This window comes from Mobula hypostoma, chromosome 10 (assembly GCF_963921235.1).
Source record: "Mobula hypostoma chromosome 10, sMobHyp1.1, whole genome shotgun sequence".
NCBI lineage: Eukaryota > Metazoa > Chordata > Chondrichthyes > Myliobatiformes > Myliobatidae > Mobula > Mobula hypostoma.
Genome location: NC_086106.1, coordinates 19,749,104 through 19,865,288, shown reverse-complemented (window position 1 = coordinate 19,865,288; position 116,185 = coordinate 19,749,104). Strand labels below are relative to the sequence as shown.

Sequence of the window (116,185 nt, the reverse complement as noted above, 5' to 3'; positions counted from 1 at the left end):
ACCAGGACGTGGCGTGCACCAGCTGCTCATACGGGTACCACCATCCACCGCCTGCTCCCACGGCCTCACGCGACCCTGACCGGGAGTGGCTGAGCAGCTGCTACACCTTGCCCAAGGGTGACCTGCAGGCTAGAGAAGAGGAGCGCTTTACACCTCCTTTGGTTCAGAAACATCGCTACCTCTCCACCTATACTAAATGGTACAAAATCAATAAATAGTGCCGAAGACTGATAACAAGGTAGTGTTCATAAGTTCAAGAACCATTTGGAAGTCTATTGATAGGGAAAGAGCTGTTCCTAAATTGTTGAGTGAGGGTCTTCAAACTCCTGTACCTTCTCTCCGATGGTAGTAACGAGAAAAGGGCATGTCCCAGATGAGGGTCCTTAATGATGGGTGCCATCTTCATGAAGCACCATCTCTTGATGGTGGGGAGGGTTGTGCCTGGGATGGGGCTGACTGTCTACAGTCCTCTGCAGCCTCTTGACCACATGCATTGGAGTCTCCATTCCAGCCTGCGATGTAACCAGTCAGAATGCTCTCCACGGTACATCTGCAGACATTTGCTAGAATCCTTGGAGTCTCTAAATTGGAGAAAGGCCAATTTTGATGGTATCAGAAGGGATCTGGCAAGTGTGAAATGGGACAGGATGTTTTCCTGCAAAGGCATGCTCAGTAAGTGAGAGGCGTCCAAAAGTGAAACTTTGAGAGTTCAGAGTTTGTATGTTTCTGGCAACAAATTCCACAGAATTGCCACTAAAGAAATTTCCTCACCTCTGTTCTAAAAGGATATCCCTCTATTCTGAGGCTGTGTCCTCCGATCTTAGACTCTCCCACCATAGGAAACATCCTCTCCACGTCCACTCTATCGAGGCATTTCAAGATTCAATAGGTTTCAATGAGGTTACCCCTCATTCTTTTGAATTCCATTGAATATAGGCCCAGAGCCATCAAACACCCTTCATATGACAAGCCGGTCAATCCTGGAATCATTTTTGTGAACTTCCTTTGGACCCTCCCCAGAGTCAGCACGTCCTTTTTTTTTGTAATTTATTTTTTATTGAATTTCATCATATCCTTGGGCATGGCAAACAGAGTCCGTCAAATATTGGGCATCATTATGCCAAAAGATTTGGCAAAATTATCGGAATGCAATTATCAGCCTATATATTAAAAAAATTAAGGAAGATATAACAAGATGGAACCTAGTTCCTTTTCTTGGTCTTAGTTCAAGGATTGAATCTATTAAAATGAATATGCTGCCCAGACTACTATATCTCTTTCAGACCCTACCAAAAGAGCACATCCTTTCTAAGATAAGGGGCCCAAAACTGCTCACAACACTCCAAGTGAGGTCTCAGTAGTGCTTTATAAAGCCTCAACATTGGATCCTTGTTGTACTGTTGTATAAGACAGGCTTTAAGAATAAGCCAAAAGATTATAGGCCGGTGACCCTGACACCAGTAGTGGATATTCTAAGGGACCGGATATACAAGTATTTGGAGAGACAGGAACTTATTAGAGCAACACACGATGAAGGGTCTCGGCCTGAAACGTCGACTGCACCTCTTCCTAGAGATGCTGCCTGGCCTGCTGCGTTCACCAGCAACTTTGATGTGTGTTGCTTGAATTTCCAGCATCTGCAGAATTCCTGTTGTTTGCGTTTTTAAAAGGAACTTATTAGAGATGGTCAATATAGCTTCGTTCACATCTAACCAATAGTATCAGTTTTTCAAGGAGATTACAGGGAAAGTTAATGAGGGAAATGCAGTGGCTGTGGTCTACATGATTTTTAACAAGGCCTTTGACAAGGTCCCGCATAGGAGGGTGGTCAAGAAGGTTCAGTTACTTGGCATTCAGGACGAGGTCATATATGGTATTCACATTCGGCTTTGTGGGAGAAGCCAGAGAGTGGCAGCAGATGGTTCTGGAGGCCTGTCTAGAATATGTTACAGGGACTGGTGCTGGGTCTGTTATTGTTTGTCATCCATATCAACGATCTGGATTATAATGTGGTAAACCTAATCAGCAAATTTGCTGATGACACAAAGATTGGGGAGGTAGTGGACAGCAAGGAAGGCAATCAAATCTTGAACTGGGATCTGGACCAGCTGGAAAAATGGGCTGAAAGAATGGAAGATGGAGTTTAGTGCAGACAAGTGTGAGGTGTTGCACTGTGGGAGGACAGACCAGGGTCGGACCGACACAGTGACGGGAAGGATACTGAGGAGCGCAGTGGAACGGGGGATCTGGGAATACGGATCCATTATTCCTTGAAAGTGGTGTCACAGGTAGATAGGATAAAGAGAGCTTTTGGCACATTGGCCTTCACAAATTAAAGTATTGAGTACAGGAGTTGGGATGTTAAGAATCATAGAATCATAGAAATCTACAGCACATTAGAGCCCACAATATTGTGCTGACCATGTAACCTATTCTGGGAAATGCCTAGTTATCCTACCACATAGGCCTCTATTTTTCTCAGCCTAATGTACCTATCTAAGAGTCTCTTAAACCCCATTGTATCCACCTCCGGTAGTGTATTCCACCCGCCACTCTCTGTGAGAAAAACTTACCCCTGACATCCCCTCTGTACCTACTTCCAAGCACCTTAAAACTATACCCCCTCGTGCTAGTCATTTTAGCCCTGGGAAAAAGCCTCTGACTATCCACACGATCAATGCCCCTCATCATCTCATACACCTCTATCAGGTCACCTTTCATCCTCCGTCGCTCCAAGAAGAAAAGGCCATCCTATTCTTATAAGGCATGCTCTCCAATCCAGACAACACCCTTGTAAATCTCCTCTGCATTCTCTCTATAGCATCTACATCCTTCCTGTAGTAAAGTGACCAGAACTGAACACAGTACTCCAAGTGGGGTCTAACTAAGGTCTTATATAGCTTTAACAACACCTCATGGCTCTTGAACTCAATATCATGGTTGATGAATGCCATTACACCATACATCTTCTTAACAACACTGTCAACCTGCGCAGCAACTTTGAGTGTCCTATGGACATGGACCCCAAGATCTTGTTGATCCTCCGCACTGCCAAGACTCTTACCATTAATATTATATTCTGCCTTCAAATTTGACCTTCCGAAATGAACCACTACACACTCATCTGTTTTGAGCTCCATCTGCCACTTCTCAGCCCAGTTCTACATCCTATCGATGTCCCACTCTACCCTCTGACAACTCTCCAGACTATCCGCAACACTCCCAACTCTAGTAGCATCAGCAAACTTACTAACCCACCCTTTCTCTTCCCCATCCAGGTCATTTATAAAAATTTATTCAAAAAAAACATGTTATGTTGAAGTTGATTAAAACATTGGTGAGGCCTAATTTGGAGTGTTGTGTGCAGTTCTGGTCACATACCTTCAGGAAAGTTATCAATAAGATTCCCCATCCCCATTTCCCTCTCTCACCTTATCTCCTTACCAGCCTAACACCTCCCTCTGGAGCTCCTCCCCCTTTTCTTTTTTTCCATGGACTTCTGTCCCCTCCTATCAGATTCGCCCTTCTCCAGCCCTATATCTCTTTCACCTATCAACTTCCCAGCTCTTTATTTCACCAATCTGCACCCCCCACCTCCCGGTTTCACCTATTACCTTGTGGTACATCCTCCCCTCCCCCCACTTTCTTACTCTGATTCCTCATCTTTCTTCCAGTCCTGCTGAAGGGTCTTAGACCGAAACGTCGACTGTACCCCTTTCCATAGATACTGCCTGGCCTGCTGAGTTCCTCCAGCATTTTGTGTGTGTTGCTTTGGACTTCCAGCATCTGCTTGCTCCCTGCAACAGTTTTCCTGACTGAGTGAGGGTACATTCCAGAACTATGTTATTTTCCTTCTACAATCTCTCTGCTGTCTCCTACCCTGACCTGCAGTTCCCCACATGATTCTTCGTGTATTTTCTAGAAGGGGAAACATTTTAGACACCTCTGAGGTATTCCAACAGTTAAAAACTGCCTCCAGCATTTCCTTCTCCCATGCTCTAACCATTTTCCTCAGAACCCATGCCTCTGTATGTATAGAGTCACTGGGATCAAGCATTTCCAACATCTTTCTAAATTCATCGGTGCGATGAGAATCTAAAGTTCTCACCACCTATTTGTGTGTTCTGGTTCTAAATATTTCAATGTAATGTTAATCCATACACCCCTTGGAACATCATCCATAGACGGGACACAAATGCAGTTGGGTGTACTCCTTTCCTTCAGTCACATTTGCGTGACTCGTCTGTTGAGTACCCGCTTTTATTACCAATAACGGTCAATATTGCATTCTTTAACTTCTCATTTGTTCCCCCAGTGTATTGCTGTAGTTTTGGCAATGCAGAGTGTATGTTCGGGTGCATGCACATTATAATCAGTCTTCTTTCCTCAGCATCATCAAGACTGTGTATTGCTCTCTGCTAACTAATTGGCTGGAACATGGAATCATCCAGGTTGAGTGAACTCGGCCTTTTCTCCTTGGAGTGATGGAGGATGAGAGATGATCTGATAGAGGTGTTCAAGATGATGAGAGGCATTGATCGTGTGGATAGTCAGGGTCTTTTTCCCAGGGCTGAAATGGCTAGCACGAGAGGGCATAGTTTTAAAGTGCTTGAAAGCAGGTACAGAGGAGATGTCAGGGGTAAGTTTTTTACGCAGAGAGTGGTGAGTGTATGGAATGGGCTGCCGGCGATGGTGGTGGAGGCGGAAACGATAGGGTCTTTTATCAGACTTCTGGATCAGTACATGGAGCTTAGGAAAATGGAGGGCTATGGGTAAGCCTAGGTAATTTCTAAGGTAAGAACATGTTTGGCACAGCTTTGTGGGCCGAAGGGCCTGTACCATGCTGTAGGTTTTCTAAGTTTCTATGTTTCTATCCCAGGGTGTATATGCCCCAATATCCCCAGCAATGTTCCTCGGCTGCTGTACTCCCAATGCAGAAATGAGGACCCTGAACCATATCTGGGCCACAACAGAGAAGATTGCCAAGGACAGACACTGCTGCCTTAAACGCCAGCAGTGTAACAGACCGTAAGTAAGTAAGCTGTACTCCGAACGGGATAGTGTATGTCATGTTCTGGTTTTGATTTCCTGTCCTGGCTCCACCCCCCCCCGCCCCCAATAGTAACTGGAGGGTGCCAATCATGCCAGCAGTAGCACCAGCTCCTTTTGGTTGCCTGTTGGCAGGGGATCCTCAGGCAGAGGCTTCTTGTCATAACCATATCTGGTCAGCTTATCTGCTACATCATTCCAATCCATATATCCATCTTCATTCTCCTCCCCTCTTTCAGATCCAAGAGCACATATTCCTTTCTGTGCAACAAGTTGGTCCAGCAGCTTTAGTGTCAGCTTTCAACTCTCTGTATGATCTCCAGTGTTGTGGTTCTTTTCACGTACTGATTTCGATATCAGATTCATAGCCATCTTTGCATCACTGCACAGCTTCCTCAGCCCTCCATTTTGGCCTTAGCCACCTGGTCTTCTTCTTCTTCACTCTTTTCTTTAACCAGTTTTTCACATAGTAATGGAAACTGGGACATGCGTAAATATCAGATCCACAATCCTCTGCCCCTATAAATCAATAAGTTTCTCTTTAAGGTTTTCCACCTCATCATGGAGACTTTTATTTTCCTCTTCTAATCTGCCCCACTCTTCTTCAGCTTTCTACTGACATTCTAGAAGTTTCTTTGCTCATCCGTCCTGTTCTGCTTTAACTTTCTGCCGATATTCGATGTTTTCCTCTTCTGGTCTTTCTCGCTGTAATTTAACTCTCTATCAACATTCTGTCTGATGCTCAATTAAACAGTGAACATCTGCTGGCTTCTGTAAGCATTTGAATTCCTGGTTTCACAATCTTCAGCAATTTTCCAAAGAACTTCCCCAGCGGTTTTCCCTTCACCTCCAGTACAACCAGCATACTCCCCATATTGAGGACATTTCCCTCCAATCAAAACAATCCCAGTCCTCTGGACTTGCAGGCTTCCCCAACTTCTTCATCCAGAGAGAGTAACAGCTAACCCAGCCCCAGACCACCCTGTACCTTGGCAATGTGGTCTGACTCAACAGGGAGATTTATCCTCGAGCGCCCACCCAGGGATGCAAATTCTGTGATAAGGATAACCCCTTTGTAATAATCATCAGTTAGGCACAGCGATATTTTGCATTTAATGACAAGTACCCTTCTTGGCTCAATTCACAATTTGTGGATCTACACACCCTGAGTACACACCTACGAACTTTCTCTAACCCTCCAAGAGAAAAGTTATTGCTGAGGTAAAAATGCCTATTCTGGCCAGGTGCTCCTCGTGGTCCCCATCTCGACTCCACATGCCTATTGTGGGGTCCTCCACATCTGTGGTAGCTGATCTCAGGAGAGTTGTCACTGCCTGTGCTCCCCAAATCCTCTTTCTTTATACTTTTTCATATAAGATCAGTCTATGACGTTGGCTCGAGGGCATCTGAATGACCTGATTCTAATTGGATGCAGACCAGCATTACAAGCAGTATTGTGTTAGACCTTTACCTTCAACCGTACCTTAGGTGACTTGTTATATTCAACTCTGAATGGGTCAAACCAGTCAAACTGGGGCACCCAGATGCTGGGCCCAAATGGCAAGATCTACCGTTTTGCACAATAAACAGCTTCTTATCTAGTCGCAGGATTAGCAGATTACTTGCAGAAACTCCTTATGTCCATGATCAAATACACTGATTAAGTTATCTCAGAATCAATTCATCAAGCAGTTCACAAAATGGCGTCTGCCAGGAGTCGCACAAAATGGCCACCTCCATTCCTGTTCACTGATGGTAGTTCTTAAAGCCAACAAAATCAAACTTGCATTTCTGCTGGCAGATCATTTCACAGTCTCACCATCCTCTGAAAGAACAAGTTTTCTCCTCATGTTCCCCTTAACATTTCACCTTTCACCCTTAACCCATGATCTCTACTTCGAGTCTCATCCAACCTCTGTGGAAAAAAAGCTGCTTGCATTTACCGTATCTATACCCCTCATAATCTCGATCAAATCATCCCTCACTCTACTAAACTCTAAGGAATAAATTCCTAACCTCTTTCAAAATTTCCCTATAACTTAGGTCCTCAAATCCGGGCAACATTGAATTAGGATGGAGAATGATGAAGGTGGGGGAGGGGGCACATTACCGGAAATCAAGAAATCAGTGTTCACCATCAGGTTGGAGGCTACTCAAATGGAATATGAGGTGTTGCTCCTCCAGCCTGAGTGTGGCCTCATCGTGACAGTAGGGGAGGCCTTGGACTGCACATGTTGGAATGGGAAATAGAATTATAATGCGTGGCCACCGGGAGATTCCGCTTTTTCTGGTGGATGGACCGTAGTGTTTCTCTGTACCTCTTTCACCAGTCAACATCCCAGCTCTTTACTTCACCACTCCCCACCCCCCCGGTTGCACCTATCACCTTGTGGTTGTTCCTCCTTCTCCCCCTCCCCACTGTCTTACTGTGACTCCTCAACTTTTTTTCCAGTCCTGACGAAGGGTCTCAGCCCGCAACCCCACTAAGGATAAGGTTCCTCTTGTCCTCACCCACCACCCCACCAGCTTCTGCGTCCAGCGCATAATTTTCAGTAACTTCCACCATCTCCAATGGGACCTCACCATCAACCACGTCTATCCCTTCCCCCCGCCCACTACTCTCCACAGGGATCGCTCCCTACATGTCTACCTTGTCCATTCGTCCCTTCCGACTGACCTCTTTCCTGGCACTTATCCTTGCAAGTAGAACTACCCCTACACCTCCTCCCTCACTACCATTTAGGGGCTCCAAATATTTCCAGATGGGGCGACACTTCTCTGACTGAAAATTGCAATTGTTTTGTACTTGAGGATCATGTTGCGCTTCTGGTGATGTAGTTTTGGTTCGGGTAATTTTCTCAATCCCCAGCACCATCAGCACATTTGCAAATTATTGCTGTGTGGCACTTGGAATTTTTGGGCAATAGCAATTTTTGTTTATAACGTTATCTCAGCTCTAACACCCAACAAGAATACAGCACACTCATTTTCATTCAGTGGACGAACATATTGGACTTTTTTTTTGTTCTATCAGGGTGATAAAGTATTGTATGGAAGGAGTTAGTCATTGCTTGACTTTGGGGTTATGTTCACTTTTGTTAATCAACAAAATTTTTATTGATTTAGTTGTTGAAACTAAGCTTTCGGGTCAGCGTCCTTTGAAACTGGTGGAGCTGGTGGATGAACCTGTTTCCATTGACCTTTCTTTCTGGTCCTGTCTATAATTTTTAGTTTAATGCCCCATTCTACCACTGTAACGCTCCATTTGGGTCTTGGTCTCACACTTCCATTAGCCAACAGGTAGTCCCACTCGACCTTCCAGGTTTCAATCTGTGTTAGTCGCAGTTCCCATTAACTGGTTGCATGAAGTTTTGGTTTCATTCCAGTTTGAGTTTTCTCAGCATGACCATTCTGGCAACATCTGGCTTCCTGCCATCCATAAAGGTTCTGTGGACCATAGTCAAACCCCTCCATGTCACCTTCATTGGCGCTCCTGGGAGAAAGCATTGTATGCTTCGAAGTGTTCTTCATATTCAGAAATGTCCTCAGAATTCGCCTTCTTGCAACTGACTACATCTCCAAGTCCACTGGTGTTGCGGTTTGTTCAAGCAACCACATCTTAGTAGCATTCCAACCACTTTGTACGTTTTGTTTATTTCCCACATCGGCACCGCTTTCAGGCATCAATTGACTGGCTTGCTGAAGAGGTAGCATGATAGCCAGAGCTTCGATTCTTAATGTGCAAAAGTTCAGTTTAGGACTTTCAGCCTCCCAAAGTGGGACTTCTTGGGGCCATTTATCAATTTTCTCAGGTTTGGTAGATATGTGAGAAAATACTTGTCTTCTTTCTAAGAGAGTTGTAAAAGAGTGCCTGAAGGCTTTATGTGTCAATGCAAGGAGCATTCGTAATAAGGTGGATGAATTGAAAGTGCAGATTGTTATTAATGATTATGATATAGTTGGGATCACAGAGACATGGCTCCAGGGTGACCAGGGATGGGAGCTCAACGTTCAGGGATATTCAATATTCAGGAGGGATAGACACGAAGGAAGGGGAGGTGGGGTGGCGTTGCTGGTTAAAAAAGAGATTAACGCAATAGAAAGGAAGGACATAAGCCGGGAAGATGTGGAATCGATATGGGTAGAGCTGCGTAACACTAAGGGGCAGAAGACGCTGGTGGGAGTTGTGTACAGGCCACCTAACAGTAGTAGTGAGGTCGGAGATGGTATTAAACAGGAAATTAGAAATGTGTGCAATAAAGGAACAGCAGTTATAATGGGTGACTTCAATCTACATGTAGACTGGGTGAACCAAATTGGTAAAGGTGCTGAGGAAGAGGATTTCTTGGAATGTATGCGGGATGGTTTTTTGAACCAACATGTCGAGGAACCGACTAGAGAGCAGGCTATTCTGGACTGGGTTTTGAGCAATGAGGAAGGGTTAATTAGCGATCTTGTCGTGAGAGGCCCCTTGGGTAAGAGTGACCATAATATGGTGGAATTCTTCATTAACATGGAGAGTGACGTAGTTAATTCAGAAACAAAGGTTCTGAACTTAAAGAGGGGTAACTTTGAAGGTATGAGACATGAATTAGCTAAGATAGACTGGCAAATGACACTTCAAGGATTGACGGTGGATATGCAATGGCAGGCATTTAAAGGTTGCATGGATGAACTACAACAATTGTTCATCCCAGTTTGGCAAAAGAATAAATCAAGGAAGGTAGTGCACCCGTGGCTGACAAGAGAAATTAGGGATAGTATCAATTCCAAAGAAGTAGCATACAAATTAGCCAGAGAAAGTGGCTCACCTGAGGACTGGGAGAAATTCAGAGTTCAGCAGAGGAGGACAAAGGGCTTAATTAGGAAGGGGAAAAAAGATTATGAGAGAAAACTGGCAGAGAACATAAAAACGGACTGTAAAAGCTTTTATAGATATGTAAAAAGGAAAAGACTGATAAAGACAAATGTAGGTCCCCTGCAAACAGAAACAGGTGAATTGATTATGGGGAGCAAGGACATGGCAGACCAATTGAATAATTACTTTGGTTCTGTCTTCACTAAGGAGGACATAAATAATCTTCCAGAAATAGTAAGGGACAGAGGGTCCAGTGAGATGGAGGAACTGAGCGAAATACATGTTAGTAGGGAAGTGGTGTTAGGTAAATTGAAGGGATTGAAGGCAGATAAATCCCCAGGGCCAGATGGTCTGCATCCCAGAGTGCTTAAGGAAGTGGCCCAAGAAATAGTGGATGCATTAGTGATAATTTTTCAAAACTCGTTAGATTCTGGACTAGTTCCTGAGGATTGGAGGGTGGCTAATGTAACCCCACTTTTTAAAAAAGGAGGGAGAGAGAAACCGGGGAATTATAGGCCGGTTAGCCTAACGTCGGTGGTGGGGAAACTGCTGGAGTCAGTTATCAAGGATGTGATAACAGCACATTTGGAAAGCGGTGAAATGATCGGACAAAGTCAGCATGGATTTGTGAAAGGAAAATCATGTCTGACGAATCTCATAGAATTTTTTGAGGATGTAACTAGTAGAGTGGATAGGGGAGAACCAGTGGATGTGGTATATTTGGATTTTCAAAAGGCTTTTGACAAGGTCCCACATAGGAGATTAGTGTGCAAACTTAAAGCACACGGTATTGGGGGTAAGGTATTGGTGTGGGTGGAGAATTGGTTAGCAGACAGGAAGCAAAGAGTGGGAATAAACGGGACCTTTTCAGAATGGCAGGCGGTGACTAGTGGGGTACCGCAAGGCTCAGTGCTGGGACCCCAGTTGTTTACAATATATATTAATGACTTGGATGAGGGAATTAAATGCAGCATCTCCAAGTTTGCGGATGACACGAAGCTGGGTGGCAGTGTTAGCAGTGAGGAGGATGCTAAGAGGATGCAGGGTGACTTGGATAGGTTGGGTGAGTGGGCAAACTCATGGCAGATGCAATTTAATGTGGATAAATGTGAAGTTATCCACTTTGGTGGCAAAAATAGGAAAACAGATTATTATCTGAATGGTGGCCGATTAGGAAAAGGGGAGGTGCAACGAGACCTGGGTGTCATTATACACCAGTCATTGAAAGTGGGCATGCAGGTACAGCAGGCGGTGAAAAAGGCGAACGGTATGCTGGCATTTATAGCGAGAGGATTCGAGTACAGGAGCAGGGAGGTACTACTGCAGTTGTACAAGGCCTTGGTGAGACCACACCTGGAGTATTGTGTGCAGTTTTGGTCCCCTAATCTGAGGAAAGACATCTTTGCCATAGAGGGAGTACAAAGAAGGTTCACCAGATTGATTCCTGGGATGGCAGGTCTTTCATATGAAGAAAGACTGGATGAACTGGGCTTGTACTCGTTGGAATTTAGAAGATTGAGGGGGGATCTGATTGAAACGTATAAGATCCTAAAGGGATTGGACAGGCTAGATGCAGGAAGATTGTTCCCGATGTTGGGGAGGTCTAGAACGAGGGGTCACAGTTTGAGGATAGAGGGGAAGCCTTTTAGGACCGAGGTTAGGAAAAACTTCTTCACACAGAGAGTGGTGAATCTGTGGAATTCTCTGCCACAGCAAACTGTTGAGGCCAGTTCATTAGCTATGTTTAAAAGGAAGTTAGATATGGCCCTTGTGGCTACAGGGGTCAGGGGGTATGGAGGGAAGGCTGGGTTCTGAGTTGGATGATCAGCCATGATCATAATAAATGGCGGTGCAGGCTCGAAGGGCCGAATGGCCTACTCCTGCACCTATTTTCTATGTTTCTATGTTTCTATGTTTCTTTCATTGGACCCATCTTCATTCCAGCACAAGTTAACTTGCTTGGTCTTTAATGGAACAAGTTAGGGCATGGCTGTCAATCCTGTTTTACTCATCAGACCACCCCTGTCTGCCAATGGAGTAGCAGTATTTTTCTGCTGCTCTTAGTTTTCTTTCTTTCCCCCTAGTTTAAGCTTTGAATTTAAAATTTTTACTTGCTGATTCTTGAGGGTGATCAATATGTCTATGTCTACAAGAAGTGGGAAGAATTTACCTGAACCTAGTGATAAAGGTAATGGGAAAGGAAAGGTGCAAAAGGAAAGATCTGATGAAATGCCCTCGTGGGCTGAAGATATTGTTCGGACTCTGAATTCAATTAAGGATCAGAATGGATCAATTAAAGACAAACTGGAAAAGAATAGTAATGAAATGAAGTCATTTCTGGGAAAACTTAAAGACCTGGAAACTCAAGTTATTTTACATGAAGAGGAATTGAAGATAACTAAGAAAAAGCTGTCTGAAGCTACAACTCGTTTGGAAAGATATCAAAATAAGATTATAGACCTGGAAACTAGGTCTCGACGAAGGAATATAAGAATTGTTGGGCTGCAGGAAGGAGCTGAAGATGGAGATCTAACGGCTTACTTTGGTAAGCTTTTCCACACTTTATTTCCTACCATTCTATCAAAGCCGCCTGCTATAGAAAGGGCACACAGGGCGTTTATCTCAAAATCGAAGGATTCTAGTAAACCAAGATCTGTTCTGGTTTGCTTTCATCACTTTAAAATTCAAGGTCAAATAATACGACAGGCAAGAAAACAGAGAGTTTTTAGATTTATGGAATCTGAGCTCCGCTTCTACAAAGATTATCCAAGAGAGATAATGGAACAAAGATCAGAATTTGCCCTGATAATGAAACAAGCATATGATAAGAATCTTTTCCCGTTTTTGAGGTATCCAACAAGATTTAAAATTTTCCCTCCTAATTCTCCTCGTACTTTTTTTGATCCAAGTGCTGCACTGGATTTTGTTCAGGCTTTGCCTGCCGCTGTCACTGACGCTGCTGTTGAATGATCCATCTGAAAGGCTGTTTGGCTATTTGTATATTATTCGCATTTTGGAAAGAAGATTTATGAAGGTCACTTGTATATTTCATCGAGAGACAAATTAAAGAACATGGGGAGTTGTTCTTTATTGCATATTATTGGTTTTCCTTTGGAAAGATTTATGGTTTAAGTATCTCTGCTCAAATGATCTCTGGACATTTTATGACTGAGGGAAGAAGATAAGGCGATTTGTTCCTCTAATTTAATACTTCGTAGCTAATTGGTAGTTTTTCCTACTAATAGGGCTTTTTATATATTTTTCTGTTTTATTATAACAGGGCCAGATGGTCTGCATCCTAGAGTGCTTAAGGAAGTAGCCCAAGAAATAGTGGGTGCATTAGTGATAATTTTTCAAAACTCGTTAGATTCTGGACTAGTTCCTGAGGATTGGAGGGTGGCTAATGTAACCTCACTTTTTAAAAAAGGAGGGAGAGAGAAACTGGGGAGTTATAGACTGGTTAGCCTAACGTCGGTGGTGGGGAAACTGCTGGAGTCAGTTATCAAAGATGTGATAACAGCACATTTGGAAAGCGGTGAAATCATCGGACAAAGTCAGCATGGATTTGTGAAAGGAAAATCATGTCTGACGAATCTCATAGAATTTTTTGAGGATGTAACTAGTAGAGTGGATAGGGGAGAACCAGTGGATGTGGTATATTTGGATTTTCAAAAGGCTTTTGACAAGGTCCCACACAGGAGATTAGTGTGCAAACTTAAAGCACACGGTATTGGGGGTAAGGTATTGATGTGGATAGAGAATTGGTTAGCAGACAGGAAGCAAAGAGTGGGAATAAACCGGACCTTTTCAGAATGAAAAGGCGGTGACTAGTGGGGTACCACAAGGCTCAGTGCTGGGACCCCAGTTGTTTACAATATATATTAATGACTTGGATGAGGGAATTAAATGCAGCATCTCCAAGTTTGCGGATGACACGAAGCTGGGTGGCAGTGTTAGCTGTGAGGAGGATGCTGAGAGGATGCAGGGTGACTTGGATTGGTTGGGTGAGTGGGCAAATTCATGGCAGATGCAATTTAATGTGGATAAATGTGAAGTTATCCACTTTGGTGGCAAAAATAGGAAAACAGATTATTATCTGAATGGTGGCCGATTAGGAAAAGGGGAGGTGCAACGAGACCTGGGTGTCATTATACACCAGTCATTGAAAGTGGGCATGCAGGTACAGCAGGCGGTGAAAAAGGCGAATGGTATGCTGGCATTTATAGCGAGAGGATTCGAGTACAGGAGCAGGGAGGTACTACTGCAGTTGTACAAGGCCTTGGTGAGACCACACCTGGAGTACTGTGTGCAGTTTTGGTCCTCTAATCTGAGGAAAGACATTCTTCCCATAGAGGGAGTACAAAGAAGGTTCACCAGATTGATTCCTGGGATGGCAGGACTTTCATATGATGAAAGACTGGATCAACTAGGCTTATACATGCTGTAATTTAGAAGATTGAGAGGGGATCTGATTGAAACGTATAAAATCCTAAAGGGATTGGACAGGCTAGATGCAGGAAGATTGTTCCCGATGTTGGGGAAGTCCAGAACAAGGGGTCACAGTTTGAGGATAAAGGGGAAGCCTTTTAGGACCGAGATTAGGAAAACCTTCTTCACACAGAGAGTGGTGAATCTGTGGAATTCTCTGCCACAGGAAACAGTTGAGGCCAGTTCATTGGCTATATTTAAGAGGGAGTTAGATATGGCCCTTGTGGCTACGGGGATCAGGGGGTATGGAGGGAAGGCTGGGGCGGGGTTCTGAGTTGGATGATCAACCATGATCATAATAAATGGCGGTGCAGGCTCGAAGGGCCGAATGGCCTACTCCTGCACCTATTTTCTATGTTTCTATGTTTATAATTGACTTTAAAGCTTTTTTAGGGAATTAATATTAAACTTAAACATGGCGCTGGTTTTTCTCTCTAAGAGATAACATTATTTTGGTTCTTTCCTGTTTATCAGTCGATGGAATGTAAATACCTTTTTTTGCTGCGACTTTATTGTCTTTTTCACAAGGTCACTCTTGTTTTTTACTAATGGGGGAGGGAAAGAAAACACATACAGAGCAGTCAGCAGCTTTGAATTCTATCGTAGATCGCTTGCCTTTTTTGGGTTTCCGGGTGTGGGTGGGTGGGTTTAGAGTTAGTTTTCTCCCATTGGGTGGTTCCGGAGCATGCGTGTTTTTTATTTAGTTGTATTCTTCATCACCGCTATCTTTGATCATCCTGCATTGGTATGTGCTTTGTGCATGTATAGAGGTCACTTTTATATCAGTCCTGTTTAGTTGCAATTCCCCAAAGTTCAGACAGAGGTGCTGCTTTGGATTATTGTCTGTTGTAGGGGGTGTGGCCAAAGAGGGAGAATCAGTGACTGGACTGCCCCTCTGAGGATCTTAGTGCTTCCCTATACTCTCCCTCAAAGGAGCTGGTTGTGGACTACAGGAGCAATGGAGACAGGCTAACCCCTATTGATATCAATGGAACTGAGGGTCAACAGCTTTAAGTCCCTCTGCATACACATCACCAAGGATCTCACATGGTTTGTACATGGCTGTGTTGTGAAAAAAGCACAACAGCGTCTCTTTCACCTCAGCCGGTTGGAGAAGTTTGGTATGGGCCCCCAAATCCTAAGAACTTTCTACAGGGGCACAGCTGAGAGCACCCTGACTGGCTGCATCACTGCCTGGTATGGGAACTGTACTTCCCTCAATCACAAGTCTCTGCGGAGAGTGGTGCGGACAGCCCAGCGCATCTGCATTTGTGAACTTATCACTATTCAGGACATCTACAAAGACAGGTGTGTAAAAAGGGCCCAAAGGATCACTGGGGAGTCATCCCAACCACAACCTATTCCAGCTGCTACTATCCAGGAAATGGTACCGCAGTATAAAAGCCAGGACCAACAGGCTCCTGGACAGCTTCTTCCACCAAGTCATCAGACTGATTAACTCACAGTGATACAATTGTATTTCTATGCTGTATTGACTATCCTGTTGTACATATTATTTATTACAAACTACTATAAATTGTGTGTGGTGTGTGGTTAGGGCATTGTGCTCACAATCTGAAGGTCGTGGGTTCGAGTCTCGGCCAAGGCAGCGTGTTGTGTCTTTGAGCAAGGCACTTAACCACACACTGCTCCAGTCCACCCAGCTGAAAATGGGTACCGGCAAATGCTGGGGATGAACCTCGCAATAGACTGGCATCCTATCGGGGTGGGGGTGGGGGAGTCTCGTACTCTCAGTCGCTTCACGCCACAGAAACTGGCATAAGCACTGGCCTGATGGGCCACAAGGCTTGGGTCAGACTTTGACTTTGACTATAAATTGTACATTGCACATTTAGATGGAGACATAACAAAGTTTTTTCTTCTCATGTATATGAAAGACATAAGTAATAAAGTCAATTCAATCAATTCCCAGTTTTCTCTGAGCATTGTTTAGTTCACTTCAGCTCTGTCAGAACTCTCCATTAACTCCTAGACCTTTCGATGTTTTCAACTGACCTTGTACTTTGTCACAATTCTCTTTTTCCTTGTTCAGGTAACAACACCGGGGCCGGATTAACCTAGTAGCAAAAGTAGCATATACTACGGGCCCCGCCCATACTAGATGCTTGCAAGCTGCAGCCTGGTGAAATTGGCATCCAATCTCACCATATTCTCACGACTGTTAGAGTGAGTTTCGGGTAGACGATTCATTTACACTTAAATAAATGACTTCAGCCATCAGTCTCCTGTTCTTTGACAAAGTACTGTGGATTGAGTTCATAACAATGCATCTCCTAAAATCTGTGACACACACAAAATGCTGGTAGAACACAGCAGGCCAGGCAGCATCTCTAGGAAGAGGTACAGTCGACGTTTCGGGCCGAGACCCTTCATCAGGACTAACTGAAAGAAGAAATAGTAAGAGATTTGAAAGAGGGAGGGGGAGGTGGAGATCCGGAATGATAGGAGAAGACAGGAGGGGGAGGGATGGAGCTAAGATCTGGGAAGTAGATTGGCTAAAGGGAAACAAAGCTGGAGACACAGAAGAAAGAAAGGGGGAGGGCAGCACCAGAGGAAGATGGAGAGCAGGCAAGGAGTGATTGTGAGAGGGAAAGAGAGAGAAAAGGGGGGGGGGGTAGAATAATAAATAACACAGCCTAAAAGCTGAAAAACCCAGTTTCATTTGTAACAACGCATCTCTGGAAATGCAGGAAATGCATTGTTATGAACTTAATCCACAGTACTTTGTCAAAGAACAGGAGACTGATGGCTGAAGTCATTTATTTAAGTGTAAATGGATCGTCTACCCAAAACTAATTCTGGTAGTCGTGAGAATACGGTGAGATCGGATGCCGATTTCACCAGACTGCAGCTTGCAAGCATTTAGTGCGGGTGGGGCCCTCGAAAATGCAGGGCCAGTAGCACATGCTACTTTTGCCACTAGGTTAATCCGGCCCTGCCGGTGCTGTGAGTCCTGAGGGTCCTGGAGCTTCTTCCCGATGGCAGCAGCGAGACGGGAGCATGTCCTGGATGGGGGAGGTCCGTGATATGGATGCTGCTTCCCTACGACAGCTCTCCATGTAGAAGTGCTCAACGGTGAGGAGGACTTCACTCTTCATGATTTGGGCTGTATCCACTACTTTTTGTAGGATTTTTTGTCCAAGGGCATTGGGGTTTCCATACCAGGCTGTGATGCAACCAGTCAGTACACTCTCCACCACACATCTGCAGAAATTTGTCGAAGTTTTGGGTGCCATGCCGAATCTTTGCAAACTTCTCAGGAAGTAGAGGCACTGTTGTGCTTTCTTTGTAATAGCACTTACATACTGGGCCCAGGACAGGATAACACCAAGGAATTTAAAGGTGCTGACCCTCCCAACCTCTGATTTCCCCCAAAGAAGACTGGCTTATGGACATCTGATTTCCTCCTCCTGAAGTCAATGACCATCTCCTTGGTCTTGCTGACATTGAGTGAGAGGTTGTTGTGGCACCACTCAGCCAGATTTTCAATCTCCCTTCCATATGCTAATTTGTCACCATCTTTGATTTGGGCAACGACAGTGGTGTCGTCAGCAAACTTAAATATGGCATTGGAGCTGTGCTTAGCCTCACAGTCATAAGTATAAAGTGAGTAGAGCAGGGGGCTAAGCGCACAGCCTTGTGGTGCACTGGTGCTGATGGAGATCATGGAGGAGATTTCCATAAGGCCATAAGACCATAACACAAAGGAGCAGAATTAGGCCATTTGGCTCTTTGATTCTGCTCCATCATTCAATCATGGCTGATCCTTTCCTCCCCTCCTCAGCCCCACTCCTCAGCCTTCTCCCTGTAACCTTTGATGCCATGTCCAATCAAGAACATATCAAGCTTTTCTTTAATTACACCCAGTGACCTGACCTCCACAGCTGCCTGTGGTAACAAATTCTATAAATTCACCATCCTCTGGCTAAAGAAATTTCGCCTCATCTCTGCTTTAAAAGGACGCCCCTCTATCCCGAGGCTGTGCCCTCTTGTCCTAGATTCTCTCACCATGGTAAGCATTCTTTCCACATCTACTCTGTCTAGGCCTTTCAACATTGGAAAGGTTTCAACGAGATCCCTCCCACTATCCTTCTAAATTCCAGTGAGTACGGACCCAGAGCTATCATACCTTCCTTGTATGAAAACCCTTTCATTCCCAGAATCATCCTTGTGAATCTCCTCTGAATCCTCTCGAATGCCAGCACGTCTCTTCTAAGATGAGAAGCCCAAAACTGTTCACTATATTCAAGGTGAAGCTTCACCAGTGCCTTGTAAAGCCTCAGCAGCACATCCCTGCCTTTGTATTCCAGACCTCTTGAAATGAGTGTTAACACTGCATTTGCCTTCGTAATCACCAATTCAACCTGCAAGTTAACCTTTAGGGTGTTCTGCGCAAGGATTTACAAGTCCCTTTGCGTCTCAGTTTTTTTGAATTTTTTTCCCTTTTTAGAAAATAGTCTGCACATTTACTTCTACTACCAAACTGCATGACCATGCAATTTCCAGCATTGTATTTCATGTGCCACTTTCTTGCCCATTCTCCTAATCTGTCTAAGTCCTTCTTGGGCTACCTGTTTCCTCAAAACTAACTGCCCCTTCACAAATCTTTGTACCATCTGCAAAGTTGGCAACAAAGCCATCTATTTCATCATCTGAATCATTGATATACAGCATAAAAAGAAGTGGTGCCAATGCGGCCCCTGTGGAACACCACTCGTCACCAGCTGCCAACCAGAAACGGATCCTTTATTCCCACTCACTGTCTCCTACCAACCAGCTCTAACCATGCCAGTAACTTTCCTGTAATACCATGGGCTCCTAACTTGGTAAGCAGCCTCGTGTGTGGCACTTTGTCAAAGGCCTTCTGTAAGTCCAAATATACAACATCCGCTGCATCCCTTTTATCTATCCTACTTGCAATCCGCTCAAAGAATTTGAACAGGTTTGTCAGGCAAGATTTTCCCTTGAGAAAACCATCATGACTTTGTCCTACCTTGTCCTGTGTCACCAAGTACTCCATAACCTCATCCCCAACAATTGACTCCAACATCTTCCCAACCACTGATGTCAAGCTAACTGGTCTATAATTTCCTTTCTGCTGCCTTCCTTCTTTCCTAAAGAGAGGAGCAACATTTGCAATTTTCCAGTCCTCTGGAGATCATTACCAATCTCTCCACAGTCTCTAATGCTACGTCTTTCAGAACCCTAGAGTGCAGTTCATCTGGTCAGGGTGACTTATGTACCCTTAGGTCTTTCAGCTTTTTGAGCACCTTCTCCCTTGTAATAGTAAATCCACTCACTTCCCTTCCCTCACACCGTTCAACATCTGGCACACTGCCAGAATCTTCCACAGTGAAGACTGATACAAAATACTCATTTAGTTCATCTGCCATCTCCTTGTTTCACATTATTATTTTTCCGGCCTCACTTTCTACCGGTCATATATCCACTCTCATTTCTCTTGTACTTTTTACATACTTGAAAAAACTTTTACTATCCACTTTCATATTGTTTGCTAGCTTGCTTTCTTTATCTTTCCCCTTTTAATGATTCCTTTAGTTTCTCTCTAAGTTTTTTCAAGTGTTCCAATCCTCCATTTTTCTGCTAATTTTTGCTTTGCTGTATGTCCTCTCTATTGCTCTTACATTAGCTTTGACTTCCCTTATCAGCCACAGTGTACTATTGTTGCATCTTCCTTATTTTCCTAGAAACTCATATCATTGCTGATCCGTTGTCATCCCTGCCAGCATCTCCTTCCAATTTACTTTGGCCAAAACCTTTCTCAAACCACTGTCATTTCCTTTACTCCGCCGAAATACTACTATGTCAGACTTTACTTTCTCCCTATAAAATTTCAAGTTGAACTCAATCATATTGTGATCACTGTCTCCTAAGGGTTCTTTTACCTTAAGCCCTGTAATCACCTCTGGTTCATTATATAATAAAAGTCATTATAGTTCTGTACAGCTGATCCCCTAGTAGGCTCAATGACAAACTGCTCTTAAAAGCCATCTTGTAGGCATTCAACAAACTCACGCTCTTGAGATCTACCAATCTGATTTTACCAATTGACCTGCATGTTGAAATCTCTCATGATTATCATAACACTGCCCTTTTGACATGTCTTAGCTATTTCCTGTTGTAATCTGTGGTCCACCTCCCAGCCACTGTTTGCAACTGACATCAGGGTCTGAACTAAACCCACAAGGATTCAACATCCTCCAATCCTATGTCATATCTTTCTACTGATTTGTTGTCATTCTTTACCAGTAGAGCCACACCACCCCCTCTGCCTACCTTCTTGTGCCTTTGATACAATGTGTAACCTTGGACATTCAGCTCCCAACTACAACCAACCTTCAGCCACGACTCAGTGATAGCCGCAACATCATACCTGACAATCTGTAATAGTACAACAAGATCACCCACCCTATTTCTTACACTCCGTGCATTGAGATATATCACTTTGAGTACTGTATTTGGTACCCATTTTGATTCTGCATCCTGAATACACTGATACTAACCCTGCTGGCTGCAATTTTGTCCTATCGTCTGCCCGCCCTTCCTGATAGTCCAACTTCATGCTAACTTTGCTTTTTTACCATCCGTCCTATCCTGAGCTTGGCAGGTCATTGCCAATCTGAACTGCCCGAGGTCTACAAGTGAGGAAATCGAGAACCCAGTTGCACAAGGAAATACTGAGGCCAAGGTCTTGAAGCTCATTCTTTGCTGGTGTGCATTACCCCAAAATCTGTTTATCTGTTCAGTTCATTCTTTGATTCTGTCCACGTGTCTTCTCCTGGTGTACTTTCCTGCAATGGCATATTTACTAATGATGTTCTCTCCTGTTTACAGCATCTTAGAACAAGTACCACGGTTGGCAACAAGCAGAATGCTGTATGAACTCAGTACATCAATCAGCATCCATGGAGGCAAAACATGTAAGTCAGAATTTTGGGTCAAAACCCTGCATCACAACTGAGAGGAAAGAGGAAAGGCTGCTAGTACATCTCAAATTCCATCTGGATAGCCAATAGTGTGAGCACTGAATTGTCCAGTTTCAGGTAACTTACACCCCTGAGTGTTCTCCACCCATGCTCACTAACTGTTCACCAGTTTCTTTTTCCCTTTGTTCACCTTCTCCCCCCCAACTGATTCCTTTTGCCCATCATCTTTGCCCCATCTGCATCCATCCAGCACATTCCAACCTTCGTCCCACCACCATTATCCCCCTGTGTTGCAGGACACTGACAATCTTTGCTCTTCACTCGGTCTCGATGAAAAGTCTAGACCGAATTACATCCTGAGCCTCTGCAGATGCTGATTGACCTGCTGACATCTTCCAGGGTTCCATCTCTTTTTCCATGTTCTAGCATCTGCAGTCCCTCTTGTCTTCATCCAGGGTCTAAAACTGTGACAAATTCCATAGATATGTGGTGGAGAGTACGTAGGCAGGCTATACCACAGTCTAGTATGGAAACCCTAATGCCCTTGAACGTAAAATTCTGCAAAATAGTGGATAAGGCCCATTTCATCACTGGTAAAGTTCTCCCTACAATTGAGTACACCTACATGAAACATTATCACAGGAAAGCAGCCTCCAACTTTAGGGACTTCCACCACCCAGGACATGCTCTCTTCTCACTGCTGCCATCAGGAAGAAGGTACAGGAGCCTCAGGACTCACACCACCAGGTTCAAGAGCAGTTATTGTCTCTCCACCACCAGGCTCTTGAACCAAAGGGGATAACTTCACTCAACCTCACTTGCCCCATCACTGAAATGTTCCCACATTCTATGGACTCCCTTTCAAGGACTCTTCATCTTACATTCTCAACATTTATCACTTATTTATTTATTATTATTATTCCTTTATTTTAGTATTTGGACAATTTGTTGTCTTTTGCACACTGGTTGGTGCAGTCTTTCATTGATTCTATCACGGTTATTATTCTGTATGCCCACAAGAAAATGAATCTCAGGGTTGTATATGGAGACATATATGTACTTTGATAATAAATTTACTTTGAACTTTGGTCAACATCCAGCTCTGTGTTACCTCAGTATGATCTCCTCTACCGCCATTGGTTTTGGATGCTGCTTTTCTGACAAGGTGCACAAAACGATCTTCGGATAACAATTGGAAATAAAAAACTCATCAGTTTCAGTACAATTTCAGCCTCCAGTTTGCCTCTTTGTTGAGCTTCCTGGTTCAACCTACTCAAGTGTCCAGTGTGGGCTGACTTCAGACCTATTCTTCATTGTAGTGCTGAAGAGCAGAGACATTGTCTTTGAGCTGAGACATTGAGGCAGGAAGAAATGTTCTTTTCCCCACCTCCCGAAGGGGTGAGGAGGATGGAGAGTAGGGTAATACCTTTATATAAGGGATTGAGAGTCAGTTTGAGCTTACTGCCACATGCACATGTACAGATGCAATAAAAAAAATTGCGGGCAGTATCTCAGGCACTCATTATGAAATTTTACACCTATATCTGGCTCTGGGATGTGTAACAGGGTTCTCAGAAACTCTTCCAATGAGCCTGTGCGTTTTCCTGAATATCTTTCTTGGGGTGCAGCACCCCAGTATTCCCACTGTGGGAAATCTCTCATGAGCATAAGCAGTATGTGTGGGGCTATACTCATATATCACAGGCTGGAATTCTCTCCGATATTTATCCCGGGATGCATTACCCACTTGTACTTGGTGGAAGGTGAAGTCGCTGCAATGATGAGGGAACTAAGGTGGGCTGAATGGCTTACCTATGACTCCAGTTATTTATCGTTCTTTAAATTTTGTTATTTTTTCCACTTAGTTTCAAGCCAAAATGTACACTCCAGTAGAAAACTGAAAATAAGGTCTGGACAATGATGTCAACAACATCTGATTTACAAGATGTGATACAGAAGCTCCCAAGAACCAGACTGCCCACCTCCATGTCACTTCATTACTCCCTGCATTCCTCATACTCCTCCCCTCCCAGATCACCACTCTCCCCATGCCCATCTTCCCCTTCATTGCCAGTATTCCCTACACCTGCCTTCCTCAGCCCCTCCTGTATCCCCCACCTTCAGTGACTAATATCCAAACATTTTCCCATTGTGATGACCACATCTATCCCTCTGTCTCTCCTACCTGTCTCTGCTCCCCCATTCCCCACCCCTCCAGCATCCCCGGTACATTTAGAGGTTTATTTCCTGAAATGAGCAGTTGCAGTGCAGTAGCCTCGGATTGCCGAGTGAGTGAGATGGAGACTCCATTTCCAAACATCGCAGCCACACGGGGATCTCATGACTGAATGTGGGGCGTGTGTCTGCTGGTCACTGCTGTACCTGAAATATAGACAGGAGAGTATGATATTGTGTGACAAGGTGCAGCACAGACCTTAACCTGTGAGGACAGGTGAACTAAATAACAGACGGTCTGTCCTCATTCTAGGAGAAGGAACCCAATTGATAGGAGCTCTCCCCTTGTTTTCTGAGGGTGCATCTAAAGTATGCAATGTAGTGAGAAATAGAAAGTAAAAGTTTGGGCTTCATGGAATGTCTCTGTTAGTCAATTGATTACCTTGACAATGGTAACGAAGGTGCTGTAGAGGAAACTGATGATGAACAGAAAGGCAAAGACAACTTCGTTAAGAACAGTGACATCTCCATCCAAGTGTTCTTCCTTCCCATCCTCTCCTGTGAAGTCTGTGCATGTTTCTGAAACAATTGAGAAAGTGAGACAGTAAGTTTCTTGTTGATGTTACCTGAAGATCAACAACAGTCCAATCATGTGAAGCCAACAGGAGGACAGGAATACAGGAGGCCTGAGGCACTTCCAGCATACATGAGATTACAGACTATTTATGAAAAAGGCATTGACCTGACTTTTCCCCAGACTCATTAATCCCCTGGGATTATCCAAACCATTCAAGCTCATGTTTAAATTGACCTTCAGACCTGGCACTGATCACAGCCTGTGGAACTCACTTCCAAACTTCCATGAACTTCTTCCAAGTGGAATGTCTGTATCTAATTGTTATCCATGCAACCTGCCCTAAACAACTAAAAAAAATTCTCCAAATCTACTCTGTCGGTCCCCCCTTAGCAACCTCTATCCTCTTGCTGCCCTATCCTGTTTGATTATCGTCTCTACCTCTCCACAGCTGGGTTAACCTTCTCTGTAAACCGAGCCCTCGGTCTTTCTGAGCATTTCCTTCACCCTACAAAATGCTGGAGGAACTCAGCAGGCTGGGCAGCACTTATGGAAAATAGTAAACTGTCGACCCCTTCTTCAGGACTGATGAAGGGTCTCAGCCTGAAACATTGACTGTTTACTCTTTTCCATAGATGCTGCCTGGCCAGCTGAGTTCCTCCAGCATTCTGTGTGCATTACTTTGATTTCCAGCATCTGCAGAGTTTCTCTTGTTTGAGATTTACTCTGCCCTTCTATTCACCATTTAGAAACACCTTCTTTGTTCCTTTTTCAGTTCTATGTCATTGAGCTGATTATATTTGGCCACAGATTTCCTCATTGATTAAATCTGTTGTTATTTCTGCAGTTAAAGGTTTCTACCGCTTATAGTTCCTCTTCCCTTGTGTGAGTGTCAAACCTGGGAACATTGCTTTCCACCTGACATTTAAACCATTAATAAATACATTATTTAGATTATGAAGACACGTAGTCCTCTTTTATTGTCATTTAGTAATGCATGCATTAAGAAATGATACAGTATTTCCTCCGGTGTGATATCACAGAACACAGGACAGACCAAGACTGAAAAAACTGACAAAACCACATAATTATAACAAATAGTTACAACAATGCAACAATACCATAACTTGATGAAGAAGTCCATGAGCAGAGTAAAAGTTCAAAGTCTCTCAGATGCCCCACATCTCACGCAGACGGGAGAAGGAAAAAAAACTCTCCCTGCCATGCCCGACCACAATCCGTCTCTGAGTCTTCCGAAAACTTCGAGCTCCGATCAGCTCTCCGACACTGAGTACTGAGTGCCATCGCTGTGCGAACGATTCACCCTCAACCTCGGTCGCCAACAACAGGCAAAGCCGAGGATTTTGAGGCCTACCCTCCGAAAGATTCCCGACCGCGCAGTAACGACAGCAGCGAACGAGCGTTTCAGAAATTTCTCCAGATGTTTCTCTGTGCTTTCGCGTCCATTCTCCATCAAATCAGAATTGTCCACGGCCCCTATTTAACAGATGAGATATCATTTTTCATCGGAGGGCTGCTCTCTCTCCTCTCTTATGAATGGCTTCAGCACTGAACACTTTGCTGCAGGTCGCAGCTCTTCGCTGCCTGCACTTTACTCTTCCTTTCTGTAAATCTCCACTTTCTATCATTTCATAAATTGATGAAAATACATTTCCCTGTCTATTAGATTTGAATACTTTAAACAGTTGATGAACATGTTGATCAGGAAAGTTCATATATAGAGTTAGGGTGCATAAGACTTTGGAACAGTACTGTATATTGGTTAAAATAACAGGGTGGTTGGGGAACAGAAGTGAGTATTAGCTCAGTAGTATTGTGTTATTTGGTAGCTGGAAAGACATAATATTTAGTATATTTATTTTTTTAAATGGAGGAGAAATTGCTGAAGGGGATCAGTACATCAGAGAATATTTGCAGAGTGAGAAATGGCTGACATATGAGTTGACATCGCAAGTGTCCTCTGGCATTGCTTTAGCATCAATTCTCTTCCTGGCTGAGTACTGTGCACCTCTCTGGCTTGTCGGAGCTTGACAACTGACGAATGCCCAGTTGCACTCCTCCATGTTCCAAAGGAGCGCAGACATTTTCATCCACACACGTAAAAGCTGACTAAAATCCTCCTCCAGATATTCGGTGCGCAATGACATAGTGAGGAGCAGCTTGCATGAAAGGTAGCCCACTAGTTCCCTTCCGCAGAGATCTGAGCAACCTGCGAGATCAGGTCTTGATCTCCAGAAAATCTTTGCAGAGCACAGTAGAAGTAGCTAAGAGGAAAGTGTGGAGTAAATCACTGATCTGGCAATAGTATCTCCTCCTTGACCCAACAACAAAGGTATATGTGTTTGACCCATCAAACAGATGCAACACTCTAAACTGGATCAGAGTTGGTGTGACAGCAGCAGTCACTTCAACACTGATGGTGCATTTGATCTCCTGCAGAATGTTTCAGAAAACAACCATGTTCGGATAATGAACCGTGTAACAGATTCGGTGCTCTGAGTAGAGTAATGGTGACATTCCCTTTTCACAAGCGTAATAACCGTTTAAATAATTATAACCTGCAGTTATTACTGTGTGTCCAATCCAAAAGGAAATGTAACTGTATTGGACAGCTTGGCACCAGATGGTTATACATCACCCCGTTGCTAATGGGCTTGTACCGAGCTATATCCACACATCCTGATGGACTTCTTCTACAATGTTGACAAACGATTGTACTCAATCTTACATTCTTAATCTGCCCCAGGACCACTAATTATCTGAAGATCCCTTTATCCCCATTCGTCCTGAGCTCCCCCCCAGTCTTCCCCCACCCTCTCCTTCACTTTCATCCATCTGGCAGGTGACCCTGAACTCTTCTAAATCACTGAGAAGCTGCTCACACGAGGTGGTCATTATATTGTTCTTCTAGTTCTGCTGACAGATAGACTTGCTTCATGTATCGGAGACGCTGGTGTGCAAACACTGATCCTGCAGTCATTATTTCACCATTCCCTCACTGATGAGGCCGGCATTCCTTGCTCATGCTCCAGCAGGCCCATCACAGAGCAGTGAAGAGTTTGTCGTGGGACTGATGGATACAGGTAAACAGGGTAGGAAGGCCAGTGTCCTTCACCAAAGGACATCAGTGAAACAGTTAGGTTTATATGATTTTTGCAGCTTCACAGTGACTTACACTGACAGCTATTTAGTTCCCCTTTTACTTCTGAAATAAAAGAGTGTACTATGTCATCTGGTTGTGTTATGTTCACCTAGATATTCTCCAGAGACTTAGAAACAGAGCAAAGGGCAATATGTACTAATACTGAGGGAGTACTGCATCGTCAGACATGCCATCTATCTGACATGGTACACAGACGTCCAGCGAGCTTTCAATAGTGAGCAGACAATTCCTAACTGAAGAAAAGCAGAGTTCAGCTCCTCCAAGCACTGGCTTTTCAGGTGTTTTGGAAGAAAGCAATGAGAGATTATTTTCTCAACAAAGAAAACATTTCCTGAGTCCCGCTTGTTTCGGTGCCTATGAGGACCTTTAGATTTATCTTTGACACTAGGCCTGCCTAAACAACATGGCCCCTCTTCTCTGTTTGGATTGAAGCTGGGATTCCTCCAGATTTAAAATTCTGATGCTGACTTCTAGTTCACCCGTGATAATGCCCCCTCCATCTCTGTAATTTTCACTAACAAAAGAATTCAGAAAATGCTGCAATCTCCAGCTCTGGTTCCTCAAGAAAAAGGAATCCTTTCACTGGTGACCATGCCTCCTCTGTAATTTTGGTCACCAACACTGGACTTACTGTCCGTTACACCGCTGGCGTTTAGGGCAGCAATGAAGGTCCTCCATCTCTGGCGGTGTTCAGGGCTTCCTTCATCATGTCAGTAGCTTTCTCTCGGTTTTCACTACTGTCAGTCATGTAAGTCCCGGGTGGAGACTCTGGAATACTGTCACACTCAGATGTAGAAGGACTCTTCATTGCTGTTTCTGCAACAATTTTATTTTATTGGTTAGGGATGAACCCCTCCAAACCTGGAGGACCAGTGGACCACTCTTAGTCTGGCCTCTACCCTTTGACCTGTTTAGCATGGGCGACCCTAGAGCATAAAGCCCGGACTCCAGCCAACATAGCTCTCTGGGTCACTGAAGTAAGCAAAAGCCTCCAAACCCAACAACAAGGTTGTGGTCCTCTTGGGAGGATCAACACTGGAACTTACTCACTAAATCTCAGCAGTAAATCCCATCTGTCCTCTTTCAAGCTGCTCATTGAAAGCACCAGATGTGGTAAGGTCACATATTTCTCCAGCTACTGGTCTGAAGACATGTTCAAATGCTGAGAAAGCACAGTGGTGCAGCTAAAAGAGATACTGCCTCACGTGTGTGTGTGTGTGTGTGTGTGTGTGTGTGTGTGTGTGTGTGGAGTTCGCACGTTCCCTCTGTGATTGTAACCAGACTAGAAAGCACGCAGAAGTACAGGCTGGCAGATTAGTTGGCTGCAGTTAATTGTTTCCAGCATGTAGATGAGTTGTAGAACCTGGAGGGAAGGAGGAAATTAAAGAGAGCAGGCAACCATCCTCAGAAAAATGGGTGGAAGTCCTCGCTACCTGACTGTGAAGTCAGATGAGAATTCAAATTCAGTGAAAGCAACTCTGCAATAATTTCAGAGTCAATAACACCAAGAATGAGGCGCCTACATTGTTCAAAGCATCTCTTTCACTCATCTCCTAGAGAGAAGGATACCTGCCTTGAACTTCCTGGTTGGGCCTATATGTGACTCCCAAACCACTTGTAACCGTTCTCAGAAACGGCCCAGCAAGCTGTGACCTTAAGGAAACTGCATGATCGGCATGGAATGTTGGTCACCTGCTGTGATTGAATGAAGTTTCTTTGAACACATTTGCGGGCACCTGTCCTCAGGCTTGGCATCAGCTTTGTCTGTAATGTTTCATTGAAGCACTTGGTGTGTTTTAGTATCTAAAGGAAGTTATTTGAATGGACTTTATTGACCGATAGGCAAGGAAGGATTATTTGCAATGGCAGTGCGATATACATGAAAAAGCGCTTTGTGATCTTTATCTGAAGGGGATGGGTGGCACATATCCATGCTTACGTCTGGAAGATGTAATCACTCAGAAAGCTACAGTAAAAGAAAATTAAATAAAAGAACTGCAGATACTGGAAATTGGAAATAAAGTAGCAGATGTCTCCTTTTTCTCAAGGTTGGGGATTATTTATGAAGAGAGGTATTTTTTCCAAGTTATTCCTGGATCATTGGATAAGCGGCAGATGGCTTGGTCAATCAGACTCTGCACCATCATTGTCTTCTGAAGCACCATCGTCTCCGCAGGTACTCCACACTGACTGACCTTGCTGTCCAACACTTGACTGGACAGCGTGTCTGTCACTGTGTTATGACACGGGATATCAGGAGTGAACTGCTTTGGCTGCAGTTTGTGCTGATGTTCAGTGTAGAGGGGTTATTTAGCCAGGCCTTTTCTTCAATAAACCCACTCTTTTGCTTTCAACAGAACTCTGAATAACTTTGTGGCCAATTAAAAAAAAACATGTGATATAGAAATGGAGTTTTTCAACATTCTGTAGTCATAGATGAATGAAGTTTGGTCAGAATTTGGACAGTAATTTGCGAAGTTAGGTTCAATCTGCAGTGCCCTGGTACTGAAGACTACCATGTTCAGCCTGTCCTGCGGTAGTGACAGTGTCTGAATGTCCAGCGTTCCTGGTGAGAAACCTGACAGGGCTGGAACAAATGCCCTAGTTGTTGGAGCATGTTGATAACTATTGCAGAAGCAGTGCTTAATTGTGTTAACATTTGTGTTGAATTTGACCAAAGACCTCCCAAGTTTGAGGATACTGAATTCCTGATGTTGACTGAACCCACCTGCCTCAGGTCTAATCTTAAGAACAGGTTCCTAACATCTTTAATAGCTCTTGCCCACCTCCGCATCTGCATTCTCTACCTCAAGCCCCACGCATCCTGGACGGCAGCAAGAGCCTCCAGTAGCTGACACCAGGTGACAGACCAGAAAAGGGATCTGGTCAAGCAGTGGGTCAGAGATTTGAGTTACACAGAACCAACATTGCTCATGAAGAAATGGTCAAGGAGTGTGGGGGACCCTTACGTGGTAGAATCAAAGATTCAAAGTACATTTATTATCAAAGCATATAAGCAGTAAACAGCCCTGAGATTTGTCTTCCCCACAGACAGCCATGAAACAAAGAAAAACCATGGAACCTGTTCAAAGAAAAAAAATCATCAAACTCCTTTCACTGAAAGAAATCGCACAAATCGCACAAAAAATGAGCAGGAAAGCACAGAATGTAAAACACAAAATCGAAAGAGTCCAGGCTTATTCAGCACAGCTCAGTATTTGTTATCTGCAGGCCGCCCCAGTTCAAAATCGCCCAAAACAGCAACCAAAAGGAGTGACCTGAAACCAGAAAGGCATTATAATGTCAACTAGAGTCCAATCCACAAACCGTGTCAATTAAACCTTGCCCAAAACCCAGAACTCCAGCACCATCCTCCAATAACATTGAGGGAGAGGGAGACCATTTGAACATTGGTCCTTCCTCTGTGAGCAGCAAGCAAGAGGGAGAGGGAGACCCTCACACTCACACACCTCCCTCCAGCAGCTGCGAGTGAGAGGCTGGTAGAACTCCCACTCGCCTTCTGCACTCGCCTCGATTACTTCAATCTTTCTTGGTGCTTTAATTAGGGAGGTCAGTGAGTCGGTTATGGCTCACGGCCCATCTCCAGGCCTCTTGGCTTTGAGGCCGCACATTTCACTAGAAGCCTCTCGGAACTCCCTCAGAGACAGCAAAGCACCAGATTGCAGATCACCAAAAGGTAGCTCACAGGTTCCGACAGAACCAGAACCACATTTGAAAGAAAAAGAAGATGTAAGTGAAGTTATAGAAGTAATTTTGTGAACTGTCTGTAGGATATCGCCCTTGGTTACATTGCTTGCTGGTGCCATCTATTCCTGGAAAGTTGTTCCTCCTTTTGGAAGCCAGTGGATGCTGTGGGCAGAATTTGAATTTGCTGAACAGGCTGTAATAAACTAGATTCCCAATTACACTCAATACCAATCATGTCACTTTAATCTTGCCAGTCTTCCTAACATTTACCCTGATATACAGCACTTTCCACGACAGCCAGTTAAAATTCATTGGGTACTGGGACACTGAAGTGTATCCCATATAAATGAACTGAAGGTTGGCCTGGAAAATGGAGATTTGATTGTTTAGGCAGAGATATTTTCACCCTCATTCCTGGAAGTATGAGCTCCGTATGTCTCCTGTGATTTATCCTGTGCTTGATGGATCCACAGGGGACAAGATCACACCTAAAGATTTACAAGTCATGAGAATATAAGAACACTATCGGGCCATAAGATGCAGTACTGTGCAAAAGTCTTAGGCACATATACATAGCTAAGGTGCCTAGTACTTTGAACAGTACGATATATTATGTCTTTCCAGTTACCAAATAACATTTAATACTACTGAGCTGATACAAAGCTAAGTCTTATTTCTATTTCCCAGCCACCTTTCTATTTTAACCACTATACAGTACTTTGCAAAAGTATTAGACATCCTAGCTCTATATATGTGACTAAAACTTTTGCATCGTATTGCACAGGAGCAGAATTAGGTCATTCGGCCCATCAATCATGGCTCTGCCATGCAATTATGCCTGATATATTATCCCTCTCAACTCCATTCTCCTGCCTTTGCCCTGTAACCTTTGCTGCCCTTACTAATCAAGAACCTATTAACCTCCTTTTTAAATATACCCAAATGACTTGCCCTCCACGGCTATCTGTGGCAAAGAGTTCCACAAATACACTACACTCTGGTGAAAGAAATTTCTCCTCGTCTCTGGGTGTCCTATTCTGGGGCTGTGCCCTCTGATCCTTAGCTCCCCCATGATAGGAAACACAAGAAGACAGGAGCTGGTGGGGGCGTCAAAGATCTCAAGTGGTTGAAGTAGCCTATACATTTCATCAATTGCCACCTTTGCACTTTAAACCCCCCCTGCCACACCTCTTGCAAAGGGACACATCAAAGTTGCTGGTGAACGCAGCAGGCCAGGCAGCATCTCTAGGAAGAGGTACAGTCGACGTTTCAGGCCGAGACATTCACCAGCAACTTTGATGTGAGTTGCTTGAATTTCCAGCATCTGCAGAATTCCTGTTGTCTTGCAAAGGGACCTGCTTTTCTGTTGTTGCAAACTCAGAGAAAAGGCTTTGTATCCCATGATTTTGGACAAGATTCAGCTCATTGAATATTTGTGGCTGCAATAAGAGTTTTTTTTCAGGACGGTGGCCATCATCACGTCCTAGTGGGTAGAGTCCCTACCTGTTGTCCACCTTCTGTCTCCCTGCCAATTTCTGAACCAGATCAATAATTTGTTTTCAGTTCATTGAACAGAAACTGTGGGCAGCAGTCTTTTAAGAGAAATTTCACAAGAAACAGATATAAAGTAATTCCCATTTCTACTATCATCACTGCCTCCATAAAACATCCACTATGGTTCAGGAACTGTGATGTAACTTTAAAAGATCTGTGCTCTTTTAAAGAATTGATGGTGCTGGTATGGGTTCTGAATGAATGGCACAGATGACAGTGAATTATTAGGTATTGTCCCTCTATACCTTTCTTGCGCTCTCTGATTTTCCTGCTGTAGCCTTAGAGTCTGTCCCACTGCGTTCCCCCTGACACACTCACTCCCCATTTCTCTCTCTCTTCTCTGGTTCTCATTTCATTGTTTGTCCCATTTCCCACATCTCTTTCTCAGTCACTGTTATGGTTTTTCAGCTAAATGCAAACAAATCACAATCAGAATCAGAATCAGGTTTAATATCACTGCCATATGTCGTGACATTTGTTGTTTTGCAGCAGTACATAGCAATATATAATAAGTTTTAAAAAACATTAAATTACAATAAGAAATATTTAAAAAATTAAATTAAGTTAATTGGAACAAGAGAAAGAAAAATAGTAAGATAGTGTTCCTGGGTTCATTGTCCATTCAGAAATTTGACGGTGGAGGGGAAGAAGCTGTTCCTGGAATGCTGAGTGTGTGCCTTTAGGCTCCTGAACTTCCTCCTTGATGGTAGAAATGAGACGAGGGCATGCCCTGGATGTTGGGGGTTCTTAATGATGGATGCTGTCATCTTGAGGCATCGAGTTTTGGAGCTGCCCGTGATGCTAGGGAGGCTATTGTCCATGATGGAGCAGGCTGAGTTTGCAACTTTCTGCAGCTTTTTCTGATCCTGTGCAGTGGTCCCTTCATACCAGACGGTGATGTAACCAGGTAGACTGATCTTCATGGTACACCTGTAGAAGTTTGTGAGAGTCTTTGGTAACATTTCTTGCAAACATAGTTGAGATACCCCAAAAGACAGATGTTTAACTGCATCAGTGGAATAGAGCCTCACATGTGCACATCTGGTGTTCAGAGCAAAGTGACTGAGGACAGGGAGCCCTCAAACAGTGATTCTCTACTTTGACACAGACATTATGTGTGACTCAGTAGTCATTACTGTCTCCTCTTTGTCAGAAACTGTGTGTCCTAATTTATCTTCAGAAGCTTACACTCATAATCAAGACCAACATTCCAGAGAAGTCCTGATGGTCAGGTTCATCACTAGAGGTGATGCCAATAAGACTAAAAGACACAGGAGTAGGAGTAGGCCATTCAGTCCATCTGTCATTCCATCATGGCTGATTTATTATCCCTCTAAGCCCATACTCCTGCCTTCTCCCATAACTTTTGATGCACTTACTAATCAAGAACCTATCACCCTCCGCTTTATGTATACCCATTGATGGCCACCACAGTCATAGGTGGCATTGAATTCCACATATTCACCACCATCTGGCAAAAGAAATTGCTCCTCGTCTTTGTTCTAAAGGGACCTCCCCCTATTCTGAGGCTCTGCTCTCTGGTCCTAGACTTCTCCACTATAGGAAATGTCCTCTCCACATCCACTCTATCTAGGGCTTTCAATATTTGATAGGTTTCAATGAGGTCCCCCCTCATTCTTCTAAATTCCAGCGAGCTCAGGCCCAGAGTCGTCAAACACTCCTGAAACATTAACCCTTTTATTCCTCTTTTTGAGGCTTCTTCCAGGCTCAAAACTTACTTTTATTCACTAGCGTTTGAATCTTCCTGATGTGGCTGATTTTTGGCTTGTGCCTAGGCTCCTGTGTTGTTTATTTTGTGCCTATAAGTTGTGTGCCTTGTTGCTTATATCTGTGTTTCTTGTATTTGTGATTTTAGCTACCTGTTATGGTTTGTTCAGCACTTTGATCAACATGGGTTGTTTTTAAATGTGCTTTATAAATAAATTTGACTTGACTTGACTTGACTCTTTTGGACCCTCTCCACTGCCAGCACATACTTTCTACGATAAGGGGCCCGAAACTGCTCACAATGCTCTGAGTATTGTTGTCGGATGAGGATTTAAGTGGAGACTTTTCAAGCAGACCTTAGCCATCCCAAGACATAGTGTAACTAGAAGAAGGAGGCATAACAGGCTGAAACCTGGAGGAAGAAATGATCTGCTACAGGAAGGTAGGCGGGGCAGCATCAGAGGGATAGCCAGCATTTCAGGTCAAAACCCTGCATCATGACTGAGAAGTGTAAAGAGGCAATTGAGAATATAAAGAGGTGAGTAGGTGCAGTGAGACAGGAGCTGACAGGTGCATCCAGGTGGTACGATGGGCAGATGAAACCAAGGGGGAGGTGAAAAAATGGGTAATTAGATGGGGGATGCAGTTGTTTTGAAGAACAGTGACTCATATTCTGCCTGAGTGGTCCACAAATGAATGATATGAACATCAAAATTTCAAATTTCGGGTAGCCCATAACCCCTTTATTTCTTTCTCTCTCCTTATTCCTTATGAGTTCCCTAGCTTCTCTCAACCATCCATCTTCTTTCCAATCGCAACCTCAGCCTCTTCCCCTTCGCCACCTGCTTCTGTTTACTTATCACCCACGTGCAATCCATTGGGTCACCATGTTCTTTCTCCCACCCATCCCTCCCTTATCTGGTTCTCCTGGTGACCATTATTTTGCAACTTCCAGAATCTGTGCTATTTGCTGTCTCCATTCCTGGCCTGTACTCACCTGCAGTTTAGAAGAATGGGGAAGGGGGGGGGGAGTGGAATCTTATTGAAACCTATCGAATATTGAAAGGCCTAGATAGAATGGATATGGAGAGGATGTTTCCTATAGTGGGGGTGTCTAAGGACAGAGAGCATAGAGCAGAGAGATATTGTTATCTTTTGTAGCACCAGAAATTAATAGATAAAAACATGGGGGAGCTGGGATAACATGTACTTTCTTTTACTTTAGTGAGGCTTGTACATATGATGTGGTGGCATGATGACGTATGCCATTCACATAGTTTTAGATGTAACCCGTAATGAATTATGTAAATAATGAATAATGCTTAATTGAACAATATATTTATAATATTACTAAAATATTAGATACATAACACTCCTCCCTGCTTAGCTATAAACCCTAACTCAATATAGAAGGCATCTCAATACTTATACACACTGTAGATGGTCTACACTATAATACCACTGCTATATAGACATTCACAGCATAGCAAATTTTAGATTGTCCCATTAAGCACTAAAGATTTAATCACTGTGGAGGATTTCCTAACCTTGTGGGATAACGTCTTTCTACTGGGGCGGGGGGGGGGGAATCACTCTGCTTGGCTGGTGGAACAAGCTCGTGTTCTGGGGCCTCCTCTGTGTTGCTTGTAGTAGTTGACTCTGGGACTGCAGGAAGTGGTTCTGACAGTTCTGAACATTTTTTGTCAGGATGTGTTGGCATTCAGAGCAGTGCATGGCAAGCTGCTCGATATGCTGATCCATCCCAGGCCAACAGACAAAGCTTTGAGACCATGTTTTCATTTTGTCAATGCCTGTATGACTAGCATGTAGCTTCTCCAGCACCTTAGCTCTTAGCCTGAATTCTCAATCCCTACATAAGGCAAATCCTGTCAAGGGCAAGTTAATCCTAGCACTCGTAAAAATGGGGTAACTGGGATTTCTGCTGCACATTCCAGTGATTTTGGGTGGCCATGTACACCTATGAATGTGTGGGGCCTTTTCTGGTTTCCCTCTGGATCATCTCTGACATAATAGGGAGACTTTCAATTTGCATTTGGGAGAATACATCAAGAGGAGTGTCCTCTTCTGTAAATTTTTCAGGGATTTCCTTTCCCAAGGGTCGACAGGCCACTCCATCAGAATTTCCATGATTAGTTGTCCTCTTGAATTCCATCTTGTAATTGTGACCTCCAAGAAACAGAGCCCATCTCTGCATTTGTGCTGCTGCTTTTAGTGGAACACCCTTCTGTGGATTGGAAATGGACACCAGTGACTGATAATCAGTAATGAGGATAAACTCTCTCCCATGTATGAAACACTTTACATCCAAAAACCAGACTCAAGGGCTCTCTGTCAATCTGTGTGTAATTTTTCTCTGCAACAGTATGGGATCGCGATGTAAAGGCTATAGAGCAGTCACTTCCATCACTCATAATATGGACACTACAGCAGATATACCATAAGGCAAGGCATCACAGGCAAGCTTCACTGGGTGATGTGGATCATGATGCTGCCGTCATCATTTCCTTTACCTTTTGGAAAGCTACTTCACACTGCTTTGCACATTGCCATTTGTTCCCAATCTGTAGTAATGTGTTCACGGGAGGAGCCCATTAGCCGGTTTTGGCAGGAACCTGTTAGAGTAATCGACAAATCCTAAAATGGACCGCAACTGTGATGTGTCCTTAGGCCTTGGGGCATCCACCACTGCTTGAATTTTCTCAGCACACTTGTGTAAGCCTTGAGCATCAATGATGTGACCACAGTAAGTTGCGTCCACATATGTTGTGTCATGCTGTGTGCCCACAACCTTTGAATCTATTTAACACTGTCTTGAGATTTTGGAGATGTTTCTTGGGATGGTGTCATCTATATCTTTCTGCCAGGGTGCAGGTGTAGGTGCTACTCCAACAATAAGCCTAATATAGCAATAAAACACTCTGGAGTCTTCTTCCATCTCCATCTGTAGGCCAGCCTCAGCTAAGTCCACTTTGCTGCAGTGTTTCTCTCCAGAAAGCTTTGCAAAGATATCCTCTATCCTGAGCATTGGGTATTAATCTACTTTCTGTACTGGGTTGATGGTGACTTTAAAATCACCACAGATCCTGACAAACCCATTCTTTGGCGACTGGGAACACTGGCATTGCCCATGGACTCCATTTAACCTTGAAAAGAATTTCTTTAACCTTCATGCTCTCTGGCTCACTGGCTACTTATTGGAGATAGTATAAGGAACTGGATGAGCTTTGTAAAACTTGGGTGTGGCACCTTCATTTAGCACTATTTTATCCTTGACCACTTCTGAGCCATCATCCAGTACCTTTCTCAATGCGCTTTCAGTTTACTCCATTGCAGGGATGTGATATGCAAATGGTTGATGCATCTCCAATCAAATTGCAGTTGTCTCAGCCAATCACAGCCCCACAACGCTGGCCCTCCTGTTATTCCCACATGCAAGCTCAATATAGCTTGATGGTTGTTGTATTTTCACTGTTACAAATGTCATTCTCACAGGAGTTATCTTTTCTCCAGTATAAGTTTTTAGAAGGATATCTGCAGGCTTCAGTTCAGTATCTTTGAAATTCTATTCAAACTCATTGAATTACAGAAACAAAGGGGCCACTGTCCAATTCCACCTTAATTCATTTGCCATTCACTTCTGGAGTAAGCCACATTATTTGTCTCTTGTTAGTTTTCATATTGTAAATCATTAGGCTACTCAGTCTGGTGTAACCTCTCATCATTATCAAATCTTTCATTGACAGCATGCAGATCAGTGCACTCTTTGAAACTGCAACGTGACTTTTTATATTTTTCACTTCCCCATGCAGTACATTTATTTTTGTTTGCCCAATATGCTTTTTGTATGTGTCCTACTTTGTTGCATTTTCTGCAAGTTTCACCTTTAAACCTGCGTTGGACTGGTGTATGTCAGCCTCCATCCCTCCCCCTCCTGTCTTCTCCTATCATTTTGGATCTCCCCCTCCCCCTCCAACTTCAAATCCCTTACTCACTCTTCCTTCAGTTAGTCCTGACGAAGGGTCTCGGCCTGAAACGTCGACTGTACCTCTTCCTAGAGATGCTGCTTGGCCTGCTGCATTCACCAGCAACTTTTATGTGTGTAGCCTCTATCACAATGGTTACACAATTTGTTCAGCCAGGCAGGTTTCTTATTAGATGTAATTTTATTCACGCTCAATTTCATTCCTAACTGCAATTCAATTTCATTGATACAGCTATTTCAACAGCTCTTTTAAATATAGGTTGTGCTTGTTAGAAGCCATTCTTGAATGTTTCTGGTAAGAGTCTACAAACTAACTGATTTCTCAGTGCATCATTAAGCTCATCACTGAACTGTCAATGCTCAAACAGTCTCTTCAGTTCAGTCCTGCACACTGGAATGGACTTTCCTTCCTCTTGATTCCACTTATGAAACCTAAAGTGTTTTGCTTCTAAATGTTCCTGCTACATTTTCACAATATCAGCAAAGCTGGCTTTGTCTGGTTTGGTTGGAGCAGTCAAACTTCTAAGTAAACTGTATGCTTTTCTACCTAATGCACTCAGCAAAACTGGCACTCACTTTTCATTGGCTATTTCATTTAACTACTGTTATATTTTGTAACTTCAGAAATTAATCACAAGAAAAACGCTAGAGTGCCAAGGATAATGGGTATTCCATTTTTATTTTAGCAAGCCACACATATGTGACATGGTGGCATGATGATGTATGTCATTCATGTACTTTTACACATAATCCGAAATGAAATATGTAAACAGTGTAGAACGCTTAATCAAACAATATATTTACAATACCACTCAAATATTACTGAAATATTAAATACACAACAGATATCCCTTTAGAACAGAGATGAGAAAGATTTTCTTTAGCCACAGGGTGGTGAGTCTGCAGAGTTCATTGCCACAGTTGGCTGTGGAGTCTGTCAATGGGTATATTTAAAGTGGAGCTTGATAGGTTCTTGATTAATAAGTGCGTCAAAGGTTGTGGAGAGTTGGCATGAGAATTGGGTTGAGAGGGATAGTAAATCAGTAATGATGGAAAGGTGGAGCAGACATGACAGGCTGAATGGCCTATTCCTGCTCCTATGTCTTATGGACATGGTTTTATGACTTCCTATCTCCACCACCCCCTACGCTACCTGGCTTCATCTGCCCATCAACACCCACCACCTCACCACCGCCCCCCCCCCCACCGTACTTAACTCCACCAAACACCTGACAGTTCCTGTCTCACTCTTCCTTTAGACAGCACAATAGGAGAGTTACCCTCGGTAATCAGATCAAATATCTTTCCATGCATTTATCAGCAAAACCCAAATGATCTGGCCATGAGCAATTTGCTATGTGGGAGTTTGCTTAGACATTATGACAGGGACTAGGAAAGACCATGGTCCAATCCATTCACCTTCTGTCACATGACACAGTGATAATGGAGTTGTTGAGCAATGATCACACTAGTTGTTGACTAATGACTAACAATCTCTGTCCATTCATCTACTGCAGATCCAGGTATAGTGTGGGAAGCAGTTGGACACTATAGATACAAAATCACCTATTTCTCCATGAGTGCTCATCACCTTCCTAGAAACAAGAATAATACAAAATAGGAACAGGCTCTTCCACAAATGACGTCTGCACTAAACATGATGCTGAATTAAGTGAAATGCTTTCTTCCTGTACATGACCCATATCACTCCATACCCTGCATATTCAAGGAACTATCTACAGCCTGTTAACGCCACTGTTGTATATGTTTCTGCCACTATCACTGGCAGCTGTTCGAGGCGCCTTCCACTCTGTTTACAAAACTTGCCATGCGTGTCTCCTTTAATGTTCTTTCCCCTCACCACAGATGCGTGCCCTCCAGTGTTTCATGGTAATACCCGGGGGAAAAAGATTCCCATTGTCCACCTTATTTACGCATTATTATTTTATAAAGTCGATGAGGACTCTTCTCAGACTTCCATCGCTCCAGCGAAAACAACCAAAGTTTGTCTGAGACCTCTCCTTATAGTTCATACCTTCCAATATCTGTATCCCTCTGCTAAGGGCCTTTCTGTTATTTGGCTACGTCGCTCTTAACTTAACCTCCCAACATACACCACATCACACTTGTTTGGCCTAAATCCTATCTGCCATTTCTATAACTGATTGATACCCTCTGACCTCTACATCCGCCAGTCTTACTATCCCACCCATCTACAGTTTCCTCCAAGCCATCATCATATGCAACAGAGTCTCCAATGCTGAGCTCTGCAGAACACAATGTTGTGGGCTGAAGGGCCTTTTCCTGTGCTGTACTGTTCTGTGTACCACTGACCTTGGACCTCCATCCAGAGGAACAACCCTTCCATCTGAGCAAGCCAAGACTAAATCTGAGCTACCAAGTTTCAAACTGTAGTTCTGAAACATTTAAGATCCTCCAGATTAGCCTATTAAGAATGATCTTGTCATATGACTAATGACCATGTAGAAAACGTTCACTGCCCTATCCTTTTCAATCACCTCCAATGCCCCCTCAACAAACTCAGTCTTGTATGTAAGGCATGATCTGGCTTGCACAAAACCGCACCTGACTGTCCCTAATCTGCACATGCTTTTCCAATGCACATGGATCCTATTTGTCAGAGTCCTCTCCAGTTGCTTCACTACCACTGATGTGAAGCTCATTGGCCTATCATTTCCAAAGTTTTCTCTCTTTTCCTTCTTGAACAAAGGAAAAACATTGGCTACTCTCTAGTCCTCTGGGACCTCACATTTTGCAAGTGAAGATCTTTGTCAAGGCCTCAAGAATCTCCTCCCTTGCTTCTTTCAATAACCCAGAATATATCCCACCAGGCAGTGAGGACTTACCCTCATTCATGCACCTAGAAAGACCAAGCACTATCCTCTTCTTGATCTCGAAATGCCCGAGCAATTAGAATACTCACACCAATATTGCAATCCTTCATGATCTTTCTCTGTCCCAAGTTATTTACTTACTGTCTCCCAAAAAAAACAGTGAGGGACACTTACAACCAAAACATTTTCACATGACGTTTATTGAAAATGGATTGATACATTGACATGTAAATAGATTTAATACTATGTGTGATCACATACAGCACTGAAAGTTATCCAGCTGCTCAGAGATTTGTGGCGAATGATGCCATTTGATTAATATGCTTTGAATTTTGTTCTCAATGAGCTGGGTCAGTTAATAATCATCAAACTAATAAAACAAATAGATGGAATCATGAAGAGGCAGACACAAGATCTAAAACAAATGGTCAGAACACGTGAAATATTGACACAGGGTGGGTTTGCTGGGAGATTTATCGATGCTTCGGAACAGATTGGTTGTGATCGATTCATATCCCACCAAATTTCAGTCTGTATCTGTGGAGAGGGAGACAGCATTAACATTTCAGGTCAAAGACCTCCCTGCACCTTTCCTCTACATATCGAATTGTAAGCAGTGGCAATATTTTGATCTTTACACGGATCATGTACTACATTTTTTCACTCCATAGAGTGTAACTAAATTCACCAGCATCTTCATCAGAATGCTGAGTGATCAGGCTGTATTTTACATACTGTCCGGCTGACTACCCCATGTAGGGGCAGAGTCAGAGAGACAGAGTGTCAGAGAGTGAGGCACACAGAGGTGAGAGAGTGAGAGAGTGAGAGAAATGCTCTGCTGCAAATTTTGTTACTAATGAAGCACAAATCAGAGGCTGGGATTCCATTCAAAGGCAAAGACCATTTCGAAGAAGAGTATCAGGTGCCTTCTGGGTTCCTGTTCAGTGAAGTGGTTTGGATTATCCTCAAGTTAGGAAGGCTATTTCAGTGATACTGTACAGTATCTCGAAGGTCAGGCTTCTGGATTAGAGCCATGCACAACGATTCAGTTTTCACCTAAATCTGGCACAATTTATAGGACAAAGTAAACATTTTCAATAATGGGATGAGTTCCAGGACCCTACCTTGGACATTCTTCACTTGCTTCTTGATACTGCTGTTGGAGGGGGGATGAATCACTGTACAGCTGAAGACTGATTCTGACTTCCAATCCTGTAAACTCACAGTCAGGAAGGGTCTGGCACTGAAAGTCCACCCATGCTCCAGAGCGGTCGGTGTAGCGCTGGTGTTAAATTCAAGCATGCTCTTTCCACTGAGGTTGGGTGAGACTACAACCAGAGGTCATGGGTTGAGGGTGAAAGGTGAAATGTTAAACAGGAACATGAGGGGAAATTTCTTCACTCAGAAGGTCATGACAGTGTGGAACAAGCTGCCAGTGCAAGTGGTGCATGTGAGCTCGATTTCAACAAGAAGTTTGGATAGGTACTTGGATAGTAGGGATATGGAGGGCTAAGGTCCTGGTGCAAGTCAATGGAAATAGGCAGATTAAATAATTTTGGCATGGACTAGATGGGCCGAAGGGCCTGTTTATATGCTGTACTTCTCTATGACTCTCTCAATTTGCTGCAAATCCCTCATATGAAAATGCTCTCTCCCTCTGCCTTTCAACACAATCCCAGCCTCCGATCAGTGTCTCCGTTGTGACTGAATTTCCAGCAGAGCAGCTCTCCCTCTGCTCCTGTGTGGGAATAGTCAGCCTGGATAATGTGTAGAAGCCTCTGGAAGGCGGCCTGAACACACAACTTTCTGACAATGCAGCTGGAAATTTCAGTTACGTGCTTTCAAAATGATTAAGATTCTTAGCAGCCACAGTGACTTGGCTGACTGCATTCAGAATAGGCTTGCCCATTGAGGACAGAAGGTAGTGATTGATAGGTCCAAATCTGGAGAAAGGTGTGTGACCAGTGGTGCTCAGCAGAGGAATGTAATGGGAAAGTCTGCAGTTTGTGCTACATGTAACCTGAAAGAAAATGTGGATGGCTTGGTTAGTGAGTGTGCAGAGGATACAAAGATTGTGGCAATGAATTCCCCAGATTCAATATCTGCTTAGCTAAAGAAATTCCTCCTCATATCTGTTTTAATGGCATGCAGTTGTGACCTCTGGTCCTAAATACCACCACAATAGGACATATCATCTCCATGTCCACTTTATCTTGGCCTTTCAATAATCAATAGGGTTCAAAGAGATTTTTAAACTACAGCGAGTAAAGGCTCAGAGACATCAAACATTCCTCATAAATTAACTGCTTCATTCCCAGAATTATTCATGTGAACTTCCTCTGAACACTCCCCAATGCCAGCACATCCTTTCTTAGATAAATAGCCCAAAACTGTTCACAATGCTCCACGTGGTCAGTAAGACCAATGCCTTTCAGAGCCTCAGCTTTATAACATTATTCTTATAATGGTGACCCTATTATAGGAAGGATGTGTAGGCCTTGGCAAGGAAAGCACAGGAGCACTGTCAGGCCTGCTTTGGTTCGGTGGACTGGACTGCATTCAGGGATTCACCTTTGATTTTGGATGAGCATGCTGCAGATGTTACTGACGTCATTAAACCTGTGTGGATGAGTGTGTGCCTGCAAAAACCTGCTGTACATTCCCAAACCAAAAGCCCTCGATGAACCAGGAGGTCCATCATCTGCTAAAGGCTAGATCTGTGGCATTTAAGTCTGGTGACCTAGGTCTGTACAAAAAATCCAGATATGACTTGCAGAGGGCTATTTCTAGAGCGAGGGAACAAGTCCATTTGGAGGCGACATCCAGTGAGCGTCAACTCTGGCGGGGTTTGCAGGACATTACTTCCTACAAAGTGAAACCCAATAGCATGAATAGCAGCGATGCTTCACTACCAGATAAATTCAATGCCTTCTATGCCCACTTTGAAAGGGAGAATATACCTGTAGCTGTGAACATCCCTGTTGCACCTGGGTGACCCTGTGATCTCTGCCTCAGAGGCCGATGTTAGGCTGTCTTGAACAAGGGTGAACCCTCATAAGGTGGCAGATGCCGGATGATGCTGAGGATGTTCTACGAGTCTGTGGTGGCCAGTGCTATCATGTTTACTGTTGCGTGCTGGGGCAGCAGGCTGAGGGTAGCAGACACCAACAGAATAAACAAACTCATTCGTAAGGCCAGTGATGTTGTGGGGATGGAACTGGACTCTCTCACGGTGGTGTCTGAAAAGAAGATGTTGTCCAAGTTGCATGCCATCTTGGGCAATGTCTCCCATCCACTACCTAATGTACTGGTTGGGCACAGGAGTACATTCAGCCAGAGACTCATTCCACCGAGATGCAACACAGAGTGTCATAGGAAGTCATTCCTGCCTGTGGCCATCAAACTTTACAACTCCTCCCTTGGAGGGTCAGACACCCTGAGCCAATAGGCTGGACCTGGACTTACTTCCTGGCATAATTTACATATTACTATTTAACTATTTATGGTTTTATTACTATTTAATTATTTATGGTGCAACTGTAACAAAAACGAATTTCCCCCGGGATCAATAAAGTATGACTATGCCAATGGAGTATCTGGTAAGGCTCTGAAGACTTATGTGCCAACCAACTGATGGGAGTATTCAAGGACAATTTCAATCTCTCACTGTTATGGTCAGAAGTTCCCACCCGCTTCAAAAAGGAAAGAATTATACCAGTGCCTAAGAAGAATAGTGTGAGCATCCCTAATGACTATCGACCAGTAGCACTCACATCTACAGTAATGAAATGCTTGGAGAGTTTGGACATGGCTGGAATGAATTCCTGCCTCAGCAAGGATTTGGAGACACTAGAATTTCCCTATTGCCACATAAGGTCTGCAGGAGATGTGATCTCAATGGCTTTTCACACAGACTTAGACCACCTGATCAATACAAACACCTATGTCAGGATGCCGTTCATTAACTATAGCTCAGCGTTCCCACAGTACTGATCGATAAGCCACAGAACCTGGGCCTCTGTATCTCTGCAATTAGGTCCTTGACTTCCCAACAGGAAGACCACAATCTGTTCAGATTGATGATAATATCTCCTCCTCGCTGATGATCAATACTGGTGCACCTTAGCCCAATGCTCTACTCCATCTACAAACCATGACTGTGAGGCTAGGTATAGTTCAAATACCATCTGTAAATTTGCTGATAATACAACCATTGTTGGTAGAACCTCAGATGGAGACAAAAGGGCCTACAGGAGCAAGATATACCAACTAGTGGAGTGCTATTGCAGCAACAAACATGCTCTCAAAGTCAGCAAGACAAAAGAGCTGATTGTGGACTTCTGGAGGTGTAAGAAGAAGGAACACATACCAATCCTCATAGAGGGATTGAAAGTGGAAAGAGTGAGCAATTTCAAGTTTCTGGCTGTCAAGATCTCTGAGGATCTAACCTGGTCCCAACATATCGATGCAGCTATGAAAAAGGCAAGACAGTGACTATATTTCATTAAGAATTTGCAGAGATTTGGCATGTCAGTTAAAACACTCAAAAACTTTTATAGATGTACTATGGAGAGTATTCTGACAGGCTGCATCACTGTTTGGTATGGGGGTGCTACTGCACAGGACTGAAAGAAGCTACAGAAAGTTGTAAAAGTAGTTAGCTCCTTTATGGTACTAGCCTCTGTAGTATCCAAGACATCTTCAAGGAGCAGTGCCTCAGGAAGATAGATAGTTAGTTAGATAGATAGAAACATAGAAACATAGACAACCTACAGCAAATTACAGGCCCTTCGGTCCACAATGCTGTGCGGAACATGTCCTTACTTAGGAAATTACCTATGTTTACCCATAGCCCTCTATTTTTCTAAGCTCCGTGTACCTATCCAGGAGTCTCTTAAAAGACCCTATCGTCTCCGCCTCCACCACCACAATACTATGAAGAAGAAGAAGAAAGCCCTTAACTCTGAATGGAGTCATCGGGATGCCATCATGATGGCCTTTTATTTGCAGGCTTTCTTATTATTACGAGGCCGGGTTGCTAGCTTGACGCTCAACCCAGCGCGGATGGAAAGCGTGCAAAGGAGTCGGCTGGATTTGAACTCAGCCCTCCTTAGTCCGGCGCTGATGGCACTACGCCACTAGCCAGCTGACCCTATCTATACCTCTTCTAATTGAGTACACCTCTATCAAATCTCCTCTCAATCTTCTACATTCCAAAGAATATAGTCCTAACCTATTCAGTCTTTCTCTATACGGACTAGAAGGGCCGAGATGGCCTGTTTCCATGCTGTAATTGCTATATCTCAGGTCCTCCAGACTCAGGAACATACTTGTAAATTTTCTTTGTACTATTTCAACCTTATTTACATCTTTCCTGTAAGTAGGTGCCCAAAACTGCACACAATACTCCAAATTAGGTCTCACTAATGTCTAAGACAACTTCAACAGAACATTCAAGTTCAGGTTCAATAATCAAGTACATTTATTGTCAAAGAATTCATTATTGTACAATCTTGAGATTAGCTTTCTCACCGGTAGCGACAAAGCAAGAAACTCAAAATAACTCATTTAAAAAAAAGACCACATCTGGTGTACAAGAGAAAGAAAAAAAACACAAAACATGTAAGCAATTGAAGCAAACAACAACATTCCAAACCTAAACTGAGTCTGCAGGTATGAACCCAGGAGCAGCCTGGAGGTTGCCCAAAGCAGTTCATCATATTAGCAAGTACGGAGCACAACATCCTATCTCGTGTACTCAATACATTGATTTATGAAGTCCAATGTGCTAGCAGCTTTCATGATCCTATCTACCTGTGACACCACTTTCAATGAATTATGTATCTGTATTCCCAACCCCTTTGTTCTACCACACTCCTCAGTGCCCTAACATTCACTGTGTGAAACCTACCCTGGATGGTCCTACTGAAGTGCAAAACCTTACACTTGTCTGCGTTAAATTCCATTTCCTAATTTTCATTCAATTTTTCCAGCTGATGCAGATCCCTCTGCAAGCCATGCTAGCCTTCCTTGTTGTCCACTACACCTCCAATCTTGGTGTCAACAGAAATTTGCTGATCCAATTAACCACATTATCATCCAGATCATTGACAGAGTTAACAAACAATGGACCCAGCACCATTCCCTGTGGCGCCCTGCTAGTCACAGGTCTCCAGAGGCAACCATCTACCACCACACTCTGGCTTCTTCCACAAATCCAATTTATTGCCTCATCTTGAATGCCAAGCGAAGGAACCTTCTCGACCAGCTTCTCATGCAGTACTTTGTCAAGTGCCTTACTAAAGTGCATGTAGACAACATCCACTGCCTTGCCTTCATTGACGTTCCTAGTAACTTCCTCAATAACCTCCATAAGATCGGTTAGATGTGCCCTACACACACAAAACCATGCTGACTATCCTTAATCAGTCTATATCAACCCAAATACTCATGTATCCGGTCCCATAGGATACTTCCCATAATTTTCCCACAACTTATGTCAGACTCACCGGCTTATAATTTCCTGGTTTCTGTTTATATGACCATAAAACCATAAGATACAAGAGCAGAAGTAGGCTATTCGGCCCATTAAGTCTGCTCCGTCATTCCATTATGGGTTGATCCAGTCATCCCCACTCCCCTGCCTTCTCTCCATGCCCTTTGATGCCCTGGTTAATCAAGAACTTATTTATCTCTGCCTTAAATGCACCCAATGACTTCACCTCCACAGCCACTCGTGGGAACATATTCCACAGATTTACCACCCTCTGAATAAAGTAATTTCTCAGCATCTCTGTTCTAAATGGACGTCCTTTAATCCTGAAATCATGTCCTCTTGTCCTAGACTCCCCTACCATGGGAAATGATTTTGCCATATCTAATCTGTTCAGGCCTTTTAATATTCAGAATGTTTCTATGAGATCGCCTCTCATTCTCCTGAACGCCAGGGAATACAGCCCAAGAACTGCCAGACATTCCTCATACGGTAAGCCTTTCATTCCTGGAATCATTCTCGTGAATCTTTCTGAACCCTCCCCAATGTCAGTATATACTTTCTAAGATAAGGAGCCCAATACGGCACACAATACTCTAAGTGTGGTCTCATGCGTGCCTTATAGAGCCTGGACATCACATCCCTGCTCTTATATTCTATACCTCTAGAAATGAATGCCAACATTGCATTTGCCTTCCTCACCACCGATTCACCCTGTAGGTTAACCTTTCGGGTATCCTGCACAAGGACTGCCAAGTCCCTTTACATCTCTGCATTTTGAATTCTCTCCGCGTCTAAATGATAGCCTGCCCGTTTATTTCTTCCACCAAAGTGCATGACCATACAATTTCCAACATTGTATTTCATTGGCCACTTCTTTGCCCATTCCCCTAAACCTAAACTATCTAAGTCTCTCTGCAGGCTCTCTGTTTCCTCAACACTACCCAGTCCTCCACTATCTTGTATCATCGGCAAATTTAGCCACAAATCCATTAAACCCATAGTCCAAGTCATTGACAAACATTGTAAAAAGCAGCAGTCCCAACACCGACACCTTTGGAGCTCCACTAGTAACCGTCAGCCAGCCAGAATACGATCCCTTTATTCCCACTCACTGTTTTCTGCCGATCAGCCAATGTTCCACCCATTCCAGTAATTCCCCTGTAATTCCATTAGGTTTTATCTTGCTAAACAGCCTCATGTGTGGCACCTTGTCAAAGGCCTTCTGAAAATCCTAGCATATCACGTCTACTGCATCTCGTTTGTCTACCCTGCTTGTAATTTCCTCAAAAAATTACAGTAGGTTAGACAGGCAGGATTTTAAATTTGGGAAACCATGCTGGCTTTGGCCTGTTCTATCATTTGCCTGCAGGTACTCTGTAATGACATCCAACAACTTTCGAGCCACTAATGTCAGGCTAACAGGTCTATAGTTTCCTTTCTGCTACCTACCCCCCTTCTTAAACAGTGGACCAGGATTGACTATCCTCCAATGCTCTGGTGCCTGTCCTGTTCCTTAGGATGCTTTAAATATCTCTGCTAGAGCCCCAGAAATTTCTGCACTTGCCTTTCGTAGGGTCCGAGGGAACACCTTGGACATTCTTCACTTGCTTCTTGATACGGGTGTTGGAGGGGGGATGAATCACTGTACAGCTGAAGACTGATTCGGTCTCCCACTCCTGTAAACTCAAGGTCAGGAAGTGTCTGACACTGAAAGTGCCCCCTTGCTCCAGAGCGGTTGGTGTAGGACTGGTGCTGGAGCTGATCACAGAGCTGTCCTTCTCCCAGGTGACAGTTATATGGTCTGGGTAGAATCCTGAGACCACACACTCAAGAACGGCAGTACTGTTGGATTTGATTTCTTCCTCTGGTGGAGGCAGCAATCTGACATTAGGTCTTTTTGTTGTTCCTGGAAGAGACAAGCAGACAATAGTACTATAAAATATTTTTGCTCATTTTATCTGATGTTGACCTTTTAATTCCTGGTCATCTTGCCTACCTTTGGTACTTTTTGTCTTTGCTGACATTTGAGTGGACGTGGACAAATCCTGAATGACGCACTTGTACTCCACCCCGCTGAGCCACTCCTCTGCACTGGAATTCATTGTACTGATCACTATTTTTACGATTCCTTTACTTTCTGGTTGCTCGGAGAAAACAGCGTTTCTTGACTTCATCCCGTTCACTAACCAACTGATGTTGATTTCCTGTGGATCGGTACAGAGAACTATGCACTTCACAGTAGCTGTCTTGCTGATCCATATCTCTTCAATGTCGGGATTTTGAATAAAGACAGACAATTCTGTGGAATAGAAATGGAAACTTCAGAACGTTAGTGGAGACTTTTCTGTTGATTACATTTGGTCAGGACTGAACAGCAGTCATCATTAGAGATAGAATCACAAAAGCACCCAGATTTAAGCAGTGAGTCAGAATATATTGCAAAGTAAAATCAGAATGAGGAACCTTTCTACTGGTTTTCCAGTCCCTTTCCCATAACTGGGACAAAGAGGCTCACCGCTGGGACTGCAGAATTCTTGTGATGGTGTGATACTGCAAAACCAAACTTAGCACAGTGAGAGGGAAGCATGCAAATTACATAGGACAGAAACAATACAATACAATTATGATTGCAGACCCTTTGCATCACAACATTTCATTTGTACTGTGACCACGCCTCTCCCCATCTCTACAGCCTTCACCTCCCGCATGAACTTCAACATGTTCCCATATAAAAGTCTCTGAAATATCTCTATTTGCAACCACTGCCATCCTTGGCAACACATTCTGGCCACCACTGTGTGTGCACAAAACCTGCCCTGCCCATCTCCTTTGAATTAAATCCCCTCCCCTCCTAAATGCATGCCATCTAGCTTTAGATATTTCAACCCTGCTACAGACTGTAGACACTGGCTCTCTGCACTATATACCTCTGACAATCTTATAAAGGTCTGTCAAATCTTCTTTCAGAATCTACCACTTCAGAGAAAAGAAGCCAAGTTTGTTTGACTTCCCCTCATAGACCGAGCCCTCTAATCCAGGTAGCATCCTGATAAGCCTCTTCTGCAACCTCTCCAAAGAATCAGAATCAGGTTTATTATCAGCAGCATGTGTAGTGAAATTTGTTAGCTTAGCAACAGCAGTTCCATACAATATATATAAAAAGAAACAATTTAAAATAAATTAGTAAATCAATTGCAGTAAATATATATATATGTTCTCTCTCTCTCCCTCTCTCTCTCTCTCTCTCTCTCTCTCTATATATATATATCTGTGTGTGTGTGTGTATACTAACTAGATTAAAAGTTGTGCAAATACAAAAATAATATCTACTTTCAAAAAGTGAGGTAGTGTGCATGGGTTCAATGTCCATTTAGGAATTGTATGGCAGAGGGGAAGAAGCTGTTCCTGAATCAATGATAATGTGCCTTCAGGCTTCAGTACCTCCTTCCTGACGGTAACAATGAGAAGAGGGCATATCTTGAGTGATGGGTGTCCTTAATAATGGAGGTGGCCGTGACCTCACACATCCTAGAGAGGCCGGACCTGGCTCACCTCTGACTCCTGGTCAGATCAGTCCTTCATCCCCTGCAGTTTGCCTACCAGGAGCACACTGAAGTTGACAATGCTGTCATCTACCTGCTGAACAGTGCCTTCTCCCGTTTGGATAAGCAGGGCATGTTTGTTTGATTTCTCAAGTGCCCTCAATACCATACAGCCCTCATTGCTGGGTAAAAAGCTTCATTCAATTCAGATTGGCATTTCCATTGTATCCTGGATAATAGACTACCTGAGTGGCAGACCACAGTACGTGCAGCCTCAGAGCTGTGTGTCAGACATAGTTATAAGCAGCACTAGGGGCCCACAGGGAACTGTATTGGCTTCCTGTTTACCCTGTTTACCTTGGACATTAGATATAACACTGAGTTATGTCATCTGCCAAAATTCTCTGACTCAGCAATAGTTGGGTGTATAAAGGGATTGTGGGAGAATGAGTACAGGGCCTTGGTGGAGGACCTTGTCAAATGGTGCAAGCTGAATCATCTGCAGCTCAACATCTGTTAGCGAAAGAGATGGTGATGGACTTCAGGAGGACTAAGCCTGCACTGCTCCCTGTTACCAATGATGGTGCGGACGTGGATGTTGTGAGGATCTACAAGTACCTGAGGGTGCACCTGGATGACGGACGAGTGGAGTACCGACATAGAGGCTGTGTAGAAGAAGGGCCAGAGTCACCTCTACTTCCAGAGGAGACCAAGGTCCTTTGGAGTATGCAGGTCCCTCCTGCATGTGTTCTACCAGTTTGTTGTCACCAGTACAATCTTCTATGTGGTGGTGTACTGGGGCTATGGCATCAACAAATGTGTTGCCAACAGGCTCAGTAAACTGATTATAAAGGCTGGCTCTATTATAGGAGTCAAACTGGACACAGTGGAGGTTATGGTAGAACAAAGGACCCGACGGAAAATCCTGGCAATTCTGGATAGTGTTTCTCAACCTCTGCATGTAACCTTGACTGAACAGAGGAGCGCTTTCAGTAATAGACTAAGACAACAGAGCTGCTCCAAAGAGTGCTCTATGAGGTCATTCTTGGCCTCAGCCATTAGGCAATATAATGTCAACCTATAGCCAGGGGAGTGATGACCCCCCCTCCTGTTAGACTGTTTCAGTTAAATTATATTTTTATTCTCTCCAACTTCTCTTTTAATATTTTTATATCTGTGCGCTTGTTAAGCTACTGTGACAATGTAATTTCTTTTGGGGTCAATAAAGTATCTATCTATCTATCTATCTATCATAAATGGGGAACAGATATTCTCAGAGAAGTGTACGGCAGAAATGTGGCAAATGTTCAGGGGATATTTGAGTGGAGTTCTGCGTAGGAATGTTCCAATGAGACAGGGAAAGGATAGTAGGGTACAAGAACTGTGGTGTACAAAGGCTGTTGAAAATTTGGTCCAGAAGAAAAGAAAAGCTTACAAAAGGTTCAAAGAACTAGGTAGTGATAGAGATCTAGAAGATTATAAGGCTAGCAGGAAGGAGCTTAATAATGAAACTAGGAGAGCCAGAAGGGGCCATGAGAAGGCCTTGGTGGACACGATTAAGGAAAACCCCATGGCATTCTACAAGTATGTGAAGAGCAAGAGGATAAGAAGTGAGATTATAGCACCAATCAAGTGCGACAGTGGAAACGTGCATATGGAACCGGAGGAGATAGAAGAGGTACTTAATGAATAGTTTGCTTTAGTATTCACTACGGGAAAGGATTATGGTGATTGTAGGGATGACTTACAGCCACTAAGAAGCTTGAGCATGTAGATATTATGAAAGAGGATGTGCTGGAGCTCTTGAAAGCATCAAGTTGGATAAGTCACCTGGACTGGACAAGATGTACCCCAGGCTGCTATGGGAGGTAATGTCTGAGGCTCTGGTGATGATCCTTGCATTATCAATTGAGTCAGGAGAGGTTCCAGAGGATTGGAGGGTTGTGAATGTTGTTCCCTTATTCAAGAAAGGGAGTGGAGATAGCCCAGGAAATTATAGACCAGTGAATCTTACTTCAATGGTTGGTAAGTTGATGGAAAATGATCCTGAGAGGCAGGATTGATGAACATTTGGAGAGGCATGATATTAGGAATAGTCAGTATGGCTTTTTCAAAGGCAGGTAGTGCCTTACGAGCCTAATTGAATTTTTTGAGGATGTGACTAAACATACTGATGAAGGTAGAGCAGTAGATGTAGTGTATATGGATTTCAGCAAGGCATTTGATAAGGTGCACCATGCAAGGTTTATTGGGAAAATAGGGAGGCATGGGATCCAAGGGGACATTGCTTTGTGGATTCAGAATTGGCTTGCCCGCAGAAGGCAAAGAGTGGTTGTAGATGGTTCATAGTCTGCATGGATGTCGGTGACTAGTGATGTGCCTCAGGGATTTGTTCTGGGACCCCTTTTCTTTGCAATATTTATAAATGACCTGGATAAAGAAGTGGAGGGATGGGTAAGTAAATTTGCTGATGACACAAAGGTTGGGGGTGTTGTGGATAGTGTGGAGGGCTGTCAGCGTTTACAGCGGGACATCAATAGGATGCAAAACGTGGCTGAGAAGTGGCAGATGGCGTTCAACGCAGATAAGTACAAGGTGCTTCATTTTGATAGGTCAGATATGATGGCAGAATATAGTATTAATGTTAAGACTTGGCGGTGTGGAAATCAGATGGATCTTCGGGTCCGAGTCCATAGGACACTGAAAGATACTATGCAGGTTGACTCTGTGGTTAAGGAGGCATACGGTGCATTGGCCTTCATCAACTGTGGGATTGAGTTTAGGAACCATGAGGTCATTTTGCAGCTATATAGGATCCTGGTTGGACTCTACATGGAGTACTGTGCTCAGTTCTGGTCACCTCACTACAGGAAAGATGTGGAATCCATAGAAAGGGTGCAGAGGAGATTTACAAGGATGTTGCCAGGGTTGGGGAGCATTCCTTATGAGAATAGATTGAGTGAATTTGGTCTTTTCTCCTTGGAGCGATGGAAGATGAGAGGTGACCTGACAGAGGTGTATAAGATGATGATAGGCATTGATCGTGTGGATTGTCAGAGGCTTTTTCCCAGAGCTGAAATGCCTAACATAAGAGGGAACAGATTTAAGCTACTTGAAATTAGGTACAGAGGACATGTTGGGGTAAGTTTTTTATGCTGAGAGTGATGAGTGCGTGGAATGGGCTGCCGGTTACGGTGGTGGAGTCGGAGACAATAGAGTCTTTTAGGAGACTCCTGGACAGGTAGACAGAGCTTAGAAAAATAGAGGGCTATGGTTAAGCTAAGGTAATTAAAGTAAGGCCATGTTCTGCACAGCATTGTGTGCCAAAGGGCCCGTATTGTGCTATAGGTTGTCTATGTTTCAATGTTTCTACCAATCTATCTAACTAGCTATCTTCCTGAGGCACTGCTCCTTGAAGATGTCTTGGATACTACAGAGGCTAGTACCATGATGGAGGTGACTACTTTTACAACTTTCTGTAGCTTCTTTCAGTCCTGTGCAGTAGCACCCCCATACCAAACAGTGATGTAGTCTGTCAGAATACTCTCCATGGTACATCCATCGAAGTTTTGCAGTGTTTTAACTGACAAGCCAAATCTCATCAAATTCTTAATGAAATATAGTCACTGTCTTGCCTTTTACGTAGCTTCATCAATGTGTTGGGACCAGGTTAGATCCTCAGAGATCTTGAAACCCAGCAACCTGAAATTGCTTGCTCTTTCCACTTTCAATCACCCGATGAGGATTGGTATGTTTTCCATCTTTGTACCCTTCCTGAAGTGCACAATCAGCTCTTTTGTCTCGCTGACTTTGAGAGCAAGTTTGTTGCTGCAACACCACTCTACTAGTTGGCATACCTCGCTCCTGTAGGCCCTCTTGTCTTCATCTGAGATTTTACCAACAATGGTTGTATCATCAGCAAATTTATAGATGGTATTTGAGCTATACCTAGCCTCACAGTCATGGTTGTAGAGGGAATAGAGCAATGAGCTAAGATGCACCAGTGTTGATCGTCAGCGAGGAGGAAATATTATCATCAATCTGAACAGTTTGTGGTCTTCCTGTTGGGAAGTCAAGGATCTAATTGCAGAGGGAGATACAGAGGCCTAGGTTCTGTGGCTTATCGATCCGTACTGTCGGAATGCTGAGCTATAGTCAACGAACAGCATCCTGACATAGGTGTTTGTATTGATCAGGTGGTCTCAGTCTGTGTGAAGAGCCATTGTGGTCACATCTGCTGCAGACCTTGTGTGGCAGTAGGGAAATTCCAGTGACTCCACGTCCTTGCTGAGGCGAGAATTGATTCTAGCCGTGACTAAACTCTCCAAGCATTTCATTAATGTGGATGTGAGTGCTACTGGTCGATAGTCATTAAGGCAGCTCACACTATTCTTCTTAGGCACTGGTATAATTGTTTCCTTTTTGAAGCGGGTGGGAACTTCCAACCATAGCAGTGAGAGATTGAAGTTGTCCTTGAATACTCCCGCCAGTTGTTTGGCACAAATTTTCAGAGCCTTACCAAATACTCCATTGGGGTCTGCCACCTTACGAGGGTTCACCCTTGTTCAAGACAGCCTGACATCGGTCTCTGAGACAGAGATCACGGGGTCACCAGGTGCAACAGGGATGTTCACAGCTGCAGTTATATTCTCCCTTTCAAAATGGGCATAGAAGGCATTGAATTCATCTGGTAGTGAAGTATCCCCGCGATTCATGCTATTGGGTTTTGCTTTGTAGGAATTAATATCCTGCAAACCTGCCAGAGTTGACACTCACTGGATGTCGCCTCCAACTGAAATTGATTCTTCGCTCTAGGAATAGCCCTCCGCAAATCACATCTGGATTTTTTGTACAGACCTAGGTCACCGAATTTAAATGCCACAGATCTAGCCTTCAGCAGATGATGGACCTCCTGGTTCATCGAGGGCTTTTGGTTTGGGAATCTACAGCAGGTTTTTGCAGGCACACACTCATCCACACAGGTTTAATGAAGTCAGTAACATCTGTAGCATGCTCATCCAAAATCAAAGGTGAATCCCTGAATGCAGTCCAGTCCACCGAATCAAAGCAGGCCTGACAGTGCTCCTGTGCTTTCCTTGCCAAGGCCTACACATCCTTCCTATAATAGGGCCACCATTATAAGAATAATGTTATAAAGCTGAGGCTCTGAAAGGCATTGGTCTTACTGACCACGTGGAGCATTGTGAACAGTTTTGGGCTATTTATCTAAGAAAGGATGTGCTGGCATTGGGGAGTGTTCAGAGGAAGTTCACATGAATAATTCTGGGAATGAAGCAGTTAATTTATGAGGAATGTTTGATGTCTCTGAGCCTTTACTCGCTGTAGTTTAAAAATCTCTTTGAACCCTATTGATTATTGAAAGGCCAAGATAGAGTGGATAGGGGAGAACCTGTGGATGTGGTATATTTGGATTTTCAAAAGGCTTTTGACAAGGTCCCACACAGGAGATTAGTGTGCAAACTTAAAGCACACGGTATTGGGGGTAAGGTATTGGTGTGGGTGGAGAATTGGTTAGCAGACAGGAAGCAAAGAGTGGGAATAAATGGGACCTTTTCAGAATGGCAGGCGGTGACTAGTGGGGTACCGCAAGGCTCAGTGCTGGGACCCCAGTTGTTTACAATATATATTAATGACTTGGATGAGGGAATTAAATGCAGCATCTCCAAGTTTGCGGATGACACGAAGCTGGGTGGCAGTGTTAGCAGTGAGGAGGATGCTAAGAGGATGCAGGGTGACTTGGATAGGTTGGGTGAGTGGGCAAACTCATGGCAGATGCAATTTAATGTGGATAAATGTGAAGTTATCCACTTTGGTGGCAAAAATAGGAAAACAGATTATTATCTGAATGGTGGCCGATTAGGAAAAGGGGAGGTGCAACGAGACCTGGGTGTCATTATACACCAGTCATTGAAAGTGGGCATGCAGGTACAGCAGGCGGTGAAAAAGGCGAACGGTATGCTGGCATTTATAGCGAGAGGATTCGAGTACAGGAGCAGGGAGGTACTACTGCAGTTGTACAAGGCCTTGGTGAGACCACACCTGGAGTATTGTGTGCAGTTTTGGTCCCCTAATCTGAGGAAAGACATCTTTGCCATAGAGGGAGTACAAAGAAGGTTCACCAGATTGATTCCTGGGATGGCAGGTCTTTCATATGAAGAAAGACTGGATGAACTGGGCTTGTACTCGTTGGAATTTAGAAGATTGAGGGGGGATCTGATTGAAACGTATAAGATCCTAAAGGGATTGGACAGGCTAGATGCGGGAAGATTGTTCCCGATGTTGGGGAGGTCTAGAACGAGGGGTCACAGTTTGAGGATAGAGGGGAAGCCTTTTAGGACCGAGGTTAGGAAAAACTTCTTCACACAGAGAGTGGTGAATCTGTGGAATTCTCTGCCACAGCAAACTGTTGAGGCCAGTTCATTAGCTATGTTTAAAAGGAAGTTAGATATGGCCCTTGTGGCTACAGGGGTCAGGGGGTATGGAGGGAAGGCTGGGTTCTGAGTTGGATGATCAGCCATGATCATAATAAATGGCGGTGCAGGCTCGAAGGGTCGAATGGCCTACTCCTGCACCTATTTTCTATGTTTCTATGTTTCTATAAAGTGGACATGGAGATGATATCTCCTGTCGTGGTGGTATCTAGGACCAGAGGTCACAACTGCATGCCGTTAAAACAGATATGAGGATGAATTTCTTTCGCCAAACGGATATTGAATCTGGGGAATTCATTGCCACAATCTTTGTATCCTCTGCACACTCATTAACCAAGCCATCCACATCTTCACTCAGGTTACATGTAGCACAAACTGCAAACTTTCCCATTACATTCTTCTGCTGAGCACCACTGGACACGAACTATTCTCCAGGTTAGGACCTATCGATCACTACCTTCTGTCCTCAATGGGCAAGCCTATTCTGAATGCAATCAGCCAAGTCACTGTGGCTCCTAAGAATCTTAATCATTTTGGAAGCATGTAACTGAAATTTCCAGCTGCATTGTCAAAATGTTGTGTATTCAAGCCGCCCTCGAGAGGCTTCTACACATTGTCCAGGCTGAGTATTCCCACACAGGAGCAGAGGGAGAGCTGCTCTGCTGGAAATTTAGTCACAACTGAGGCACTAATCAGAGGCTGGGATTACGTTGAAAGGCGGAGGGAGAGAGCATTTTCATATGAGGGATTTGCAGCAAAGTGATAGAGTCATAGAGAAGTACAGCATATAAACAGACCCTTCGGCCCATCTAGTCCATGCCAATATTATTAAAATGCCTATTTCCATTGACCTGCACCAGGATTTTAGCCCTCCATATCCCTACTGTCCAAGAACCTATCCAAACTTCTTTTAAGTGTTGAAATCAACCTCGCATGCACCACTTGCACTGGCAGCTCATTACACACTCTTATGACCCTCTGAGTGAAGAAATTTCCCCTCATGTTCCTGTTAAACTTTTCACCTTTCACCCTCAACCCATGACCTCTGGTTGTAGTCTCACTCAACCTCAGTGGAAAGAGCATGTTTGAATTTACCCTATCTATGAAGAAGAAGAAGAAGAAAGCCCTTAACTCCGAATGGAGTCATCGGGATGCCATCATGATGGCCTTTTATTTGCAGGCTTTCTTATTATTACGAGGCAGGGTTGCTAGCTTGACACTCAACCCAGCACAGATGGAAAGCGTGCAAGGGAGTTGGCTGGATTTGAACTCGGGAGCCTTTGTTCCTAAGTCCGGCGCTGATGCCACAACGCCACTAGCCAGCCCACCCTATCTATACCCCTCCTAATTTAGTACACCTCTATCAAATCTTATCTCAATCTTCTACATTCCAAAGAATATAGTCCTAACGTATTCAATCTTTCTCTATACAGACTATAAGGGCCGAGATGGCCTGTTTCCATTCTGTAATTGCTATAACTCAGGTCCTCCAGACTCGGGAACATACTTTTAAATTTTCTTTGCACTCTTTCAATCTTATTTACATCTTTCCTGTAAGTAGGTGACCAAAACTGCACACAATAGTCCAAATTAGGTCTCACTAATGTCTTAGACAACTTCAACAGAACATTCAAGTTCCGGTTCAATAATCAAGTACATTTATTGTCAAAGAATTCATTATTGTACAGTCTTGAGATTAGCTTTCTCATCGGTAGCGACAAAGCAAGAAACCCGAAATAACTCATTTAAAAAAAAGACCAGATCCGGTGTACAAGAGAAAGAAAAAAAATGCAAAACATGTAAGCAATTGAAGCAAACAACAACATTCCAAACCTAAACTGAGTCTGCAGGTTTGAACCCAAGAGCAGCCTGGAGGTTGCCCAAAGCCTCACTTATCAGTTCATCACATTAGCAGGCATGGAGCACAGCATCCCATCTTGCGTACTGAATACACTGATTACGAAGTCCAATGTGCTAGCAGCTTTCATGATCCTATCTACCTGTGACACCACTTTCAATGAATTATGTATCTGTATTCCCAACCCCTTTGTTCTACCACACTCCTCAGTGCCCTAATATTCACTGTGTAAAACCTACCCTGTATGGTCCTACTGAAGTGCAAAACCTTACACTTGTCTGCATTAAATTCCATTTCCTATTTTTCATTCAATTTTTCCAGCTGATGCAGATCGCTCTGCAAGCCATGATAGCCTTCCTTGCTGTCCACTACACCTCTAATCTTGGTGTCAACAGAAATTTGCTGATCCAATTAACCACATTATCATCCAGATCATTGACAGAGTTAACAAACAATGGACCCAGCACCATTCCCTGTGGCACTCCGCTAGTCACAGGTCTCCAGAAGCAACCATCTACCACCACACTCTGGCTTCTTCCACAAAGCCAGTGTCTAATCCAATTTAGTGATCCATCTTGAATGCTAAGCGAAGGAACCTTCTCGACCAGCCTCCCATGTGGTACTTTGTCAAGTGCCTTACTAAAGTACATGTAGACAACATCCACTGCCTTGCCTTCATTAACGTTCCTAGTAACTTCCTCAATAACCTCCATAAGATTAGTTAGATGCGCCCTACACACACAAAACCATGCTGACTATCCTTAATCTGTCCATATCAACCCAAATACTCATGTATCCGGTCCCATAGGATACCTTCCCATAATTTTCCCACAACTTATGTCAGACTCACCAGTTTATAATTTCCTGGATTTTGTTTATATGACCATAAGACCATAAGATACAGGAGCAGAAGTAGGCTATTCAGCCCATTAAGTCTGCTCCGTCATTCCATTATGGGTTGATCCAGTCATCCCCACTCCCCTGCCTTCTCTCCATGCCCTTTGATGCCCTGGCTAATCAAGAACTTATTTATCTCTGCCTTAAGTGCACCCAATGACTTGGCCTCCACAGCCACTTGTAGGAACATATTCCACAGATTTACCACCCTCTGACAAAAGTCATTTCTCTGCATCTCTGTTCTAAATGGACGTCCTTCAATCCTGAAATCATGCCCTCTTGTCCTAGACTTCCCCACCATGGGAAATGACTTTGCCATATCTAATCTGTTCAGGCCTTTTGACATTCAGACTGTTTCTATTAGATCACCCCTCATACTCCTGAACTCCAGGGAATACGGACCAAGAACTGCCAAACGTTCCTCATACGGTAAGCCTTTCATTCCTGGAATCATTCTCGTGAATCTTCTCTGAACCCTCCCCAATGTCAGTATATACTTTCTAAGATAAGGAGCCCAATACTGCACATAATACTCTAAGTGTGTTCTCACGAGTGCCTTATCGAGCCTCAACATCACATCCCTGCTCTTATATTCTATACCTCTAGAAATGAATGCCAACATTGCATTCACCTTCTTCACCACCGACTCCCCTTGGAGGTTAACCTTTCGGGTATCCTGGACAAGGACTTCCAAGTCCCTTTGCATCTCTGCATTTTGAATTCTCTCCCCATCTAAATAATAGCCTGCCCGTTTATTTCTTCCACCAAAGTGCATGACCACACAATTTCCAACATTGTATTTCATTGGCCACTTCTTTGCCCCTTCCCCGAAACCTAAACTATCTCAGTCTCTCTGTAGGGTCTCTGTTTCCTCAACACTACGCGGTCCTCCACTATCTTGTATCATCGGCAAATTTAACCGCAAATCCATTAAACCCATAGTCCAAATCATTGATATACACTGTAAAAAGCAGCGGTCCCAACACCGACCCCTTTGGAGCTCCACTAGTAACCGTCAGCCAGCCAGAATACGATCCCTTTATTCCCACTCACTGTTTTCTGCCGATCAGCCAATGTTCCACCCATTCTAGTAACTCCCCTGTAATTCCATTAGCTCTTATCTTGCTAAGCAGCCTCATGTGTGGCACCTTGTCAAAGGCCTTCTGAAAATCCAAGCATAACACGTCTGCTGCATCTCGTTTGTCTACCCTGCTTGTAATTTCCTCAAAAAATTACAGTAGGTCGGATAGGCAGGATTTTAATTTCAGGAAACCATGCTGGCTTTGGCCTATTCTGTCATGTGCCTACAGATACGCCGTAATGACATCCAACAACTTTCCAACCACTAATGTCAGGCTAACAGGTCTATAGTTTCCTTTCTGCTACCTACCACCCTTCTTAAACAGTGGACCAGGATTGGCTAACCTCCAATGCTCTGGTGCCTGTCCTGTTGCTTAGGATGCTTTAAATATCTCTGCTAGAGCCCCAGCAATTTCTGCACTTGCCTCTCATAGGGTCCGAGGGAACACCTTGGACATTCTTCACTTGCTTCTTGATACGGGTGTTGGAGGGGGGATGAATCACTGTACAGCTGAAGACTGATTCGGTCTCCCACTCCTGTAAAGTCACAGTCAGGAAGTGTCTGACACTGAAAGTGCCCCCTTGCTCCAGAGCGGTTGGTGTAGGACTGGTGCTGGAGCTGATCACAGAGCTGTCCTTCTCCCAGGTGACAGTTATATGGTCTGGGTAGAATCCTGAGACCACACACTCAAGAATGGCAGCACTGTTGGACTTGATTTCTTCCTCTGGTGGAGGCAGCAATCTGACATTAGGTCTTTTTGTTGTTCCTGGAAGAGACAAGCAGACAATTGTATTATAAAATATTTTTGCTCATTTTATCTAATGCTGACCTTTTAATTGCTGGTCATCTTGCCTACCTTTGGTTCTTTTTGTCTTTGCTGACATTTGAGTGGACGTGGAGAAATCTTCAATGACGCACTTGTACTCCACCCCGCTGAGCCACTCCTCTACACTGGAACTCATCGTACTGATCACTATTTTTACGATTCCTTTACTTTCTGGTTGCTCGGAGAAAACAGGGTTTCTTGACTTCGTCCCGTTCACTAACCAACTGATGTTGATTTCCTGTGGATCGGTACAGAGAACCATGCACTTCACAGTAGCTGTCTTGCTGATCCATATCTCTTCAATGTCGGGATTTTGAATAAAGACAGACAATTCTGTGGAATAGAAATGGAAACTTCAGAAGTTTAGTGGAGATTTTTCCGTAGATTACGTTCGGTCAGGACTGAACAGCAGTCATCATTAGAGGTAGAATCACAAAAACACCCAGAATTGAGCAGTGAATCAGAAATTATTGCAAAGTAAAATCAGAACGAGGAACTTTTCTACTGGTTTTCCAGTCCCTTTCCCATAACTGGGACAAAGAGGCTCACTACTGTGACTGCAGAGTTCTTGTGATGGGGTGATACTGCAAAACCAAACTTAACACAGTGAGAGGGAAGCGTGCAAATTTCATAGGACAGAAACAATAGAATACATCTATGATTGCAGCCCCTTTGCATCACAACATTTCAGTCGTACTGTGACCATGCTTCTCCCCATCACTACAGCCTTCACCTCCCGCATGAACTTCAACATGTTCCCATATAAAGGTCTCTGAAATATCTCTGTATTTGCAACCAATGCCACCCCTGGCAACACATTCCAGCCACCTCTCTATGTGCACAAAACCTGCACAGCCTATCTCCTTTGAATTAAATCCCCTCCTACCTGAAATGCATGCCATCTAGCTTTAGCTATTTCACCCCTGCTACTGAATGTAGACACTGGCTCTCTACACTCTATACCTCTGACAACCTTATAAAGGTCTGTCAAATCTCCTTTCAGGATCTACCACTTCAGAGAAAAGAAGCCAAGTTTGTCTGACTTCCCCTCATAACCCAAGCCCTCTAATCCAGGTAGCATCCTGATAAGCCTCTTCTGCAACCTCTCCAAAGAATCAGAATCAGGTTTATTATCACCAGCATGTGTCGTGAAATTTGTTAGCTTAGCAACAGCAGTTCCATATAATATATATAAAAAGAAACAATTTAAAATAAATTAGTAAATCAATTACAGGAAGTGTATATATATATATATATATATATACTAACTAGATTAAAAGTAGTGGAAATGCAAAAATAAGATATATTTTCGAAAAGTGAGGTAGTGTGCATCGGTTCAATGTCCATTTAGGAATTGTATGGCAGAGGGGAGGAAACTGTTCCTGAATCACTGAGTGTGTGCCTTCAGGCTTCAGTACCTCCTTCCTGATGGTAACAATGAGAAGAGGGCATATCTTGAGTGATGGGGGTCCTCAATAATGGAGGTGGCCGTGACCTCACACATCCTAGAGAGGCCGGACCTGGCTCACCTCTGACTCCTGGTCAGATCAGTCCTTCATCCCCTGCAGTTTGCCTACCAGGAGCACATTGGAGTTGCAATGCCGTCATCTACCTGCTGAACAGCGCCTTCTCCCGTTTGGATAAGCAGGACAGCAGTGTGAGGATGATGTTTGTTTGATTTCTCAAGTGCCCTCAATACCATACAGCCCTCATTGCTGGGTGAAAGCTCCATTCGATTCAGATTGGCATTTCCATTGTATCCTGGATAATAGACTACCTGAGTGGCAGACCACAGTACGTGCAGCTTAAGAGCTGTGTGTCAGACATGTTATCAGCAGCACTAGGGGCCCACAGGGAACTGTACTGGTTCCCTTGCTGTTTACCCTGATTACCTTGGACCTTAGATATAACACTGAGTCATGTCATCTGCCAAGATTCACTGACTCAGCAATAGTTGGGTGTATAAGGGGATTATGGGAGAATGAATACAGGGCCTTGGTGGAGGATCTTGTCAAATGGTGCAAGCTGAATCATCTGCAGCTCAACATCAGTTAGACAAAGGAGATGGTGATGGACTTTAGGAGGACTAAGCCTGCACTGCTCCCTGTTACCAATGATGGTGCGGACGTGGATGTTGTGAGGATCTACAAGTACCTGAGGGTTCACCTGTATGACAGACGAGTGGAGCACCGACATAGAGGCTGTGTAGAGGAAGGTCCAGAATCACCTCCACTTCCAGAGGAGACCAAGGTCCTTTGGAGTATGCAGGTCCCTCCTGCATATGTTCTACCAGTTTGTTGTCACCAGTACAATCTTCTATGTGGTGGTGTACTGGGGCAATGGTGTCAACAAGTGTGTTGCCAACACGCTCAGTAAACTGATTATAAAGGCTGGCTCTATTATAGGAGTCAAACTGGACACACTGGAGGCTATGGTAGAACAAAGGACCCGATGGAAAATCTTGGCAATTCTGGATAGTGTTTCTCACCTTCTGCATGCCACCTTGACTGAACAGAGGAGCACTTTCAGTAATAGACTAAGACTACAGAGCTGCTCCAGAGAGTGCTCTATGAGGTCATTCTTGGCCTCAGCCATTAGGCAGTATAATGAGTCAACCTATAGTCGGGGGAGTGATGACCCCCTCCTGTTAGACTGTTTGAGGTAATTTTTTTTATTCTTTCCTACTTCTCTTCTAATATTTGTATACCTGTGCACTTGTAATGCTACTGCGACACTGTAATTTCCTTTGGGGTCAATAAAGTACCTATCTATCTGTCTATTATAAATTGGGAACATATGTTCTCAGAGAAATGTGCGGCAGAAATGTGGCAAATGTTCAGGGGATATTATGTGGAGTTCTACCAAGGTATGTTCCAATGAGACAGGGATAAGATTGTAGGGTACAGGAACCGTGGTGTACAAAGGCTGTTGTAAATCTGGTCAAGGAGAAAAGAAAAGCCAACGAAAGGTTCAAAAACCTAGGTAATGATGGAGATCTAGAAGAATATAGGCTAGCAGGCAGGAGCTTAATAATGAAATTAAGAGAGCCAGAAGGGGCCTTGAGAAGGCCTTGGTGCACAGGATAAAGGAAAACCCCAAGGCATTCTACAAGTATGTGAAGAGCAAGAGAATATGATGTGAGATTACAGCACCAATCAAGTGCAGCAGTGGAAACGTGCATATGGAACCGGAGGAGATAGCAGAGGTACTTAATGAATACTTTGCTTCAGTATTCACTACGGGTAAGGATTATGGTGATTGTAGGGATAACTTACAGCGAGTAAAAATCTTGAGCATATAGCTATGAAGAAAGAGGATGTGCTGGAGCTTTTGGAAAGCATCAAGTTGGATAAGTCACCTGGACCGGTCGAGGTGTACCCCAGGCTACAGTGGGAGATGACGGAGGAGAATGCTAAGCCTCTGGCAATGATATTTGCATTATCAATGGAGTCGGAAGAGGTTCCAGAGGATTGGAGGGTTGTGGACGTTGTTCCCATATTCAAGAAAGGGGGTGGAAATAGCCCAGGAAATTATAGACCAGTGAGTCTTACCTCAGTGGTTGGTAAGTTGATGGAAAAGATCCTGATAGGCAGGATTTGTGAACGTTTGGTGAGGCATAATAGAATTAGGAATAGTCAGGTATGGCTTTGTCAAAGGCAGGTCGTGCCTTACGAGCCTGTTTGAATTTTTTGAGGATATGACTAAAGATATTGATGAAGGTAGAGCAGTAGATGTAGTGTATATGGATTTCAGTTAGGCATTTGATAAGGTACCCTATGCAAGGCTTATTGAGAAAGTAGAGAGGCATGGGATCCAAGTGGACATTGCTTTGTGGATTCGGAATTCAAGGTGGGGGGCTATATGGGAGGCAGTGTTTAAGGGTCGGCACAACATTGTGGGCCAAAGGGCCTGTAGTGTGCTGTACTGTTCTATGTTCTATGTTCTATGTTCTATTTCCCACAGAAGGCAAAGAGTGGTTGTGGACGGTTCATAGTCTGCATGGATGTCCGTGACCAGTGATGTGCCTCAGGAATCTGTTCTGGGACCCCTTTACCTAGTAATTTTTATAAGTGACCTGGATGAAGAAGTGGAGGAATGGGTTAGTAAATTTGCTGATGACACAAAGGTTGGGGCTGTTGTGGATAGTGTGGAGGGCTGTCAGAGCTTACAGCGGCATATCGATAGGATGCAAAACTGGGCTGAGAAGTGCCAGATGGAGTTTTACTCAGATAAGTGATGGGTGGTTCAATTTGGAAGGTCAAATATGATGGCAGAATGTAGTATTAATAGTAAGACTCTTGGCTGTGTAGAGGATCAGAGGAAGTTTGGAATCTGAGTCAATAGGACACTCAAAGCTGCTACACAGGTTGACTCTGTGGTTAAGAAAGCATATGGTGCATTGGCCTTCATCAACCGTGGGAATGAGTTTAGGAGCCGAGAGGTAATTTCGCAGCTATATATGATCCTGGTCAGACCCCACTTGGAGTACTGTGCTCAGTTCTGGTCGCCTCGCTACAGGAAAGATGCGGAAACCATAGAAAGAGTGCAGAGGAGATGGACTAGAATATTGCCTGGATTGGGAAGCATGCCTTATGGGAATAGATTGAGCGAATTTGGCCTTTTCTCCTTGGAGGACGGAGGATGAGAGTTGACCTGATAGAGGTGTATAAGATGATGAGAGGCATTGATTGTATGGATAGTCAGAGGCTTTTTCCCAGGGCTGAAATGCCTAACATGAGAGGGCACAGGTTTAAGGTGCTTGGAAGTAGGTACAGAGGAGATGTTGTGGTAAGTTTTTTATGCTGAGAGTGATGTGTGTGGAATGGGTTGCCGGGAGTGGTGGTGGAGGCGGATACAATAGGGTCTTTTAAGGGACTCCTGGATGGGTACATGGAGCTCAGAAAAATAGAGGGCTCAAAAAATAGGTCATTCCCAAAGTAAGGGCATGTTCCCCACAGCATTGTGGGCCGAAGGGCCTGTAGTTTGCTGTAGGTTGTCTATGTTTCTGTGTTCCTATCTATCTAGCTAACTATCTATCTTCCTGAAGCACTGCTCCTTGAAGATGTCTTGGATACAACCGAGGATAGTACCATGAGGGAACTTTTACAACTTTCTGTAGCTTCTTTCGGTCCTGTGCTGTAGCACCCCCAAACTAAACAGTGATGCAGCCTGTCAGAATACTCTCCATGGTACATCTATCGAAGTTTTTGAGTGTTTTAGCTGACAAGCCAAATCTCTTCAAACTCTTAATGAAATATAGTCACTGTCTTGCCTTTTTCAAAGCTGCATCGATATGTTGGGACCTGGTTAGATGCGCAGAGATCTTGACAGCCAGAAACTTGAAATTGCTCCCTCTTTCCACTTTCAATCCCTCTATGAGGATTGGTATGTGTTCCTTCTTCTTACACCTCCAGAAGTCCACAATCAGCTCTTTTTCTTGCTGACTTTGAGAGCAAGTTTGTTGCTGCAACACCACTCCACTAGTTAGCATACCTCGCTCCAGTAGGCCCTTTTGTCTCCATCTGAGGTTCTACCAACAATGGTTGTATCATCAGTAAATTTATAGATGGTATTTGAGCTATACCTAGCCTCACAGTCATGGTTGTAGAGGGAGTAGAGCATTGGGCTAAGGTGCACCAGTATTGATCATCAGCGAGGAGGAGATATTATCATCAATCTGAACAGATTATGGTCTTTCTGTTGGGAAGTCAAGGATCTAATTGCAGAGGGAGATACAGAGGCCTAGGTTCTGTGGCATATCGATCAGTACTGTTGGAATGCTGAGCTATAGTCAACGAACAGCATCCTGACATAGGTGTTTGTATTGATCAGGTGGTCTCAGTCTGTGTGAAGAGCCATTGTGGTCACATCTGCTGCAGACCTTGTGTGGCAATAGGCAAATTCCAGTGACTCCACGTCCTTGCTGAGGCGAGAATTGATTCTAGCCATGACTAAACTCTCCAAGCATTTCATTAATGTGGATGTGAGTGCTACTGGTCGATAGTCATTAAGGCAGCTCACATTATTCTTCTTAGGCACTGGTATAATTGTTTCCTTTTTGAAGCAGGTGGGAACTTCTGACCATAGCAGTGACAGATTGAAGTTGTCCTTGAATACTCCCGCCAGTTGTTTGGCACAAATTTTCAAAGCCTTACCAGATACTGCATTGGCTCTGCCACCTTATGAGGGTTCACCCTCTTTCAAGACAGCCTAACATCGGCCTCTGAGACAGAGATCACAGCGTCACCAGGTGCAACAGGGATGTTCACAGCTGCAGTTATATTCTCCCTTTCAAAATGGGCATAGAAGGCATTGAATTCATCTGGTGGTGAAGTATCCCTGCGATTCATGCTATTGGGTTTTGCTTTGTAAGGAATTAATATCCTGCAAACCTGCCAGAGTTGACACTCACTGGATGTCGCCTCCAACTGAAATTGATTCTTCGCTCTAGGAATAGCCCTCCGCAAATCATATCTGGATTTTTTGTACAGACCTAGGTCACCAGACTTAAATGCCACAGATCTAGCCTTTAGCAGATGATGGACCTCCTGGTTCATCGAGGGCATTTGGTTTGGGAATGTACAGCAGGTTTTTGCAGGCACACACTCATCCACACAGGTTTAATGAAGTCAGTAACATCTGCAGCATGCTCATCCAAAATCAAAGGTGAATCCCTGAATGCAGTCCAGTCCACCGAACCAAAGCAGGCCTGACAGTGCTCCTGTGCTTTCCTTGCCAAGGCCTACACATCCTTCCTATAATAGGGCCACCATTATAAGAATAATGTTATAAAGCTGAGGCTCTGAAAGGCATTGGTCTTACTGACCACGTGGAGCATTGTGAACAGTTTTGGGCTATTTATCTAAGAAAGGATGTGCTGGCATTGGGGAGGGTCCGGAGGAAGTTCACATGAATAATTCTGGGAATGAAGCGGTTAATTTATGAGGAATGTTTGATGTCTCTGAGCCTTAAAAATCTCTTTGAACCCTATTGATTATTGAAAGGCCAAGATAAAGTGGACATGGAGATTATATGTACTGTCGTTGTGGTATCTACGACCGGAGGTCACAACTGCATGCCATTAAAACAGATATGAGGATGAATTTCTTTAGCCAAGTGGATATTGAATCTGGGGAATTCATTGCCACAATCTTTGTATCCTCTGCACACTCATTAACCAAGCCATCCACATTTTCATTCAGGTTACATGTAGCACAAACTGCAGACTTTCCCATTACATCCCTCTGCTGAGCACCACTGGACACGAACTATTCTCCAGATTAGGACCTATCGATCACTACCTTCTGTCCTCAATGGGCAAGCCTATTCTGAATGCAATCAGCCAAGTCACTGTGTATCCTAAGAATCTTAATCATTTTGGAAACTCGTAACTGAAATTTCCAGCTGCGTTTTCAGAATGTTGTGTGTTCAAGCCGCCCTCGAGAGGCTTCTACACATTGTTCAGGCTGAATATTCCCACACAGGAGCAGAGGGAGAGCTGCTGTGCTGGAAATTCAGTCACAACTGAGGCACTGATCAGAGGCTGGGATTACGTTGAACGGCAGAGGGACAGAGCATTTTCATATGAGGGATTTGCAGCAAAGTGAGAGAGTCATAGAGAAGTACAGCATATAAACAGGCCCTTCGGCCCATCTAGTCTGTGCCAAAATTATTTAAACTGCCTATTTCCATGGACTTACGCCAGGATCTTAGCCTTCCGTATCCCTACTATCCAAGTACCTATCCAAACTTCTTTTAAGTGTTGAAATTTGAGCTCGCATGCACCACTTGCACTGGCAGCTCGTTCCACTCTCTCATGACCTTATGAGTGAAGAAGTTTGCCCTCGTGATCCCGTTAAACTTTTCACCTTTCACCTCAACCCATGACCTCTGGTTGTAGTTTCACCCAACCTTAGTGGAAAGAGCCTGCTTGAATTTACCCTATCTATGAAGAAGAAGAAGAAAGCCCTTAACTCTGAGTGGTGTCATCGGGATGCTGTTACGATGGCATCTTTTTAGCAGGCTTTCTTATTTTTTCAAGGCCGAGTTGCTAGTTTGACGCTCAACCCGGCATGGATCGAAAGCCTGCAAGGGAGTTGGCTGGATTGAAACTTGGGAGCCTTCGCTTCGAAGTCTGGCGCTGATGCCACTACGCCACCAGCCAGCCGACCCTATCTATACCCCTGCTAATTTAGTACACCTCTATCAAATCTCCTCTCAACCTTCTATATTCCAAAGAATACAGTCCTAACCTATTCAATCTTTCCCTATAACTCAGGTCCTTCAGACTCGGCAACATCCTTGTAAATTTTCTTTGCACTCTTTCAACCTAATTTACATTTTTCCTGTAAGTAGCTGACCAAAACTGCATACAATACTCCAAATTAGGTCTCACTAATGTCTTAGACAACTTCAACAGAACATTCAAGTTCAGGTTCAATAATCAAGTACATTTATTATCGAAGAATTCATTATTGTACAGTCTTGAGATTAGCTTTCTCACAGGTAGCCACAACCAAGAAACCCGAGAGAACTCATTTAAAAAAAATAAAAGACTACATCCAGTGCACAAGAGAAAGAAAACAAAATGCAAAGCATGCATGTAATTGTAGCAAACAACAACATTCCAAACCAAAACTGAGTCTGCAGGTTTGAACCCTAGAGCAGCCTGGAGCAGGCCCAAAGCCTCACTTATCAGTTCATCATATTAGCAGGCACGGAGCACAGCATCCCACCTCGTGTACTCAATACATTTATTTATGAAGTCCAATTTGCTAGCAGCTTTCATGATCCTATCTACCCGTGACACCACTTCCAATGAATTATGTATCTGTACTCCCAGATCCCTTTGTTCTACCACACTCCTCAGTGTCCTAACATTCACTGTGTAAAACCTACCCTGGATGTTCGTCCTGAAGTGCAAAACCTTACACTTGTTTGCATTAAATTCCATTTCCTATTTCCTATTTTTCATTCAATTTTTCCACCTGATGCAGATCGCTCTGCAAGCCACGATAGCCTTCCTTGCTGGACACTACACCTCCAATCTTGGTGTCAACAGAAATTTGCTGATCCAATTAACCATTTTATCATCCAGATCATTGACAAAGTTAACAAACAATGGACCCAGCACCATTCCCTGTGGCACTCCGCTAGTCACAGGTCTCCAGAGGCAACCATCTACCACCACACTCTGGCTTCTTCCACAAATCCAATTTATTGCCTCATCTTGAATGCCAAGCGAAGGAACCTTCTCGACCAGCCTCCCATGTGGTACTTTGTCACGTACCTTACTAAAGTGCATGTAGACAACATCCACTGCCTTGTCTTCATTAACATTCCTAGTAACTTCCTCAATAACCTCCATAAGATTAGTTAGATGTGCCCTACATGCACAAAACCATGCTGACTATCCTTAATCAGTCCATATCAATCCAAATACTCATGTATCCGGTCCCATAGAATAGCTTCCAATAATTTTTCCACAACTGATGTCAGACTCACCGGCTTACAATTTCCTGGATTCTGTTTATATGACCATAAGACCATAAGATACAGGAGCAGAAGTAAGCTATTTTGCCCATAAAGACTGCTCCGCCATTCAATTATGGGCTGATCTAGTCATCCCCACTCCCCTGCCTTCTTCCCATGCCCTTTGATGCCCTGGCTAATCAAGAACTTATCTATCTCTGACGTAAATTCACCCAATGACTTGGCCTCCACAGCCACTTGTGGGAACATATTCCACAGATTTACCATCTTCTGACTAAAGTCATTTCTCCGCATCTCTGTTCTAAATGGACGTTCATCAATCCTGAAATCATGCCCTCTTGTCCTAGACTCCCCTACCATGGGAAATGACTTTGCCATATCTAATCTTTTCAGGCCTTTTAACATTCAGAATGTTTCTATGAGATCGCCCCTTATTCTCCTGAACGCCAGGGAATACAGCCCAAGAACTGCCAGACGTTCCTCATACGGTAAGCCTTTCATTCCTGGAATCATTCTCGTGAATCTTCTCTGAACTCTCCCCAATGGCAGTATTTACTTGCTAAGATAAGGAGCCCAATACGGCACACAATACTCTAAGTGTGGTCTCACAAATGCCTAATAGAGCCTCAACATCACATCCCTGCTCTTATATTCTATACCTCTAGAAATGAATGCCAACATTGCATTTACCTTCTTCACCACCGACTCACCCTGGAGGTTAACCTTTCGGGTATCCTGCTCAAGGATTGCCAAGTCCTTTTACATTTCTGCATTTTGAATTCTCTCCCCATCTAAGTAATAGCCTGCCCGTTTATTTCTTCCACCAAAGTGCATGACCACACAATTTCCAACATTGTATTTCATTGGTCACTTCTCTGCCCATTCCCCTAAACCTAAACTATCTAAATCTCTCTGCAGGCTGTCTGTTTCCTCAACACTAGTCCAAACCCATAGTCCAAATCATTGACATACACTGTGAAGCACCTTCAATTACTCCAAAAGACTGAGGTTTGGTAAAATACTGAAAGGCTTTTATACGCTGTACAATACGACCTCCACAGTGAGTGTCTGCCCCCGGACTGAGGGGGAGGGGCAAGGCAAACACCTTTATACAGGACTCTGTGGGAGGAGCCACAGGGGCAGTCAGCAGAGGGGTGTGTCCAGACAGGTAACCGAGTTACAACATATATACATGGTTTACCACATTCACCCCTCCTTTTTTAAAAAGAGTCCAGTGGGGTGAAGTGACTGACAATATTTACAAGAAGTATATTTACAGGTTAAGTCTATCAGGCGGTCGAGTCCGTCGCTGTGATCTACGTAGCACCGGTGGTGATTGCACCGGCGATGGTGGTTGTGCTGGCTCCGGCCTGACTTCAGGTGCCAGCACGTTAGGCGTCGGTAATCCCTCATGCGTGTGCGTCGCGCCCGGTATGGGAGTGTCGTGTGGTGTCTGTATAGGGTTTGGGGTGCACGGTGTCTTGTAGGTACATACATTGGTGGGTACAGGGTCAATAGTCACCACGGAGTGTTCAGGGTAGGGGCCCGGAGCTCCTGCACGCGCCAGGTCGCAGATGGAGACCGTGTCCTCCCACCCATCAGGTAAAACCACGTAGGCATACTGGGGGTTCGCATGAAGTAAGTGAAACCTCTCGATCATCGGGGAGTATTTATTGCTCCTCGCATGTTTCCGAAGCAGCACTGGCCCCGGGGTCGTCAGCCAAGTTGGTAGGGTGGTCCCAGTGGTCGACTTTCTGGGAAATGAAAAGAGCCGCTCATGAGGGGTGGCATTGGTGGACGTGCATAACAGGGAGTGGATGGAGTGGAGTGCCTCGGGAAGGACCTCCTGCCAGCGGGAGACCGGCAGTCCCTTTGACCTGAGGGCTAAGAGTGTGGCCTTCCACACCGTGGCATTCTCCTTCTCTACCTGTCCATTCCCCCGGGGATTATAGCTCGTGGTCCTACTGGTTGCAATTCCCCTAGCCAGTAGATATCGGCGCAGCTCATCACTCATAAACGAGGACCCTCTGTCACTGTGGATATAGCATGGGTATCCGAACAGAGTGAAGAGCTTGCGCAGGGCTTTTATAACTGACGTGGTAGTGGTGTCGGGGTAGGGGATGGCGAAGGGGAACCGCGAGTACTCGTCAATTACGTTAAGAAAGTACACATTGCGGTCGGTGGAGGGAAGGAGGCCCTTAAAGTCGACACTCAGTCGCTCAAAGGGTTGGGTGGCCTTGATGAGTGGTACCTTTTCGGGTCGGTGGAAGTGTGGTTTGCACTCTGCGCAGACTTGGCAGTCCCTGGTCATCATCCTGATCTCCTCAAGGGAGTAAGGCAGGTTCCGGGCTTTCACGAAGTGGAAAAGCCGGGTGACTCCCGGGTGGCAAAGGTCTACATGTAGGGCGTCTAGCCGGTCGATCTGCGTGCTGGCACATGTTCCCCGGGATAGGGCATCGGAGGGCTCGTTGAGCTTCCCAGGCCTGTACATGATGTCATAGTTGTCGGTGGAGAGTTCGATTCTCCACCTCAGAATTTTATCATTTTTGATTTTGCTCCGCTGCTGATTATTAAACATGAACGCGACTGAGCGCTGGTCAGTTAGCAGGGTGAACCTTTTGCCGGCAAAATAGTGCCTCCAGCGCCTTATAGCTTCCACTATGGCCTGGGCCTCTTTCTCTACCGCAGAGTGCTGAATTTCAGGGCCTTGAAGGGTACGGGAGAAGAACGCCACTGGTCTTCCTGCCTGGTTGAGGGTAGCAGCCAGCGCAAAGTCGGAGGCGTCACTCTCTACTTGGAAGGGAATGGCCTCATCCACCGCATGCATTGCTGCTTTGGCAATGTCCTCTTTTATGCGGCTGAAGGCCGTGTGGACCTCGGCAGAGAGGGGGAATGTGGTGGACTTGACCAGGGGGCGGGCCTTGTCTGCATAGTTAGAGACCCATTGGGCGTAATATGAAAAGAAGCCCAGGCACCTTTTGAGGGCTCTGAGGGTATTGGGAAGAGGGAGTTCCAACAGGGGGCGCATACGGTCGGGGTCTGGGCCAATGACTCCATTCTCCACGACACACCCAAGGATAGCAAGTCAGGTGGTCCCAAATACATACTTGTCCTTGTTATAGGTGAGGTTGAAAGATTTGGCCGCTTGGGGAAATTTTTGGAGGTTGTTGTCGTGATCCTGCTGGTCGTGACCGCAGATGGTGATGTTATCCAGATATGGGAACGTGGCCTTCAGTTGGCACTGGTCCACCATCTGGTCCATTGCCCTCTGGAAGACAGATACACCATTCGTGACACCAAAGGGGACGCGCAGGAATTGATAAAGCCTGCCGTCCGCCTCGAAGGCAGTGTAAGGGCGGTCCTCCCGGTGGATGGGGAGCTGATGGTAAGCGGATTTTAGGTCTGTGGTCGAGTACACCTTGTACTGTGCTATCTGATTGACCATATCCGCGATGCGGGATAGAGGGTACGCGTCGAGCTGCGTGAACCTATTGATGGTCTGGCTATAGTCCACGACCATCCTATTTTTCTCCCCGTTCTGAACAACGACCACCTGCGCCCTCCAAGGACTTGTGCTTGCCTCAATGACCCCCTCCCTGAGCAGCCGCTGCACCTCCGACTTAATGAAGGCTCTGTCCCCCGCGCTGTACCTCCTGCTTTTAGTTGCCACAGGTTTACAGTCGGGGGTCAGGTTGGCGAACAGCGGTGGGGGAGGGATCCTGAGGGTGGAGAGGCCGCAAGTGGTGTCGGTAGTGTGGCAGTTGGCATGATGTTGGGTGGGATGCGCGGGTCGGTGTGTGTGTGTGGTCAGTAGCGGGATATGTGACATATCTCTACAAAACAGGGGATTTATAACAGTAATTAGCGGGAGGGGCCCATCATACTTCATTGTCACGCTTTTCAGGTGTATCTGGAAGTCGAACCCCAACAGCACAGGGGCACACAGTTGAGGCAAGACTAGTAACGTAAAGTCCCGATATTCTGTGCCCTGCACCACTAGTGTCGCTACACAACCCCCCCGGATGTCTGTTGTATGCGACCTGGAGGCCATGGTGACCCTCCGACTTACCGGCCGTAACATGAGTCCACAATGCTGCACCGTGGCCGGGTGGATAAAACTCTCTGTGCTGCCTGTGTCAAACAGGCAGCTTGTCCTGTGCCCCTCCACCAGGATGTCCATCATTGACCTTGCGAGCTGGTGGGGATCGCTCTGGCCGAGGGTCACGGAAGCCAGGGTGGGGGTCGCTGTCTTGGTCCGGCACGGTGCGGTGGCCCGTGAGCACCCGTTGGTCGTAGGCAGTGGGAGGTGGCGCCAACCAAGATGGCGGCCCCCATGTCTCGCACGTGGTGGCAGTGTGCAGGGAAGATGGCGACCCCCACGTCTCGCACGCGGCGCTGCTTGATCCCGCTCGCGGTTTTGACTTACAGACCTTGGCGAAGTGGCCCTTCTTTCCGCAGCTGGAACAGGTAGCTTGTCGGGCCGCGCAGCGTTTCCAGGGGTGCTTCTCCAGTCCGCAGAAGTAGCACTTCGTGGACTCACGACTGGCTGCAGCCGAGGTCGATTCGCCGGCGGGTTGCGGGGTCTGCGGCGCCCACGAGGCCATTGGGGGATCGCGTGCCTGGAGAGCCTCGGAGTTATGCAGAGCGGCCTCCAACGTATCAGCCAGCTCGATCGCCGAACTTAGGGTCAGATCGGCTTTTTCCAGCAGCCGCTGGCGCACTACACTGACCTGGTCCCCGTAACGAAGGCGTCTCTCACTAGGAGCTCTGCATGCTGCGCCGCCGTCAGCTCCTGGCAATGCAGGCCCGCACGAGTGTCTGTAGGGCCCGGACAAACTCAGCACTCGATTCCCCGGACCATTGTTGCCATGTCACTAAGCGATGCCAAGCATAGACGCTGTTTATCGGCCGCAGGTATTGTCTTTTGAGTGCGTTCGTCGCGCCGTCGTAGTTCGGCTGGTCTCTGATCAGCGAATAAACCCGTGGACTGACCCTGGAGAGTAGAACTCTGCGCTTCGCTACGGAGTTGGTCGCTTTAATCTCCTCTAGATACGCTTCGAAGCAGGCCAGCCAGAGTTCGAAAGCGTTTCCAGCGTCAGGCATTTGCAGATCGAGGTCTAATTTGTCTGGTGTCAGGGGCTGTTCCATGTTTTAAAATGTACAGCGAATAAAATTGAAGCACCTTCAATTACTCCAAAAGACTGAGGTTTGGTAAAATACTGAAAGGCTTTTATTCGCTGTACAATACGACCTCCACAGTGAGTGTCTGCCCCCGGACTGAGGGTGAGGGGCAAGGCGAACACCTTTATACAGGACTCTGTGGGAGGAGCCACAAGGGCAGTCAGAGGAGCCACAGGGGCAGTCAGCAGAGGTGTGTGTCCAGACAAGTAACCGAGTTACAACGTATATACATGGTTTCCCACACACTGTAAAAAGCAGCAGTCCCAACACCGACCCCTTTGGAACTCCACTAGTAACTGTCAGCCAGCCAGAATACGATCTCTTTATTCCCACTCACTGTTTTCTGCCGATCAGCCAATGTTCCACCCATTCTAGTAACTCCCCTGTAATTCCATTAGCTCTTATCTTGCTAAGCAGACTTATGTGTGGCATCTTGTCAAAGGCCTTCTGAAAATCCTAGCATAACACATCTACTGCGTCTCGTTTGTCTACCCTGCTTGTAACTTCCTCAAAAAATTACAGTAGGTTAGACAGGCAGGATTTTAATTTCAGGAAACCATGCTGGCTTTGGCCTATTCTGTCACGTGCCTGCAGGTCCTCTGTAATGACATCCAGCAGCTTTCCAACCACTAATGTCAGGCTAACAGGTCTATAGTTTCCTTTCTGCTACCTCCCACCCTTCTTAAACAGTGGACCAGGATTGGCTAACCTCCAATGCTCTGGTGCCTGTCCTGTTGCTTAGGATGCTTTAAATATCTCTGCTAGAGCCCCAGCAATTTCTGCACTTGCCTCTCATAGGGTCCGAGGGAACACCTTGGACGTTCTTCACTTGCTTCTTGATACGGGTGTTGGAGGGGGGATGAGTCACTGTACAGCTGAAGACTGATTCGGTCTCCCACTCCTGTAAACTCACGGTCAGGAAGTGTCTGACACTGAAAGTGCCCCCTTGCTCCAGAGCGGTTGGTGTAGGTCTGGTGCTGGAGCTGATCACAGAGCTGTCCTTCTCCCAGGTGACAGTTATATGGTCTGGGTAGAATCCTGAGACCACACATTCAAGAACGGCAGCACTGTTGGACTTGATTTCTTCCTCTGGTGGAGGCAGCAATCTGACATTAGGTCTTTTTGTTGTTCCTGGAAGAGACAAGCAGACAATAGTACTATAAAATATTTTTGCTCATTTTATCTAATGTTGACCTTTTAATTGCTGGTCATCTTGCCTACCTTTGGTTCTTTTTGTCTTTGCTGACATTTGAGTGGACGTGGAGAAATCTTCAATGACGCACTTGTACTCCACCCCGCTGAGCCACTCCTCTACACTGGAATTCATTGTACTGATCACTATTTTTACGATTCCTTTACTTTCTGGTTGTTCAGAGAAAACAGGGTTTCTTGACTTCGTCCCGTTCACTAACCAACTGATGTTGATTTCCTGTGGATTGGTACAGAGAACCATGCACTTCACAGTAGCTGTCTTGCTGATCCATATCTCTTCAATGTCGGGATTTCGAATAAAGACAGACAATTCTGTGGAATAGAAATGGAAACTTCAGAACTTTAGTGGAGACTTTTCTGTTGATTATGTTAGGTTGGGACTGAACAGCAGGCCTGTAATCGTTAGAAGCAGAATCACAAAAACACCCAGATTTTAACAGTGTGTCAGATATTATTGCAATGTAAAATCAGAATGAAGAACCTTTCTACTGGGTTTCCAGTCCCTTTCCCATAACTGGGACAAAGAGGCTCACCGCTGGGACTGCAGAACTCTTGTGACGTTCCGATACTGCAAAACCAAACATGTATTTTACACACTGAGATGGAAGAATGCAGTTTTCATAGCAGAGAGATAATCAAATATATTCTTTGATTAGAGCCCTTTTGCATCACAACATTTGTCATACTGCAACTACGCCTCTCCGCATCTCTACAGCCTTCGCCTCCCACATGAACTTCAACATAGAAGTCTCTGAAATATCTTTACATTTGCTTCCGCTGCTACCCTGGCAACACATTCCCGCACCCACCTCTCTGTGTGTACAAATCCTGCCCTATCCACCTCCTTGGAATTTAATCCCCTCCTACCTTTAAATGTGTGTCTTCTAGCTTTCGATATTTCAACCCTGTTGTTTAGACCCTGGATCTCTACACTATATTGCTGTGACAATCTTATGAAGGTCTATCAAATCTCCTTTCAGGATCTACCACTTCAGAGATAGCAAGCCAAGTTTGTCAGAGTTTCCCCCATAGCTGATGCCCTCTAATCCAAGAGGCATCCTGATAAACCTCTTCTGCAACCTCTCCGAAGCCTACAAACCCTTCCTATAATGGGGCCACCATTACAGGAATAATGGAATAAAGCTGAGGCTCTATGAGGCATAGGTTGGACAGCAACTGGAATATTGTGAACAGTTTTGGGCCCTTCATCTATGAAAGGATGTATTGACACTGGAGGGGATCCAGAGGAGGTTCATGTGACCAATACTTGGAATGAAAGGGTCAGCATGAGGTCTGTTTGGTGGCTCTGAGCCTCTACTTGCTGAAGTTCAGAAAATTTTATTGAAACCTATTGAATATTGAAAGGACTAGATCGAGTGGACATGGAGATGATACGTTCTGTAGTGGTGGAGCCCAGGACCACAGCTCACAGCCTCAGGATACAAGTCACCCCTTTTGAAGGAATGAGGAGGAACTTCTTTCGCTAGACGGTGGTGAAACTGTGAAATTCATTGCCACAGGCATCTGTGGAGGCTGTCTCTGGGAATATTTAATAGGTTAACAGGTTCTTGATTAACAAGGGCATCAAAGTTTACAGGGAGAACACAGGGAAATGGGGTTAAGAGGGATAATAAATCAGCCACGATGGAATGGTGGAGCATAATCGATAGGCCACATTGCCCGATTCTGCTCCTTAAGGAATAATATTTATTCAATATTCCAGATGCAGCCTAACTAGGATTTTCAAAAGTTGTAACATAACTTTTGAACTCTTGAACTTAATGCCTTAACTAATAATGGCGTGCATTCCATTTGCCTTCTTTACACTATATCAACCTATGCAACCACTTTCAGGGAGCTATGGATCGAGAACACAAGATTTCTCTGTACGGTAATACTGTTGAGGGTTTTACCATTAACAGTAAAAAATTATGTGAGATTGAGTGGGTAGGGGATCCTGCCTTGAATCTTTGCTGTCCAGTAGTCAGGGGTTAAAGTTACTGTTGGAAAGTATTGATTCAGTGTGCAAAAGAACATGCGTGGCTGAACAAGACTGATATAAGAGTCAAGAATTGGGTAGGAGTGTCAGTGAGATAGTTTGACATGATAAGTAAATTTCTTTCAAGCATGACTCACCGTCTGCATATCTCATGCTGACCATTCTGCTGAAGCCATAGGGATGTTTCACCTCACAAGTATATTCAGATTTGTTGATCCAGTCCTTCATAGGCATTGACAGGTAAGTGAAGGTTTCAGAACTAGCATTGCTTCTTGAAGTGGAAGGGACAATGTTGCCCGTTTGAATCAATCCATCTTTCTTCCAGGCAATATTAAATTTGCGATGATGGAATCCATAGATCATACAGCCCAGGACAGCAGTGGCTTGACTTTGGACATCCTCCGGGGATGGAACAAGGGAGATGAGGTTCAGAACTGCAATACATTTAACATCTGCTGTTACATGTTTGTTGGAGCCAGAGCGTAGTTGGACTGCATTCTCCCGCCACAATATTTACCAGTGATCTGCTGATGTGCTGGCTCTACACAGAGATGCTGTACAGAACTGTGAGCGGGGGGTTTTGGGTGTATGATCCAATCCTCTTTAGCAACGGGTCCCACTTGGCAGTAACTATGGGCAGAGGTGGGCAAATAGTGTGGAGGTGCAAGACTGCAATAACGCTGGTGGGGTAGACACAAAGTGCAGAAAGGCTAATACCATCTCCTGTGAGCTAGAGTAGATGGGATGGAACTTGGGAACTACAACTTTAGGATAAAGAGGAAGGAAGAATTGAATGGACGGGGGAAATTATTTTGTATTATCTGCAATGATTTGTTCAGATCTAGAACGTAATGTCAAAGGAGTGTGGTGAAAGAATTCAGGTTCCTGGGTGTCCATATCTCGGAGGATCTATCCAGAACCCGATGTGGTGGTGCAACTACAAAGAAGGTTTGACAGTGGCTGTATTTCTTTAGGAGTCTGAGGAGATTTCATATGTCACCAAAGACACTTGCAAGTTTCTACCGATGTACCATGGACAGCATTCTGAATGGCTGCATCACTGTCTGGTCTGGAGGGGTGGGGGTGGTACTGCACAGGATCCAAGTAAGCTGCAGAGGGTTGTAAACTCCATCATGGGCACTGGCCTCCGTAGTGTCCAGGCCATCTTCAAGGAGTGACGCCTCAAAAAGACGGTGTGCATCATTAGGGGCCCCCAGCACCCAGGTCATGCCTTGTTCTCATCGCTACCATTAGGAAGGAGGTACAGTGGATGGAAGGTGCACACTGAATGATGCAGGGACAACTTCTACCCCTCTGCCATCCAATATATGAATTGAAATTGAACTCGTGAACACTATCTCACTCGTTTTTTATTTCTACTTTGGCATTACTTATTTAATTTAACTATTTAATCTATATATACTTACTGTAATTGATGTTTTCTCTCGATTGTGTATAGCATTGTGCTGCTGCCGCAAAGAGAATGAATTTCACAACATATGCTAGTGATATTATACCCGATTCTGATTCTGATTGTGATTATTCCATCACATTCACAATGGGATTGGACTTTATTTGGAGATGTGACAGCCACCGGGTGGAGGGGAAAGTGTGAGAGGGGTGGGTTAAGCTTAAAGTTGCAGGGACACAATGGGCCAGTGGTCTTTGTATGATTCTCTGCACGGAAGCTGATTTGGAGGGAACTGTTTGGGGTTGGGTGGTAGAGAAGCTTCTGAAAAACGATAAAGGAGTGGATAGAAGTGAGGCAGATCAGCACAAGTTGTTTCATCCACCCTTCATTACAATGACCTCAGGATCAAGTTTACCTCCTTATATATAAATCATACTCCACACAGTTTCTTTCTGCCTTGTTTTTTAACAGCATCACCGTTGTAAAGCAGAAATAGAATACATGAACAAAAGGGTTATTTGCCATGTTCCTACATTGTTTGACAAAGTTTCCTATTGCAGATATATTTCCCGGCATCAATGAAGCTTTAAAGAGAACTGATCATACTAACGCTGAGATTTCTGGATCTTCACTGTCACAATCTCGTTCGGTGTGTACCCTGCCTTGCAGTAGTAGGCTTTGTCCTTCTTCCAGTCTGCCACAGAGACTCGGAGCAAGCTGCTCATCGTGTACTTTGAATTTTGCCCCAACACCGCTGGGTATTTCTTGATTCCATTGCTGATGTCTCCACTGTTATTGGACCATGTCTGACTGATGCTCTCGGGCTGATAGTCCTTGACCAGACAGAGGAGGCTGATGTCTTGGTCAGTTTTTGCATTCCAGGAAGCAGTGATGTAGACTGATGGTGTGGACTTGACCTCTGAAATGGAAAGAAATTCACAAACGGTTTTGTAAATAAATGTATTACTGGCAGTCAAAGCAGAGACCATAAGACATAGGAGCAGAATTAGGCCATCAACTCAACTCCACCATTCCATCATGCCTGATTTATTATCCCTCCAAACGCCATCTTTGGCTCCTGCCAATCAGCCAATGTTCTCTCCATGCGCTCCTATCTTGTTAAAGCAGCCTTATGTGTGGCATCTTGTCAATGGTCTTATGAAAATCCAAATAAACAACATCTGCAGACTTTCCTTTGTCTATCCAGCTTGTTATTTCCTCAAATAATTCCAACTTATCTGTCAGACATGATTTCCCCCTCAAGGAAAGCATGCTGCTTTTGGATTATTTTGTCATGTGCCTCCAAGTAATCTGAAAACTTATCTTTAATAATAGACTTCAATGTCCTTCCAACCACTGAAGTCATGCTAATTAGCCTATAATTTTCTTTTTTCTGCCTCCCTCCCTTCATAAAGAGCAGAGTGACTTTTGCAATTTTTCAGTCCTCCAGAACAAATCCAGAATCTATTGATTCTTGAAAGGCTATTACTAATGCCTCCACAATCTCTTCAGCTACAGCTTTCAGAACTCTGGAGTGTAGTCCATCAGGTTGAGTGATATCTGCCTTAAACTTCTCAACTTTCTCAACACCCTCTCATTAGTAATTGCATTGATATCATCTTCTGCCCCCTGACACTCTCACATTTCTGGCATTCTGCTAGTGTTTTCCAAAGTGAAAACTGAAGCAAAATACTTATAAGTTTGTCTGTCATTTCTTTGTCCCCCATTAATACCCGTCCAATGCTATTTTCCAACAGTTCAATATCTACTGTCATCTCTCATTTACTCTTTATATATCTAAAAATAACATATTGTATCCTCTTTTATATTATTGGATAGCTTACCTTTATATTTCATCTTTTTCTATTTATGGCTTTTTAGTTTCCTTCTGTTGACTTTTAAAAGCTTCCCAGTCCTCTAACTTCTCCCTAATCTTTGCTCTATTATATGCTCTCCCTTTTGTTTTATATGCTGTCTTTGATTTCCCTTGTCAGCCTCATCCTCCCTTCTTCATCTTTGGGATGTATCTCTGCTGCACCTTTTGAATTGCTCCCAGAAACTCCAGCCATTGCCCTCTGCCATCATTCCTGCTAGTGTCCCCTTCCAATCAACTTTGACCAGGTCCTCACTCATGCCTCTGTAATTCTTTTTACTCTGATGTAATACTGATAAATCTGACTTTGGTTTCTCCTTATCAAACTGCAGTTTGAATTCAATCATATTATGATCACTGTCTCCTAAGGGTTCCTTCACCTCAAACTCCCTAATCACTCCATAACAGCCAATCCAGAATTGCTGTTCTCCTAGTAACTTCCAAAATGATTCACCCATTAAACAAAGCTCTGACCACTTCAATACTCAGATAGGAGGGAATGGATCAATCCCATAGTGGATGCTTGGGCACACTATACAGGCCAGCACCCCAGTGCCCTAGAGGGAATGACCTAACATTGGATGTGCCAGATTTCAGTCAAAGTTTCAAAGTGATACCTTGTCTCTCCTCCAAATACAATTTCTTATTCTGATAAGACTGTTGGCACCAGCTTAGTGGATTTTACAGGAAAAGGAAGAATTTGGCAGTATCCTTATTCAAATAATTATAATTTCTTCGAATGTGATGTTGATTAGAGGACTGGTGTAGAAATCTGTAGCTTGTCTCCAGCACCACGTGTGTGATATAGTGATGGCTGTCTTTGCTTCTGAAATATATTTGTACTGACTGCATGATGCTGTTGTCACTGCATAACACATTTAGCATAGGTGACAGACGAAGAATTTCAACTCCAGAGAGTCTTGGTAAACTACAGGCCAACCAGGAGGGAATGGTAACGTGCATCAGAAAGGAGAGAGGAACTGTGGAAATACATTAGCCCAGACTCTGTGGAGAAGTGTTGGCCAACACAACCGACAGTGACGATGAGATTCCTGGGCAGATGGAGAAATCTCAAAATGTCATTAGATGTAGGTGATATTCTCACTGAACGACCAGCTCAGAGAGTCCCAGTGAGGAAATGCAGATTGTGGCAATTGCCAACCACTTAAGGTGCAAAATGCACTTGAAAGCATGGGTTCTCAATTCATTTCACTGGAAAAGGAGAAGCGTCAAGTTCCATCAAATAATTTCACATGTTTATGGATGTTTATAGATGTGTTTGCACAATCTATTTTAAATTCTTAGTTGTTTGAATAGTTTTTGAATGTTGCTTACGTTAAGAGCTTTGACAGGTGGACACAATGAGAAGATGTGGTTTGACCAGTTGTCAGAATTACCTTGAACAGTGTTGTGGACTGGATTTGTTCTGACCCACCTATGTGACATCATTTATCTCGTGATTGACTCTGTCGATGACAGATTGTTGCTGGTGAATGAGGTTAAGATCCCCCAAAAAGACTGTGTGGACACAGCAGAACATGCAGGAACTCTGGGAGTAGGAGACTAGCGGGAAAGTATGTGTCAGACAGTGTGAATTGCAGTAGATGAAGGCTTTGTCGTCCAACAGTAAAATGGTCAACAGGCACACGCAGGCTTCAGATCGATTCTGCTATTGGAAGGGAAGCAAACTCAACATTTAGAAAAAATGTTGGGGAAGTAAGGATTTCAATCTGGGGTTAAAAAAAAATATATTTAGCAATAATTAATTTGGGCGCAAGGAGATAAAATGTTGAAATGTTGCCATTTACAAATTGAAGATATAAGACAACAGACCCAGCAGCTTTAGCAGCAGAAGGGAGGAAGCAACATCGTTTCAAACTCGGTTTTGCAGATATAACAGTGAGGCAGGCTGCAGAGGAGCTCTGCTTGGGTTGCAAATGGGGTGCTTGAAGCTAGAATGATGATGCCTTAGCTGTGACATATCAGCGAAGAGGCTGAACGGAGGTAAGAATCAATGTAAGCACAGGCAAGGTTTAACAACTTGAATATTTGTTCTTGGAGCTCCAGGGTAGCAGTTAGGATAGTGGTATGCTTGTTCTTCAGAATGTGGGGGACCGTGGAGACTCGCAGTGTCACTGAGGACTACACCTGTAGAAAATGCTTGTAGGCTGCAATAAGGAGCTGAAGCTGGATGCACTTAAGAAACTGCGATACTGAGAGCATCATAGATAAGAGTGACAGTGAGGTAGCCTCACATAAGATGCAGGCCGAAGGTAGTTGGGTGGCCATCAGGAAAAATAGAGAGTGGAGACAATAATGCAGGTTGATCCTGTGGCTACTCTTCTTGAAAGCACTTGCAAACCAAATACAGCATTTTGGATACTGTGGTGTGAGTGGCTATTCTGCCAAGGCTGTGGTACCAGGGTGCACTGTGGGCAAGATGGGCTTTTACTGACAGGAGACTCAATAGCTGGGAGGAGACAGACAGGAGGCTCTGTGGTCATAAAATGGATCCCAGGATGGTGTGTTGACTCCTACATGCAGAGCATTTTTAACAGGGAGGGTGAGCAACTCAAAATGGTGCTGCACATTAGCACCAACACCAATCGGTAGAGAAAGGGATGAGAGCCGGCAGAGTGAATATCAGGGAGTCAGGGAAGAGGACAAGGGTGGAAATCTCTGGATTAATCACTGTGCCATGTGCTAACGAGAATAAGACAAGGAGGATATGGTCTTACAGTCTTATGATGCGGAAGAGGACTGCATGGTGGAAAATTTGATGCAGACAGCAGGGATTCAGTCTTATGGACTATTGGGGTCTGTTCAGGGGCAGAAGTGACATGTATAAGAGGGTCGGGTTGTACTTGAACTGGAGGGGTGCCAATTAACCTGGTTTATGCTACCAGGGAGGGTGAGTAGCAGAGAGGCAGATACGTTGCCAGAAATCGAGACAGAATTCAATGCCAGTTAGACAAACTGTGGTAGGCAGAGAGCAAGGTAAGGCTGTTGGATTAAATTACATGTACGTCAATGCAAAAGGCCGGATAGATAAGGTGGATGAACTCAGGACAATGGGTAGTCAATTATACTGGGATATTATAACCATTACAGAACAATGCTAATAGAGGGACAGGAAATGGCAGCTAAATGTTCCAGGGTACAGGTGCTCCAGCTGGAACGGAAGTGGAGGAAAGAAAGTGTGGTTGCATTTCTGATTACGGAGAATGTGACAGCAGTAGCTCAAGATGAAATTACCGAGGGCACTATCCAGTCAGGCTTCATAGATGGATCAGCAAAACAAGCAGGGGATGGTCTCCTTGGTGGGATTGTACTATTGACCCTTTTAGAGTTCAAGGGAATCAGAGGAACAAATATGCAGTGCGGTTACAAATAGTTGTAAGAATAGGTCTGTCATGGTAGGAGATTTTAACTTTCCTAAGATAGACAGGAAATCTCATGGTAATAAAGGCTGAGATGGGGTGGAGTTTAAGAGTGTTCAGAAAGGTTTCCTCACTCATTTAGGCTCGTCTTGTATGTTTGTGGTCTTCTGCTGTTGTAGCCAATCCACTTCAATGTTGGATGTGTTGTACATTCAGAGATACTCTTTTGCAAATCATTGTGGTAACGAGTGGTTATTTAAGTTACTCTTGCCTTCTTGTCAGCTTGAACCAGTCTGGCCATTCTCCTCTGACCCCTCTTATTAACAAGGCATCTTCTTCCATAGAACTTACACTTACTGGATGTTATTCTTTGATTTTTGCACCATTCTCTGCAGTCTGTAGAGACTGCAGTGAATGAAAATCTCAGGATGTCAACAGTTTCTGAGATACTCAAACCACCCTGTCTGGCACCAACAAGCATTCCATGGTTAGAATCACTTAGATTACATTTCTTCCCCATTCTGATGTGTGGTCTGCACAACAACTGAACCTCTTGGCCACATCTGCATACCTTTATGCATTGACTTGTTGCCACCTGATTGGCTCATTAGATACTTGCATTAACGAGCAGGTATACAGATGTATGCTATGAGGGAAAGGACAATGGTTGACCTACTCTTGGGAAATAGGGCAGGACAAGTGTCTGATGTGACAGTGAGGGTGGGCACTTTGGACAAATGACCAAGGTTTTATGTTTATACAAAAAGGACAGATCAGGTTCACAAGTTGAACTAAATTGGGGCAAGGGAAATATTTATTGCACTAGACAGGAACTTATCAAAGTTGATTAGAGAAGGTTGTTTGCAGGCAAAACGGACATTTAGAAAGTGGGAGGCTTTTGAAAGTGAAGTATTGAGAGTTCAATGTCTACATATTGGAGAGAAGGTCAAGGCTGACAAGAGTAGAGAAGCTAGATGATGAGGGACATTGATAATCTTGTCAGGAAAAGGGAGAAACGGGTCACATATAGGCAGCTGGGATCAAGTGAACACCCGGACATGTATAGGGGATGCAGGAAAGAAATCAGTTTGGCAAAAAAAGATGTATGAGATGTCTTTAGCAGAGAAAGCAATGAGATTTTGTAAGAATAATAATGGAGGGTGTAGCTGGAGAGAGACAATTTTGGCCTTCATAGACCAAGGTGGACATTTCTGTGCAGAGCAACGGGAAAATGGCAAGGTCATTAACTGAATATTTCTCCTCTGCTTTTAATATGGAGAAGGATATGAAAAGAGTACAGGAAGGGTTTTGGCCCAAAACATCGACTGTACTCTTTTTCTTGATGTTGCCTGGCCTGCTGAGTTCTTTTAGCATTTTGTGCACGTTTCTCTGATCTCTTTAAATCGGGTTTGATGACTTCAAGCTCGAGGTCTCTCAATACACACTTTTTGCATGTACATCTGCCACAAGGGCAGGTCCCCAATGCCTCAATCCAGGTGGAACTTCAAGCTTATAAACCCGTGGACATTTTTCCAACAAGTAGAAAGGCGAGTGCTTGGGGTGTATGGGGTGTCCAGGGAGGGGTAGCACCTCTGGTGAAGGGGGTTGTCGTGTCCGTTCTGAGGCGGCTCACTCACCTTTGGTCTCCACTGGACACTCAGCTCTCACCCCTTGCTCCAAGTAGCTGTTTGCATGCGACAGTGGCCACACACTAGCACACTGCTTCAACAGGTGGGCTAAACCAGGTGAGGGTAGCCGGTGGCCTCATACCCCAGTGAGATAGGGACATGCCCTGGCATCCGATGCCACCTCCCTGGAGTCACCCACTGCAGCCAAGGGAGACACTTGTTCGTACCACTGGACCCAGGTTTCTGAGGTCGAGAGGGTGGAACTGCTTCAGTGCAATGGGTTTTCCACTCTAAAAACCAGCAGAAGTGCGAGGCCTGGGCTAAATCTGGTCTTGTGATCTCTCATTGGAGGCCCCTCAATGCACCCTTTTCACATTTGTATATCTGCCACAGAACCAGGTCTCCAGTGGCTCAACCTGGTGGGACCAAGCCAAGTACCTCCTGAGATACCCAATCTCAAACTCCCACCTCTTGTTTGGCGTACATGAAATGCTGCAGAACTATACAGCACAGAAACTGTCCTTTGATCCACGATCTCTATATTGATCTTCCTGCCCATCAACATTAAGCCCACTTGCCTGCACTAGTCCCGTATCCTCTGTGCCTTGTCTGTTCAACTGCCTGTCAAAATTTCTCACCTCCTCTGGCAGTGAGTTCCAGATGTCTGTGTACAAAACAAAAAGGAACTGCCCCTCAAATTTTCTTCAAAACTCCTTCACCTCATCTTAAAACCTTCATATTTTTATGCCTCTGTCCCTAACCTTAGAACAAGATTCTGTCTAATTATCCTTCTCTGATCCTATATAACTGTACAAGGTCACCTCTCTGCTTCTTTTGCTGCAGGGAAAACTAGTCCACCTGATCCAATATCTCTATTAAGCTCAGGACCTCCAGTTCAGGTAACATTGTGATGAATCTCTTTTACTCCTTCTTCAGCTCAACCCCAGCCTTCCTGTAGCGTCAAGCCAGATGCGATCTCAATACTCCGAGTGTGGTCTAATCAATGATTTACAAAGTTGTAATATAACCATCTAGCTTTAATACTCTATGTTCCAATCTATAAAGGCAAACCTTCTCTTCACCATTCTATCCATGTGTCCCCCATTCTTTAGCTACCACTGTGTATGTCCTACCCTTAGTTGAATTCTATGCCCATAGACCATAAGACATAGAACCAGAAGTAGGCCATTCAGCCATTGAGTCTGCTCTGCCATTCGCTCATGCCTGAGTTATTTCCCCTCTCAACCCCATTCTCCTGCCTGGTCCCCATAATCTTTCACACTTGTTGAGACTACAGTCCACCTGCCCATGTTGTATGTATCTTTCTATCTACTCTATATTTTGCTGCACCCTTAGGGAATCATCCTCACTATCCACAACACCACCAAATGTATGTTATCTCATGAAGTTACTAATCATTCCTCTTACATTCCTAGTCAGGTCATATACTCAAAGGCCACTTTATTCTGTACACCTGCCTGTTAATGCAAATATCTTATGAGCCAACCATGTATCTGCAAATCAATGCATAAAAGCACGCAAGTTGTTGTTCAGACCAAACATCAGAATGGGGAAGAAATGTGATCCAAGTGACTTTGACCGTGGAATGATTGTTGGTGGCAGAAGGGTTGAGTAGCTCAGAAACTGCTGGTCTCCTGGGATTTTCACACACAAGGTCTCTAGAGTTTACAGAGAATGGTGCAAAAAAAAAAACCCCAAAAAGACATACAGTGAGTGGTTGTTGTGTGGGTGAAAGTGTCTTGTTAATGAACAGGTCAGAGGAGAATGGCCAGGCTGGTTCAAGCTAATACGAAGGCAACAGTTACAGCAATAGTGTGCAAACGAATGTCTCTGAATGCACAATGTATCGAATCTTGAAGTTGATAGGTTACCCCAGCAGAAGACCATGAACATACGCTCAGTGTCCACTTTATTAGGTACACACGGTACCAAGCAGCAATACTTTTGGTGCACCGTGATCACAGATTTCTAGTCAGAAAAGCATCCTTCCTTCTGCCACCCTCTGCCTCCCTATAATAAAGCCAATTTTGGATCCAATTAGCGAAAAGAACATCCAGGCGGTCTTTTGCAAACTTGGGACGTGTAGCAATGTTTTTTTTGGAAAGTAGTGGTTTCCTCTGCGGTGTCCTTCCATGAACACCATTCTTGTTCAGTGTTTTTCTTATAGTGGACACATGAACAGAAATTTTAGCAAGTTCCAGAGATTTCTGCAAATCTTTTGCTGTAACCTTTGGGTTCTTTTTCACCACCTTCAGCATTGCAAGTTGTGCTCTTGATGTGATCTTTGCAGGATGCCCACTCCTAGGAAGAGTAGCAACCGTACTGAGTTTTCTCCACTTGTAGACAATTTCTCTTACTGTGGACTGACGGACACTCAGTTCTTTAGAAGTGCTTTTGTCGCCTTTCCTAGCCCCAGGCATCTCTGCAATTCTACTGCTAAGGTCCTCTGAAAGTTGTTTTGATCAAGGCATAGTGCATATAAACAGATCTTACCTGAGAAGAGCAGACACTGTCAGTAACCTGACTTAGTGTATCCTTTTTACCTCCGCAACCCACACCTCCAATCTCATCTCACTGACTGGAACACCTGACTCTAAATAGCCTTCGTGGAAGGCATTACCCAGAGATTCACAAACTGTTTCCAACAAATACATGTAATATTTTATCATTTTTCTCAATAAATATATGAACAAGTATAAATGTTTTTTGTGTTATTTATTTAGTTGGGGTCTGTTCATCTACTGTTAGGACTTACAAGAAAATATCATCACATTTTAGATAATATTTATGCAGAAGTAGAGAAAATTCTAGAGAGTTCATAAACTTTCTAGCACCCACTGTATCATCTGCTGACTAAGAAGCCACTTGCATCCACTCCCATTTGCCTACCATCACAACAGGTCAATAGAGCAACATCAAATTCCATTTTGTTGGCTCTTCACTGAACCCTAGAATATCTGGACAGTGAAGAGACATACATCCGGATGCTCTTCATTGACTACAGCCTGGAATTCAATTCTATCATGCCCTCAAAAGTAATCAATAAGCTTCAAGACCTTGGCCTCAATACCTCCTTGTGCAATTGGATCCTTGATTTCCTCACTTGTAGACCCCAGTCAGTTCAGACTGGCAGCAACATCTCCGCAATCTCCATCAGCACAGGTGCACCACAAGGCTGTGTGCTTAGCCCCCTGCTCTACTCCCGTTATACTTATGACTGTGAGGCTAAGCACAGCTCCAATGCCATATTTAAGTTTGTTGACGACACCACTGTCGTTGATCAAATCAAAGGAGGTGACGAATCAGGAGGGAGATTGAAAACCTGGTTGAGTGGTGCCACAATGTCAGCAAGACCAAGAAGTTGATTATTGAATTCAGGTGGAGAAATTTGGAGGTCCATTGGGCGAATCAGAAGTTGATAGGGTCAGCAATATTAAGTTTCTCGGTGTTATCATTTCATAGAATCTGTCATGGGTCCAGCACTGAGTGCCATTATGAAGAAAAGACGGCAGCACGTCCACTTCCTTAGATGTTTGCTTAGATTTGGCGTGTCATCCAAAACTTTGACAAACTAGATGCGCAGTGGAGAGTATATTGACTGCTTGCATCATGGAACTACCAAAGCTCTTGAATGGAAAAGCCTACAAAAAGTGGTGGATACAGCCCAGTTCATCACAGGTAAAATCTTCCCCACACCGAGTACACCTACATGGAGCGCTGTCGCAGGAAAGCAGCATTAATCATCAAGGACCCCACTACTCAGGCCATGCTCTCCAATCACTGCTGCCATCAGGAAGGAGATACAGGAGACTCAGGACCCACACCCTCAGGTTCAGAAACATTTATGACCCTTCAAACATCAGGCGCTTGAACCAAAGGGATTACTTCAATCAACTTCACTTGTCCCATCAATAAAACATTCTGACAACCTGTGGACTAACTTTCAAGGACTCTTCATCTATTGTTCTCAGTATTTATTATTTGATTGCTTACTTATTCATTCACTCATCTATCTAACTATCTATCCATCCATCCATTTATCTGTCTATTTATCCATTCATTCATCTACTTATAAGTTAATCAAGCAATCAATTTATTCATTTACTATTATTTCTTTTCTTTTTCTTATTTTTTGCATCTATACAGTTTGTCTTTTTCATATTAGTTGTTTGTTCTGTTGGGAGCAGTCTTTCATTGATTGTATTGTGTTTCTAAAATTTACTGTGAATGCCCACAAGATACTGAATCTCAGGGCTGTATATGGTGGCATACAGTGCCTATAAAAAGTACTCACCCCCGCACCCCCCACCCCGGAAGTTTTCATGTTTTGTTGTTGTATAACATTGACTCACAGTCGATTTAATTTGGCTTTTTTGACACATCAGCAGAAAAAGACTCTTCCATGTTAAAGCGAAAACAGACTCTCTACAAATCAATCTAAATTAATTACAAATATAAAACACAAAATAATTGATTGCATTAGTATTCACCCCCTTGAATATGACACACCAATTCATCACTGGTGCAGCCAGTTGGTTTTATAAGTCACATCCCGCCTGGCTCTTAAACTTGCAAGCGGAACAAGTGCTACACCTGCCCCTGCACCTCTTCCCTCACTACCATTCAGGGCCCCAAACAGTCCTTCCAGGTGAGGCGACACCTCACCTGTGAGTCTGTTGGGGTCAAATACTGTGTTCAGTACTCCTGGTGTGGCTTCCTGTATATCAGTGAGACCCGACATAAATTGGGAGACTGTTTCGCCGTGCATCTACGCTCTGACTGCCAGAACAAGCGGGATCTCCTACTGGTCACCCATTTGAATTCCACTTCCCATTCCCATTCCGATATGTCCATCCATGCCTCCTCTACTGTCGTGATGAGGCAGGTCACACTTAGGGTGGAGGAACAACATCTTATATTCCGTTTGGGTAGCCTCCAACCTGATGGCATGAATATCAATTTCTCACACTTCCGGTAATGCCTCCCCCCTCCCCCCCCCGCCCAACTTCACCATTTCCCATCTCCTTTTCCCTCTCTCATGTTATCTCCTTGCCCGCCCAGCGCCTCCCTCTGGTGCTCCTCTCCCACCTCTTTCTCCCTTCCATGGCCTTCTGTCTCTTTCATCAATCAACTTCCTAGCTCTTTGCTTTATACCTTCCCCTCTAAGTTTCACCTATCAGCTGGCTTCTCTCTTCCCTCCCCCAACCATTTAAATTTACTCCTCAGCTTCTTTTCTACAGTCCTGCTGAAGGGTTTTGGCCTGAAATGTTGACCATTCTCTTTTCCATAGATGCTGCCTGGCCTGCTAAGTTCCTTCAGCATTTTGTGTCTGTTGCTTGGATATCTAGCATCCGCAGATTTTCTCATTTGTGGCAGAATTAGGCCATTCAACCCATTGAGTCTGCTCTGCTACTTCATCATGGCTGATCCGGGATCCCACTCAACCCCATACACTGCGTTCTCGCCATATCCTTTGATGTCCTGACCAATCAGAAAAATATCAATTTTTGCTTTAAATATACCCACGGACTTGGCCTTCACTGCAGTCTGTGGCAAAGAATTCCACAGTTGCACTACTCTCTGGCTAAAAAAATTCTTCCTTACTTCTGTTCTAAAGTGTCACCCCTCATTTTTGAGGCTGAGCCCTCTAGTTCTGGACACCCCCATCACAGAAAACATCCTTTCCACATTCACCTGATCTAGTCCTTTCAACATTCAGTAGGTTTTAATGAGATTCTCCCTACATTCTTCTAAATTCCAGTGAGTACAGGCTCAAAGTTGCCAAATGCTCTTCATATGTTAATCCCTTCATTCCCGGAATCATCCTTGTGAACCCCCTCTGGACTCTCTCTAATCACAATCATTTTGTGTTTAATATTTGTGATGAATTTAGACAAATCTGTAGAAATTTGCTTTCACTTTGATACGAAAAGTCCACTGCGATTCAATGTTGTAAAAACATAAAACATGAAAACTTCCGGGGGGGGGGGTATTGAATACTTTTTATAGGCACTGTATATATATTGTGATAATTAACTTACTTTGAACTCTGTCGAACTCTATATATACTGTATCGTAACTAAATATATGCTGTTCATTCATTATGTGCCGTGTTGTGTGATATGGCTGATCATGCTCTTTCCATGACCATGCTTGTGCTTGGAAAAGTTTTCTGCAGAAGTGGTTTGCCATTGCCTTCTTCTGGGCAGTGTCTTTACAAGATGGGTGACCCCAGCCATCATCAATACTCTTCAGAGATTGTCTGCCCAGCATCAGTGGTTGCGTAACCAGGACTTGTGATATGCACCAACTGCTCATACGTTCACTCACCACCTGCTCCCGTGGCTTCATGTGACCCTGATCAGGTGGCAATGCAAGTGCTACACCTTGCCCAAGGGTGACCTGCAGGCTAGCAGAGGGAAAGAGCACCCTACACCTCCGTTAGTGGGCGTATCGCTTCCCCGCCACCCAGCCACCCAAATATATACTGTATATTGTATGCTGTATCCTATGAATGAAACATCGTAACCATACGTACTGTGGTTTGCACCCTGCTCCCAGAGCAATGATGCTTCATTTAATTGTATACATGCTTATGGCTGAATGACTATAAACTTAAACTTGAACTTGATATGGGCAGTAATTCTGAGATTACGACCTTTTTTAACTTCCTAAATTCATCTTCAGACCCTCTTTCTGCTCATGTGATTTGTACCAGCATTCCCCATGATCTTTGTTTGTTCTCCTTACTTTAAATCTGAGGTTGCTCATCTCCTTCTACTCCCTCATCAGCCCAGCAAGGTACCCCTTAAACTGGCACCACTTGACTGGAGTCATGCCATTCTCCTCCTCAGAGTCGAGGATAGACTTATCAGTTCTGACCAATGCTCAGTGGGTAGTGTAGTGATGACCCCTTGTTATTTTTGGGAAAATTCCTCCATGGGATGAGGGTAGACAGCAGGGGGCACAAGGCTGTCCACTATCTGACTGTAAATCACACCCATTAAGTTCCTGTTCACTGCTAGTGATCTACAAGTTTGCTCCACACTCTTCACTGGGCACGTCATCCGAGGCAGGTACCTTCAACTTCATCACAATTCCACTGCAGGGATCAGTGGTGAAGAAATCCTCCCTGATCTTCTCTAGGAAATCAGAGCCATCTGGCAGCAACAGGACAGGAACCTACTCCACCTGCATATCTACCCTGCTAGGGTGACTGTAGTCTGTAGAAATGACAATGGACATGGTATATTGCCCCCAACACCAGCTCCAGAAATCCAGCTAGTAACAGGTCAATTAGAGTCAACTGCCCCGTACCCCATCACTGCCCACAAGCCCACTACTTGCACAACTATTTAATGGGTTGGACAAATATTGGGCAATGTTGATGTGAGGATTGAGGACTAGATCCTTAAAATTGAAATCAAAATCACTTTATTGCCAGAATTGATTGCGGCTCAGTGCTGAGCAAAAAACCACAGGACAATACCAAAGCAGGTACTGCAACAGCAACCAGCAACTTACAAGACAATAGTGCAGTCAGCCATGAGCAGTCAACAACTCACAGAATGATCACATGTGTAACGTCAATAATCAAACTTAAATGTGAACTTAAGAGCAGACCCAATAATTATCAGAAGAACACAGAGAGTAGGAAACACCATTTAATGGGTGTTATGCAGGGACAGTTAGGGTACTACACTTGAGTGAGTTTTGCTGAGAAGGATAGCTTTGGAGATGGTGCCTAGTCCTGCTGGAGATGGATCTGCAGCTTCTCCCTGATGGCAATTTGATGAATAGGTGATAGCTGGGGTAGGTGGAGTCAGCAGTTATTTTTCAGCTCTTTTCTTTGCTCCGGTGATAGACAGGTCTTTTGATATTGTTAGTTGACAACCAACGGTCTTCACTGCTGGATTTGGAGAAGGAGGAGGCAGTGGGAAACCAAATGGTGATGGAGGTGGCACAACACTCTCAACGATGGTTGAGTTAAAATTCATCAAGGTATGCCCTGAGATGATAAGTTTCCTAAGCTGGCATTGAAAGAACTATCTGCTGGACTTTCCCAGTGATGAGGATAACGTGCTTGTCCCACTTCAGTGCATTGGTAATGGTAGTCCTTGGGAATTTGAATGATTTGACCATAGACACAGCCTGGCCAGGTAGTGGGTTGTTGGCTTTCTGTTCTCTTGGTGGTATTAAATAAGTTGTCATGGGAACACCGTGCTGCAAGACGGTCTAACTTTTTTTGATAGCAGGTCACATCATTATTAGAGATGAGAGCAAAGATAGTCGTGTCTTCCATGAACTTTAGGATTTTAGTGGGGTTGGCTGCGGAGGTACAGTCAGTTGTGTAAAGTGAGAACAAGAATACAGCCCCAGGGAGAGCCTGTGCTTATAGACATCGGATCGGACAAGTAGGAACCCAGTTTTACATACTGCCTTCTTCCTGTCAGGAAGTTTGTAATCCTCTGAAAGATACAGTAGGGTAAAGCTAGTAGGGTTAGAGGTTGCTGTGGAACAACTAGAAAGCAATAGTGTTAAAGGCAGAGCTAAAATCCACAAACAAGATCCTAATATGTGAGTTGGGGGAGTCAATTGTTGAAGAATGTAATGAAGGCACAGGTTAACTGCATCCTCAATAAGAAAACTGTAAGGGGTCAAGTGGATCAGTAATGAACGTAATGTAAGCCATTAGCAGACGTTCAAAGGTTTTCAGAACTGCTGAAGTCAGAGCGACTGGCCTATAATCATTAAGTCCAGTGATCTCGTCTTTCTTGGGAACTAGATTGATTGCAGCAACTTCAAAGCAGTCCAGAACTCTGCATAGTTGGAGGGAGGTGTTAAATATCTCAGTGAAGAGAGGTGCTGGCTGATCTGCACAGTGCCTTCATAACAAGGGGAGGCACCATCAGAGATGGCAACTTTCCTAATGTTCTGTCTTCCAAATAGCTTGCAAATGTCTTCTTGCTTCTCCAAAAGCATAGGGTAAGATGGAGGGAGGGGGAAAGAGGTGGGGAAGGTTGAAGAAGAAGCATGGGGCTGGGGTGATGGGGTGATGGTGAAATTGGAGTGTTTGTGCAAGGGAGAGGTTAGGGGTAGAACATGTCAGGGTCAGAGGAAATGAGAAGTGATAGATGCTGATTGTCCTCATCAGATCAGCAACAAAACTGATTGGAAAAGGTAGGGGAGGGGTAGAATTGAGAGCACTTCTCTTTGAAGTTGGTAAGACTTTGCAGGAGACTCCAGACTGCCTGGCTATAACTGTTGAATCTCTCTCTAGCCAATCCTTGTAAGTGGCTTTTGTCACTTTCAGGGCTTTATCAAACTGGCGTCTTGCAGAGCTGTATTCCTCTCTGTTTTCAGGCTTGTAGGCATGATCCTTTGCAGATCTGAGAGTCCTCAACTCCTTGCTGAACCATGGCCTGCTGTTGTTATACCTCACAATGATCTTTCCAGGAAGACACACATCTTCACCGAAGGACACGTAGGATGTTACAGTGTCAGGATATTCATCTATACTGCTGCACCAACCTTCCCATGGCCCTCCAATCCGTGGATCCTAAGCAGTCTCTCAGCCTTCCAACAACATCAGGAGTCTGATTTTCTTGGTTGGTTTAGACTGTCCCAGTTTTCACTGGGAACAGACATGGTCAGAGTTACCAAGGGGTGCCTGGGTAAAATAGCGGAATGCCCCTTCAATGTTGGCAGAGAAATGGGCCAACGTTCTGTCCTCATGTAAGGGGCAGCCAGTCATCTGGGGGTATTTGGGCAGATCATGTTTCATGTTGCAATGGTTAAAATCCCCCATAATGAAAATGACAATATTGGAAAATTTATTTTCCAAATCATAAATGTCATCAGCCCACGGCCGTTGTGCTAACTGAGCTTTCGTGTGAGGAGGAATGTAAATACTGGCCAGGATATCAGAATGAAATTCCCTGGGTAGGTAGAATGGTTTATACATAAATGAAAGGAACCTCTAAGAGTGCAGAGGAAAAAGAACGGCCGACATGCCCATTCACCTGCTGTTATTTATAAACACGCATAAGCTACCAACGTGTGAATCACCACGTAGTGTAATATTATGCTCTGCTATAAGTAGATGGGATCCTGGTATTTGATCAAAGTTGTCTGGTATGTCCAAGTTAAGCCTCATTTCAACAAAACAAAAGGCAGAAATACAGACATAGTTCTTGGTAATCCTGATGAATATTACTAACTCATCCATCTTATGTGTAAGGGAGCGATTATTTGAAAGGCAGACTGCTCGGAGAGCAGTACGGAAGCGTCCGCATCTCCACTGAATGAGAGTGCCTACTCCTTTGCCTCTATACCTCGTGGAGATGCGCGTTTTCCAGCCGGCACCATTGCTCTCAGTGGATCTTTAGTGGCAAATCCTCTATCTTGCAGAGAAACACAGGAAATAAACCCTTTGACACCGAGTCTCTTACATTCATGAGCATTTACATAGAAACATAGAAACATAGAAAATAGGTGCAGGAGTAGGCCATTCGGCCCTTCGAGCCTGCACCGCCATTTATTATGATCATGGCTGATCATCCAACTCAGAACCCAGCCTTCCCTCCATACCCCCTGACCCCTGTAGCCACAAGGGCCATATCTAACTTCCTTTTAAACATAGCTAATGAACTGGCCTCAACAGTTTGCTGTGGCAGAGAATTCCACAGATTCACCACTCTCTGTGTGAAGAAGTTTTTCCTAACCTCGGTCCTAAAAGGCTTCCCCTCTATCCTCAAACTGTGACCCCTCGTTCTAGACCTCCCCAACATCGGGAACAATCTTCCTGCATCTAGCCTGTCCAATCCCTTTAGGATCTTATACGTTTCAATCAGATCCCCCCTCAATCTTCTAAATTCCAACGAGTACAAGCCCAGTTCATCCAGTCTTTCTTCATATGAAAGACCTGCCATCCCAGGAATCAATCTGGTGAACCTTCTTTGTACTCCCTCTATGGCAAAGATGTCTTTCCTCAGATTAGGGGACCAAAACTGCACACAATACTCCAGGTGTGGTCTCACCAAGGCCTTGTACAACTGCAGTAGTACCTCCCTGCTCCTGTACTCGAATCCTCTCGCTATAAATGCCAGCATACCGTTCGCCTTTTTCACCGCCTGCTGTACCTGCATGCCCACTTTCAATGACTGGTGTATAATGACACCCAGGTCTCGTTGCACCTCCCCTTTTCCTAATCGGCCACCATTCAGATAATAATCTGTTTTCCTATTTTTGCCACCAAAGTGGATAACTTCACATTTATCCACATTAAATTGCATCTGCCATGAGTTTGCCCACTCACCCAACCTATCCAAGTCACCCTGCATCCTCTTAGCATCCTCCTCACTGCTAACACTGCCACCCAGCTTCGTGTCATCCGCAAACTTGGAGATGCTGCATTTAATTCCCTCATCCAAGTCATTAATATATATTGTAAACAACTGGGGTCCCAGCACTGAGCCTTGCGGTACCCCACTAGTCACCGCCTGCCATTCTGAAAAGGTCCCGTTTATTCCCACTCTTTGCTTCCTGTCTGCTAACCAATTCTCCACCCACACCAATACCTTACCCCCAATACCGTGTGCTTTAAGTTTGCACACTAATCTCCTATGTGGGACCTTGTCAAAAGCCTTTTGAAAATCCAAATATACCACATCCACTGGTTCTCCCCTATCCACTCTACTAGTTACATCCTCAAAAAATTCTATGAGATTCGTCAGACATGATTTTCCTTTCACAAATCCATGCTGACTTTGTCCGATCATTTCACCGCTTTCCAAATGTGCTGTTATCACATCCTTGATAACTGACTCCAGCAGTTTCCCCACCACCGACGTTAGGCTAACCGGCCTATAATTCCCCGGTTTCTCTCTCCCTCCTTTTTTAAAAAGTGGGGTTACATTAGCCACCCTCCAATCCTCAGGAACTAGTCCAGAATCTAACGAGTTTTGAAAAATTATCACTAATGCATCCACTATTTCTTGGGCCACTTCCTTAAGCACTCTGGGATGCAGACCATCTGGCCCTGGGGATTTATCTGCCTTCAATCCCTTCAATTTACCTAACACCACTTCCCTACTAACATGTATTTCGCTCAGTTCCTCCATCTCACTGGACCCTCTGTCCCTTACTATTTCTGGAAGATTATTTATGTCCTCCTTAGTGAAGACAGAACCAAAGTAATTATTCAATTGGTCTGCCATGTCCTTGCTCCCCATAATCAATTCACCTGTTTCTGTTTGCAGGGGACCTACATTTGTCTTTATCAGTCTTTTCCTTTTTACATATCTATAAAAGCTTTTACAGTCCGTTTTTATGTTCTCTGCCAGTTTTCTCTCATAATCTTTTTTCCCCTTCCTAATTAAGCCCTTTGTCCTCCTCTGCTGAACTCTGAATTTCTCCCAGTCCTCAGGTGAGCCACTTTCTCTGGCTAATTTGTATGCTACTTCTTTGGAATTGATACTATCCCTAATTTCTCTTGTCAGCCACGGGTGCACTACCTTCCTTGATTTATTCTTTTGCCAAACTGGGATGAACAATTGTTGTAGTTCATCCATGCAACCTTTAAATGCCTGCCATTGCATATCCACCGTCAATCCTTGAAGTGTCATTTGCCAGTCTATCTTAGCTAATTCATGTCTCATACCTTCAAAGTTACCCCTCTTTAAGTTCAGAACCTTTGTTTCTGAATTAACTACGTCACTCTCCATGTTAATGAAGAATTCCACCATATTATGGTCACTCTTACCCAAGGGGCCTCTCACGACAAGATCGCTAATTAACCCTTCCTCATTGCTCAAAACCCAGTCCAGAATAGCCTGCTCTCTAGTCGGTTCCTCGACATGTTGGTTCAAAAAACCATCCCGCATACATTCCAAGAAATCCTCTTCCTCAGCACCTTTACCAATTTGGTTCACCCAGTCTACATGTAGATTGAAGTCACCCATTATAACTGCTGTTCCTTTATTGCACACATTTCTAATTTCCTGTTTAATACCATCTCCGACCTCACTACTACTGTTAGGTGGCCTGTACACAACTCCCACCAGCGTCTTCTGCCCCTTAGTGTTACGCAGCTCTACCCATATCGATTCCACATCTTCCCGGCTTATGTCCTTCCTTTCTATTGCGTTAATCTCTTTTTTAACCAGCAACGCCACCCCACCTCCCCTTCCTTCGTGTCTATCCCTCCTGAATATTGAATATCCCTGAACGTTGAGCTCCCATCCCTGGTCACCCTGGAGCCATGTCTCTGTGATCCCAACTATATCATAATCATTAATAACAATCTGCACTTTCAATTCATCCACCTTATTACGAATGCTCCTTGCATTGACACATAAAGCCTTCAGGCACTCTTTTACAACTCTCTTAGCCCTTTTTATGAGTAAGAGTCATCCTTGAATTCGACAAAAAACACACATTTAACCGCACAATATGAACACCTAAAACGATGGCAGCTGGCTTAGAGTCAGACACCACCATCCCGTATCAGAATCAGAATCAGGTGTAATATCGTCGTCGTTGTCGTGGCTATCCCTCAAGGTCGAGTCTGATGGTCTTCATTCCGTTGATCTATGGCTCACAGAGCGATGACACCTGTGAGTGTATTTGTTTAATGTGTACTTGATGTTGTACTCCAAGAAGCACACGATACTTCACAAATCAACTAACTGATTGAGAAGTCCTGTTTATGCAACTGCAATCTCTGAAGTGTATTGATAATGGCTGGGGTCACCTGTCTTGTAAAGACACTGCCCAGAAGAAGGCCATGGCTATGCACTCTGTAGAAAAATTTGAAGGACTATCATGGTCAAAGACCATGATCACCCACATCATGCGACATGGCACATAATGATGACTTCCACGTCCTCTTCTCACATCAGCTGCATGAACAACTAGCAGCAGAAGGAGAAGGCATGGTGGAAGCTGCTCTCTGGAAGACTGAGTGAGATTATGGTGACACCTGACCTCACTGCTACAGATGGCTGAGGTGTGAGCAGAGGCAGAGCTCACCAGGAACAAAGGGTGGGGCATTGGAAATGATAACCCACTGCACAGTGACGTCCCAGGAGCTCCGATAGTGGGTCGGCCCCACTCACAATGCTTGGGACAGAGTCTCAACTTCATGTATGTCTTGCATGGTGGGGGTGGGGGGCTCAACAGTGGTCAAAGGACCAGCCACCTCGGCCATTTTCGTTATGTGGTTATTCATGGTCACAGAGAAGTGAATGCAAGTCTTTGTCCCATGCATTGAGATGAGAATTCTGAATGGTAATGGAACCACTGGTACAGATGCAGCTGCTGCTACTGGAAGGATGGAGTGCCCATCAGTTCCACAGACTACGCCCACCCCGGCAGAATTACAACTATACAAAGCAGCAACAAAAAGAGGTGAATTGTGATGGAAGAGGGAGAGAAGGTCCAGATTAATGGTTCTGTTTGTGTGCTAACTTTCTGCCTTAGCTCTTCACAACTGCAAGCCCTTTTTCACTTCGGTCAGCTGGAAGCCGTCTACCCTTTGTCCGAGTCTGAAATGTTAATAAAACTTTCTGCATCCAGACAGCCCTTGGCCCAGGCAGTTGGGGCGGGGAGTTCACTGATGTTAAACTTGGACAGCCACAGAATTTGCCTTAGCACATAGAAGATAGAATGGTACTGCACAGTTCATGCTCTTCAGCCCACAATGTTGTTCCAACTTTTTAACCTACTCTAAGATCAATCTGACTCTTCCTTCCACATCTTTTCTTTCATCCATGTGCCTATCTAAGAACCTCTTAAATGTTGCTAATGTATTTGCCTCTACCAGCACCTGTGGCAGAGCCTCCCTCACACCCACCACACTGTGTAAAAAAAGTCAACCACTGACAACCCTCCACTCATACTTCCCTCCAATCACTTTAAAATTATGCCCCCTTTTATTAGCCATTTCCACCCTAGGATAAAGCCACTGGCTGTCCACTCTAGCTTTACCTTTTATCACCTTATGTTACCTCTCATCCTCTTTCATGCCAAAGATAAAGCTCGAGCTCACACAATTCAGCCTTATAAGATATACATGCTAATCAAGGCAGCATCCTTGTAAACCTCCCCTGCACCCCTCTAAAACTTTCACATCCTTCCTATAATGAAGGGAACAGAATGGAACACTGTACTCCAAATGGCGGCACCATAGCTTAGTGATTAGCACAACGCTTTACAGTACAGGTGACCCAGGTTTAACTCCTGCTGCCGCCTGCAAGGACTTTGTACATTCTCCGTGACCGTGTGGTTTCCTCCGGGTGCTCCAGTTTCCTTCCACAATCCAAAGACCTACCTGTTGGTAGGCTAATTGGTCATTGTAAATTGTCCCATAATTCGACTCAGATTAAATCAGCGGATTGCTGAGTGACACAGCTCAAAGGGCTGGAAAGGCCTATTCCATGCTCTATGTCAATAGATAAAATAAATGTGGTCTAACCATAGTTTATAGATCTGCAGCATAACCTTGCTGAATATAACATAACCTAACCTCCTTGAACATAATCCCCCACCTAGCCCCATCTCGGTGATCCTCCAGCCTGTTCAGCCTCCTCAATACTTTCACTTTGCAGCCATCAGCTTGTAACATACAAGGAATTGCCGTCTTCCCTGGAATAAACACCACTTCTCCATCAGCTACAGTTGTCTCTCCTCCAGCTTCTCTCAGCTCAGTCAGTGACAAACCGAGCTCCACAGCACTTCTGCACTCTGACTGGACACAGCGTCACCCAGTACTGACCTTGCCCTGTCGGTGACCGGGCAGTACAGAGGAACTTTATACCCAATCCATCACTAGCAGGACAGTATAGAGAGAGCTTTCTTCTGCGTTTAACTCATGTCAGTACTTGAGGAATCAAGCAGGTCATACATTTGCTGGCCATTCCCTCAGCCAGAGTCCTAATCCAGATCTGATCTCTATACAGTGACATTGAACATCTCCATTGCTGTTACTTACAGGGAGCAGGTTCAACTGCACTTTAACAGGTATCTCCAGCGTCTGGCTACTCTCCTACCCAATCTCACACTGACTTGTCTGTCTCCAGCTTTCTCTGTTGCCACAGGGAGGCCAAACACAAATCAGGGGAAAATCCCACATTCTGTTTGGTTGATTTAGATCACAATGACACATGCGCTGAATTTTCCAATTTCAGGTAACCCACACCCCCAAATGCTCTCCCTTTGCACTCACCCGTCCACCCAGTTTTCCTCACCCATAGTTTATCTGCCCCTCAGACTCCCATCTCTCCCCCCCCCGTTCAATTTATCTATTATTCCCTCCCCATCTAGTTTCAATTGTTACATACCCCGTAACTGGGTTGCCAAACCAGCAGAAATGGACCACTTAGTTGGAGTCTGGATTACTGGAACTAAGAAAGTTTTATTAAAGAAATAAGCAACACAGTACTCTAATCAAAAGGATATAAATGCAACAGTTTAGCAATGATAAAACACACATGTACACAGAACTAGGATAATAGGATCAATCAAGCTCTATCGCAGTCTAGGGGTAAAATGATCAGCCATCAAGTGACACAGAGTTCAGTTTAATTCAGTTCGCAGTAATCGCCGTCGTGTCGTTGGGGAGAGAGAGAGAGAGAGAACGAATTAATATGCAAATCGGTTTCCAAACAGACCTTCGATATTCCTCGCAGTTAGCTTTCGGGCGAGCCCTTTGTAATGTCTTCAGAGGTCACCGCCTGTGACCCCTCCGTTCCAGATACGATCGTTCTTCTGCGGTGAACCCGGCACCCAGGCAAGGGTGGACACACACACCAGGTTCCCGGCCGACCGTATCTTTCCACCCTGTGGCTGGTCTCGCGACCAGACCTCAAAAACTCCAGCAACTTGCGAGGGCGCACCGCTTCCAGGGTCTCGTTACCTCGTGGTGTCGTGTGTCTGTTGCCTTAGCGAACCTGTCCCTTTTTATCCCCCTACTGGGGTATCGCCTGTCCATCAGACTTCAAACAGTTCAGGGTTCAAAGCCACCGGTCTCTGACAATACTCGGAACCGTGTCTCCTTTCGGTAATCTCTCTTGTCTCTCTCTTATTAGCACCTTGCATGTTCCCCCATTGTCCTCTTATCGGCATCAATCTTCTGATAACTGGTTCTTTTGTCACACAATCATCACAGACCAATGCCTCTATCCCACCCCTCTGACTGCTGCCTTTCCCGTTCCCTCTCAATCCTGATGCGGGGCTGCTATCAGACACGCTGCCATACGCTGTTTGCTTCCACAGATACTGCCCGACCTTCTGAGTTCTTCCATCGCGCTCTCTATATATTCTTTTTGTTTCTTGAATGCGGGTGCGGCATCAGATCCCGGACCTGAATCAACCAGTGAAGTCACTCATCACAAAGGCTTAATCGGCTCGGAAAAATTCATGCAATTGTTCCAAATACCTTACTGATTTCAGGTGAATCATCAAGTTCGCAAAAACCGTGCATTAATAAAACTGAGGGTGGAATTGAAAAGTTTTTCTTACCTGAAGTCACTGTCAGCGAGGTTCCCTTCCCCCAGACTTGAAGATCGTCACAGTGCTCCGTCTCCCCATTCACCCAGTGCAGTAACTTCACTTGCCTGTCACGTCCAATAATCTCAGCAAAATGTCAACATGATCCCTGTCCGGACCGGGAGCAGCCGCTTCCTGGATTTCCACCCCAAACTCTGTCCTTGTGTCTTCCTGGTGTGTGAATAAAAGAGGCATTTTCACAATCTTCCTGTCTGTGGAGACCGGCTCCCGTCATTCCCCGGAATCAGAGTCGAATCCTTTTTGGGCTTTTAATTGTCCAGAAATTGACATTTGCGTCCAGCAGTCCGGGTAAGGCTTCAGGGATTTGACTCTGGGAAGCAGCAATGCGGAATCCGTGGAGACAGACTGCGCCGCAGACGCTCCCTTGTCGGGGCCAGTTTCTGTTCAGCTCCCCATCACCGTGGTAGACCGGAGTTCCTCCATCTTTCGCACAGTAGTAGACTGCCGTGTCCTCGACTTTCAGATCCTTTATTTCTAGAAAGACTGATCTGCCTCTCTTGGAAGCGATGAGTCGGTCTCGGAGTCCAGGCACATAGTCGGGTTTATTTGTCGTCCATACTATTGCCAGCCACTCCAGCTCTTTCCCGGAGACCATTCTAACCCAGTGAACGTTTTTCTTTTTGAGATCGAACCCTTCAACTGCGCAGGTTAATTTGTGGGACTCGCCGGGCTTAACGATCGCTGACACGGGCTGATTCAGGACGATGACGGACCTCACACCTGACAAGAAAAAAAGAGAAAAGAGATCAGCGGGCAGAGGGTCAAAGAGTCTCCGAGAAACAGCGGCCCCGGGCGGGGAACAAGCCGTTAGGACATTCACCTGCTAGGCAGGACAGAAAGAGACAGAGATAAGGAACGACTCCCATCGTCTTGTGCGCTGAGCCAGACTTGGCCACTCCAGAAGTCGGCGGCTTCAGGCCGGCTTTGTTCGAAGCCGCAGTGAGCGCTGTTTAAATAGGGACCTGGACTGTGAGTGAGAGAGAGGGAGCCACGACTTGGACAGATTACCATCCACTAAAACTAGAGGCGCAGCTTCCGGTCCCCGCCCCCAGCAGCGATTTCAAATTCCCTGAGGATTTGCAACAGGCGGCAGTGACCAGATTAAAGACCTGTCACACTCTGCTCGATTCATCAGTATAAACCAAGTCCCTCAGAGACTCAGTCCCTGCCGGATACCCCAGAGGGAGAGGAATTTATACACATTTCCCTATGCACACAACAGTCCGTGTGAGGGAAAGGCACTGAGAGATGCACAGGTTCCCCTGAAAGAGACCGTAAATCATCAGTCTGCATCACGGAGTGAAGTAACGGAAGAAAACAACCGCCTGATAATCTTGAAGCTGCGTGACATTCAATGTGAAGCAGAAGTTTCCTGGGTGGAAAGAGGATTATATAAGAGTAAATAATTTGTTTTTGAAACCTGACAGCGGGGGGTACCGGCCGGGTCTCGCCTCGTCACTGTGACAAAAGTCTTCGATTTGTTTTAGCCAGTGAGCGGAGCGGGAGCATTCATGCGGGGAATTCAGGAACAGAAGCCAAACAGATCGTTCCCCAATCAATTAGATGGCCCAGTGCTCCCGGACGGATCGATAACGACGGGAAACTCCAGGGCGAGATGACAAGTTGAATCAAAATTACCCACTCTGGTGATGACAGTGGAGTATTGTATCCTCAGACAAATATAAACTATACCGATTGAACTACAGATTAAGTCAAAACTTATCCCTCTCACTCAGCAGCTTTCGTGAGTGCAGGATGTCATGAAACAATTTAAAATCTCAGTGATATTGCTGTACCTCCGCTATAAACAGTATTTGAATTTTGCAATTCATGCACAACGTCACCCAGATCCTTCTTCGTCGCAAAGTTCTGCAAAGTGTCATCACACGCATAAAATGCTTTTATAATTTTTTTCCCTGGCAAAATGAACAATTTCACATTTCCTGCTCTAGATATAAATTTGCCAGTTTTCTTTACATTCACTCACATATCTCGACGTATTCCCCATTCACCGCACGATTTTTGCGTTTTCAGCAAATTTACTGGACGTGCCTACAGTGCGTTGACGGTAACTTAAGGAAACTTTATTTGCTGGTGAACATTTTCCTAATGACGGATGTTTATACCTGTCGCTTTCCATTTCCGGTCTCTTTTTGAATGAAGAAGTTGCATTACTACTTTTCAGTCTTATGGAAATTTTTTCCTAAAGTAAGAGATTTTGAAAAATTAAAACCATCCAACAACCTTACTTATGTCAGATTATTTAACGTATAGCCCCACTTTATTCTATTCGAAACACACTTAGCTCCATTGTGAGACCGACCTGTTGCTTGCTGCTCAGCAGGTACATATTACTATGCTGCAGTTGCACTCCCAACTCAAGGCACTGCAAAGATACCAGCAAGACCATCTCCACAAAACTCTCCAGTTAGTTGGAAAGAACAATGCACTAATGTTAACACGAGGAAATCTGCCACCTCCAACGGGATCCCACCACTAAGCACATCTTTCCCTCCTCCCCCCCCCTCTGCTCCCTACGCGACTCCCTTGTCCATTCGTCCCCCCCCCCATCCCTCCCCACCGATCTCCCTCCTGGCACTTATCCTTGTAAGCAGAACAAGTGCTACACGTGCCCTTACACTTCCTCCCTTACCACCTTTCAGGATCCCCACACAGTCCTTCCAGGTGAGGCAACACTTCACCTGTGAGTCGGCTGGGGTGATATACTGCGTCCGTTGCTCCCAATGTGGCCGTTTATATCTTGCCGAGACCCGACGCAGACTGGGAGATCGTTTCGCTGAACACTTACGCTCTGTCCGCCAGAGAAAGCAGGATCTCCCAGTGGCCACACATTTTAATTCCACATCCCATTCCCATTCTGATATGTCTATCCACGGCCTCCTCTACTGTAAAGATGAAGCCACACTCAGGTTGGAGGAACAACACCCTATATTCCGTCTGGGTAGCCTCCAACCTGATGGCATGAACATTGACTTCTCAAACTTCCGCTAATGGTCCACCTCCCCTTCGTACCCCATCCGTTATTTTTTTATATACACACATTCTTTTTCTCTGTCTTCTTTTTCTCCCTCTGTCCCTCTCACTATACCCCTTGCCCATCCTCTGGGTTTCCCCCCTTCCCCTTTTCTTTCTCCCTAGGCCTCCTGTCCCATGATCCTCTCATATCCCTTTTGCTAATCAACTGTCCAGCTCTTGGCTCCATCCCTCTCCCTCCCATCTTCTCCTATCATTTTGGATCTCCCCCTCCCCCTCCCACTTTCAAATTTCTTACTAGCTCTTCTTTCAGTTAGTGCTGATGAAGGGTCTCGGCCCGAAACGTCAACTGTACCTCTTCCTAGAGATGCTGCCTGTCCTGCTGCGTTCACCAATGAACTAATGTTGTTCTCTTTCCCCGCGATGACATCTTCATTTGTACAATATCAGCTATTCAAATATGCAGCAGACTCTTGAGTCAAACATCCCATAACAATTTCTGTGATAGGAAGAGAGGCGGAGGGACAGATTCAAGAATGTCCTTGAAGGACAGAGGGCCTACAGGAGTGAGATATGCCAACTAGTGGAGTGGTGTCGCAGTAACAACCTGGCACTCAACATCAGTAAGACGAAAGAAATGATTGTGGACTTCAGGAAAGGTAAGACGTAGAACACATACCAATCCTCATAGAGGGATCAGAAGTGGAGAGAGTGAGCAGTTTCAAGTTCCTGGGTGTCAAGATCTCTGAGGACCTAACCTGGTCCCAACATATTGATGGAGTTATAAAGAAGGAAAGACAGCGACTATACTTCTATAGATGTACCGTGGAGAGCATTCTGACAGGCTGCATCACTGTCTGGTATTGGGTGGGGGGGGGGGGCGCGGTGGAACTACTGCACAGGACTGAAAGAGGCTGCAGAGTGTTTTAAATCTAGTCATCTACATCTTGGATTTGAGCCTACAAAGTACCCAAGGCATCTTCAAGGAGCAGTGACTCAGAAGGGTAGCATCCATTATTAAGGACCTCCAGCACCCAGGGCATGCCCTTTTCTCACTGTTTGCATCAGGGAGAAGATACAGAAGCCTGCAGGCTCACACTCAGTGATTCAGGAACAGCTTCTTCCCCTCTGCCATCCGATTGCTAAATGAACATTGAACCCTTGGATGCTACCTCACTTTTACAATAGATATTATTTCCTTTTTTGCATGATTTTTCATCTATTAAATATATGTGTACTGTAATTGATTGATTGATTTATTATTATTATTTTTTTTCTTTATTTTATGTATTGCACTGAACTGCTGCAGCTCAGCTAACAAACTTCACGACACATGCTGGTGATAATCAAACTGATTCTGATTCTGAAGCCTTCAGATCCTAGAGTGCAAGATCCTACCGAATCTTGGGAATCTCCATCAATTGACTGACCAAAGAGGTGCATATGGAGTGTTATCTGGAGCATCAAGTCCATGGACCATAACAAACAAAATTCTTGTATTATCCTGGCAAATAATGAAGAGATGATTCACTATTTATGCATTTTCCCTATTATTACCTCTGGTGCTCTTCTATCCACCCTGTAATGGCCATTTCCATCACAACTTTCTGTTTCTCATTCATATGCCTGTAAATACATTCAATGGCTACTGTATCAAGTACACCTGCTTATTAATGCAAGATTCAAAACAGCCCATCATGTGGGAGAAACACAACACATAAAAGCTTGTAGGCATAGACAAGATGTTCAGTTGTTGTTCAGACCAAACATCAGAGTGGGGAAGAAATGTGATCTATGTGACTTTGATCATGGAATGATTGATGCTGCCAGACGGGATGGTTGAAGTATCTCAGAAACTGCTGATCTCCTGGGATTTTCACACACATCAGTCTCTAGAGTTTACAGAGAATGGTGTCAAAAACAAACAAAAAATTCATCCAGGGAACTGCAGTTCTGTGGGCAAAGAATGCCCTGTTAATGTGAGAGGTCCGAGGAGAATGGCCAGACAGGTTCGAACTAACAGGAAGCCACAATATTCCTTTATTTTTTTACAGCTGTCTGGACCAACTAATCTGAGCAGGAAATTTTTTACATGGCCTGCAAACTGTGCAACACAGACAAAATGCTGAGGAACTCAGCAGGCCAGGCAAACATCTATGGAAAAGAATACAATCAACATTTCAGGCTGAGAGCCTTCAGCAGGACTGGAGAAAAAAAGATGAGGAGTCAAGATTAGAAGGGAGGAGAGGAAGAAATACAAGGTGATAAGTGAAACTAGGAGTGGGGAGGAGTGAAGTAAAGAGCGGGGAAGTTGACTGGTGGAACAGGTGCAGGGCTGGAGAAGGGGAATCTAATAAGAGAGGACAGAATGCCACGGAAGAAAGAAAAGTGGGGAGGAGCAACAGAGGGAGGTGATAGGCAGGCAAGGAGATAAGGTGAGAGAGGGAAAAGGGGATGAGGAATAGAGAAGAAGGGAGGAAGGGGATTACCGGAAGTTCAAGAAATCGATGTTCATGCCATCAGTTTGGAGGCCATCCAGACAGAATATAGGATGTTGCTCCTCCAACCTGAATGTGGCCTCATTGTGACAGTAGAGGAGGCCATGGACCGATATGTCAGAATGGGAATGGGCAGTGGAAGTAAAATGGGTGGCCACTGGGAGATCCCACTTTTTCTGGTGGACAGAGCATAGGTGCTCGGCGAAGTGCTCTCCCAATCTGCGTCGGGTTAAACTGATATACAAGAGGCTACAACAGGAGCACCGGATACAGTAGATGACCGCAACAGACTCAATGGTGAAGTGTTGCCTCACCTGGAGGGACTGTTTGGGCCCTGAATAGTAGTGAGGGAGGAGGAGCAGGGGATGGTGTAGCACTTGTTCTACTTGCAAGTGTAAGTAACAGGAGGGAGATCAGTGGGGAGGTGCAGATGGCCAAGGGAGTCGTGTAGGGAGTGAGCACTGTGGAAAGCAGAAAGTTGTGGGGGGGAGTGTGGAATGGGAAAGATGTGCTTCAGGGTGGGATCCTGTTGCAGATGTCTGAGGTTATGGAGAATTATGTGCTGGATGTGTGGGTGAAGATAAGAGGAATCCTATCCCTGGTGGAGTGGCAGGAGGATGGGGTGTTTGTGACTGAAAACTATGCGGCACTTTACAATAACGTTAGATAAAGTAAATTTCCAGCTGCGTAGCAACAAAGGCTATGGATGTGGGAGCATTTCAGTTACTGAATCTTGAAGTGGACGGGCTACAGCAGCAGAAGACCACAGCAACCACATTGGGTTCCACTCCTGTTCCCACTTTATTAGGTTCACTCCTGTAGCTAATAAAGTAGCCACTAAGTATATATCCCCAAGTCTGGATATTGTACGTTTGCAGATGGTAATATTCTTCTTTGAGTGGTGAGGTAGAGATAGGTTTCTACCAAAGGAGGTGTAAGCTGCTTCTTTCCTGCGCTAGCCTGCAGGCCATCCTTTGGCAAGGTGTAGCAATGTTCAGTGCCACCGTTAACCACTGCACCCCCCCCTCACCGACCAGAGTTGTGAAACCATGGGAGCAGGTGGTGGATGGTCATAGGAGTAGCTGGTGCAAATCACAAGTCTTGGTTATATGACCACTGACATCAGATAGACAATCTCTCAAGAGTATTGATAATGGCTGGGGTCATCTACCTTGTAAAGACACTACCCAGAAGAAGGCAAACCACTTCGCAGAAACTTCACATTCAGTCAGAGACTCATTCCACTGAGATGCAACACAGAGCGTCATAGGAAGTCATTCCGGTCTGTGGCCATCAAACTTTACAACTCCTCCCTTGGAGGGTCAGACACCCTGAGCCAATAGGCTGCTCTTGGACTTATTTCCCAGCATAATTTACATCTTACTATTTAATTATTTATGGTTTTATTAGTATTTAATTATTTATGGTGCAACTGTAATGAAAATCAATTTCCCCTGGGATCAATAAAGTATGACTATGACTATGACTAGAAGAAACTGCCATGTACCGTCATGGTCACCATGATCACCTATATCAAACATCATGGCACATAGTGGTAATGATATTGTCCTGCACCTTTCACCTTGCTGGTTCGACCCACTCCATTGGAGATACGCATTGCCTTTTATGGCATGACTGTTGCCTGCCACTTACGAACCTGACTATAGTCAAGATCTTGGTGCATGCAAGTTTGGATTGCTTCATTTCGTGAGGATCTACAGTAGGATTTAACTTTATGAACTCATCTGTACGTATCTCCTCATAATGAAAAGAAATTCATTCATGAAGCGGCTGGATCGATGACAAAACAGTAAGTGACATTCTGGGGTTGAGAGGTTGAACTTTCAGCAACCAAAACCATTTTGGTTTAACCATTACTCCAACCATTAGAAGGTTTCCCCATTGTCCAATTTTATTAAGGCACTTCAACACCAAGCTCATTGAAATGCCCCCTTGTTGCCAAAGGCAAGCAGTCTGACCTCACCTCTGAAAATCTGCTCTTGTATGGACAGATGAAGATGAAGAAGGGCATGTCGTTATTTGACTACACATTCAAGATCTCCAGCTGAGATCCTGACACTGTGAACTGTGAATTTAGACTAGACGATGACTTTAAATAATCTGTTCCTAGTGTCAAGTACCTTCCTGCTATGCCTTTTAGCAAATAGCAATTATCTCAGAGTGGATCAATCATAAGTGTGTTTATTTTACTTACAGCAGGGGAAGACTAACACTTCACAAGAGCCAGTGATATCTCTAAAAAAGCAGACAGCACACTAACTCCTTTATACACAAGTGCTAGTTACTGCACAACAGTTCAAGGATGGGATGCATTCCATACATCTGCTTAATCAGTTTGTCAAGGACTCAGGATCCATTGGCATAATTGTTATACAAATTATTAGCAAAGAACTCTAGTACAATACAGGTTCCAATTTGCTACAGGCAAAAATGCCATTTTTTTACTACAGGTACATTTCCACACTAGCTTGGGAGTATCTCAAGAGACTGTGTAGAGGGAACTTCACTCTCTATTAAAACTATGTAATCCTAGTTCAGGAAATGTTTTATGGGACATTGAAGGAACTTCACTGCCTCAAGTCTATGTTGTTACTGCCCTGTTATGAATACAAAAAAGGATGGGATCTTCCAATAACATTATCTTCCAATAACATGATGCCAATATTTCCTTCATGCCTCGGCAGATAAAAGCCCCAATCTCTTCAGTTCACTTTGCAACAACATCAAGAGGAGTGTTTCTGTATTAAAGCTATGCTGTCCCTGCTGGAAGGGTTTCATGAGATGGTGTAAGAGTGCAGAGATTGTTCTTGTCCAAAAGAAAAATCAGAATTTCATGCTTTCATGATCCTGGATGAAAACGCCATGAATTTTCACTTACACCCTTTGGTGTACTTGATGTTCAGTAATCCTTAGTTATTAATGTCTAACAGATGTCTGAAACTCTGCGATGACATTAACACTCAGTCCTTCCACTTACAGATCCTCTCAGGTTTCACAAGCAGGTTTAATTTGAGCGGGGGGCCCTCCCAGTGGAGCTGTGTTACTGAAAATAAACACACTGCTTTACATGAGGAAATACAATTCTAATGTGCTTGGAACCTACTACCAGGTTCATGTTTACCAAACAGAATGCGATGCAAGGAATCAAAACCAATGGGCGAACAATCCCAAGAGAGCAAGACCCTCTCCTCATTTCAGAAACAGGTTCAGAGTCTTGGTGATTGACCGATACTAACAGATTATTTATCTAATTGGTGTCAACTTCTCAGACAAGGGTACACGCAGTTTGGGTTCTGATACAGTGGAGAGACTGTAGCAATGATTTACTTTGTGTTTGGTAATACTGATTGCAGAAATCTACCCTGATGGCTGTATTTAAGTTAATTGCATATTTATACTCTCATTGTTCACTTTACTAGGTATCTCCTGTACTTAATAAAGTGGCCACTGAGTGTATATTCACATTCTTCTGCTGCTGAGCCCATCCACTTCAAGGTTCAACGTGTTGTGGATTCAGAGATGCTGTTCTGCACACCACTGTTGCTTGAGTTACTGTTGCCTTCCTGTCAGCTTGAACCAGTCTGGCCATTCTCCTCTAACCTTCCTCATTAACAAGGTGCTTCTGCCCAAAGAACTGCCCTCACTGGATTTTTTTTTTGTACCATTCTCTGTAAACTCTAGAGATCGTTGTGTGTGAAAACCCTAGGAGATCAGCAGCTTCTGAGATACTCAAACCATCCCGTATGGCATCAGCAATCATCCACAGTCGCTTTTCTTCCCAATTCTGATGATTGGTCTGAACAACAACTGAACCACTTGGCCATAACCGCATGCGTTTTGCATTGAGTTGCTGCCATGTGATTGACCTACTAGATATTAGCATTAACAAGCAAGTATACAGGTATACCTAGTAGATAAGGCATCCATTAGTCTGGCGAGACCATGGACCTGCGCCTGGAAAGTCTTCACTCTCCAGGGCGCAGGCCTGGGCAAGGTTGTATGGAAGACCAGCAGTTGCCGATGCTGCAAGTCTCCCCTCTCCACAACACCAATGTTGTCCAAGGGAAGGGCATTAGGACCCATACAGCTTGGCACCGGTGTCATCGCAGAGCAATGTGTGATTAAGTGCCTTGCTCAAGGACACAACACGTTTCCTTGGCTGGGGCTCGAACTCACGACCTTCAGGTAGCTAGTCCAATGCCTTAACCACTTGGCCACGTGCGGACCAAGACATTGGACTAGTAAAGTGGCTAATTAGTGTAAATGGGCAGCATTGAAGAAGAAAATAAGTATGAGAAAAAAGGTGCCCTGGACTGCCTTGTCATCACTGCTAAAGGGCATGGCCAGAATTCCTGGTGGTTACTGAGGAGAATGAAAGCTGGTCAGTGAATCACATTTAAAAGATAACTGAACCGTGCACTGCAATCAGCAATGTATGACTGTGGGAGTTGGGATTATGACATGCCTGGGAGCTCACATGCTCTGCAGATCAAAGGATAAACTTGGCTATTCTGAGGAAATCATTGGTCTGCTGACCAAGGAAAGATGAAAGGTCATCAGCTGAAAAGATCTCCAAATATAAACATCTCCCAAAACTTTCATTCTAGTATC

At 44.5% G+C, this 116,185-nt stretch overlaps 1 protein-coding gene across 1 annotated transcript; it reads right to left on the bottom strand.

Moving 5' to 3' along the window:
• Positions 1–40,618: 40,618 nt before the first annotated feature.
• Positions 40,619–106,970, bottom strand: LOC134352736 (immunoglobulin mu heavy chain-like). Its single transcript, XM_063060132.1, has 12 exons — positions 106,882–106,970; positions 106,467–106,781; positions 106,014–106,061; positions 82,202–82,510; positions 80,318–80,614; positions 78,191–78,493; positions 77,759–78,100; positions 62,327–62,629; positions 61,895–62,236; positions 49,637–49,939; positions 49,205–49,546; positions 40,619–41,681 (listed from the first exon to the last, which is right to left on the bottom strand). Exons 1-12 carry the CDS (start codon positions 106,925–106,927, stop codon positions 41,671–41,673), a joined length of 2,961 nt encoding a protein of 986 aa, XP_062916202.1. The 5' UTR covers positions 106,928–106,970; the 3' UTR covers positions 40,619–41,670.
• Positions 106,971–116,185: the final 9,215 nt, after the last annotated feature.

What these genes read in the sequence shown, in the direction of transcription:
- LOC134352736 (XM_063060132.1), bottom strand. Translation starts at nt 106,927, where the DNA reads ATGGGAGTCGTTCCTTATCTCTGTCTCTTTCTGTCCTGCCTAGCAG. An exon ending in CAGCATGAGATATGCAGACG is followed by an intron (nt 78,494 to 80,317) that starts GTGAGTCATGCT and finishes TCTATTCCACAG; the next exon opens with AATTGTCTGTCTTTATTCGA. An exon ending in TCCCTCGGACCCTATGAGAG is followed by an intron (nt 62,630 to 77,758) that starts GCAAGTGCAGAA and finishes TCTATTCCACAG; the next exon opens with AATTGTCTGTCTTTATTCAA.